We start from the raw sequence: 144,179 nt of genomic DNA on the forward strand, positions 1-144,179 counted from the left end.
ATAATACCCAGTGCCCGTCACCCATTCACTCCCACCCCCCGCCCTCCTCCCCTTCTACCACCCCTAGTTCGTTTCCCAGAGTTAGCAGTCTTTACGTTCTGTCTCCCTTTCTGATATTTCCCACACATTTCTTCTCCCTTCCCTTATTTTCCCTTTCACTATTATTTATATTCCCCAAATGAATGAGAACATATAATGTTTGTCCTTCTCCGACTGACTTACTTCACTCAGCATAATACCCTCCAGTTCCATCCACGTTGAAGCAAATGGTGGGTATTTGTCATTTCTAATAGCTGAGTAATATTCCATTGTATACATAAACCACATCTTCTTTATCCATTCATCTTTCGTTGGACACCGAGGCTCCTTCCACAGTTTGGCTATAGTGGCCATTGCTGCTAGAAACATCGGGGTGCAGGTGTCCCGGCGTTTCATTGCATTTGTATCTTTGGGGTAAATCCCCAACAGTGCAATTGCTGGGTCGTAGGGCAGGTATATTTTTAACTGTTTGAGGAACCTCCACACAGTTTTCCAGAGTGGCTGCACCAGTTCACATTCCCACCAACAGTGTAAGAGGGTTCCCTTTTCTCCGCATCCTCTCCAACATTTGTTGTTTCCTGCCTTGTTAATTTTCCCCATTCTCACTGGTGTGAGGTGATATCTCATTGTAGTTTTGATTTGTATTTCCCTGATGGCAAGTGATGCAGAGCATTTTCTCATATGCATGTTGGCCATGTCTATGTCTTCCTCTGTGAGATTTCTGTTCATGTCTTTTGCCCATTTCATGATTGGATTGTTTGTTTCTTTGGTGTTGAGTTTAATAAGTTCTTTATAGATCTTGGAAACTAGCCCTTTATCTGATATGTCATTTGCAAATATCTTCTCCCATTCTGTAGGTTGTCTTTGAGTTTTGTTGACTGTATCCTTTGCTGTACAAAAGCTTCTTATCTTGATGAAGTCCCAATAGTTCATTTTTGCTTTTGTTTCTTTTGCCTTTGTGGATGTATCTTGCAAGAAGTTACTATGGCCGAGTTCAAAAAGGGTGTTGCCTGTGTTCTTCTCTAGGATTTTGATGGAATCTTGTCTCACATTTAGATCTTTCATCCATTTTGAGTGTATCTTTGTGTATGGTGAAAGAGAGTGGTCTAGTTTCATTCTTCTGCATGTGGATGTCCAATTTTCCCAGCACCATTTATTGAAGAGACTGTCTTTCTTCCAATGGATAGTCTTTCCTCCTTTATCGAATATTAGTTGCCCATAAAGTTCAGGGTCCACTTCTGGATTCTCTATTCTGTTCCATTGATCTATGTGTCTGTTTTTGTGCCAGTACCACACTGTCTTGATGACCACAGCTTTGTAGTACAACCTGAAATCTGGCATTGTGATGCCCCCAGATATGGTTTTCTTTTTTAAAATTCCCCTGGCTATTCGGGGTCTTTTCTGATTCCACACAAATCTTAAAATAATTTGTTCTAACTCTCTGAAGAAAGTCCATGGTATTTTGATAGGGATTGCATTAAACGTGTATATTGCCCTGGGTAACATTGACATTTTCACAATATTAATTCTGCCAATCCATGAGCATGGAATATTTTTCCATCTCTTTGTGTCTTCCTCAATTTCTTTCAGAAGTGTTCTATAGTTTTGAGGGTATAGATCCTTTACATCTTTGGTGAGGTTTATTCCTAGGTATCTTATGCTTTTGGGTGCAATTGTAAATGGGATTGACTCCTTAATTTCTCTTTCTTCAGTCTCATTGTTAGTGTATAGAAATGCCACTGACTTCTGGGCATTGATTTTGTATCCTGCCACGCTACCGAATTGCTGTATGAGTTCTAGCAATCTTGGGGTGGAGACTTTTGGGTTTTCTATGGGTAGCAGTATTCTGAGTAAGGAGGTTCCCAGATTACCACTCTACTGCACCTGGAGATACCCTCCAGGTCTGCATTGTTAACTTGCGTCTCAGAAGCCTGTGGCAAACGTCTCTGGTGAAGACCTGCGAAACTCACTCTGCAGGCAGTGTGGAACTGTGAGGGACTGAGGGTGAGCTCAACTCTCAGAAGTAAGATGCTTTTGGACAAGGCGTTCAGCTACATTCTCACGTATGGAACTTAGTATGTAGCACCTGTCTACCCCAGGAATTACTAGGCTATCGCTGGAATGAGCTTGGAGGCACTAGTCTTGTGTGCCGGGAGATTCCAATTACCTCTCCCAACACTTCCGTCAAACAGCGAGCCTAGGCCTTTTAGAAGTGAAAGGAACCAGCAGGCTGGATGGGGAGGTACAGGCCTTAAGCTCAACTCTCAGAAGTGTGTATGCAGGGGAGACAGATGTCTGCTACCCACTCTGACATGGGAGTTGGAAACTACCTACACTCTGATTGAAGAAGGCCATTGGAAATCGCTGTATTCAACTCAGATACACAGGAGTTCAGGCCCAATGCTTACACATGCTTTTCCCGCAACCTCTCTCAGCCACTAACATTAGGATGTTAGCAGCTGCGCCTACAGTCAGGCAGGATGCGGGTGGGTTCTGCCATGTCCTCAGCACTCCCAGGGAAGCATGCCTAGAAGCCAGCTCTCAACTAGCTGCATTCTTATGGCAGTGTGAAGGTAGCAGTATTCTGAGTCAGGAGGTTCCAAGATTACCACTCTACTGCACCTGGAGATACCCTCCAGGTCTGCATTGTTAACTTGCGTCTCAGAAGCCTCTGGCAAACGTCTCTGGTGAAGACGTCCGAAACTCACTCTGCAGGCAGTGTGGAACTGTGAGGGACTGAGGGTGAGCTCAACTCTCAGAAGTAAGATGTTTTTGGACAAGGCGTTCAACTACCTACTCACGTATGGAACTTAGTATGTAGCACCAGTCTACCCCAGGAATTACTAGGAAATCGCTTGATTGAGCTTGGAGGCACTCGTCTTGTGTGCCGGGAGATTCCAGTTACCTCTCCCAACACTTGCGTCAAGCAGCGAGCCTAGGCCTTTTGGAAGCGAAAGGTAGCGGCAGGCAGGATGTTGGGTTACAGGCCATAAGCTCAACTCTCAGAAGTGTGTATGCATGGGTGGCAGATGTCTGCTACCCACTCGGACATGGGAGTTGGAACCTAGCTACACTCCTATTGAAGAAGGACTTTGGAAATCGCTGTATTCAACTCAGATACACGGGAGTTCAGGCCCAATGCTTACACATGCTTTTCCCACAAACTATCCCAGCCACTAACAGAAGGAGATTAGCAGGTAAGTCTACAGTCAGGCAGGATGCGGGAGGGTCCTGCCCTGTCCTCAGCTCTCACAGGGAAGCATGCCTAGAAGCCAGCTCTCAACTAGCTGCATTCTTATGACAGTGTGAAGGTAGCAGTATTCTGAGTAAGGCGGTTCCGAGATTACCACTCTACTGCACCTGGAGATACCCTCCAGGTCTGCATTGTTAACTTGCGTCTCAGAAGCCTGTGGCAAACGTCTCTGGTGAAGACCTGCGAAACTCACTCTGCAGGCAGTGTGGAACTGTGAGGGACTGAGGGTGAGCTCAACTCTCAGAAGTAAGATGCTTTTGGACAAGGCGTTCAGCTACCTTCTCACGTATGGAACTTAGTATGTAGCAGCAGTCTACCACACGAATTACTAGGCAATCGCTGGAATGAGCTTGGAGGCCCTAGTCTTGTGTGCCGGGAGATTCCAAATACCTCTCCCAACACTTCCGTCAAACAGCGAGCCTAGGCCTTTTAGAAGTGAAAGGAACCAGCAGGCTGGATGGGGATGTACAGGCCTTAAGCTCAACTCTCAGAAGTGTGTATGCAGGGGAGACAGATGTCTGCTACCCACTCTGACATGGGAGTTGGAAACTACCTACACTCTGATTGAAGAAGGCCATTGGAAATCGCTGTATTCAACTCAGATACACAGGAGTTCAGGCCCAATGCTTACACATGCTTTTCCCGCAACCTCTCTCAGCCACTAACATTAGGATGTTAGCAGCTGCGCCTACAGTCAGGCAGGATGCGGGTGGGTTCTGCCCTGTCCTCAGCACTCCCAGGGAAGCATGCCTAGAAGCCAGCTCTCAACTAGCTGCATTTTTATGGCAGTGTGAAGGTAGCAGTATTCTGAGTAAGGAGGTTCCCAGATTACCACTCTACTGCACCTGGAGATACCCTCCAGGTCTGCATTGTTAACTTGCGTCTCAGAAGCCTCTGGCAAACGTCTCTGGTGAAGACGTGCGAAACTCACTCTGCAGGCAGTGTGGAACTGTGAGGGACTGAGGGTGAGCTCAACTCTCAGAAGTAAGATGTTTTTGGACAAGGCGTTCAACTACCTACTCACGTATGGAACTTAGTATGTAGCACCAGTCTACCCCAGGAATTACTAGGAAATCGCTTGATTGAGCTTGGAGGCACTCGTCTTGTGTGCCGGGAGATTCCAGTTACCTCTCCCAACACTTGCGTCAAGCAGCGAGCCTAGGCCTTTTGGAAGCGAAAGGTAGCGGCAGGCAGGATGTTGGGTTACAGGCCATAAGCTCAACTCTCAGAAGTGTGTATGCATGGGTGGCAGATGTCTGCTACCCACTCGGACATGGGAGTTGGAACCTAGCTACACTCCTATTGAAGAAGGACTTTGGAAATCGCTGTATTCAACTCAGATACACGGGAGTTCAGGCCCAATGCTTACACATGCTTTTCCCACAAACTATCCCAGCCACTAACAGAAGGAGGTTAGCAGGTAAGTCTACAGTCAGGCAGGATGCGGGAGGGTCCTGCCCTGTCCTCAGCTCTCACAGGGAAGCATGCCTTGAAGCCAGCTCTCAACTAGCTGCATTCTTATGACAGTGTGAAGGTAGCAGTATTCTGAGTAGGGAGGTTCCCAGATTACCACTCTACTGCACCTGGAGATACCCTCCAGGTCTGCATTGTTAACTTGCGTCTCAGAAGCCTGTGGCAAACGTCTCTGGTGAAGACCTGCGAAACTCACTCTGCAGGCAGTGTGGAACTGTGAGGGACTGAGGGTGAGCTCAACTCTCAGAAGTAAGATGCTTTTGGACAAGGCGTTCAGCTACATTCTCACGTATGGAACTTAGTATGTAGCACCTGTCTACCCCAGGAATTACTAGGCTATCGCTGGAATGAGCTTGGAGGCACTAGTCTTGTGTGCCGGGAGATTCCAATTACCTCTCCCAACACTTCCGTCAAACAGCGAGCCTAGGCCTTTTAGAAGTGAAAGGAACCAGCAGGCTGGATGGGGAGGTACAGGCCTTAAGCTCAACTCTCAGAAGTGTGTATGCAGGGGAGACAGATGTCTGCTACACACTCTGACATGGGAGTTGGAAACTACCTACACTCTGATTGAAGAAGGCCATTGGAAATCGCTGTATTCAACTCAGATACACAGGAGTTCAGGCCCAATGCTTACACATGCTTTTCCCGCAACCTCTCTCAGCCACTAACATTAGGATGTTAGCAGCTGCGCCTACAGTCAGGCAGGATGCGGGTGGGTTCTGCCCTGTCCTCAGCACTCCCAGGGAAGCATGCCTAGAAGCCAGCTCTCAACTAGCTGCATTCTTATGGCAGTGTGAAGGTAGCAGTATTCTGAGTAAGGAGGTTCCCAGATTACCACTCTACTGCACCTGGAGATACCCTCCAGGTCTGCATTGTTAACTTGCGTCTCAGAAGCCTCTGGCAAACGTCTCTGGTGAAGACGTCCGAAACTCACTCTGCAGGCAGTGTGGAACTGTGAGGGACTGAGGGTGAGCTCAACTCTCAGAAGTAAGATGTTTTTGGACAAGGCGTTCAACTACCTACTCACGTATGGAACTTAGTATGTAGCACCAGTCTACCCCAGGAATTACTAGGAAATCGCTTGATTGAGCTTGGAGGCACTCGTCTTGTGTGCCGGGAGATTCCAGTTACCTCTCCCAACACTTGCGTCAAGCAGCGAGCCTAGGCCTTTTGGAAGCGAAAGGTAGCGGCAGGCAGGATGTTGGGTTACAGGCCATAAGCTCAACTCTCAGAAGTGTGTATGCATGGGTGGCAGATGTCTGCTACCCACTCGGACATGGGAGTTGGAACCTAGCTACACTCCTATTGAAGAAGGACTTTGGAAATCGCTGTATTCAACTCAGATACACGGGAGTTCAGGCCCAATGCTTACACATGCTTTTCCCACAAACTATCCCAGCCACTAACAGAAGGAGGTTAGCAGGTAAGTCTACAGTCAGGCAGGATGCGGGAGGGTCCTGCCCTGTCCTCAGCTCTCACAGGGAAGCATGCCTAGAAGCCAGCTCTCAACTAGCTGCATTCTTATGACAGTGTGAAGGTAGCAGTATTCTGAGTAAGGCGGTTCCGAGATTACCACTCTACTGCACCTGGAGATACCCTCCAGGTCTGCATTGTTAACTTGCGTCTCAGAAGCCTGTGGCAAACGTCTCTGGTGAAGACCTGCGAAACTCACTCTGCAGGCAGTGTGGAACTGTGAGGGACTGAGGGTGAGCTCAACTCTCAGAAGTAAGATGCTTTTGGACAAGGCGTTCAGCTACATTCTCACGTATGGAACTTAGTATGTAGCACCTGTCTACCCCAGGAATTACTAGGCTATCGCTGGAATGAGCTTGGAGGCACTAGTCTTGTGTGCCGGGAGATTCCAATTACCTCTCCCAACACTTCCGTCAAACAGCGAGCCTAGGCCTTTTAGAAGTGAAAGGAACCAGCAGGCTGGATGGGGAGGTACAGGCCTTAAGCTCAACTCTCAGAAGTGTGTATGCAGGGGAGACAGATGTCTGCTACCCACTCTGACATGGGAGTTGGAAACTACCTACACTCTGATTGAAGAAGGCCATTGGAAATCGCTGTATTCAACTCAGATACACAGGAGTTCAGGCCCAATGCTTACACATGCTTTTCCCGCAACCTCTCTCAGCCACTAACATTAGGATGTTAGCAGCTGCGCCTACAGTCAGGCAGGATGCGGGTGGGTTCTGCCATGTCCTCAGCACTCCCAGGGAAGCATGCCTAGAAGCCAGCTCTCAACTAGCTGCATTCTTATGGCAGTGTGAAGGTAGCAGTATTCTGAGTAAGGAGTTTCCCAGATTACCACTCTACTGCACCTGGAGATACCCTCCAGGTCTGCATTGTTAACTTGCGTCTCAGAAGCCTCTGGCAAACGTCTCTGGTGAAGACGTCCGAAACTCACTCTGCAGGCAGTGTGGAACTGTGAGGGACTGAGGGTGAGCTCAACTCTCAGAAGTAAGATGTTTTTGGACAAGGCGTTCAACTACCTACTCACGTATGGAACTTAGTATGTAGCACCAGTCTACCCCAGGAATTACTAGGAAATCGCTTGATTGAGCTTGGAGGCACTCGTCTTGTGTGCCGGGAGATTCCAGTTACCTCTCCCAACACTTGCGTCAAGCAGCGAGCCTAGGCCTTTTGGAAGCGAAAGGTAGCGGCAGGCAGGATGTTGGGTTACAGGCCATAAGCTCAACTCTCAGAAGTGTGTATGCATGGGTGGCAGATGTCTGCTACCCACTCGGACATGGGAGTTGGAACCTAGCTACACTCCTATTGAAGAAGGACTTTGGAAATCGCTGTATTCAACTCAGATACACGGGAGTTCAGGCCCAATGCTTACACATGCTTTACCCACAAACTATCCCAGCCACTAACAGAAGGAGGTTAGCAGGTAAATCTACAGTCAGGCAGGATGCGGGAGGGTCCTGCCCTGTCCTCAGCTCTCACAGGGAAGCATGCCTTGAAGCCAGCTCTCAACTAGCTGCATTCTTATGACAGTGTGAAGGTAGCAGTATTCTGAGTAAGGAGGTTCCCAGATTACCACTCTACTGCACCTGGAGATACCCTCCAGGTCTGCATTGTTAACTTGCGTCTCAGAGGCCTCTGGCAAACGTCTCTGGTGAAGACGTGCGAAACTCACTCTGCAGGCAGTGTGGAACTGTGAGGGACTGAGGGTCAGCTCAACTCTCAGCAGTAAGATGTTTTTGGACAAGGCGTTCAAATACCTACTCACGTATGGAACTTAGTATGTAGCACCAGTCTACCCCAGGAATTACTGGGAAATCGCTGGATTGAGCTTGGAGGCACTAGTCTTGTTGCCGGGAGATTCCAGTTACCTCTCCCAACACTTCGGTGAAGCAGCGAGCCTAGGCCTTTTGGAAGCGAAAGCTAGCTGCAGGCAGGAGGTAGGGTTACAGGCCATAAGCTCAACTCTCAGAAGTGTGTATGCATGGGAGGCAGATGTCTTCTACCCACTCGTACATGCGAGTGGGAACCTACTACACTCTGATGAAAAAGGACTTTGGAAATTGCTGTATTCAACTCAGATACACGTGGGTTCAGGCACAACGATTCCACAATGCTTTTCTCACAACCTTTCCCTGCCACTAACATGAGGACGTTAGCAGCTCCTTCTACAGTCAAGCAGGATGCGGGAGGGTTGTGCCCTGTCCTTAGCTCTCACAGGGAAGCATGTCTTGAAGCCAGCGGTCAACTAGCTGCATACTTATGGCAGGGTCAAGGTAGCAGTATTCTGAGACAGGAGGTTCCCAGATTACCACTCTACTGCACCTGGAGATACCCTCCAGGTCTGCATTGTTAACTTGCGTCTCAGAGGCCTCTGGCAAACGTCTCTGGTGAAGACGTGCGAAACTCACTCTGCAGGCAGTGTGGAACTGTGAGGGACTGAGGGTCAGCTCAACTCTCAGCAGTAAGATGTTTTTGGACAAGGCGTTCAAATACCTACTCACGTATGGAACTTAGTATGTAGCACCAGTCTACCCCAGGAATTACTAGGAAATCGCTTGATTGAGCTTGGAGGCACTCGTCTTGTGTGCCGGGAGATTCCAGTTACCTCTCCCAACACTTGCGTCAAGCAGCGAGCCTAGGCCTTTTGGAAGCGAAAGGTAGCGGCAGGCAGGATGTCGGGTTACAGGCCATAAGCTCAACTCTCAGAAGTGTGTATGCATGGGTGGCAGATGTCTGCTACCCACTCGGACATGGGAGTTGGAACCTAGCTACACTCCTATTGAAGAAGGACTTTGGAAATCGCTGTATTCAACTCAGATACACGGGAGTTCAGGCCCAATGCTTACACATGCTTTTCCCACAAACTATCCCAGCCACTAACAGAAGGAGGTTAGCAGGTAAGTCTACAGTCAGGCAGGATGCGGGCGGGTCCTGCCCTGTCCTCAGCTCTCACAGGGAAGCATGCCTTGAAGCCAGCTCTCAACTAGCTGCATTCTTATGACAGTGTGAAGGTAGCAGTATTCTGAGTAGGGAGGTTCCCAGATTACCACTCTACTGCACCTGGAGATACCCTCCAGGTCTGCATTGTTAACTTGCGTCTCAGAAGCCTGTGGCAAACGTCTCTGGTGAAGACCTGCGAAACTCACTCTGCAGGCAGTGTGGAACTGTGAGGGACTGAGGGTGAGCTCAACTCTCAGAAGTAAGATGCTTTTGGACAAGGCGTTCAGCTACATTCTCACGTATGGAACTTAGTATGTAGCACCTGTCTACCCCAGGAATTACTAGGCTATCGCTGGAATGAGCTTGGAGGCACTAGTCTTGTGTGCCGGGAGATTCCAATTACCTCTCCCAACACTTCCGTCAAACAGCGAGCCTAGGCCTTTTAGAAGTGAAAGGAACCAGCAGGCTGGATGGGGAGGTACAGGCCTTAAGCTCAACTCTCAGAAGTGTGTATGTAGGGGAGACAGATGTCTGCTACCCACTCTGACATGGGACTTGGAAACTACCTACACTCTGATTGAAGAAGGCCATTGGAAATCACTGTATTCAACTCAGATACACAGGAGTTCAGGCCCAATGCTTACACATGCTTTTCCCGCAACCTCTCTCAGCCACTAACATTAGGATGTTAGCAGCTGCGCCTACAGTCAGGCAGGATGCGGGTGGGTTCTGCCATGTCCTCAGCCCTCCCAGGGAAGCATGCCTAGAAGCCAGCTCTCAACTAGCTGCATTCTTATGGCAGTGTGAAGGTAGCAGTATTCTGAGTAAGGAGGTTCCCAGATTACCACTCTACTGCACCTGGAGATACCCTCCAGGTCTGCATTGTTAACTTGCGTCTCAGAAGCCTCTGGCAAACGTCTCTGGTGAAGACGTCCGAAACTCACTCTGCAGGCAGTGTGGAACTGTGAGGGACTGAGGGTGAGCTCAACTCTCAGAAGTAAGATGTTTTTGGACAAGGCGTTCAACTACCTACTCACGTATGGAACTTAGTATGTAGCACCAGTCTACCCCAGGAATTACTAGGAAATCGCTTGATTGAGCTTGGAGGCACTCGTCTTGTGTGCCGGGAGATTCCAGTTACCTCTCCCAACACTTGCGTCAAGCAGCGAGCCTAGGCCTTTTGGAAGCGAAAGGTAGCGGCAGGCAGGATGTTGGGTTACAGGCCATAAGCTCAACTCTCAGAAGTGTGTATGCATGGGTGGCAGATGTCTGCTACCCACTCGGACATGGGAGTTGGAACCTAGCTACACTCCTATTGAAGAAGGACTTTGGAAATCGCTGTATTCAACTCAGATACACGGGAGTTCAGGCCCAATGCTTACACATGCTTTACCCACAAACTATCCCAGCCACTAACAGAAGGAGGTTAGCAGGTAAATCTACAGTCAGGCAGGATGCGGGAGGGTCCTGCCCTGTCCTCAGCTCTCACAGGGAAGCATGCCTTGAAGCCAGCTCTCAACTAGCTGCATTCTTATGACAGTGTGAAGGTAGCAGTATTCTGAGTAAGGAGGTTCCCAGATTACCACTCTACTGCACCTGGAGATACCCTCCAGGTCTGCATTGTTAACTTGCGTCTCAGAGGCCTCTGGCAAACGTCTCTGGTGAAGACGTGCGAAACTCACTCTGCAGGCAGTGTGGAACTGTGAGGGACTGAGGGTCAGCTCAACTCTCAGCAGTAAGATGTTTTTGGACAAGGCGTTCAAATACCTACTCACGTATGGAACTTAGTATGTAGCACCAGTCTACCCCAGGAATTACTGGGAAATCGCTGGATTGAGCTTGGAGGCACTAGTCTTGTTGCCGGGAGATTCCAGTTACCTCTCCCAACACTTCGGTGAAGCAGCGAGCCTAGGCCTTTTGGAAGCGAAAGCTAGCTGCAGGCAGGAGGTAGGGTTACAGGCCATAAGCTCAACTCTCAGAAGTGTGTATGCATGGGAGGCAGATGTCTTCTACCCACTCGTACATGCGAGTGGGAACCTACTACACTCTGATGAAAAAGGACTTTGGAAATTGCTGTATTCAACTCAGATACACGTGGGTTCAGGCACAACGATTCCACATGCTTTTCTCACAACCTTTCCCTGCCACTAACATGAGGACGTTAGCAGCTCCTTCTACAGTCAAGCAGGATGCGGGAGGGTTGTGCCCTGTCCTTAGCTCTCACAGGGAAGCATGTCTTGAAGCCAGCGGTCAACTAGCTGCATACTTATGGCAGGGTCAAGGTAGCAGTATTCTGAGACAGGAGGTTCCCAGATTACCACTCTACTGCACCTGGAGATACCCTCCAGGTCTGCATTGTTAACTTGCGTCTCAGAGGCCTCTGGCTAACGTCTCTGGTGAAGACGTGCGAAACTCACTCTGCAGGCAGTGTGGAACTGTGAGGTACTGAGGGTCAGCTCAACTCTCAGCAGTAAGATGTTTTTGGACAAGGCGTTCAAATACCTACTCACGTATGGAACTTAGTATGTAGCACCAGTCTACCCCAGGAATTACTAGGAAATCGCTTGATTGAGCTTGGAGGCACTCGTCTTGTGTGCCGGGAGATTCCAGTTACCTCTCCCAACACTTGCGTCAAGCAGCGAGCCTAGGCCTTTTGGAAGCGAAAGGTAGCGGCAGGCAGAATGTTGGGTTACAGGCCATAAGCTCAACTCTCAGAAGTGTGTATGCATGGGTGGCAGATGTCTGCTACCCACGCGGACATGGGAGTTGGAACCTAGCTACACTCCTATTGAAGAAGGACTTTGGAAATCGCTGTATTCAACTCAGATACACGGGAGTTCAGGCCCAATGCTTACACATGCTTTTCCCACAAACTATCCCAGCCACTAACAGAAGGAGGTTAGCAGGTAAGTCTACAGTCAGGCAGGATGCGGGAGGGTCCTGCCCTGTCCTCAGCTCTCACAGGGAAGCATGCCTTGAAGCCAGCTCTCAACTAGCTGCATTCTTATGACAGTGTGAAGGTAGCAGTATTCTGAGTAGCGAGGTTCCCAGATTACCACTCTACTGCACCTGGAGATACCTTCCAGGTCTGCATTGTTAACTTGCGTCTCAGAAGCCTGTGGCAAACGTCTCTGGTGAAGACCTGCGAAACTCACTCTGCAGGCAGTGTGGAACTGTGAGGGACTGAGGGTGAGCTCAACTCTCAGAAGTAAGATGCTTTTGGACAAGGCGTTCAGCTACATTCTCACGTATGGAACTTAGTATATAGCACCTGTCTACCCCAGGAATTACTAGGCTATCGCTGGAATGAGCTTGGAGGCACTAGTCTTGTGTGCCGGGAGATTCCAATTACCTCTCCCAACACTTCCGTCAAACAGCGAGCCTAGGCCTTTTAGAAGTGAAAGGAACCAGCAGGCTGGATGGGGAGGTACAGGCCTTAAGCTCAACTCTCAGAAGTGTGTATGCAGGGGAGACAGATGTCTGCTACCCACTCTGACATGGGAGTTGGAAACTACCTACACTCTGATTGAAGAAGGCCATTGGAAATCACTGTATTCAACTCAGATACACAGGAGTTCAGGCCCAATGCTTACACATGCTTTTCCCGCAACCTCTCTCAGCCACTAACATTAGGATGTTAGCAGCTGCGCCTACAGTCAGGCAGGATGCGGGTGGGTTCTGCCATGTCCTCAGCACTCCCAGGGAAGCATGCCTAGAAGCCAGCTCTCAACTAGCTGCATTCTTATGGCAGTGTGAAGGTAGCAGTATTCTGAGTAAGGAGGTTCCCAGATTACCACTCTACTGCACCTGGAGATACCCTCCAGGTCTGCATTGTTAACTTGCGTCTCAGAAGCCTCTGGCAAACGTCTCTGGTGAAGACGTCCGAAACTCACTCTGCAGGCAGTGTGGAACTGTGAGGGACTGAGGGTGAGCTCAACTCTCAGAAGTAAGATGTTTTTGGACAAGGCGTTCAACTACCTACTCACGTATGGAACTTAGTATGTAGCACCAGTCTACCCCAGGAATTACTAGGAAATCGCTTGATTGAGCTTGGAGGCACTCGTCTTGTGTGCCGGGAGATTCCAGTTACCTCTCCCAACACTTGCGTCAAGCAGCGAGCCTAGGCCTTTTGGAAGCGAAAGGTAGCGGCAGGCAGGATGTTGGGTTACAGGCCATGAGCTCAACTCTCAGAAGTGTGTATGCATGGGTGGCAGATGTCTGCTACCCACTCGGACATGGGAGTTGGAACCTAGCTACACTCCTATTGAAGAAGGACTTTGGAAATCGCTGTATTCAACTCAGATACACGGGAGTTCAGGCCCAATGCTTACACATGCTTTTCCCACAAACTATCCCAGCCACTAACAGAAGGAGGTTAGCAGGTAAGTCTACAGTCAGGCAGGATGCGGGAGGGTCCTGCCCTGTCCTCAGCTCTCACAGGGAAGCATGCCTTGAAGCCAGCTCTCAACTACCTGCATTCTTATGACAGTGTGAAGGTAGCAGTATTCTGAGTAAGGCGGTTCCGAGATTACCACTCTACTGCACCTGGAGATACCCTCCAGGTCTGCATTGTTAACTTGCGTCTCAGAAGCCTCTGGCAAACGTCTCTGGTGAAGACCTGCGAAACTCACTCTGCAGGCAGTGTGGAACTGTGAGGGACTGAGGGTGAGCTCAACTCTCAGAAGTAAGATGCTTTTGGACAAGGCGTTCAGCTACCTTCTCACGTATGGAACTTAGTATGTAGCAGCAGTCTACCACACGAATTACTAGGCAATCGCTGGAATGAGCTTGGAGGCCCTAGTCTTGTGTGCCGGGAGATTCCAATTACCTCTCCCAACACTTCCGTCAAACAGCGAGCCTAGGCCTTTTAGAAGTGAAAGGAACCAGCAGGCTGGATGGGGAGGTACAGGCCTTAAGCTCAACTCTCAGAAGTGTGTATGCAGGGGAGACAGATGTTTGCTACGCACTCTGACATGGGAGTTGGAAACTAGCTACACTCTGATTGAAGAAGGCCATTGGAAATCGCTGTATTCAACTCAGATACACAGGAGTTCAGGCCCAATGCTTACACATGCTTTTCCCGCAACCTCTCTCAGCCACTAACATTAGGATGTTAGCAGCTGCGCCTACAGTCAGGCAGGATGCGGGTGGGTTCTGCCCTGTCCTCAGCACTCCCAGGGAAGCATGCCTAGAAGCCAGCTCTCAACTAGCTGCATTCTTATGGCAGTGTGAAGGTAGCAGTATTCTGAGTCAGGAGGTTCCCAGATTACCACTCTACTGCACCTGGAGATACCCTCCAGGTCTGCATTGTTAACTTGCGTCTCAGAAGCCTCTGGCAAACGTCTCTGGTGAAGACGTCCGAAACTCACTCTGCAGGCAGTGTGGAACTGTGAGGGACTGAGGGTGAGCTCAACTCTCAGAAGTAAGATGTTTTTGGACAAGGCGTTCAACTACCTACTCACGTATGGAACTTAGTATGTAGCACCAGTCTACCCCAGGAATTACTAGGAAATCGCTTGATTGAGCTTGGAGGCACTCGTCTTGTGTGCCGGGAGATTCCAGTTACCTCTCCCAACACTTGCGTCAAGCAGCGAGCCTAGGCATTTTGGAAGCGAAAGGTAGCGGCAGGCAGGATGTTGGGTTACAGGCCATAAGCTCAACTCTCAGAAGTGTGTATGCATGGGTGGCAGATGTCTGCTACCCACTCGGACATGGGATTTGGAACCTAGCTACACTCCTCTTGAAGAAGGACTTTGGAAATCGCTGTATTCAACTCAGATACACGGGAGTTCAGGCCCAATGCTTACACATGCTTTTCCCACAAACTATCCCAGCCACTAACAGAAGGAGGTTAGCAGGTAAGTCTACAGTCAGGCAGGATGCGGGAGGGTCCTGCCCTGTCCTCAGCTCTCACAGGGAAGCATGCCTTGAAGCCAGCTCTCAACTAGCTGCATTCTTATGACAGTGTGAAGGTAGCAGTATTCTGAGTAAGGAGGTTCCCAGATTACCACTCTACTGCACCTGGAGATACCCTCCAGGTCTGCATTGTTAACTTGCGTCTCAGAAGCCTCTGGCAAACGTCTCTGGTGAAGACGTGCGAAACTCACTCTGCAGGCAGTGTGGAACTGTGAGGGACTGAGGGTGAGCTCAACTCTCAGCAGTAAGATGATTTTGGACAAGGCGTTCAGCTACCTTCTCACATATGGAACTTAGTATGTAGCACCAGTCTACCCCAGGAATTACTGGGAAATCGCTGGATTGAGCTTGGAGGCACTAGTCTTGTTGCCGGGAGATTCCAGTTACCTCTCCCAACACTTCGGTGAAGCAGCGAGCCTAGGCCTTTTGGAAGCGAAAGCTAGCTGCAGGCAGGAGGTAGGGATACAGGCCATAAGCTCAACTCTCAGAAGTGTGTATGCATGGGAGGCAGATGTCTGCTACCCACTCGTACATGCGAGTGGGAACCTACTACACTCTGATGAAAAAGGACTTTGGAAATCGCTGTATTCAACTCAGATACACGTGGGTTCAGGCACAACGATTCCACATGCTTTTCTCACAACCTTTCCCTGCCACTAACATGAGGACGTTAGCAGCTCCTTCTACAGTCAAGCAGGATGCGGGAGGGTTGTGCCCTGTCCTTAGCTCTCACAGGGAAGCATGTCTTGAAGCCAGCGGTCAACTAGCTGCATACTTATGGCAGGGTAAAGGTAGCAGTATTCTGAGACAGGAGGTTCCCAGATTACCACTCTACTGCACCTGGAGATACCCTCCAGGTCTGCATTGTTAACTTGCGTCTCAGAGGCCTCTGGCAAACGTCTCTGGTGAAGACGTGCGAAACTCACTCTGCAGGCAGTGTGGAACTGTGAGGGACTGAGGGTCAGCTCAACTCTCAGCAGTAAGATGTTTTTGTACAAGGCGTTCAAATACCTACTCACGTATGGAACTTAGTATGTAGCACCAGTCTACCCCAGGAATTACTAGGAAATCGCTTGATTGAGCTTGGAGGCACTCGTCTTGTGTGCCGGGAGATTCCAATTACCTCTCCCAACACTTGCGTCAAGCAGCGAGCCTAGGCCTTTTGGAAGCGAAAGGTAGCGGCAGGCAGGATGTTGGGTTACAGGCCATAAGCTCAACTCTCAGAAGTGTGTATGCATGGGTGGCAGATGTCTGCTACCCACTCGGACATGGGAGTTGGAACCTAGCTACACTCCTATTGAAGAAGGACTTTGGAAATCGCTGTATTCAACTCAGATACACGGGAGTTCAGGCTCAATGCTTACACATGCTTTTCCCACAAACTATCCCAGCCACTAACAGAAGGAGTTTAGCAGGTACGTCTACAGTCAGGCAGGATGCGGGAGGGTTCTGCCCTGTCCTCAGCTCTCACAGGGAAGCATGCCTAGAAGCCAGCTCTCAACTAGCTGCATTCTTATGACAGTGTGAAGGTAGCAGTATTCTGAGTAAGGCGGTTCCGAGATTACCACTCTACTGCACCTGGAGATACCCTCCAGGTCTGCATTGTTAACTTGCGTCTCAGAAAACTGTGGCAAACGTCTCTGGTGAAGACCTGCGAAACTCACTCTGCAGGCAGTGTGGAACTGTGAGGGACTGAGGGTGAGCTCAACTCTCAGAAGTAAGATGCTTTTGGACAAGGCGTTCAGCTACATTCTCACGTATGGAACTTAGTATGTAGCACCTGTCTACCCCAGGAATTACTAGGCTATCGCTGGAATGAGCTTGGAGGCACTAGTCTTGTGTGCCGGGAGATTCCAATTACCTCTCCCAACACTTCCGTCAAACAGCGAGCCTAGGCCTTTTAGAAGTGAAAGGAACCAGCAGGCTGGATGGGGAGGTACAGGCCTTAAGCTCAACTCTCAGAAGTGTGTATGCAGGGGAGACAGATGTCTGCTACACCCTCTGACATGGGAGTTGGATACTAGCTACACTTGATTGAAGAAGGCCATTGGAAATCGCTGTATTCAACTCAGATACACAGGAGTTCAGGCCCAATGCTTACACATGCTTTTCCCGCAACCTCTCTCAGCCACTAACATTAGGATGTTAGCAGCTGCGCCTACAGTCAGGCAGGATGCGGGTGGGTCCTGCCATGTCCTCAGCACTCCCAGGGAAGCATGCCTAGAAGCCAGCTCTCAACTAGCTGCATTCTTATGGCAGTGTGAAGGTAGCAGTATTCTGAGTCAGGAGGTTCCAAGATTACCACTCTACTGCACCTGGAGATACCCTCCAGGTCTGCATTGTTAACTTGCGTCTCAGAAGCCTGTGGCAAACGTCTCTGGTGAAGACCTGCGAAACTCACTCTGCAGGCAGTGTGGAACTGTGAGGGACTGAGGGTGAGCTCAACTCTCAGAAGTAAGATGCTTTTGGACCAGGCGTTCAGCTACCTTCTCACGTATGGAACTTAGTATGTAGCAGCAGTCTACCACACGAATTACTAGGCAATCGCTGGAATGAGCTTGGAGGCCCTAGTCTTGTGTGCCGGGAGATTCCAATTACCTCTCCCAACACTTCCGTCAAACAGCGAGCCTAGGCCTTTTAGAAGTGAAAGGAACCAGCAGGCTGGATGGGGAGGTACAGGCCTTAAGCTCAACTCTCAGAAGTGTGTATGCAGGGGAGACAGATGTCTGCTACGCACTCTGACATGGGAGTTGGAAACTAGCTACACTCTGATTGAAGAAGGCCATTGGAAATCGCTGTATTCAAGTCAGATACACAGGAGTTCAGGCCCAATGCTTACACATGCTTTTCCCGCAACCTCTCTCAGCCACTAACATTAGGATGTTAGCAGCTGCGCCTACAGTCAGGCAGGATGCGGGTGGGTTCTGCCCTGTCCTCAGCACTCCCAGGGAAGCATGCCTAGAAGCCAGCTCTCAACTAGCTGCATTCTTATGGCAGTGTGAAGGTAGCAGTATTCTGAGTCAGGAGGTTCCCAGATTACCACTCTACTGCACCTGGAGATACCCTCCAGGTCTGCATTGTTAACTTGCGTCTCAGAAGCCTCTGGCAAACGTCTCTGGTGAAGACGTCCGAAACTCACTCTGCAGGCAGTGTGGAACTGTGAGGGACTGAGGGTGAGCTCAACTCTCAGAAGTAAGATGCTTTTGGACAAGGCGTTCAACTACCTACTCACGTATGGAACTTAGTATGTAGCACCAGTCTACCCCAGGAATTACTTGGAAATCGCTTGATTGAGCTTGGAGGCACTCGTCTTGTGTGCCGGCAGATTCCAGTTACCTCTCCCAACACTTGCGTCAAGCAGCGAGCTTAGGCATTTTGGAAGCGAAAGGTAGCGGCAGGCAGGATGTTGGGTTACAGGCCATAAGCTCAACTCTCACAAGTGTGTATGCATGGGTGGCAGATGTCTGCTACCCACTCGGACATGGGAGTTGGAACCTAGCTACACTCCTATTGAAGAAGGACTTTGGAAATCGCTGTATTCAACTCAGATACACGGGAGTTCAGGCCCAATGCTTACACATGCTTTTCCCACAAACTATCCCAGCCACTAACAGAAGGAGGTTAGCAGGTACGTCTACAGTCAGGCAGGATGCGGGAGGGTCCTGCCCTGTACTCAGCTCTCACAGGGAAGCATGCCTTGAAGCCAGCTCTCAACTAGCTGCATTCTTATGACAGTGTGAAGGTAGCAGTATTCTGAGTAAGGAGGTTCCCAGATTACCACTCTACTGCACCTGGAGATACCCTCCAGGTCTGCATTGTTAACTTGCGTCTTAGAAGCCTCTGGCAAACGTCTCTGGTGAAGACGTGCGAAACTCACTCTGCAGGCAGTGTGGAACTGTGAGGGACTGAGGGTGAGCTCAACTCTCAGCAGTAAGATGATTTAGGACAAGGCTTTCAGCTACCTTCTCACATATGGAACTTAGTATGTAGCACCAGTCTACCCCAGGAATTACTGGGAAATCGCTGGATTGAGCTTGGAGGCACTAGTCTTGTTGCCGGGAGATTCCAGTTACCTCTCCCAACACTTCGGTGAAGCAGCGAGCCTAGGCCTTTTGGAAGCGAAAGCTAGCTGCAACCAGGAGGTAGGGATACAGGCCATTAGATCAACTCTCAGAAGTTTGTATGCATGGGAGGCAGATGTCTGCTACCCACTCGTACATGCGAGTGGGAACCTACTACACTCTGATGAAAAAGGACTTTGGAAATCGCTGTATTCAACTCAGATACACGTGGGTTCAGGCACAACGATTCCACATGCTTTTCTCACAACCTTTCCCTGCCACTAACATGAGGACGTTACCAGCTCCTTCTACAGTCAAGCAGGATGCGGGAGGGTTGTGCCCTGTCCTTAGCTCTCACAGGGAAGCATACCTTGAAGCCAGCTGTCAACTAGCTGCATACTTATGGCAGGGTGAAGGTAGCAGTATTCTGAGACAGGAGGTTCCCAGATTACCACTCTACTGCACCTGGAGATACCCTCCAGGTCTGCATTGTTAACTTGCGTCTCAGAAGCCTCTGGCAAACGTCTCTGGTGAAAACGTGCGAAACTCACTCTGCCGGCAGTGTCGAACTGTGAGGGACTGAGGGTGAGCTCAACTCTCAGAAGTAAGATGTTTTTGGACAAGGCGTTCAAATACCTACTCACGTATGGAACTTAGTATGTAGCACCAGTCTACCCCAGGAATTACTAGGAAATCGCTTGATTGAGCTTGGAGGCACTCGTCTTGTGTGCCGGGAGATTCCAGTTACCTCTCCCAACACTTGCGTCAAGCAGAGAGCCTAGGCATTTTGGAAGCGAAAGGTAGCGGCAGGCAGGATGTTGGGTTACAGGCCATAAGCTCAACTCTCAGAAGTGTGTATGCATGGGTGGCAGATGTCTGCTACCCACTCGGACATGGGAGTTGGAACCTATCTACACTCCTATTGAAGAAGGACTTTGGAAATCGCTGTATTCAACTCAGATACACGGGAGTTCAGGCCCAATGCTTACACATGCTTTTCCCACAAACTATCCCAGCCACTAACAGAAGGAGGTTAGCAGGTAAGTCTACAGTCAGGCAGGATGCGGGAGGGTCCTGCCCTGTCCTCAGCTCTCACAGGGAAGCATGCCTTGAAGCCAGCTCTCAACTAGCTGCATTCTTATGACAGTGTGAAGGTAGCAGTATTCTGAGTAAGGAGGTTCCCAGATTACCACTCTACTGCACCTGGAGATACCCTCCAGGTCTGCATTGTTAACTTGCGTCTCAGAAGCCTCTGGCAAACGTCTCTGGTGAAGACGTGCGAAACTCACTCTGCAGGCAGTGTGGAACTGTGAGGGACTGAGGCTGAGCTCAACTCTCAGCAGTAAGATGATTTTGGACAAGGCGTTCAGCTACCTTCTCACATATGGAACTTAGTATGTAGCACCAGTCTACCCCAGGAATTACTGGGAAATCGCTGGATTGAGCTTGGAGGCACTAGTCTTGTTGCCGGGAGATTCCAGTTACCTCTCCCAACACTTCGGTGAAGCAGCGAGCCTAGGCCTTTTGGAAGCGAAAGGTAGCGGCAGGCAGGATGTTGGGTTACAGGCCATAAGCTCAACTCTCAGAAGTGTGTATGCATGGGAGGCAGATGTCTGCTACCCACTCGTACATGCGAGTGGGAACCTACTACACTCTGATGAAAAAGGACTTTGGAAATCGCTGTATTCAACTCAGATACACGTGGGTTCAGGCACAACGATTCCACATGCTTTTCTCACAACCTTTCCCTGTCACTAACATGAGGACGTTACCAGCTCCTTCTACAGTCAAGCAGGATGCGGGAGGGTTGTGCCCTGTCCTTAGCTCTCACAGGGAAGCATACCTTGAAGCCAGCTGTCAACTAGCTGCATACTTATGGCAGGGTGAAGGTAGCAGTATTCTGAGACAGGAGGTTCCCAGATTACCACTCTACTGCACCTGGAGATACCCTCCAGGTCTGCATTGTTAACTTGCGTCTCAGAAGCCTCTGGCAAACGTCTCTGGTGAAGACGTCCGAAACTCACTCTGCAGGCAGTGTGGAACTGTGAGGGACTGAGGGTGAGCTCAACTCTCAGAAGTAAGATGTTTTTGGACAAGGCGTTCAACTACCTACTCACGTATGGAACTTAGTATGTAGCAACAGTCTACCCCAGGAATTACTAGGAAATCGCTTGATTGAGCTTGGAGGCACTCGTCTTGTGTGCCGGGAGATTCCAATTACCTCTCCCAACACTTGCGTCAAGCAGCGAGCCTAGGCCTTTTGGAAGCGAAAGGTAGCGGCAGGCACGATGTAGGGTTACAGGCCATAAGCTCAACTCTCAGAAGTGTGTATGCATGGGAGGCAGATGTCTGCTACCCACTCGGACATGGGAGTTGGAACCTAGCTACACTCCTATTGAAGAAGGATGTTGGAAATCGCTGTATTCAACTCAGATACACGGGAGTTCAGACCCAATGCTTACGCATGCTTTTCCCACAACGTATCCCAGCCACTAGATAAGGTGGTTAGCAGGTACGTCTACAGTCAGGCAGGATGCGGGAGGGTTCTGCCCTGTCCTCAGCTCTCACAGGGAAGCATGCCTAGAAGCCAGCTCTCAACTAGCTGCATTCTTATGACAGTGTGAAGGTAGCAGTATTCTGAGTAAGGCGGTTCCGAGATTACCACTCTACTGCACCTGGAGATACCCTCCAGGTCTGCATTGTTAACTTGCGTCTCAGAAGCCTGTGGCAAACGTCTCTGGTGAAGACCTGCGAAACTCACTCTGCAGGCAGTGTGGAACTGTGAGGGACTGAGGGTGAGCTCAACTCTCAGAAGTAAGATGCTTTTGGACAAGGCGTTCAGCTACATTCTCACATATGGAACTTAGTATGTAGCACCTGTCTACCCCAGGAATTACTAGGCAATCGCTGGAATGAGCTTGGAGGCCCTAGTCTTGTGTGCCGGGAGATTCCAATTACCTCTACCAACACTTCCGTCAAACAGCGAGCCTAGGCCTTTTAGAAGTGAAAGGAACCAGCAGGCTGGATGGGGAGGTACAGGCCTTAAGCTCAACTCTCAGAAGTGTGTATGCAGGGGAGACAGATGTCTGCTACCCACTCTGACATGGGAGTTGGAAACTAGCTACACTCTGATTGAAGAAGGCCATTGGAAATCGCTGTATTCAACTCAGATACACAGGAGTTCAGGCCCAATGCTTACACATGCTTTTCCCGCAACCTCTCTCAGCCACTAACATTAGGATGTTAGCAGCTGCGCCTACAGTCAGGCAGGATGCGGGTGGGTTCTGCCGTGTCCTCAGCACTCCCAGGGAAGCATGCCTAGAAGCCAGCTCTCAACTAGCTGCATTCTTATGGCAGTGTGAAGGTAGCAGTATTCTGAGTCAGGAGGTTCCAAGATTACCACTCTACTGCACCTGGAGATACCCTCCAGGTCTGCATTGTTAACTTGCGTCTCAGAAGCCTGTGGCAAACGTCTCTGGTGAAGACCTGCGAAACTCACTCTGCAGGCAGTGTGGAACTGTGAGGGACTGAGGGTGAGCTCAACTCTCAGAAGTAAGATGTTTTTGGACAAGGCGTTCAACTACCTACTCACGTATGGAACTTAGTATGCAGCACCAGTCTACCCCAGGAATTACTAGGAAATCGCTTGATTGAGCTTGGAGGCACTCGTCTTGTGTGCCGGGAGATTCCAGTTACCTCTCCCAACACTTGCGTCAAGCAGCGAGCCTAGGCCTTTTGGAAGCGAAAGGTAGCGGCAGGCAGGATGTTGGGTTACAAGCCATAAGCTCAACTCTCAGAAGTGTGTATGCATGGGTGGCAGATGTCTGCTACCCACTCGGACATGGGAGTTGGAACCTAGCTACACTCCTATTGAAGAAGGACTTTGGAAATCGCTGTATTCAACTCAGATACACGGGAGTTCAGGCCCAATGCTTACACATGCTTTTCCTACAAACTATCCCAGCCACTAACAGAAGGAGGTTAGCAGGTAAGTCTACAGTCAGGCAGGATGCGGGAGGGTCCGGCCCTGTCCTCAGCTCTCACAGGGAAGCATGCCTTGAAGCCAGCTCTCAACTAGCTGCATTCTTATGACAGTGTGAAGGTAGCAGTATTCTGAGTAAGGAGGTTCCCAGATTACCACTCTACTGCACCTGGAGATACCCTCCAGGTCTGCATTGTTAACTTGCGTCTCAGAAGCCTCTGGCAAACGTCTCTGGTGAAGACGTGCGAAACTCACTCTGCAGGCAGTGTGGAACTGTGAGGGACTGAGGGTGAGCTCAACTCTCAGCAGTAAGATGATTTTGGACAAGGCGTTCAGCTACCTTCTCACATATGGAACTTAGTATGTAGCACCAGTCTACCCCAGGAATTACTGGGAAATCGCTGGATTGAGCTTGGAGGCACTAGTCTTGTTGCCGGGAGATTCCAGTTACCTCTCCCAACACTTCGGTGAAGCAGCGAGCCTAGGCCTTTTGGAAGCGAAAGCTAGCTGCAGGCAGGAGGTAGGGATACAGGCCATAAGCTCAACTCTCAGAAGTGTGTATGCATGGGAGGCAGATGTCTGCTACCCACTCGTACATGCGAGTGGGAACCTACTACACTCTGATGAAAAAGGACTTTGGAAATCGCTGTATTCAACTCAGATACACGTGGGTTCAGGCACAACGATTCCACATGCTTTTCTCACAACCTTTCCCTGCCACTAATATGAGGACGTTAGCAGCTCCTTCTACAGTCAAGCAGGATGCGGGAGGGTTGTGCCCTGTCCTTAGCTCTCACAGGGAAGCATACCTTGAAGCCAGCTGTCAACTAGCTGCATTCTTATGGCAGGGTGAAGGTAGCAGTATTCTGAGACAGGAGGTTCCCAGATTACCACTCTACTGCACCTGGAGATACCCTCCAGGTCTGCATTGTTAACTTGCGTCTCAGAAGCCTCTGGCAAACGCCTCTGGTGAAGACGTCCGAAACTCACTCTGCAGGCAGTGTGGAACTGTGAGGGACTGAGGGTGAGCTCAACTCTCAGAAGTAAGATGTTTTTGGACAAGGCGTTCAACTACCTACTCACGTATGGAACTTAGTATGTAGCACCAGTCTACCCCAGGAATTACTTGGAAATCGCTTGATTGAGCTTGGAGGCACTCGTCTTGTGTGCCGGCAGATTCCAGTTACCTCTCCCAACACTTGCGTCAAGCAGCGAGCTTAGGCATTTTGGAAGCGAAAGGTAGCGGCAGGCAGGATGTTGGGTTACAGGCCATAAGCTCAACTCTCACAAGTGTGTATGCATGGGTGGCAGATGTCTGCTACCCACTCGGACATGGGAGTTGGAACCTAGCTACACTCCTATTGAAGAAGGACTTTGGAAATCGCTGTATTCAACTCAGATACACGGGAGTTCAGGCCCAATGCTTACACATGCTTTTCCCACAACCTATCCCAGCCACTAACAGAAGGAGGTTAGCAGGTACGTCTACAGTCAGGCAGGATGCGGGAGGGTCCTGCCCTGTCCTCAGCTCTCACAGGGAAGCATGCCTTGAAGCCAGCTCTCAACTAGCTGCATTCTTATGACAGTGTGAAGGTAGCAGTATTCTGAGTAAGGAGGTTCCCAGATTACCACTCTACTGCACCTGGAGATACCCTCCAGGTCTGCATTGTTAACTTGCGTCTCAGAGGACTCTGGCAAACGTATCTGGTGAAGACGTGCGAAACTCACTCTGCAGGCAGTGTGGAACTGTGAGGGACTGAGGGTCAGCTCAACTCTCAGCAGTAAGATGTTTTTGGACAAGGCGTTCAAATACCTACTCACGTATGGAACTTAGTATGTAGCACCAGTCTACCCCAGGAATTACTGGGAAATCGCTGGATTGAGCTTGGAGGCACTAGTCTTGTTGCCGGGAGATTCCAGTTACCTCTCCCAACACTTCGGTGAAGCAGCGAGCCTAGGCCTTTTGGAAGCGAAAGCTAGCTGCAGGCAGGAGGTAGGGATACAGGCCATAAGCTCAACTCTCAGAAGTGTGTATGCATGGGAGGCAATGTCTGCTACCCACTCGTACATGCGAGTGGGAACCTACTACACTCTGATGAAAAAGGACTTTGGAAATCGCTGTATTCAACTCAGATACACGTGGGTTCAGGCACAACGATTCCACATGCTTTTCTCACAACCTTTCCCTGCCACTAACATGAGGACGTTAGCAGCTCCTTCTACAGTCAAGCAGGATGCGGGAGGGTTGTGCCCTGTCCTTAGCTCTCACAGGGAAGCATGTCTTGAAGCCAGCGGTCAACTAGCTGCATACTTATGGCAGGGTCAAGGTAGCAGTATTCTGAGACAGGAGGTTCCCAGATTACCACTCTACTGCACCTGGAGATACCCTCCAGGTCTGCATTGTTAACTTGCGTCTCAGAGGCCTCTGGCAAACGTCTCTGGTGAAGACGTGCGAAACTCACTCTGCAGGCAGTGTGGAACTGTGAGGGACTGAGGGTCAGCTCAACTCTCAGCAGTAAGATGTTTTTGGACAAGGCGTTCAAATACCTACTCACGTATGGAACTTAGTATGTAGCACCAGTCTACCCCAGGAATTACTAGGAAATCGCTTGATTGAGCTTGGAGGCACTCGTCTTGTGTGCCGGGAGATTCCAATTACCTCTCCCAACACTTGCGTCAAGCAGCGAGCCTAGGCCTTTTGGAAGCGAAAGGTAGCGGCAGGCACGATGTAGGGTTACAGGCCATAAGCTCAACTCTCAGAAGTGTGTATGCATGGGAGGCAGATGTCTGCTACCCACTCGGACATGGGAGTTGGAACCTAGCTACACTCCTATTGAAGAAGGATGTTGGAAATCGCTGTATTCAACTCAGATACTCGGGAGTTCAGGCCCAATGCTTACACATGCTTTTCCCACAACCTATCCCAGCCACTAACAGAAGGAGGTTAGCAGGTACGTCTACAGTCAGGCAGGATGCGGGAGGGTTCTGCCCTGTCCTCAGCTCTCACAGGGAAGCATGCCTAGAAGCCAGCTCTCAACTAGCTGCATTCTTATGACAGTGTGAAGGTAGCAGTAATCTGAGTAAGGCGGTTCCGAGATTACCACTCTACTGCACCTGGAGATACCCTCCAGGTCTGCATTGTTAACTTGCGTCTCAGAAGCCTGTGGCAAACGTCTCTGGTGAAGACCTGCGAAACTCACTCTGCAGGCAGTGTGGAACTGTGAGGGACTGAGGGTGAGCTCAACTCTCAGAAGTAAGATGCTTTTGGACAAGGCGTTCAGCTACATTCTCACGTATGGAACTTAGTATGTAGCACCTGTCTACCCCAGGAATTACTAGGCAATCGCTGGAATGAGCTTGGAGGCACTCGTCTTGTGTGCCGGGAGATTCCAATTACCTCTCCCAACACTTCCGTCAAACAGCGAGCCTAGGCCTTTTAGAAGTGAAAGGAACCAGCAGGCTGGATGGGGAGCTACAGGCCTTAAGCTCAACTCTCAGAAGTGTGTATGCAGGGGAGACAGATGTCTGCTACCCACTCTGACATGGGAGTTGGAAACTACCTACACTCTGATTGAAGAAGGCCATTGGAAATCGCTGTATTCAACTCAGATACACAGGAGTTCAGGCCCAATGCTTACACATGCTTTTCCCGCAACCTCTCTCAGCCACTAACATTAGGATGTTAGCAGCTGCGCCTACAGTCAGGCAGGATGCGGGTGGGTTCTGCCATGTCCTCAGCACTCCCAGGGAAGCATGCCTAGAAGCCAGCTCTCAACTAGCTGCATTCTTATGGCAGTGTGAAGGTAGCAGTATTCTGAGTCAGGAGGTTCCCAGATTACCACTCTACTGCACCTGGAGATACCCTCCAGGTCTGCATTGTTAACTTGCGTCTCAGAAGCCTGTGGCAAACGTCTCTGGTGAAGACCTGCGAAACTCACTCTGCAGGCAGTGTGGAACTGTGAGGGACTGAGGGTGAGCTCAACTCTCAGAAGTAAGATGCTTTTGGACAAGGCGTTCAGCTACATTCTCACGTATGGAACTTAGTATGTAGCACCAGTCTACCCCAGGAATTACTTGGAAATCGCTTGATTGAGCTTGGAGGCACTCGTCTTGTGTGCCGGCAGATTCCAGTTACCTCTCCCAACACTTGCGTCAAGCAGCGAGCTTAGGCATTTTGGAAGCGAAAGGTAGCGGCAGGCAGGATGTTGGGTTACAGGCCATAAGCTCAACTCTCACAAGTGTGTATGCATGGGTGGCAGATGTCTGCTACCCACTCGGACATGGGAGTTGGAACCTAGCTACACTCCTATTGAAGAAGGACTTTGGAAATCGCTGTATTCAACTCAGATACACGGGAGTTCAGGCCCAATGCTTACACATGCTTTTCCCACAAACTATCCCAGCCACTAACAGAAGGAGGTTAGCAGGTACGTCTACAGTCAGGCAGGATGCGGGAGGGTCCTGCCCTGTCCTCAGCTCTCACAGGGAAGCATGCCTTGAAGCCAGCTCTCAACTAGCTGCATTCTTATGACAGTGTGAAGGTAGCAGTATTCTGAGTAAGGAGGTTCTCAGATTACCACTCTACTGCACCTGGAGATACCCTCCAGGTCTGCATTGTTAACTTGCGTCTCAGAAGCCTCTGGCAAACGTCTCTGGTGAAGACGTGCGAAACTCACTCTGCAGGCAGTGTGGAACTGTGAGGGACTGAGGGTGAGCTCAACTCTCAGCAGTAAGATGATTTAGGACAAGGCTTTCAGCTACCTTCTCACATATGGAACTTAGAATGTAGCACCAGTCTACCCCAGGAATTACTGGGAAATCGCTGGATTGAGCTTGGAGGCACTAGTCTTGTTGCCGGGAGATTCCAGTTACCTCTCCCAACACTTCGGTGAAGCAGCGAGCCTAGGCCTTTTGGAAGCGACAGCTAGCTGCAACCAGGAGGTAGGGATACAGGCCATTAGCTCAACTCTCAGAAGTTTGTATGCATGGGAGGCAGATGTCTGCTACCCACTCGTACATGCGAGTGGGAACCTACTACACTCTGATGAAAAAGGACTTTGGAAATCGCTGTATTCAACTCAGATACACGTGGGTTCAGGCACAACGATTCCACATGCTTTTCTCACAACCTTTCCCTGCCACTAACATGAGGACGTTACCAGCTCCTTCTACAGTCAAGCAGGATGCGGGAGGGTTGTGCCCTGTCCTTAGCTCTCACAGGGAAGCATACCTTGAAGCCAGCTGTCAACTAGCTGCATACTTATGGCAGGGTGAAGGTAGCAGTATTCTGAGACAGGAGGTTCCCAGATTACCACTCTACTGCACCTGGAGATACCCTCCAGGTCTGCATTGTTAACTTGCGTCTCAGAAGCCTCTGGCAAACGTCTCTGGTGAAAACGTGCGAAACTCACTCTGCCGGCAGTGTGGAACTGTGAGGGACTGAGGGTGAGCTCAACTCTCAGAAGTAAGATGTTTTTGGACAAGGCGTTCAAATACCTACTCACGTATGGAACTTAGTATGTAGCACCAGTCTACCCCAGGAATTACTAGGAAATCGCTTGATTGAGCTTGGAGGCACTCGTCTTGTGTGCCGGGAGATTCCAGTTACCTCTCCCAACACTTGCGTCAAGCAGCGAGCCTAGGCATTTTGGAAGCGAAAGGTAGCGGCAGGCAGGATGTTGGGTTACAGGCCATAAGCTCAACTCTCAGAAGTGTGTATGCATGGGTGGCAGATGTCTGCTACCCACTCGGACATGGGAGTTGGAACCTAGCTACACTCCTATTGAAGAAGGACTTTGGAAATCGCTGTATTCAACTCAGATACACGGGAGTTCAGGCCCAATGCTTACACATGCTTTTCCCACAAACTATCCCAGCCACTAACAGAAGGAGGTTAGCAGGTAAGTCTACAGTCAGGCAGGATGCGGGAGGGTCCTGCCCTGTCCTCAGCTCTCACAGGGAAGCATGCCTTGAAGCCAGCTCTCAACTAGCTGCATTCTTATGACAGTGTGAAGGTAGCAGTATTCTGAGTAAGGAGGTTCCCAGATTACCACTCTACTGCACCTGGAGATACCCTCCAGGTCTGCATTGTTAACTTGCGTCTCAGAAGCCTCTGGCAAACGTCTCTGGTGAAGACGTGCGAAACTCACTCTGCAGGCAGTGTGGAACTGTGAGGGACTGAGGCTGAGCTCAACTCTCAGCAGTAAGATGATTTTGGACAAGGCGTTCAGCTACCTTCTCACATATGGAACTTAGTATGTAGCACCAGTCTACCCCAGGAATTACTGGGAAATCGCTGGATTGAGCTTGGAGGCACTAGTCTTGTTGCCGGGAGATTCCAGTTACCTCTCCCAACACTTCGGTGAAGCAGCGAGCCTAGGCCTTTTGGAAGCGAAAGCTAGCTGCAGGCAGGAGGTAGGGATACAGGCCATAAGCTCAACTCTCAGAAGTGTGTATGCATGGGAGGCAGATGTCTGCTACCCACTCGTACATGCGAGTGGGAACCTACTACACTCTGATGAAAAAGGACTTTGGAAATCGCTGTATTCAACTCAGATACACGTGGGTTCAGGCACAACGATTCCACATGCTTTTCTCACAACCTTTCCCTGCCACTAACATGAGGACGTTAGCAGCTCCTTCTACAGTCAAGCAGGATGCGGGAGGGTTGTGCCCTGTCCTTAGCTCTCACAGGGAAGCATACCTTGAAGCCAGCTGTCAACTAGCTGCATACTTATGGCAGGGTGAAGGTAGCAGTATTCTGAGACAGGAGGTTCCCAGATTACCACTCTAACTGCACCTGGAGATACCCTCCAGGTCTGCATTGTTAACTTGCGTCTCAGAAGCCTCTGGCAAACGTCTCTGGTGAAGACGTCCGAAACTCACTCTGCAGGCAGTGTGGAACTGTGAGGGACTGAGGGTGAGCTCAACTCTCAGAAGTAAGATGTTTTTGGACAAGGCGTTCAACTACCAACTCACGTATGGAACTTAGTATGTAGCACCAGTCTACCCCAGGAATTACTAGGAAATCGCTTGATTGAGCTTGGAGGCACTCGTCTTGTGTGCCGGGAGATTCCAATTACCTCTCCCAACACTTGCGTCAAGCAGCGAGCCTAGGCCTTTTGGAAGCGAAAGGTAGCGGCAGGCACGATGTAGGGTTACAGGCCATAAGCTCAACTCTCAGAAGTGTGTATGCATGGGAGGCAGATGTCTGCTACCCACTCGGACATGGGAGTTGGAACCTAGCTACACTCCTATTGAAGAAGGATGTTGGAAATCGCTGTATTCAACTCAGATACTCGGGAGTTCAGGCCCCATGCTTACACATGCTTTTCCCACAACCTATCCCAGCCACTAACAGAAGGAGGTTAGCAGGTACGTCTACAGTCAGGCAGGATGCGGGAGGGTTCTGCCCTGTCCTCAGCTCTCACAGGGAAGCATGCCTAGAAGCCAGCTCTCAACTAGCTGCATTCTTATGACAGTGTGAAGGTAGCAGTATTCTGAGTAAGGCGGTTCTGAGATTACCACTCTACTGCACCTGGAGATACCCTCCAGGTCTGCATTGTTAACTTGCGTCTCAGAAGCCTGTGGCAAACGTCTCTGGTGAAGACCTGCGAAACTCACTCTGCAGGCAGTGTGGAACTGTGATGGACTGAGGGTGAGCTCAACTCTCAGAAGTAAGATGCTTTTGGACAAGGCGTTCAGCTACATTCTCACGTATGGAACTTAGTATGTAGCACCTGTCTACCCCAGGAATTACTAGGCTATCGCTGGAATGAGCTTGGAGGCACTAGTCTTGTGTGCCGGGAGATTCCAATTACCTCTCCCAACACTTCCGTCAAACAGCGAGCCTAGGCCTTTTAGAAGTGAAAGGAACCAGCAGGCTGGATGGGGAGGTACAGGCCTTAAGCTCAACTCTCAGAAGTGTGTATGCAGGGGAGACAGATGTCTGCTACCCACTCTGACATGGGAGTTGGAAACTACCTACACTCTGATTGAAGAAGGCCATTGGAAATCGCTGTATTCAACTCAGATACACAGGAGTTCAGGCCCAATGCTTACACATGCTTTTCCCGCAACCTCTCTCAGCCACTAACATTAGGATGTTAGCAGCTGCGCCTACAGTCAGGCAGGATGCGGGTGGGTTCTGCCATGTCCTCAGCACTCCCAGGGAAGCATGCCTAGAAGCCAGCTCTCAACTAGCTGCATTCTTATGGCAGTGTGAAGGTAGCAGTATTCTGAGTCAGGAGGTTCCAAGATTACCACTGTACTGCACCTGGAGATACCCTCCAGGTCTGCATTGTTAACTTGCGTCTCAGAAGCCTGTGGCAAACGTCTCTGGTGAAGACCTGCGAAACTCACTCTGCAGGCAGTGTGGAACTGTGAGGGACTGAGGGTGAGCTCAACTCTCAGAAGTAAGATGCTTTTGGACAAGGCGTTCAGCTACATTCTCACGTATGGAACTTAGTATGTAGCACCTGTCTACCCCAGGAATTACTAGGCTATCGCTGGAATGAGCTTGGAGGCACTAGTCTTGTGTGCCGGGAGATTCCAATTACCTCTCCCAACACTTCCGTCAAACAGCGAGCCTAGGCCTTTTAGAAGTGAAAGGAACCAGCAGGCTGGATGGGGAGGTACAGGCCTTAAGCTCAACTCTCAGAAGTGTGTATGCAGGGGAGACAGATGTCTGCTACCCACTCTGACATGGGAGTTGGAAACTACCTACACTCTGATTGAAGAAGGCCATTGGAAATCGCTGTATTCAACTCAGATACACAGGAGTTCAGGCCCAATGCTTACACATGCTTTTCCCGCAACCTCTCTCAGCCACTAACATTAGGATGTTAGCAGCTGCGCCTACAGTCAGGCAGGATGCGGGTGGGTTCTGCCATGTCCTCAGCACTCCCAGGGAAGCATGCCTAGAAGCCAGCTCTCAACTAGCTGCATTCTTATGGCAGTGTGAAGGTAGCAGTATTCTGAGTCAGGAGGTTCCAAGATTACCACTCTACTGCACCTGGAGATATCCTCCAGGTCTGCATTGTTAACTTGCGTCTCAGAAGCCTGTGGCAAACGTCTCTGGTGAAGACCTGCGAAACTCACTCTGCAGGCAGTGTGGAACTGTGAGGGACTGAGGGTGAGCTCAACTCTCAGAAGTAAGATGCTTTTGGACAAGGCGTTCAGCTACCTTCTCACGTATGGAACTTAGTATGTAGCAGCAGTCTACCACACGAATTACTAGGCAATCGCTGGAATTAGCTTGGAGGCCCTAGTCTTGTGTGCCGGGAGATTCCAATTACCTCTCCCAACACTTCCGTCAAACAGCGAGCCTAGGCCTTTTAGAAGTGAAAGGAACCAGCAGGCTGGATGGGGAGGTACAGGCCTTACGCTCAACTCTCAGAAGTGTGTATGCAGGGGAGACAGATGTCTGCTACCCACTCTGACACGGGAGTTGGAAACTAGCTACACTCTGATTGAAGAAGGCCATTGGAAATCGCTGTATTCAACTCAGATACACAGGAGTTCAGGCCCAATGCTTACACATGCTTTTCCCGCAACCTCTCTCAGCCACTAACATTAGGATGTTAGCAGCTGCGCCTACAGTCAGGCAGGATGCGGGTGGGTTCTGCCATGTCCTCAGCACTCCCAGGGAAGCATGCCTAGAAGCCAGCTCTAAACTAGCTGCATTCTTATGGCAGTGTGAAGGTAGCAGTATTCTGAGTCAGGAGGTTCCAAGATTACCACTCTACTGCACCTGGAGATACCCTCCAGGTCTGCATTGTTAACTTGCGTCTCAGAAGCCTGTGGCAAACGTCTCTGGTGAAGACCTGCGAAACTCACTCTGCAGGCAGTGTGGAACTGTGAGGGACTGAGGGTGAGCTCAACTCTCAGAAGTAAGATGCTTTTGGACAAGGCGTTCAGCTACCTTCTCACGTATGGAACTTAGTATGTAGCACCAGTCTACCACACGAATTACTAGGCAATCGCTGGAATGAGCTTGGAGGCCCTAGTCTTGTGTGCCGGGAGATTCCAATTACCTCTCCCAACACTTCCGTCAAACAGCGAGCCTAGGCCTTTTAGAAGTGAAAGGAACCAGCAGGCTGGATGGGGAGGTACAGGCCTTACGCTCAACTCTCAGAAGTGTGTATGCAGGGGAGACAGATGTCTGCTACCCACTCTGACATGGGAGTTGGAAACTAGCTACACTCTGATTGAAGAAGGCCATTGGAAATCGCTGTATTCAACTCAGATACACAGGAGTTCAGGCCCAATGCTTACACATGCTTTTCCCGCAACCTCTCTCAGCCACTAACATTAGGATGTTAGCAGCTGCGCCTACAGTCAGGCAGGATGCGGGTGGGTACTGCCATGTCCTCAGCACTCCCAGGGAAGCATGCCTAGAAGCCAGCTCTCAACTAGCTGCATTCTTATGGCAGTGTGAAGGTAGCAGTATTCTGAGTCAGGAGGTTCCAAGATTACCACTCTACTGCACCTGGAGATACCCTCCAGGTCTGCATTGTTAACTTGCGTCTCAGAAGCCTGTGGCAAACGTCTCTGGTGAAGACCTGCGAAACTCACTCTGCAGGCAGTGTGGAACTGTGAGGGACTGAGGGTGAGCTCAACTCTCAGAAGTAAGATGCTTTTGGACAAGGAGTTCAGCTACCTTCTCACGTATGGAACTTAGTATGCAGCACCAGTCTACCACACGAATTACTAGGCAATCGCTGGAATGAGCTTGGAGGCCCTAGTCTTGTGTGCCGGGAGATTCCAATTACCTCTCCCAACACTTCCGTCAAACAGCGAGCCTAGGCCTTTTAGAAGTGAAAGGAACCAGCAGGCTGGATGGGGAGGTACAGGCCTTACGCTCAACTCTCAGAAGTGTGTATCCAGGGGAGACAGATGTCTGCTACCCACTCTGACATGGGAGTTGGAAACTAGCTACACTCTGATTGAAGAAGGCCATTGGAAATCGCTGTATTCAACTCAGATACACAGGAGTTCAGGCCCAATGCTTACACATGCTTTTCCCGCAACCTCTCTCAGCCACTAACATTAGGATGTTAGCAGCTGCGCCTACAGTCAGGCAGGATGCGGGTGGGTTCTGCCATGTCCTCAGCACTCCCAGGGAAGCATGCCTAGAAGCCAGCTCTCAACTAGCTGCATTCTTATGGCAGTGTGAAAGTAGCAGTATTCTGAGTCAGGAGGTTCCCAGATTACCACTCTACTGCACCTGGAGATACCCTCCATGTCTGCATTGTTAACTTGCGTCTCAGGAGCCTCTGGCAAACGTCTCTGGTGAAGACGTCCGTAACTTACTCTGCAAGCAGTGTGGAACTGTGAGGGACTGAGGGTGAGCTCAACTCTCAGAAGTAAGATGTTTTTGGACAAGGCGTTCAACTACCTACTCACGTATGGAACTTAGTATGTAGCACCAGTCTACCCCAGGAATTACTAGGAAATCGCTTGATTGAGCTTGGAGGCACTCGTCTTGTGTGCCGGGAGATTCCAGTTACCTCTCCCAACACTTGCGTCAAGCAGCGAGCCTAGGCATTTTGGAAGCGAAAGGTAGCGGCAGGCAGGATGTTGGGTTACAGGCCATAAGCTCAACTCTCAGAAGTGTGTATGCATGGGTGGCAGATGTCTGCTACCCACTCGGACATGGGAGTTGGAACCTAGCTACACTCCTATTAAAGAAGGACTTTGGAAATCGCTGTATTCAACTCAGATACACGGGAGTTCAGGCCCAATGCTTACACATGCTTTTCCCACAAACTATCCCAGCCACTAACAGAAGGAGGTTAGCAGGTAAGTCTACAGTCAGGCAGGATGCGGGAGGGTCCTGCCCTGTCCTCAGCTCTCACAGGGAAGCATGCCTTGAAGCCAGCTCTCAACTAGCTGCATTCTTATGACAGTGTGAAGGTAGCAGTATTCTGAGTAAGGAGGTTCCCAGATTACCACTCTACTGCACCTGGAGATACCCTCCAGGTCTGCATTGTTAACTTGCGTCTCAGAAGCCTGTGGCAAACGTCTCTGGTGAAGACCTGTGAAACTCACTCTGCAGGCAGTGTGGAACTGTGGGGGACTGAGGGTGAGCTCAACTCTCAGAAGTAAGATGCTTTTGGACAAGGCGTTCAGCTACATTCTCACGTATGGAACTTAGTATGTAGCACCTGTCTACCCCAGGAATTACTAGGCTATCGCTGGAATGAGCTTGGAGGCACTAGTCTTGTGTGCCGGGAGATTCCAATTACCTCTCCCAACACTTCCGTCAAACAGCGAGCCTAGGCCTTTTAGAAGTGAAAGGAACCAGCAGGCTGGATGGGGAGGTACAGACCTTAAGCTCAACTCTCAGAAGTGTGTATGCAGGGGAGACAGATGTCTGCTACCCACTCTGACATGGGAGTTGGAAACTACCTACACTCTGATTGAAGAAGGCCATTGGAAATCGCTGTATTCAACTCAGATACACAGGAGTTCAGGCCCAATGCTTACACATGCTTTTCCCGCAACCTCTCTCAGCCACTAACATTAGGATGTTAGCAGCTGCGCCTACAGTCAGGCAGGATGCGGGTGGGTTCTGCCATGTCCTCAGCACTCCCAGGGAAGCATGCCTAGAAGCCAGCTCTCAACTAGCTGCATTCTTATGGCAGTGTGAAGGTAGCAGTATTCTGAGTCAGGAGGTTCCAAGATTACCACTCTACTGCACCTGGAGATACCCTCCAGGTCTGCATTGTTAACTTGCGTCTCAGAAGCCTGTGGCAAACGTCTCTGGTGAAGACCTGCGAAACTCACTCTGCAGGCAGTGTGGAACTGTGAGGGACTGAGGGTGAGCTCAACTCTCAGAAGTAAGATGCTTTTGGACAAGGCGTTCAGCTACCTTCTCACGTATGGAACTTAGTATGTAGCAGCAGTCTACCACACGAATTACTAGGCAATCGCTGGAATGAGCTTGGAGGCCCTAGTCTTGTGTGCCGGGAGATTCCAATTACCTCTCCCAACACTTCCGTCAAACAGCGAGCCTAGGCCTTTTAGAAGTGAAAGGAACCAGCAGGCTGGATGGGGAGGTACAGGCCTTAAGCTCAACTCTCAGAAGTGTGTATGCAGGGGAGACAGATGTCTGCTACCCACTCTGACATGGGAGTTGGAAACTACCTACACTCTGATTGAAGAAGGCCATTGGAAATCGCTGTATTCAACTCACATACACAGGAGTTCAGGCCCAATGCTTACACATGCTTTTCCCGCAACCTCTCTCAGCCACTAATATTAGGATGTTAGCAGCTGAGCCTACAGTCAGGCAGGATGCGGGTGGGTTCTGCCCTGTCCTCAGCACTCCCAGGGAAGCATGCCTAGAAGCCAGCTCTCAACTAGCTGCATTCTTATGGCAGTGTGAAGGTAGCAGTATTCTGAGTAAGGAGGTTCCCAGATTACCACTCTACTGCACCTGGAGATACCCTCCAGGTCTGCATTGTTAACTTGCGTCTCAGAAGCCTCTGGCAAACGTCTCTGGTGAAGACGTCCGAAACTCACTCTGCAGGCAGTGTGGAACTGTGAGGGACTGAGGGTGAGCTCAACTCTCAGAAGTAAGATGTTTTTGGACAAGGCGTTCAACTACCTACTCACGTATGGAACTTAGTATGTAGCACCAGTCTACCCCAGGAATTACTAGGAAATCGCTTGATTGAGCTTGGAGGCACTCGTCTTGTGTGCCGGGAGATTCCAGTTACCTCTCCCAACACTTGCGTCAAGCAGCGAGCCTAGGCATTTTGGAAGCGAAAGGTAGCGGCAGGCAGGATGTTGGGTTACAGGCCATAAGCTCAACTCTCAGAAGTGTGTATGCATGGGTGGCAGATGTCTGCTACCCACTCGGACATGGGAGTTGGAACCTAGCTACACTCCTATTGAAGAAGGACTTTGGAAATCGCTGTATTCAACTCAGATACACGGGAGTTCAGGCCCAATGCTTACACATGCTTTTCCCACAAACTATCCCAGCCACTAACAGAAGGAGGTTAGCAGGTAAGTCTACAGTCAGGCAGGATGCGGGAGGGTCCTGCCCTGTCCTCAGCTCTCACAGGGAAGCATGCCTTGAAGCCAGCTCTCAACTAGCTGCATTTTTATGACAGTGTGAAGGTAGCAGTATTCTGAGTAAGGAGGTTCCCAGATTACCACTCTACTGCACCTGGAGATACCCTCCAGGTCTGCATTGTTAACTTGCGTCTCAGAGGCCTCTGGCAAACGTCTCTGGTGAAGACGTGCGAAACTCACTCTGCAGGCAGTGTGGAACTGTGAGGGACTGAGGGTGAGCTCAACTCTCAGAAGTAAGATGCTTTTGGACAAGGCGTTCAGCTACATTCTCACGTATGGAACTTAGTATGTAGCACCTGTCTACCCCAGGAATTACTAGGCTATCGCTGGAATGAGCTTGGAGGCACTAGTCTTGTGTGCCGGGAGATTCCAATTACCTCTCCCAACACTTCCGTCAAACAGCGAGCCTAGGCCTTTTAGAAGTGAAAGGAACCAGCAGGCTGGATGGGGAGGTACAGGCCTTAAGCTCAACTCTCAGAAGTGTGTATGCAGGGGAGACAGATGTCTGCTACCCACTCTGACATGGGAGTTGGAAACTACCTACACTCTGATTGAAGAAGGCCATTGGAAATCGCTGTATTCAACTCAGATACACAGGAGTTCAGGCCCAATGCTTACACATGCTTTTCCCGCAACCTCTCTCAGCCACTAACATTAGGATGTTAGCAGCTGCGCCTACAGTCAGGCAGGATGCGGGTGGGTTCTGCCATGTCCTCAGCACTCCCAGGGAAGCATGCCTAGAAGCCAGCTCTCAACTAGCTGCATTCTTATGGCAGTGTGAAGGTAGCAGTATTCTGAGTCAGGAGGTTCCAAGATTACCACTCTACTGCACCTGGAGATACCCTCCAGGTCTGCATTGTTAACTTGCGTCTCAGAAGCCTGTTGCAAACGTCTCTGGTGAAGACCTGCGAAACTCACTCTGCAGGCAGTGTGGAACTGTGAGGGACTGAGGGTGAGCTCAACTCTCAGAAGTAAGATGCTTTTGGACAAGGCGTTCAGCTACCTTCTCACGTATGGAACTTAGTATGTAGCAGCAGTCTACCACACGAATTACTAGGCAATCGCTGGAATGAGCTTGGAGGCCCTAGTCTTGTGTGCCGGGAGATTCCAATTACCTCTCCCAACACTTCCGTCAAACAGCGAGCCTAGGCCTTTTAGAAGTGAAAGGAACCAGCAGGCTGGATGGGGAGGTACAGGCCTTAAGCTCAACTCTCAGAAGTGTGTATGCAGGGGAGACAGATGTCTGCTACCCACTCTGACATGGGAGTTGGAAACTACCTACACTCTGATTGAAGAAGGCCATTGGAAATCGCTGTATTCAACTCAGATACACAGGAGTTCAGGCCCAATGCTTACACATGCTTTTCCCGCAACCTCTCTCAGCCACTAACATTAGGATGTTAGCAGCTGCGCCTACAGTCAGGCAGGATGCGGGTGGGTTCTGCCATGTCCTCAGCACTCCCAGGGAAGCATGCCTAGAAGCCAGCTCTCAACTAGCTGCATTCTTATGGCAGTGTGAAGGTAGCAGTATTCTGAGTCAGGAGGTTCCAAGATTACCACTCTACTGCACCTGGAGATACCCTCCAGGTCTGCATTGTTAACTTGCGTCTCAGAAGCCTGTGGCAAACGTCTCTGGTGAAGACCTGCGAAACTCACTCTGCAGGCAGTGTGGAACTGTGAGGGACTGAGGGTGAGCTCAACTCTCAGAAGTAAGATGCTTTTGGACAAGGCGTTCAGCTACCTTCTCACGTATGAAACTTAGTATGTAGCAGCAGTCTACCACACGAATTACTAGGCAATCGCTGGAATGAGCTTGGAGGCCCTAGTCTTGTGTGCCGGGAGATTCCAATTACCTCTCCCAACACTTCCGTCAAACAGCGAGCCTAGGCCTTCTGGAAGTGAAAGGAACCAGCAGGCTGGATGGGGAGGTACAGGCCTTAAGCTCAACTCTCAGAAGTGTGTATGCAGGGGAGACAGATGTCTGCTACCCACTCTGACATGGGAGTTGGAAACTACCTACACTCTGATTGAAGAAGGCCATTGGAAATCGCTGTATTCAACTCAGATACACAGGAGTTCAGGCCCAATGCTTACACATGCTTTTCCCGCAACCTCTCTCAGCCACTAACATTAGGATGTTAGCAGCTGCGCCTACAGTCAGGCAGGATGCGGGTGGGTTCTGCCCTGTCCTCAGCACTCCCAGGGAAGCATGCCTAGAAGCCAGCTCTCAACTAGCTGCATTCTTATGGCAGTGTGAAGGTAGCAGTATTCTGAGTCAGGAGGTTCCCAGATTACCACTCTACTGCACCTGGAGATACCCTCCAGGTCTGCATTGTTAACTTGCGTCTCAGAAGCCTCTGGCAAACGTCTCTGGTGAAGACGTCCGAAACTCACTCTGCAGGCAGTGTGGAACTGTGAGGGACTGAGGGTGAGCTCAACTCTCAGAAGTAAGATGTTTTTGGACAAGGCGTTCAACTACCTACTCACGTATGGAACTTAGTATGTAGCACCAGTCTACCCCAGGAATTACTAGGAAATCGCTTGATTGAGCTTGGAGGCACTCGTCTTGTGTGCCGGGAGATTCCAGTTACCTCTCCCAACACTTGCGTCAAGCAGCGAGCCTAGGCCTTTTGGAAGCGAAAGGTAGCGGCAGGCAGGATGTTGGGTTACAGGCCATAAGCTCAACTCTCAGAAGTGTGTATGCATGGGTGGCAGATGTCTGCTACCCACTCGGACATGGGAGTTGGAACCTAGCTACACTCCTATTGAAGAAGGACTTTGGAAATCGCTGTATTCAACTCAGATACACGGGAGTTCAGGCCCAATGCTTACACATGCTTTTCCCACAAACTATCCCAGCCACTAACAGAAGGAGGTTAGCAGGTAAGTCTACAGTCAGGCAGGATGCGGGAGGGTCCTGCCCTGTCCTCAGCTCTCACAGGGAAGCATGCCTTGAAGCCAGCTCTCAACTAGCTGCATTCTTATGACAGTGTGAAGGTAGCAGTATTCTGAGTAAGGAGGTTCCCAGATTACCACTCTACTGCACCTGGAGATACCCTCCAGGTCTGCATTGTTAACTTGCGTCTCAGAGGCCTCTGGCAAACGTCTCTGGTGAAGACGTGCGAAACTCACTCTGCAGGCAGTGTGGAACTGTGAGGGACTGAGGGTCAGTTCAACTCTCAGCAGTAAGATGTTTTTGGACAAGGCGTTCAAATACCTACTCACGTATGGAACTTAGTATGTAGCACCAGTCTACCCCAGGAATTACTGGGAAATCGCTGGATTGAGCTTGGAGGCACTAGTCTTGTTGCCGGGAGATTCCAGTTACCTCTCCCAACACTTCGGTGAAGCAGCGAGCCTAGGCCTTTTGGAAGCGAAAGCTAGCTGCAGGCAGGAGGTAGGGTTACAGGCCATAAGCTCAACTCTCAGAAGTGTGTATGCATGGGAGGCAGATGTCTGCTACCCACTCGTACATGCGAGTGGGAACCTACTACACTCTGATGAAAAAGGACTTTGGAAATTGCTGTATTCAACTCAGATACACGTGGGTTCAGGCACAACGATTCCACATGCTTTTCTCACAACCTTTCCCTGCCACTAACATGAGGACGTTAGCAGCTCCTTCTACAGTCAAGCAGGATGCGGGAGGGTTGTGCCCTGTTCTTAGCTCTCACAGGGAAGCATGTCTTGAACCCAGCGGTCAACTAGCTGCATACTTATGGCAGGGTCAAGGTAGCAGTATTCTGAGACAGGAGGTTCCCAGATTACCACTCTACTGCACCTGGAGATACCCTCCAGGTCTGCATTGTTAACTTGCGTCTCAGAGGCCTCTGGCAAACGTCTCTGGTGAAGACGTGCGAAACTCACTCTGCAGGCAGTGTGGAACTGTGAGGGACTGAGGGTCAGCTCAACTCTCAGCAGTAAGATGTTTTTGGACAAGGCGTTCAAATACCTACTCACGTATGGAAGTTAGTATGTAGCACCAGTCTACCCCAGGAATTACTAGGCAATCGCTTGATTGAGCTTGGAGGCACTCGTCTTGTGTGCCGGGAGATTCCAATTACCTCTCCCAACACTTGCGTCAAGCAGCGAGCCTAGGCCTTTTGGAAGCAAAAGGTAGCGGCAGGCACGATGTAGGGTTACAGGCCATAAGCTCAACTCTCAGAAGTGTGTATGCATGGGAGGCAGATGTCTGCTACCCACTCGGACATGGGAGTTGGAACCTAGCTACACTCCTATTGAAGAAGGATGTTGGAAATCGCTGTATTCAACTCAGATACTCGGGAGTTCAGGCCCAATGCTTACACATGCTTTTCCCACACCTATCCCAGCCACTAACATTAGGATGTTAGCAGCTGCGCCTACAGTCAGGCAGGATGCGGGAGCGTTCTGCCCTGTCTTCAGCTCTCACAGGGAAGCATGCCTAGAAGCCAGCTCTCAACTAGCTGCATTCTTATGACAGTGTGAAGGTAGCAGTATTCTGAGTAAGGCGGTTCCGAGATTACCACTCTACTGCACCTGGAGATATCCTCCAGGTCTGCATTGTTAACTTGCGTCTCAGAAGCCTGTGGCAAACGTCTCTGGTGAAGACCTGCGAAACTCACTCTGCAGGCAGTGTGGAACTGTGAGGGACTGAGGGTGAGCTCAACTCTCAGAAGTAAGATGCTTTTGGACAAGGCGTTCAGCTACCTTCTCACGTATGGAACTTAGTATGTAGCAGCAGTCTACCACACGAATTACTAGGCAATCGCTGGAATGAGCTTGGAGGCCCTAGTCTTGTGTGCCGGGAGATTCCAATTACCTCTCCCAACACTTCCGTCAAACAGCGAGCCTAGGCCTTCTGGAAGTGAAAGGAACCAGCAGGCTGGATGGGGAGGTACAGGCCTTAAGCTCAACTCTCAGAAGTGTGTATGCAGGGGAGACAGATGTCTGCTACCCACTCTGACATGGGAGTTGGAAACTACCTACACTCTGATTGAAGAAGGCCATTGGAAATCGCTGTATTCAACTCAGATACACAGGAGTTCAGGCCCAATGCTTACACATGCTTTTCCCGCAACCTCTCTCAGCCACTAACATTAGGATGTTAGCAGCTGCGCCTACAGTCAGGCAGGATGCGGGTGGGTTCTGCCCTGTCCTCAGCACTCCCAGGGAAGCATGCCTAGAAGCCAGCTCTCAACTAGCTGCATTCTTATGGCAGTGTGAAGGTAGCAGTATTCTGAGTCAGGAGGTTCCCAGATTACCACTCTACTGCACCTGGAGATACCCTCCAGGTCTGCATTGTTAACTTGCGTCTCAGAAGCCTCTGGCAAACGTCTCTGGTGAAGACGTCCGAAACTCACTCTGCAGGCAGTGTGGAACTGTGAGGGACTGAGGGTGAGCTCAACTCTCAGAAGTAAGATGTTTTTGGACAAGGCGTTCAACTACCTACTCACGTATGGAACTTAGTATGTAGCACCAGTCTACCCCAGGAATTACTAGGAAATCGCTTGATTGAGCTTGGAGGCACTCGTCTTGTGTGCCGGGAGATTCCAGTTACCTCTCCCAACACTTGCGTCAAGCAGCGAGCCTAGGCCTTTTGGAAGCGAAAGGTAGCGGCAGGCAGGATGTTGGGTTACAGGCCATAAGCTCAACTCTCAGAAGTGTGTATGCATGGGTGGCAGATGTCTGCTACCCACTCGGACATGGGAGTTGGAACCTAGCTACACTCCTATTGAAGAAGGACTTTGGAAATCGCTGTATTCAACTCAGATACACGGGAGTTCAGGCCCAATGCTTACACATGCTTTTCCCACAAACTATCCCAGCCACTAACAGAAGGAGGTTAGCAGGTAAGTCTACAGTCAGGCAGGATGCGGGAGGGTCCTGCCCTGTCCTCAGCTCTCACAGGGAAGCATGCCTTGAAGCCAGCTCTCAACTAGCTGCATTCTTATGACAGTGTGAAGGTAGCAGTATTCTGAGTAAGGAGGTTCCCAGATTACCACTCTACTGCACCTGGAGATACCCTCCAGGTCTGCATTGTTAACTTGCGTCTCAGAGGCCTCTGGCAAACGTCTCTGGTGAAGACGTGCGAAACTCACTCTGCAGGCAGTGTGGAACTGTGAGGGACTGAGGGTCAGTTCAACTCTCAGCAGTAAGATGTTTTTGGACAAGGCGTTCAAATACCTACTCACGTATGGAACTTAGTATGTAGCACCAGTCTACCCCAGGAATTACTGGGAAATCGCTGGATTGAGCTTGGAGGCACTAGTCTTGTTGCCGGGAGATTCCAGTTACCTCTCCCAACACTTCGGTGAAGCAGCGAGCCTAGGCCTTTTGGAAGCGAAAGCTAGCTGCAGGCAGGAGGTAGGGTTACAGGCCATAAGCTCAACTCTCAGAAGTGTGTATGCATGGGAGGCAGATGTCTGCTACCCACTCGTACATGCGAGTGGGAACCTACTACACTCTGATGAAAAAGGACTTTGGAAATTGCTGTATTCAACTCAGATACACGTGGGTTCAGGCACAACGATTCCACATGCTTTTCTCACAACCTTTCCCTGCCACTAACATGAGGACGTTAGCAGCTCCTTCTACAGTCAAGCAGGATGCGGGAGGGTTGTGCCCTGTTCTTAGCTCTCACAGGGAAGCATGTCTTGAACCCAGCGGTCAACTAGCTGCATACTTATGGCAGGGTCAAGGTAGCAGTATTCTGAGACAGGAGGTTCCCAGATTACCACTCTACTGCACCTGGAGATACCCTCCAGGTCTGCATTGTTAACTTGCGTCTCAGAGGCCTCTGGCAAACGTCTCTGGTGAAGACGTGCGAAACTCACTCTGCAGGCAGTGTGGAACTGTGAGGGACTGAGGGTCAGCTCAACTCTCAGCAGTAAGATGTTTTTGGACAAGGCGTTCAAATACCTACTCACGTATGGAAGTTAGTATGTAGCACCAGTCTACCCCAGGAATTACTAGGCAATCGCTTGATTGAGCTTGGAGGCACTCGTCTTGTGTGCCGGGAGATTCCAATTACCTCTCCCAACACTTGCGTCAAGCAGCGAGCCTAGGCCTTTTGGAAGCAAAAGGTAGCGGCAGGCACGATGTAGGGTTACAGGCCATAAGCTCAACTCTCAGAAGTGTGTATGCATGGGAGGCAGATGTCTGCTACCCACTCGGACATGGGAGTTGGAACCTAGCTACACTCCTATTGAAGAAGGATGTTGGAAATCGCTGTATTCAACTCAGATACTCGGGAGTTCAGGCCCAATGCTTACACATGCTTTTCCCACACCTATCCCAGCCACTAACATTAGGATGTTAGCAGCTGCGCCTACAGTCAGGCAGGATGCGGGAGCGTTCTGCCCTGTCTTCAGCTCTCACAGGGAAGCATGCCTAGAAGCCAGCTCTCAACTAGCTGCATTCTTATGACAGTGTGAAGGTAGCAGTATTCTGAGTAAGGCGGTTCCGAGATTACCACTCTACTGCACCTGGAGATATCCTCCAGGTCTGCATTGTTAACTTGCGTCTCAGAAGCCTGTGGCAAACGTCTCTGGTGAAGACCTGCGAAACTCACTCTGCAGGCAGTGTGGAACTGTGAGGGACTGAGGGTGAGCTCACCTCTCAGAAGTAAGATGCTTTTGGACAAGGCGTTCAGCTACATTCTAACGTATGGAACTTAGTATGTAGCACCTGTCTACCCCAGGAATTACTAGGCTATCGCTGGAATGAGCTTGGAGGCACTAGTCTTGTGTGCCGGGAGATTCCAATTACCTCTCCCAACACTTCCGTCAAACAGCGAGCCTAGGCCTTTTAGAAGTGAAAGGAACCAGCAGGCTGGATGGGGAGGTACAGGCCTTAAGCTCAAATCTCAGAAGTGTGTATGCAGGGGAGACAGATGTCTGCTACCCACTCTGACATGGGAGTTGGAAACTACCTACACTCTGATTGAAGAAGGCCATTGGAAATCGCTGTATTCAACTCAGATACACAGGAGTTCAGGCCCAATGCTTACACATGCTTTTCCCGCAACCTCTCTCAGCCACTAACATTAGGATGTTAGCAGCTGCGCCTACAGTCAGGCAGGATGCGGGTGGGTTCTGCCATGTCCTCAGCACTCCCAGGGAAGCATGCCTAGAAGCCAGCTCTCAACTAGCTGCATTCTTATGGCAGTGTGAAGGTAGCAGTATTCTGAGTTAGGAGGTTCCCAGATTACCACTCTACTGCACCTGGAGATACCCTCCAGGTCTGCATTGTTAACTTGCGTCTCAGAAGCCTCTGGCAAACGTCTCTGGTGAAGACGTCCGAAACTCACTCTGCAGGCAGTGTGGAACTGTGAGGGACTGAGGGTGAGCTCAACTCTCAGAAGTAAGATGTTTTTGGACAAGGCGTTCAACTACCTACTCACGTATGGAACTTAGTATGTAGCACCAGTCTACCCCAGGAATTACTAGGAAATCGCTTGATTGAGCTTGGAGGCACTCGTCTTGTGTGCCGGGAGATTCCAGTTACCTCTCCCAACACTTGCGTCAAGCAGCGAGCCTAGGCCTTTTGGAAGCGAAAGGTAGCGGCAGGCAGGATGTTGGGTTACAGGCCATAAGCTCAACTCTCAGAAGTGTGTATGCATGGGTGGCAGATGTCTGCTACCCACTCGGACATGGGAGTTGGAACCTAGCTACACTCCTATTGAAGAAGGACTTTGGAAATCGCTGTATTCAACTCAGATACACGGGAGTTCAGGCCCAATGCTTACACATGCTTTTCCCACAAACTATCCCAGCCACTAACAGAAGGAGGTTAGCAGGTAAGTCTACAGTCAGGCAGGATGCGGGAGGGTCCTGCCCTGTCCTCAGCTCTCACAGGGAAGCATGCCTTGAAGCCAGCTCTCAACTAGCTGCATTCTTATGGCAGTGTGAAGGTAGCAGTATTCTGAGTAAGGAGGTTCCCAGATTACCACTCTACTGCACCTGGAGATACCCTCCAGGTCTGCATTGTTAACTTGCGTCTCAGAGGCCTCTGGCAAACGTCTCTGGTGAAGACGTGCGAAACTCACTCTGCAGGCAGTGTGGAACTGTGAGGGACTGAGGGTCAGTTCAACTCTCAGCAGTAAGATGTTTTTGGACAAGGCGTTCAAATACCTACTCACGTATGGAACTTAGTATGTAGCACCAGTCTACCCCAGGAATTACTGGGAAATCGCTGGATTGAGCTTGGAGGCACTAGTCTTGTTGCCGGGAGATTCCAGTTACCTCTCCCAACACTTCGGTGAAGTAGCGAGCCTAGGCCTTTTGGAAGCGAAAGCTAGCTGCAGGCAGGAGGTAGGGTTACAGGCCATAAGCTCAACTCTCAGAAGTGTGTATGCATGGGAGGCAGATGTCTGCTACCCACTCGTACATGCGAGTGGGAACCTACTACACTCTGATGAAAAAGGACTTTGGAAATTGCTGTATTCAACTCAGATACACGTGGGTTCAGGCACAACGATTCCACATGCTTTTCTCACAACCTTTCCCTGCCACTAACATGAGGACGTTAGCAGCTCCTTCTACAGTCAAGCAGGATGCGGGAGGGTTGTGCCCTGTTCTTAGCTCTCACAGGGAAGCATGTCTTGAACCCAGCGGTCAACTAGCTGCATACTTATGGCAGGGTCAAGGTAGCAGTATTCTGAGACAGGAGGTTCCCAGATTACCACTCTACTGCACCTGGAGATACCCTCCAGGTCTGCATTGTTAACTTGCGTCTCAGAGGCCTCTGGCAAACGTCTCTGGTGAAGACGTGCGAAACTCACTCTGCAGGCAGTGTGGAACTGTGAGGGACTGAGGGTCAGCTCAACTCTCAGCAGTAAGATGTTTTTGGACAAGGCGTTCAAATACCTACTCACGTATGGAAGTTAGTATGTAGCACCAGTCTACCCCAGGAATTACTAGGCAATCGCTTGATTGAGCTTGGAGGCACTCGTCTTGTGTGCCGGGAGATTCCAATTACCTCTCCCAACACTTGCGTCAAGCAGCGAGCCTAGGCCTTTTGGAAGCAAAAGGTAGCGGCAGGCATGATGTAGGGTTACAGACCATAAGCTCAACTCTCAGAAGTGTGTATGCATGGGAGGCAGATGTCTGCTACCCACTCGGACATGGGAGTTGGAACCTAGCTACACTCCTATTGAAGAAGGATGTTGGAAATCGCTGTATTCAACTCAGATACTCGGGAGTTCAGGCCCAATGCTTACACATGCTTTTCCCACACCTATCCCAGCCACTAACATTAGGATGTTAGCAGCTGCGCCTACAGTCAGGCAGGATGCGGGAGCGTTCTGCCCTGTCTTCAGCTCTCACAGGGAAGCATGCCTAGAAGCCAGCTCTCAACTAGCTGCATTCTTATGACAGTGTGAAGGTAGCAGTATTCTGAGTAAGGCGGTTCCGAGATTACCACTCTACTGCACCTGGAGATATCCTCCAGGTCTGCATTGTTAACTTGCGTCTCAGAAGCCTGTGGCAAACGTCTCTGGTGAAGACCTGCGAAACTCACTCTGCAGGCAGTGTGGAACTGTGAGGGACTGAGGGTGAGCTCAACTCTCAGAAGTAAGATGCTTTTGGACAAGGCGTTCAGCTACATTCTAACGTATGGAACTTAGTATGTAGCACCTGTCTACCCCAGGAATTACTAGGCTATCGCTGGAATGAGCTTGGAGGCACTAGTCTTGTGTGCCGGGAGATTCCAATTACCTCTCCCAACACTTCCGTCAAACAGCGAGCCTAGGCCTTTTAGAAGTGAAAGGAACCAGCAGGCTGGATGGGGAGGTACAGGCCTTAAGCTCAAATCTCAGAAGTGTGTATGCAGGGGAGACAGATGTCTGCTACCCACTCTGACATGGGAGTTGGAAACTACCTACACTCTGATTGAAGAAGGCCATTGGAAATCGCTGTATTCAACTCAGATACACAGGAGTTCAGGCCCAATGCTTACACATGCTTTTCCCGCAACCTCTCTCAGCCACTAACATTAGGATGTTAGCAGCTGCGCCTACAGTCAGGCAGGATGCGGGTGGGTTCTGCCATGTCCTCAGCACTCCCAGGGAAGCATGCCTAGAAGCCAGCTCTCAACTAGCTGCATTCTTATGGCAGTGTGAAGGTAGCAGTATTCTGAGTCAGGAGGTTCCAAGATTACCACTCTACTGCACCTGGAGTTACCCTCCAGGTCTGCATTGTTAACTTGCGTCTCAGAAGCCTGTGGCAAACGTCTCTGGTGAAGACCTGCGAAACTCACTCTGCAGGCAGTGTGGAACTGTGAGGGACTGAGTGTGAGCTCAACTCTCAGAAGTAAGATGCTTTTGGACAAGGCGTTCAGCTACCTTCTCACGTATGGAACTTAGTATGTAGCAGCAGTCTACCACACGAATTACTAGGCAATCGCTGGAATGAGCTTGGAGGCCCTAGTCTTGTGTGCCGGGAGATTCCAATTACCTCTCCCAACACTTCCGTCAAACAGCGAGCCTAGGCCTTTTAGAAGTGAAAGGAACCAGCAGGCTGGATGGGGAGGTACAGGCCTTAAGCTCAACTCTCAGAAGTGTGTATGCAGGGGAGACAGATGTCTGCTACCCACTCTGACATGGGAGTTGGAAACTACCTACACTCTGATTGAAGAAGGCCATTGGAAATCGCTGTATTCAACTCAGATACATAGGAGTTCAGGCCCAATGCTTACACATGCTTTTCCCGCAACCTCTCTCAGCCACTAACATTAGGATGTTAGCAGCTGCGCCTACAGTCAGGCAGGATGCGGGTGGGTTCTGCCCTGTCCTCAGCACTCCCAGGGAAGCATGCCTAGAAGCCAGCTCTCAACTAGCTGCTTTCTTATGGCAGTGTGAAGGTAGCAGTTTTCTGAGTAAGGAGGTTCCCAGATTACCACTCTACTGCACCTGGAGATACCCTCCAGGTCTGCATTGTTAACTTGCGTCTCAGAAGCCTCTGGCAAACGTCTCTGGTGAAGACGTCCGAAACTCACTCTGCAGGCAGTGTGGAACTGTGCGGGAATGAGGGTGAGCTCAACTCTCAGAAGTAAGATGTTTTTGGACAAGGCGTTCAACTACCTACTCACGTATGGAACTTAGTATGTAGCACCAGTCTACCCCAGGAATTACTAGGAAATCGCTTGATTGAGCTTGGAGGCACTCGTCTTGTGTGCCGGGAGATTCCAGTTACCTCTCCCAACACTTGCGTCAAGCAGCGAGCCTAGGCCTTTTGGAAGCGAAAGGTAGCGGCAGGCAGGATGTTGGGTTACAGGCCATAAGCTCAACTCTCAGAAGTGTGTATGCATGGGTGGCAGATGTCTGCTACCCACTCGGACATGGGAGTTGGAACCTAGCTACACTCCTATTGAAGAAGGACTTTGGAAATCGCTGTATTCAACTCAGATACACGGGAGTTCAGGCCCAATGCTTACACATGCTTTTCCCACAAACTATCCCAGCCACTAACAGAAGGAGGTTAGCAGGTAAGTCTACAGTCAGGCAGGATGCGGGAGGGTCCTGCCCTGTCCTCAGCTCTCACAGGGAAGCATGCCTTGAAGCCAGCTCTCAACTAGCTGCATTCTTATGACAGTGTGAAGGTAGCAGTATTCTGAGTAAGGAGGTTCCCAGATTACCACTCTACTGCACCTGGAGATACCCTCCAGGTCTGCATTGTTAACTTGCGTCTCAGAGGCCTCTGGCAAACGTCTCTGGTGAAGACGTGCGAAACTCACTCTGCAGGCAGTGTGGAACTGTGAGGGACTGAGGGTGAGCTCAACTCTCAGCAGTAAGATGATTTTGGACAAGGCGTTCAGCTACCTTCTCACATATGGAACTTAGTATGTAGCACCAGTCTACCCCAGGAATTACTGGGAAATCGCTGGATTGAGCTTGGAGGCACTAGTCTTGTGGCCGGGAGATTCCAGTTACCTCTCCCAACACTTCGGTGAAGCAGCGAGCCTAGGCCTTTTGGAAGCGAAAGCTAGCTGCAGGCAGGAGGTAGGGATACAGGCCATAAGCTCAACTCTCAGAAGTGTGTATGCATGGGAGGCAGATGTCTGCTACCCACTCGTACATGCGAGTGGGAACCTACTACACTCTGATGAAAAAGGACTTTGGAAATCGCTGTATTCAACTCAGATACACGTGGGTTCAGGCACAACGATTCCACATGCTTTTCTCACAACCTTTCCCTGCCACTAACATGAGGACGTTAGCAGCTCCTTCTACAGTCAAGCAGGATGCGGGAGGGTTGTGCCCTGTCCTTAGCTCTCACAGGGAAGCATGTCTTGAAGCCAGCGGTCAACTGGCTGCATACTTATGGCAGGGTCAAGGTAGCAGTATTCTGAGACAGGAGGTTCCCAGATTACCACTCTACTGCACCTGGAGATACCCTCCAGGTCTGCATTGTTAACTTGCGTCTCAGAGGCCTCTGGCAAACGTCTCTGGTGAAGACGTGCGAAACTCACTCTGCAGGCAGTGTGGAACTGTGAGGGACTGAGGGTCAGCTCAACTCTCAGCAGTAAGATGTTTTTGGACAAGGCGTTCAAATACCTACTCACGTATGGAACTTAGTATGTAGCACCAGTCTACCCCAGGAATTACTAGGCAATCGCTTGATTGAGCTTGGAGGCACTCGTCTTGTGTGCCGGGAGATTCCAATTACCTCTCCCAACACTTGCGTCAAGCAGCGAGCCTAGGCCTTTTGGAAGCGAAAGGTAGCGGCAGGCACGATGTAGGGTTACAGGCCATAAGCTCAACTCTCAGAAGTGTGTATGCATGGGAGGCAGATGTCTGCTACCCACTCGGACATGGGAGTTGGAACCTAGCTACACTCCTATTGAAGAAGGATGTTGGAAATCGCTGTATTCAACTCAGATACTCGGGAGTTCAGGCCCAATGCTTACACATGCTTTTCCCACAACCTATCCCAGCCACTAACAGAAGGAGGTTAGCAGGTACGTCTACAGTCAGGCAGGATGCGGGAGGGTTCTGCCCTGTCCTCAGCTCTCACAGGGAAGCATGCCTAGAAGCCAGCTCTCAACTAGCTGCATTCTTATGACAGTGTGAAGGTAGCAGTATACTGAGTAAGGCTGTTCCGAGATTACCACTCTACTGCACCTGGAGATACCCTCCAGGTCTGCATTGTTAACTTGCGTCTCAGAAGCCTGTGGCAAACGTCTCTGGTGAAGACCTGCGAAACTCACTCTGCAGGCAGTGTGGAACTGTGAGGGACTGAGGGTGAGCTCAACTCTCAGAAGTAAGATGCTTTTGGACAAGGCGTTCAGCTACCTTCTCACGTATGGAACTTAGTATGTAGCAGCAGTCTACCACACGAATTACTAGGCAATCGCTGGAATGAGCTTGGAGGCCCTAGTCTTGTGTGCCGGGAGATTCCAATTACCTCTCCCAACACTTCCGTCAAACAGCGAGCCTAGGCCTTTTAGATGTGAAAGGAACCAGCAGGCTGGATGGGGAGGTACAGGCCTTAAGCTCAACTCTCAGAAGTGTGTATGCAGGGGAGACAGATGTCTGCTACCCACTCTGACATGGGAGTTGGAAACTACCTACACTCTGATTGAAGAAGGCCATTGGAAATCGCTGTATTCAACTCAGATACACAGGAGTTCAGGCCCAATGCTTACACATGCTTTTCCCGCAACCTCTCTCAGCCACTAACATTAGGATGTTAGCAGCTGCGCCTACAGTCAGGCAGGATGCGGGTGGGTTCTGCCCTGTCCTCAGCACTCCCAGGGAAGCATGCCTAGAAGCCAGCTCTCAACTAGCTGCTTTCTTATGGCAGTGTGAAGGTAGCAGTATTCTGAGTAAGGAGGTTCCCAGATTACCACTCTACTGCACCTGGAGATACCCTCCAGGTCTGCATTGTTAACTTGCGTCTCAGAAGCCTCTGGCAAACGTCTCTGGTGAAGACCTGCGAAACTCACTCTGCAGGCAGTGTGGAACTGTGCGGGAATGAGGGTGAGCTCAACTCTCAGAAGTAAGATGTTTTTGGACAAGGCGTTCAACTACCTACTCACGTATGGAACTTAGTATGTAGCACCAGTCTACCCCAGGAATTACTAGGAAATCGCTTGATTGAGCTTGGAGGCACTCGTCTTGTGTGCCGGGAGATTCCAGTTACCTCTCCCAACACTTGCGTCAAGCAGCGAGCCTAGGCCTTTTGGAAGCGAAAGGTAGCGGCAGGCAGGATGTTGGGTTACAGGCCATAAGCTCAACTCTCAGAAGTGTGTATGCATGGGTGGCAGATGTCTGCTACCCACTCGGACATGGGAGTTGGAACCTAGCTACACTCCTATTGAAGAAGGACTTTGGAAATCGCTGTATTCAACTCAGATACACGGGAGTTCAGGCCCAATGCTTACACATCCTTTTCCCACAAACTATCCCAGCCACTAACAGAAGGAGGTTAGCAGGTAAGTCTACAGTCAGGCAGGATGCGGGAGGGTCCTGCCCTGTCCTCAGCTCTCACAGGGAAGCATGCCTTGAAGCCAGCTCTCAACTAGCTGCATTCTTATGACAGTGTGAAGGTAGCAGTATTCTGAGTAAGGAGGTTCCCAGATTACCACTCTACTGCACCTGGAGATACCCTCCAGGTCTGCATTGTTAACTTGCGTCTCAGAGGCCTCTGGCAAACGTCTCTGGTGAAGACGTGCGAAACTCACTCTGCAGGCAGTGTGGAACTGTGAGGGACTGAGGGTGAGCTCAACTCTCAGCAGTAAGATGATTTTGGACAAGGCGTTCAGCTACCTTCTCACATATGGAACTTAGTATGTAGCACCAGTCTACCCCAGGAATTACTGGGAAATCGCTGGATTGAGCTTGGAGGCACTAGTCTTGTTGCCGGGAGATTCCAGTTACCTCTCCCAACACTTCGGTGAAGCAGCGAGCCTAGGCCTTTTGGAAGCGAAAGCTAGCTGCAGGCAGGAGGTAGGGATCCAGGCCATAAGCTCAACTCTCAGAAGTGTGTATGCATGGGAGGCAGATGTCTGCTATCCACTCGTACATGCGAGTGGGAACCTACTACACTCTGATGAAAAAGGACTTTGGAAATCGCTGTATTCAACTCAGATACACGTGGGTTCAGGCACAACGATTCCACATGCTTTTCTCACAACCTTTCCCTGCCACTAACATGAGGACGTTAGCAGATCCTTCTACAGTCAAGCAGGATGCGGGAGGGTTGTGCCCTGTCCTTAGCTCTCACAGGGAAGCATGTCTTGAAGCCAGCGGTCAACTGGCTGCATACTTATGGCAGGGTCAAGGTAGCAGTATTCTGAGACAGGAGGTTCCCAGATTACCACTCTACTGCACCTGGAGATACCCTCCAGGTCTGCATTGTTAACTTGCGTCTCAGAGGCCTCTGGCAAACGTCTCTGGTGAAGACGTGCGAAACTCACTCTGCAGGCAGTGTGGAACTGTGAGGGACTGAGGGTCTGCTCAACTCTCAGCAGTAAGATGTTTTTGGACAAGGCGTTCAAATACCTACTCACGTATGGAAGTTAGTATGTAGCACCAGTCTACCCCAGGAATTACTAGGCAATCGCTTGATTGAGCTTGGAGGCACTCGTCTTGTGTGCCGGGAGATTCCAATTACCTCTCCCAACACTTGCGTCAAGCAGCGAGCCTAGGCCTTTTGGAAGCGAAAGGTAGCGGCAGGCACGATGTAGGGTTACAGGCCATAAGCTCAACTCTCAGAAGTGTGTATGCATGGGAGGCAGATGTCTGCTACCCACTCGGACATGGGAGTTGGAACCTAGCTACACTCCTATTGAAGAAGGATGTTGGAAATCGCTGTATTCAACTCAGATACTCGGGAGTTCAGGCCCAATGCTTACACATGCTTTTCCCACAACCTATCCCAGCCACTAACAGAAGGAGGTTAGCAGGTACGTCTACAGTCAGGCAGGATGCGGGAGGGTTCTGCCCTGTCCTCAGCTCTCACAGGGAAGCATGCCTAGAAGCCAGCTCTCAACTAGCTGCATTCTTATGACAGTGTGAAGGTAGCAGTATTCTGAGTAAGGCTGTTCCGAGATTACCACTCTACTGCACCTGGAGATACCCTCCAGGTCTGCATTGTTAACTTGCGTCTCAGAAGCCTGTGGCAAACGTCTCTGGTGAAGACCTGCGAAACTCACTCGGCAGGCAGTGTGGAACTGTGAGGGACTGAGGGTGAGCTCAACTCTCAGAAGTAAGATGCTTTTGGACAAGGCGTTCAGCTACCTTCTCACGTATGGAACTTAGTATGTAGCAGCAGTCTACCACACGAATTACTAGGCAATCGCTGGAATGAGCTTGGAGGCCCTAGTCTTGTGTGCCGGGAGATTCCAATTACCTCTCCCAACACTTCCGTCAAACAGCGAGCCTAGGCCTTTTAGAAGTGAAAGGAACCAGCAGGCTGGATGGGGAGGTACAGGCCTTAAGCTCAACTCTCAGAAGTGTGTATGCAGGGGAGACAGATGTCTGCTACCCACTCTGACATGGGAGTTGGAAACTACCTACACTCTGATTGAAGAAGGCCATTGGAAATCGCTGTATTCAACTCAGATACACAGGAGTTCAGGCCCAATGCTTACACATGCTTTTCCCGCAACCTCTCTCAGCCACTAACATTAGGATGTTAGCAGCTGCGCCTACAGTCAGGCAGGATGCGGGTGGGTTCTACCCTGTCCTCAGCACTCCCAGGGAAGCATGCCTAGAAGCCAGCTCTCAACTAGCTGCATTCTTATGGCAGTGTGAAGGTAGCAGTATTCTGAGTCAGGAGGTTCCCAGATTACCACTCTACTGCACCTGGAGATACCCTCCAGGTCTGCATTGTTAACTTGCGTCTCAGAAGCCTTGGCAAACGTCTCTGGTGAAGACGTCCGAAACTCACTCTGCAGGCAGTGTGGAACTGTGAGGGACTGAGGGTGAGCTCAACTCTCAGAAGTAAGATGTTTTTGGACAAGGCGTTCAACTACCTACTCACGTATGGAACTTAGTATGTAGCACCAGTCTACCCCAGGAATTACTAGGAAATCGCTTGATTGAGCTTGGAGGCACTCGTCTTGTGTGCCGGGAGATTCCAGTTACCTCTCCCAACACTTGCGTCAAGCAGCGAGCCTAGGCCTTTTGGAAGCGAAAGGTAGCGGCAGGCAGGATGTTGGGTTACAGGCCATAAGCTCAACTCTCAGAAGTGTGTATGCATGGGTGGCAGATGTCTGCTACCCACTCGGACATGGGAGTTGGAACCTAGCTACACTCCTATTGAAGAAGGACTTTGGAAATCGCTGTATTCAACTCAGATACAAGGGAGTTCAGGCCCAATGCTTACACATGCTTTTCCCACAAACTATCCCAGCCACTAACAGAAGGAGGTTAGCAGGTAAGTCTACAGTCAGGCAGGATGCGGGAGGGTCCTGCCCTGTCCTCAGCTCTCACAGGGAAGCATGCCTTGAAGCCAGCTCTCAACTAACTGCATTCTTATGACAGTGTGAAGGTAGCAGTATTCTGAGTAAGGAGGTTCCCAGATTACCACTCTACTGCACCTGGAGATACCCTCCAGGTCTGCATTGTTAACTTGCGTCTCAGAGGCCTCTGGCAAACGTCCCTGGTGAAGACGTGCGAAACTCACTCTGCAGGCAGTGTGGAACTGTGAGGGACTGAGGGTCAGCTCAACTCTCAGCAGTAAGATGTTTTTGGACAAGGCGTTCAAATACCTACTCACGTATGGAACTTAGTATGTAGCACCAGTCTACCCCAGGAATTACTGGGAAATCGCTGGATTGAGCTTGGAGGCACTAGTCTTGTTGCCGGGAGATTCCAGTTACCTCTCCCAACACTTCGGTGAAGCAGCGAGCCTAGGCCTTTTGGAAGCGAAAGCTAGCTGCAGGCAGGAGGTAGGGATACAGGCCATAAGCTCAACTCTCAGAAGTGTGTATGCATGGGAGGCAGATGTCTGCTACCCACTCGTACATGCGAGTGGGAACCTACTAAACTCTGATGAAAAAGGACTTTGGAAATCGCTGTATTCAACTCAGATACACGTGGGTTCAGGCACAACGATTCCACATGCTTTTCTCACAACCTTTCCCTGCCACTAACATGAGGACGTTAGCAGCTCCTTCTACAGTCAAGCAGGATGCGGGAGGGTTGTGCCCTGTCCTTAGCTCTCACAGGGAAGCATGTCTTGAAGCCAGCGGTCAACTAGCTGCATACTTATGGCAGGGTCAAGGTAGCAGTATTCTGAGACAGGAGGTTCCCAGATTACCACTCTACTGCACCTGGAGATACCCTCCAGGTCTGCATTGTTAACTTGCGTCTCAGAGGCCTCTGGCAAACGTCTCTGGTGAAGACGTGCGAAACTCACTCTGCAGGCAGTGTGGAACTGTGAGGGACTGAGGGTCAGCTCAACTCTCAGCAGTAAGATGTTTTTGGACAAGGCGTTCAAATACCTACTCACGTATGGAACTTAGTATGTAGCACCAGTCTACCCCAGGAATTACTAGGAAATCGCTTGATTGAGCTTGGAGGCACTCGTCTTGTGTGCCGGGAGATTCCAATCACCTCTCCCAACACTTGCGTCAAGCAGCGAGCCTAGGCCTTTTGGAAGCGAAAGGTAGCGGCAGGCACGATGTAGGGTTACAGGCCATAAGCTCAACTCTCAGAAGTGTGTATGCATGGGAGGCAGATGTCTGCTACCCACTCGGACATGGGAGTTGGAACCTAGCTACACTCCTATTGAAGAAGGATGTTGGAAATCGCTGTATTCAACTCAGATACTCGGGAGTTCAGGCCCAATGCTTACACATGATTTTCCCACAACCTATCCCAGCCACTAACAGAAGGAGGTTAGCAGGTACGTCTACAGTCAGGCAGGATGCGGGAGGGTTCTGCCCTGTCCTCAGCTCTCACAGGGAAGCATGCCTAGAAGCCAGCTCTCAACTAGCTGCATTCTTATGACAGTGTGAAGGTAGCAGTATTCTGAGTAAGGCGGTTCCGAGATTACCACTCTACTGCACCTGGAGATACCCTCCAGGTCTGCATTGTTAACTTGCGTCTCAGAAGCCTGTGGCAAACGTCTCTGGTGAAGACCTGCGAAACTCACTCTGCAGGCAGTGTGGAACTGTGAGGGACTGAGGGTGAGCTCAACTCTCAGAAGTAAGATGCTTTTGGACAAGGCGTTCAGCTACATTCTCACGTATGGAACTTAGTATGTAGCACCTGTCTACCCCAGGAATTACTAGGCTATCGCTGGAATGAGATTGGAGGCACTAGTCTTGTGTGCCGGGAGATTCCAATTACCTCTCCCAACACTTCCGTCAAACAGCGAGGCTAGGCCTTTTAGAAGTGAAAGGAACCAGCAGGCTGGATGGGGAGGTACAGGCCTTAAGCTCAACTCTCAGAAGTGTGTATGCAGGGGAGACAGATGTCTGCTACCCACTCTGACATGGGAGTTGGAAACTACCTACACTCTGATTGAAGAAGGCCATTGGAAATCGCTGTATTCAACTCAGATACACAGGAGTTCAGGCCCAATGCTTACACATGCTTTTCCCGCAACCTCTCTCAGCCACTAACATTAGGATGTTAGCAGCTGCGCCTACATTCAGGCAGGATGCGGATGGGTTCTGCCATGTCCTCAGCTCTCACAGGGAAGCATGCCTAGAAGCCAGCTCTCAACTAGCTGCATTCTTATGGCAGTGTGAAGGTAGCAGTATTCTGAGTCAGGAGGTTCCAAGATTACCACTCTACTGCACCTGGAGATACCCTCCAGGTCTGCATTGTTAACTTGCGTCTCAGAAGCCTGTGGCAAACGTCTCTGGTGAAGACCTGCGAAACACACTCTGCAGGCAGTGTGGAACTGTGAGGGACTGAGGGTGAGCTCAACTCTCAGAAGTAAGATGCTTTTGGACAAGGCGTTCAGCTACCTTCTCACGTATGGAACTTAGTATGTAGCAGCAGTCTACCACACGAATTACTAGGCAATCGCTGGAATGAGCTTGGAGGCCCTAGTCTTGTGTGCCGGGAGATTCCAATTACCTCTCCCAACACTTCCGTCAAACAGCGAGCCTAGGCCTTTTAGAAGTGAAAGGAACCAGCAGGCTGGATGGGGAGGTACAGGCCTTAAGCTCAACTCTCAGAAGTGTGTATGCAGGGGAGACAGATGTCTGCTACCCACTCTGACATGGGAGTTGGAAACTACCTACACTCTGATTGAAGAAGGCCATTGGAAATCGCTGTATTCAACTCAGATACACAGGAGTTCAGGCCCAATGCTTACACATGCTTTTCCCGCAACCTCTCTCAGCCACTAACATTAGGATGTTAGCAGCTGCGCCTACAGTCAGGCAGGATGCGGGTGGGTTCTGCCCTGTCCTCAGCACTCCCAGGGAAGCATGCCTAGAAGCCAGCTCTCAACTAGCTGCATTCTTATGGCAGTGTGAAGGTAGCAGTATTCTGAGTCAGGAGGTTCCCAGATTACCACTCTACTGCACCTGGAGATACCCTCCAGGTCTGCATTGTTAACTTGCGTCTCAGAAGCCTCTGGCAAACGTCTCTGGTGAAGACGTCCGAAACTCACTCTGCAGGCAGTGTGGAACTGTGAGGGACTGAGGGTGAGCTCAACTCTCAGAAGTAAGATGTTTTTGGACAAGGCGTTCAACTACCTACTCACGTATGGAACTTAGTATGTAGCACCAGTCTACCCCAGGAATTACTAGGAAATCGCTTGATTGAGCTTGGAGGCACTCGTCTTGTGTGCCGGGAGATTCCAGTTACCTCTCCCAACACTTGCGTCAAGCAGCGAGCCTAGGCCTTTTGGAAGCGAAAGGTAGCGGCAGGCAGGATGTTGGGTTACAGGCCATAAGCTCAACTCTCAGAAGTGTGTATGCATGGGTGGCAGATGTCTGCTACCCACTCGGACATGGGAGTTGGAACCTAGCTACACTCCTATTGAAGAAGGACTTTGGAAATCGCTGTATTCAACTCAGATACACGGGAGTTCAGGCCCAATGCTTACACATGCTTTTCCCACAAACTATCGCAGCCACTAACAGAAGGAGGTTAGCAGGTAAGTCTACAGTCAGGCAGGATGCGGGAGGGTCCTGCCCTGTCCTCAGCTCTCACAGGGAAGCATGCCTTGAAGCCAGCTCTCAACTAGCTGCATTCTTATGACAGTGTGAAGGTAGCAGTATTCTGAGTAAGGAGGTTCCCAGATTACCACTCTACTGCACCTGGAGATACCCTCCAGGTCTGCATTGTTAACTTGCGTCTCAGAGGCCTCTGGCAAACGTCTCTGGTGAAGACGTGCGAAACTCACTCTGCAGGCAGTGTGGAACTGTGAGGGACTGAGGGTCAGCTCAACTCTCAGCAGTAAGATGTTTTTGGACAAGGCGTTCAAATACCTACTCACGTATGGAACTTAGTATGTAGCACCAGTCTACCCCAGGAATTACTGGGAAATCGCTGGATTGAGCTTGGAGGCACTAGTCTTGTTGCCGGGAGATTCCAGTTACCTCTCCCAACACTTCGGTGAAGCAGCGAGCCTAGGCCTTTTGGAAGCGAAAGCTAGCTGCAGGCAGGAGGTAGGGATACAGGCCATAAGCTCAACTCTCAGAAGTGTGTATGCATGGGAGGCATATGTATGCTACCCACTCGTACATGCGAGTGGGAACCTACTACACTCTGATGAAAAAGGACTTTGGAAATCGCTGTATTCATTCAGATACACGTGGGTTCAGGCACAACGATTCCACATGCTTTTCTCAAAACCTTTCCCTGCCACTAACATGAGGACGTTAGCAGCTCCTTCTACAGTCAAGCAGGATGCGGGAGGGTTGTGCCCTGTCCTTAGCTCTCACAGGGAAGCATGTCTTGAAGCCAGCGGTCAACTAGCTGCATACTTATGGCAGGGTCAAGGTAGCAGTATTCTGAGACAGGAGGTTCCCAGATTACCACTCTACTGCACCTGGAGATACCCTCCAGGTCTGCATTGTTAACTTGCGTCTCAGAGGCCTCTGGCAAACGTCTCTGGTGAAGACGTGCGAAACTCACTCTGCAGGCAGTGTGGAACTGTGAGGGACTGAGGGTCAGCTCAACTCTCAGCAGTAAGATGTTTTTGGACAAGGCGTTCAAATACCTACTCACGTATGGAACTTAGTATGTAGCACCAGTCTACCCCAGGAATTACTAGGCAATCGCTTGATTGAGCTTGGAGGCACTCGTCTTGTGTGCCGGGAGATTCCAATTACCTCTCCCAACACTTGCGTCAAGCAGCGAGCCTAGGCCTTTTGGAAGCGAAAGGTAGCGGCAGGCACGATGTATGGTTACAGGCCATAAGCTCAACTCTCAGAAGTGTGTATGCATGGGAGGCAGATGTCTGCTACCCACTCGGACATGGGAGTTGGAACCTAGCTACACTCCTATTGAAGAAGGATGTTGGAAATCGCTGTATTCAACTCAGATACTCGGGAGTTCAGGCCCAATGCTTACACATGCTTTTCCCACAACCTATCCCAGCCACTAACAGAAGGAGGTTAGCAGGTACGTCTACAGTCAGGCAGGATGCGGGAGGGTTCTGCCCTGTCCTCAGCTCTCACAGGGAAGCATGCCTAGAAGCCAGCTCTCAACTAGCTGCATTCTTATGACAGTGTGAAGGTAGCAGTATTCTGAGTAAGGCGGTTCCGAGATTACCACTCTACTGCACCTGGAGATACCCTCCAGGTCTGCATTGTTAACTTGCGTCTCAGAAGCCTGTGGCAAACGTCTCTGGTGAAGACCTGCGAAACTCACTCTGCAGGCAGTGTGGAACTGTGAGGGACTGAGGGTGAGCTCAACTCTCAGAAGTAAGATGCTTTTGGACAAGGCGTTCAGCTACATTCTCACGTATGGAACTTAGTATGTAGCACCTGTCTACCCCAGGAATTACTAGGCTATCGCTGGAATGAGCTTGGAGGCACTAGTCTTGTGTGCCGGGAGATTCCAATTACCTCTCCCAACACTTCCGTCAAACAGCGAGCCTAGGCCTTTTAGAAGTGAAAGGAACCAGCAGGCTGGATGGGGAGGTACAGGCCTTAAGCTCAACTCTCAGAAGTGTGTATGCAGGGGAGACAGATGTCTGCTACCCACTCTGACATGGGAGTTGGAAACTAGCTACACTCTGATTGAAGAAGGCCATTGGAAATCGCTGTATTCAACTCAGATACACAGGATTTCAGGCCCAATGCTTACACATGCTTTTCCCGCAACATCTCTCAGCCACTAACATTAGGATGTTAGCAGCTGCGCCTACAGTCAGGCAGGATGCGGGTGGGTTCTGCCATGTCCTCAGCACTCCCAGGGAAGCATGCCTAGAAGCCAGCTCTCAACTAGCTGCATTCTTATGGCAGTGTGAAGGTAGCAGTATTCTGAGTCAGGAGGTTCCAAGATTACCACTCTACTGCACCTGGAGATACCCTCCAGGACTGCATTGTTAACTTGCGTCTCAGAAGCCTGTGGCAAACGTCTCTGGTGAAGACCTGCGAAACTCACTCTGCAGGCAGTGTGGAACTGTGAGGGACTGAGGGTGAGCTCAACTCTCAGAAGTAAGATGCTTTTGGACAAGGCGTTCAGCTACCTTCTCACGTATGGAACTTAGTATGTAGCAGCAGTCTACCACACGAATTACTAGGCAATCGCTGGAATGAGCTTGGAGGCCCTAGTCTTGTGTGCCGGGAGATTCCAATTACCTCTCCCAACACTTCCGTCAAACAGCGAGCCTAGGCCTTCTGGAAGTGAAAGGAACCAGCAGGCTGGATGGGGAGGTACAGGCCTTAAGCTCAACTCTCAGAAGTGTGTATGCAGGGGAGACAGATGTCTGCTACCCACTCTGACATGGGAGTTGGAAACTACCTACACTCTGATTGAAGAAGGCCATTGGAAATCGCTGTATTCAACTCAGATACACAGGAGTTCAGGCCCAATGCTTACACATGCTTTTCCCGCAACCTCTCTCAGCCACTAACATTAGGATGTTAGCAGCTGCGCCTACAGTCAGGCAGGATGCGGGTGGGTTCTGCCCTGTCCTCAGCACTCCCAGGGAAGCATGCCTAGAAGCCAGCTCTCAACTAGCTGCATTCTTATGGCAGTGTGAAGGTAGCAGTATTCTGAGTAAGGAGGTTCCCAGATTACCACTCTACTGCACCTGGAGATACCCTCCAGGTCTGCATTGTTAACTTGCGTCTCAGAAGCCTGTGGCAAACGTCTCTGGTGAAGACGTGCGAAACTCACTCTGCAGGCAGTGTGGAACTGTGAGGGACTGAGGGTGAGCTCAACTCTCAGCAGTAAGATGATTTTGGACAAGGCGTTCAGCTACCTTCTCACATATGGAACTTAGTATGTAGCACCAGTCTACCCCAGGAATTACTGGGAAATCGCTGGATTGAGCTTGGAGGCACTAGTCTTGTTGCCGGGAGATTCCAGTTACCTCTCCCAACACTTCGGTGAAGCAGCGAGCCTAGGCCTTTTGGAAGCGAAATCTAGCTGCAGGCAGGAGGTAGGGATACAGGCCATAAGCTCTACTCTCAGAAGTGTGTATGCATGGGAGGCAGATGTCTGCTACCCACTCGTACATGCGAGTGGGAACCTACTACACTCTGATGAAAAAGGACTTTGGAAATCGCTGTATTCAACTCAGATACACGTGGGTTCAGGCACAACGATTCCACATGCTTTTCTCACAACCTTTCCCTGCCACTAACATGAGGACGTTAGCAGCTCCTTCTACAGTCAAGCAGGATGCGGGAGGGTTGTGCCCTGTCCTTAGCTCTCACAGGGAAGCATACCTTGAAGCCAGCTGTCAACTAGCTGCATACTTATGGCAGGGTGAAGGTAGCAGTATTCTGAGACAGGAGGTTCCCAGATTACCACTCAACTGCACCTGGAGATACCCTCCAGGTCTGCATTGTTAACTTGCGTCTCAGAAGCCTCTGGCAAACGTCTCTGGTGAAGACGTCCGAAACTCACTCTGCAGGCAGTGTGGAACTGTGAGGGACTGAGGGTGAGCTCAACTCTCAGAAGTAAGATGTTTTTGGACAAGGCGTTCAACTACCTACTCACGTATGGAACTTAGTATGTAGCACCAGTCTACCCCAGGAATTACTAGGAAATCGCTTGATTGAGCTTGGAGGCACTCGTCTTGTGTGCCGGCAGATTCCAGTTACCTCTCCCAACACTTGCGTCAAGCAGCGAGCCTAGGCATTTTGGAAGCGAAAGGTAGCGGCAGGCAGGATGTTGGGTTACAGGCCATAAGCTCAACTCTCACAAGTGTGTATGCATGGGTGGCAGATGTCTGCTACCCACTCGGACATGGGAGTTGGAACCTAGCTACACTCCTATTGAAGAAGGACTTTGGAAATCGCTGTATTCAACTCAGATACACGGGAGTTCAGGCCCAATGCTTCCACATGCTTTTCCCACAAACTATCCCAGCCACTAACAGAAGGAGGTTAGCAGGTAATTCTACAGTCAGGCAGGATGCGGGAGGGTCCTGCCCTGTCCTCAGCTCTCACAGGGAAGCATGCCTTGAAGCCAGCTCTCAACTAGCTGCATTCTTATGACAGTGTGAAGGTAGCAGTATTCTGAGTAAGGCGGTTCCCAGATTACCACTCTACTGCACCTGGAGATACCCTCCAGGTCTGCATTGTTAACTTGCGTCTCAGAAGCCTCTGGCAAATGTCTCTGGTGAAGACGTGCGAAACTCACTCTGCAGGCAGTGTGGAACTGTGAGGGACTGAGGGTGAGCTCAACTCTCAGCAGTAAGATGATTTTGGACAAGGCGTTCAGCTACCTTCTCACATATGGAACTTAGTATGTAGCACCAGTCTACCCCAGGAATTACTGGGAAATCGCTGGATTGAGCTTTGAGGCACTAGTCTTGTTGCCGGGAGATTCCAGTTACCTCTCCCAACCCTTCGGTGAAGCAGGGAGCCTAGGCCTTTTGGAAGCGAAAGCTAGCTGCAGGCAGGAGGTAAGGATACAGGCCATAAGCTCAACTCTCAGAAGTGTGTATGCATGGGAGGCAGATGTCTGCTACCCACTCGTACATGCGAGTGGGAACCTACTACACTGTGATGAAAAAGGACTTTGGAAATCGCTGTATTCAACTCAGATACACGTGGGTTCAGGCACAACGATTCCACATGCTTTTCTCACAACCTTTCCCTGCCACTAACATGAGGACGTTAGCAGCTCCTTCTACAGTCAAGCAGGATGCGGGAGGGTTGTGCCCTGTCCTTAGCTCTCACAGGGAAGCATACCTTGAAGCCAGCTGTCAACTAGCTGCATACTTATGGCTGGGTGAAGGTAGCAGTATTCTGAGACAGGAGGTTCCCAGATTACCACTCTACTGCACCTGGAGATACCCTCCAGGTCTGCATTGTTAACTTGCGTCTCAGAGGCCTCTGGCAAACGTCTCTGGTGAAGACGTCCGAAACTCACTCTGCAGGCAGTGTGGAACTGTAAGGGACTGAGGGTGAGCTCAACTCTCAGAAGTAAGATGTTTTTGGACAAGGCGTTCAACTACCTACTCACGTATGGAACTTAGTATGTAGCACCAGTCTACCCCAGGAATTACTAGGAAATCGCTTGATTGAGCTTGGAGGCACTCGTCTTGTGTGCCGGGAGATTCCAATTACCTCTCCCAACACTTGCGTCAAGCAGCGAGCCTAGGCCTTTTGGAAGCGAAAGGTAGCAGCAGGCACGATGTAGGGTTACAGGCCATAAGCTCAACTCTCAGAAGTGTGTATGCATGGGAGGCAGATGTCTGCTACCCACTCGGACATGGGAGTTGGAACCTAGCTACACTCGTATTGAAGAAGGATGTTGGAAATCGCTGTATTCAACTCAGATACACGGGAGTTCAGACCCAATGCTAACACATGCTTTTCCCACAACGTATCCCAGCCACTAACATAAGGAGGTTAGCAGGTACGTCTACAGTCAGGCAGGATGCGGGAGGGTTCTGCCCTGTCCTCAGCTCTCACAGCGAAGCATGCCTAGAAGCCAGCTCTCAACTAGCTGCATTCTTATGACAGTGTGAAGGTAGCAGTATTCTGAGTAAGGCGGTTCCGAGATTACCACTCTACTGCACCTGGAGATACCCTCCAGGTCTGCATTGTTAACTTGCGTCTCAGAAGCCTGTGGCAAACTTCTCTGGTGAAGACCTGCGAAACTCACTCTGCAGGCAGTGTGGAACTGTGAGGGACTGAGGGTGAGCTCAACTCTCAGAAGTAAGATGCTTTTGGACAAGGCGTTCAGCTACATTCTCACGTATGGAACTTAGTATGTAGCACCTGTCTACCCCAGGAATTACTAGGCAATCGCTGGAATGAGCTTGGAGGCCCTAGTCTTGTGTGCCGGGAGATTCCAATTACCTCTCCCAACACTTCCGTCAAACAGCGAGCCTAGGCCTTTTAGAAGTGAAAGGAACCAGCAGGCTGGATGGGGAGGTACAGGCCTTAAGCTCAACTCTCAGAAGTGTGTATGCAGGGGAGACAGATGTCTGCTACCCACTCTGACATGGGAGTTGGAAACTACCTACACTCTGATTGAAGAAGGCCATTGGAAATCGCTGTATTCAACTCAGATACACAGGAGTTCAGGCCCAATGCTTACACATGCTTTTCCCGCAACCTCTCTCAGCCACTAACATTAGGATGTTAGCAGCTGCGCCTACAGTCAGGCAGGATGCGGGTGGGTTCTGCCATGTCCTCAGCACTCCCAGGGAAGCATGCCTAGAAGCCAGCTCTCAACTAGCTGCATTCTTATGGCAGTGTGAAGGTAGCAGTATTCTGAGTCAGGAGGTTCCAAGATTACCACTCTACTGCACCTGGAGATACCCTCCAGGTCTGCATTGTTAACTTGCGTCTCAGAAGCCTGTGGCAAACGTCTCTGGTGAAGACCTGCGAAACTCACTCTGCAGGCAGTGTGGAACTGTGAGGGACTGAGGGTGAGCTCAACTCTCAGAAGTAAGATGCTTTTGGACAAGGCGTTCAGCTACCTTCTCACGTATGGAACTTAGTATGTAGCAGCAGTCTACCACACGAATTACTAGGCAATCGCTGGAATGAGCTTGGAGGCCCTAGTCTTGTGTGCCGGGAGATTCCAATTACCTCTCCCAACACTTCCGTCAAACAGCGAGCCTAGGCCTTTTAGAAGTGAAAGGAACCAGCAGGCTGGATGGGGAGGTACAGGCCTTAAGCTCAACTCTCAGAAGTGTGTATGCAGGGGAGACAGATGTCTGCTACCCACTCTGACATGGGAGTTGGAAACTACCTACACTCTGATTGAAGAAGGCCATTGGAAATCGCTGTATTCAACTCAGATACACAGGAGTTCAGGCCCAATGCTTACACATGCTTTTCCCGCAACCTCTCTCAGCCAGTAACATTAGGATGTTAGCAGCTGCGCCTACAGTCAGGCAGGATGCGGGTGGGTTCTGCCCTGTCCTCAGCACTCCCAGGGAAGCATGCCTAGAAGCCAGCTCTCAACTAGCTGCATTCTTATGGCAGTGTGAAGGTAGCAGTATTCTGAGTAAGGAGGTTCCCAGATTACCACTCTACTGCACCTGGAGATACCCTCCAGGTCTGCATTGTTAACTTGCGTCTCAGAAGCCTCTGGCAAACGTCTCTGGTGAAGACGTCCGAAACTCACTCTGCAGGCAGTGTGGAACTGTGAGGGACTGAGGGTGAGCTCAACTCTCAGAAGTAAGATGTTTTTGGACAAGGCGTTCAACTACCTACTCACGTATGGAACTTAGTATGTAGCACCAGTCTACCACACGAATTACTAGGAAATCGCTTGATTGAGCTTGGAGGCACTCGTCTTGTGTGCCGGGAGATTCCAGTTACCTCTCCCAACACTTGCGTCAAGCAGCGAGCCTAGGCATTTTGGAAGCGAAAGGTAGCGGCAGGCAGGATGTTGGGTTACAGGCCATAAGCTCAACTCTCAGAAGTGTGTATGCATGGGTGGCAGATGTCTGCTACCCACTCGGACATGGGAGTTGGAACCTAGCTACACTCCTATTGAAGAAGGACTTTGGAAATCGCTGTATTCAACTCAGATACACGGGTGTTCAGGCCCAATGCTTACACATGCTTTTCCCACAAACTATCCCAGCCACTAACAGAAGGAGGTTAGCAGGTAAGTCTACAGTCAGGCAGGATGCGGGAGGGTCCTGCCCTGTCCTCAGCTCTCACAGGGAAGCATGCCTTGAAGCCAGCTCTCAACTAGCTGCATTCTTATGGCAGTGTGAAGGTAGCAGTATTCTGAGTAAGGAGGTTCCCAGATTACCACTCTACTGCACCTGGAGATACCCTCCAGGTCTGCATTGTTAACTTGCGTCTCAGAGGCCTCTGGCAAACGTCTCTGGTGAAGACGTGCGAAACTCACTCTCCAGGCAGTGTGGAACTGTGAGGGACTGAGGGTCAGCTCAACTCTCAGCAGTAAGATGTTTTTGGACAAGGCGTTCAAATACCTACTCACGTATGGAACTTAGTATGTAGCACCTGCCTACCCCAGGAATTACTGGGAAATCGCTGGATTGAGCTTGGAGGCACTAGTCTTGTTGCCGGGAGATTCCAGTTACCTCTCCCAACACTTCGGTGAAGCAGCGAGCCTAGGCCTTTTGGAAGCGAAAGCTAGCTGCAGGCAGGAGGTAGGGATACAGGCCATAAGCTCAACTCTCAGAAGTGTGTATGCATGGGAGGCAGATGTCTGCTACCCACTCGTACATGCGAGTGGGAACCTACTACACTCTGATGAAAAAGGACTTTGGAAATCGCTGTATTCAACTCAGATACACGTGGGTTCAGGCACAACGATTCCACATGCTTTTCTCACAACCTTTCCCTGCCACTAACATGAGGACGTTAGCAGCTCCTTCTACAGTCAAGCAGGATGCGGGAGGGTTGTGCCCTGTCCTTATCTCTCACAGGGAAGCATGTCTTGAAGCCAGCGGTCAACTAGCTGCATACTTATGGCAGGGTCAAGGTAGCAGTATTCTGAGACAGGAGGTTCCCAGATTACCACTCTACTGCACCTGGAGATACCCTCCAGGTCTGCATTGTTAACTTGCGTCTCAGAGGCCTCTGGCAAACGTCTCTGGTGAAGACGTGCGAAACTCACTCTGCAGGCAGTGTGGAACTGTGAGGGACTGAGGGTGAGCTCAACTCTCAGAAGTAAGATGCTTTTGGACAAGGCGTTCAGCTACCTTCTCACGTATGGAACTTAGTATGTAGCAGCAGTCTACCACACGAATTACTAGGCAATCGCTGGAATGAGCTTGGAGGCCCTAGTCTTGTGTGCCGGGAGATTCCAATTACCTCTCCCAACACTTCCGTCAAACAGCGAGCCTAGGCCTTTTAGAAGTGAAAGGAACCAGCAGGCTGGATGGGGAGGTACAGGCCTTAAGCTCAACTCTCAGAAGTGTGTATGCAGGGGAGACAGATGTCTGCTACCCACTCTGACATGGGAGTTGGAAACTACCTACACTCTGATTGAAGAAGGCCATTGGAAATCACTGTATTCAACTCAGATACACAGGAGTTCAGGCCCAATTCTTACACATGCTTTTCCCGCAACCTCTCTCAGCCACTAACATTAGGATGTTAGCAGCTGCGCCTACAGTCAGGCAGGATGCGGGTGGGTTCTGCCATGTCCTCAGCACTCCCAGGGAAGCATGCCTAGAAGCCAGCTCTCAACTAGCTGCATTCTTATGGCAGTGTGAAGGTAGCAGTATTCTGAGTCAGGAGGTTCCAAGATTACCACTCTACTGCACCTGGAGATACCCTCCAGGTCTGCATTGTTAACTTGCGTCTCAGAAGCCTGTGGCAAACGTCTCTGGTGAAGACCTGCAAAACTCACTCTGCAGGCAGTGTGGAACTGTGAGGGACTGAGGGTGAGCTCAACTCTCAGAAGTAAGATGCTTTTGGACAAGGCGTTCAGCTACCTTCTCACGTATGGAACTTAGTATGTAGCAGCAGTCTACCACACGAATTACTAGGCAATCGCTGGAATGAGCTTGGAGGCCCTAGTCTTGTGTGCCGGGAGATTCCAATTACCTCTCCCAACACTTCCGTCAAACAGCGAGCCTAGGCCTTTTAGAAGTGAAAGGAACCAGCAGGCTGGATGGGGAGGTACAGGCCTTAAGCTCAACTCTCAGAAGTGTGTATGCAGGGGAGACAGATGTCTGCTACCCACTCTGACATGGGAGTTGGAAACTAGCTACACTCTGATTGAAGAAGGCCATTGGAAATCGCTGTATTCAACTCAGATACACAGGAGTTCAGGCCCAATGCTTACACATGCTTTTCCCGCAACCTCTCTCAGCCAGTAACATTAGGATGTTAGCAGCTGCGCCTACAGTCAGGCAGGATGCGGGTGGGTTCTGCCCTGTCCTCAGCACTCCCAGGGAAGCATGCCTAGAAGCCAGCTCTCAACTAGCTGCATTCTTATGGCAGTGTGAAGGTAGCAGTATTCTGAGTAAGGAGGTTCCCAGATTACCACTCTACTGCACCTGGAGATACCCTCCAGGTCTGCATTGTTAACTTGCGTCTCAGAAGCCTCTGGCAAACGTCTCTGGTGAAGACGTCCGAAACTCACTCTGCAGGCAGTGTGGAACTGTGAGGGACTGAGGGTGAGCTCAACTCTCAGAAGTAAGATGTTTTTGGAGAAGGCGTTCAACTACCTACTCACGTATGGAACTTAGTATGTAGCACCAGTCTACCCCAGGAATTACTAGGAAATCGCTTGATTGAGCTTGGAGGCACTCGTCTTGTGTGCCGGGAGATTCCAGTTACCTCTCCCAACACTTGCGTCAAGCAGCGAGCCTAGGCATTTTGGAAGCGAAAGGTAGCGGCAGGCAGGATGTTGGGTTACAGGCCATAAGCTCAACTCTCAGAAGTGTGTATGCATGGGTGGCAGATGTCTGCTACCCACTCGGACATGGGAGTTGGAACCTAGCTACACTCCTATTGAAGAAGGACTTTGGAAATCGCTGTATTCAACTCAGATACACGGGAGTTCAGGCCCAATGCTTACACATGCTTTTCCCACAAACTATCGCAGCCACTAACAGAAGGAGGTTAGCAGGTAAGTCTACAGTCAGGCAGGATGCGGGAGGGTCCTGCCCTGTCCTCAGCTCTCACAGGGAAGCATGCCTTGAAGCCAGCTCTCAACTAGCTGCATTCTTATGACAGTGTGAAGGTAGCAGTATTCTGAGTAAGGAGGTTCCCAGATGACCACTCTACTGCACCTGGAGATACCCTCCAGGTCTGCATTGTTAACTTGCGTCTCAGAAGCCTCTGGTAAACGTCTCTGGTGAAGTCGTGCGAAACTCACTCTGCAGGCAGTGTGGAACTGTGAGGGACTGAGGGTGAGCTCAACTCTCAGCAGTAAGATGATTTTGGACAAGGCGTTCAACTACCTACTCACGTATGGAACTTAGTATGTAGCACCAGTCTACCCCAGGAATTACTAGGAAATCGCTTGATTGAGCTTGGAGGCACTCGTCTTGTGTGCCGGGAGATTCCAATTACCTCTCCCAACACTTGCGTCAAGCAGCGAGCCTAGGCCTTTTGGAAGCGAAAGGTAGCAGCAGGCACGATGTAGGGTTACAGGCCATAAGCTCAACTCTCAGAAGTGTGTATGCATGGGAGGCAGATGTCTGCTACCAGCTCGGACATGGGAGTTGGAACCTAGCTACACTCCTATTGAAGAAGGATGTTGGAAATCGCTGTATTCAACTCAGATACACGGGAGTTCAGACCCAATGCTAACACATGCTTTTCCCACAACGTATCCCAGCCACTAACATAAGGAGGTTAGCAGGTACGTCTACAGTCAGGCAGGATGCGGGAGGGTTCTGCCCTGTCCTCAGCTCTCACAGGGAAGCATGCCTAGAAGCCAGCTCTCAACTAGTTGCATTCTTATGACAGTGTGAAGGTAGCAGTATTCTGAGTAAGGCGGTTCCGAGATTACCACTCTACTGCACCTGGAGATACCCTCCATGTCTGCATTGTTAACTTGCGTCTCAGAAGCCTGTGGCAAACTTCTCTGGTGAAGACCTGCGAAACTCACTCTGCAGGCAGTGTGGAACTGTGAGCGACTGAGGGTGAGCTCAACTCTCAGAAGTAAGATGCTTTTGGACAAGGCGTTCAGCTACATTCTCACGTATGGAACTTAGTATGTAGCACCTGTCTACCCCAGGAATTACTAGGCAATCGCTGGAATGAGCTTGGAGGCCCTAGTCTTGTGTGCCGGGAGATTCCAATTACCTCTCCCAACACTTCCGTCAAACAGCGAGCCTAGGCCTTTTAGAAGTGAAAGGAACCAGCAGGCTGGATGGGGAGGTACAGGCCTTAAGCTCAACTCTCAGAAGTGTGTATGCAGGGGAGACAGATGTCTGCTACCCACTCTGACATGGGAGTTGGAAACTACCTACACTCTGATTGAAGAAGGCCATTGGAAATCGCTGTATTCAACTCAGATACACAGGAGTTCAGGCCCAATGCTTACACATGCTTTTCCCGCAACCTCTCTCAGCCACTAACATTAGGATGTTAGCAGCTGCGCCTACAGTCAGGCAGGATGCGGGTGGGTTCTGCCCTGTCCTCAGCACTCCCAGGGAAGCATGCCTAGAAGCCAGCTCTCAACTAGCTGCATTCTTATGGCAGTGTGAAGGTAGCAGTATTCTGAGTAAGGAGGTTCCCAGATTACCACTCTACTGCACCTGGAGATACCCTCCAGGTCTGCATTGTTAACTTGCGTCTCAGAGGCCTCTGGCAAACGTCTCTGGTGAAGACGTGCGAAACTCACTCTGCAGGCAGTGTGGAACTGTGAGGGACTGAGGGTGAGCTCAACTCTCAGAAGTAAGATGTTTTTGGACAAGGCGTTCAACTACCTACTCACGTATGGAACTTAGTATGTAGCACCAGTCTACCCCAGGAATTACTAGGAAATCGCTTGATTGAGCTTGGAGGCACTCGTCTTGTGTGCCGGGAGATTCCAGTTACCTCTCCCAACACTTGCGTCAAGCAGCGAGCCTAGGCATTTTGGAAGCGAAAGGTAGCGGCAGGCAGGATGTTGGGTTACAGGCCATAAGCTCAACTCTCAGAAGTGTGTATGCATGGGTGGCAGATGTCTGCTACCCACTCGGACATGGGAGTTGGAACATAGCTACACTCCTATTGAAGAAGGACTTTGGAAATCGCTGTATTCAACTCAGATACACGGGAGCTCAGGCCCAATGCTTACACATGCTTTTCCCACAAACTATCCCAGCCACTAACAGAAGGAGGTTAGCAGGTAAGTCTACAGTCAGGCAGGATGCGGGAGGGTCCTGCCCTGTCCTCAGCTCTCACAGGGAAGCATGCCTTGAAGCCAGCTCTCAACTAGCTGCATTCTTATGACAGTGTGAAGGTAGCAGTATTCTGAGTAAGAAGGTTCCCAGATGACCACTCTACTGCACCTGGAGATACCCTCCAGGTCTGCATTGTTAACTTGCGTCTCAGAGGCCTCTGGCAAACGTCTCTGGTGAAGACGTGCGAAACTCACTCTGCAGGCAGTGTGGAACTGTGAGGGACTGAGGGTCAGCTCAACTCTCAGCAGTAAGATGTTTTTGGACAAGGCGTTCAAATACCTACTCACGTATGGAACTTAGTATGTAGCACCTGCCTACCCCAGGAATTACTGGGAAATCACTGGATTGAGCTTGGAGGCACTAGTCTTGTTGCCGGGAGATTCCAGTTACCTCTCCCAACACTTCGGTGAAGCAGCGAGCCTAGGCCTTTTGGAAGCGAAAGCTAGCTGCAGGCAGGAGGTAGGGATACAGGCCATAAGCTCAACTCTCAGAAGTGTGTATGCATGGGAGGCAGATGTCTGCTACCCACTCGTACATGCGAGTGGGAACCTACTACACTCTGATGAAAAAGGACTTTGGAAATCGCTGTATTCAACTCAGATACACGTGGGTTCAGGCACAACGATTCCACATGCTTTTCTCACAACCTTTCCCTGCCACTAACATGAGGACGTTAGCAGCTCCTTCTACAGTCAAGCAGGATGCGGGAGGGTTGTGCCCTGTCCTTAGCTCTCACAGGGAAGCATGTCTTGAAGCCAGCGGTCAACTAGCTGCATACTTATGGCAGGGTCAAGGTAGCAGTATTCTGAGACAGGAGGTTCCCAGATTACCACTCTACTGCACCTGGAGATACCCTCCAGGTCTGCATTGTTAACTTGCGTCTCAGAGGCCTCTGGCAAACGTCTCTGGTGAAGACGTGCGAAACTCACTCTGCAGGCAGTGTGGAACTGTGAGGGACTGAGGGTCAGCTCAACTCTCAGCAGTAAGATGTTTTTGGACAAGGCGTTCAAATACCTACTCACGTATGGAACTTAGTATGTAGCACCAGTCTACCCCAGGAATTACTAGGAAATCGCTTGATTGAGCTTGGAGGCACTCGTCTTGCGTGCCGGGAGATTCCAATTACCTCTCCCAACACTTGCGTCAAGCAGCGAGCCTAGGCCTTTTGGAAGCGAAAGGTAGCGGCAGGCACGATGTAGGGTTACAGGCCATAAGCTCAACTCTCAGAAGTGTGTATGCATGGGAGGCAGATGTCTGCTACCCACTCGGACATGGGAGTTGGAACCTAGCTACACTCCTATTGAAGAAGGATGTTGGAAATCGCTGTATTCAACTCAGATACTCGGGAGTTCAGGCCCAATGCTTACACATGCTTTTCCCACAACCTATCCCAGCCACTAACATTAGGATGTTAGCAGCTGCGCCTACAGTCAGGCAGGATGCGGGAGGGTTCTGCCCTGTCCTCAGCTCTCACAGGGAAGCATGCCTAGAAGCCAGCTCTCAACTAGCTGCATTCTTATGACAGTGTGAAGGTAGCAGTATTCTGAGTAAGGCGGTTCCGAGATTACCACTCTACTGCACCTGGAGATACCCTCCAGGTCTGCATTGTTAACTTGCGTCTCAGAAGCCTGTGGCAAACGTCTCTGGTGAAGACCTGCGAAACTCACTCTGCAGGCAGTGTGGAACTGTGAGGGACTGAGGGTGAGCTCAACTCTCAGCAGTAAGATGATTTTGGACAAGGCGTTCAGCTACCTTCTCACATATGGAACTTAGTATGTAGCACCAGTCTACCCCAGGAATTACTAGGAAAACGCTTGATTGAGCTTGGAGGCCCTAGTCTTGTGTGCCGGGAGATTCCAGTTACCTCTCCCAACACTTCGGTGAAGCAGCGAGCCTAGGCCTTTTGGAAGCGAAAGCTAGCTGCAGGCAGGAGGTAGGGATACAGGCCATAAGCTCAACTCTCAGAAGTGTGTATGCATGGGAGGCAGATGTCTGCTACCCAGTCGTACATGCGAGTGGGAACCTACTACACTCTGATGAAAAAGGACTTTGGAAATCGCTGTATTCAACTCAGATACACGTGGGTTCAGGCACAACGATTCCACATGCTTTTCTCACAACCTTTCCCTGCCACTAACATGAGGACGTTAGCAGCTCCTTCTACAGTCAAGCAGGATGCGGGAGGGTTGTGCCCTGTCCTTAGCTCTCACAGGGAAGCATGTCTTGAAGCCAGCGGTCAACTAGCTGCATACTTATGGCAGGGTGAAGGTAGCAGTATTCTGAGACAGGAGGTTCCCAGATTACCACTCTACTGCACCTGGAGATACCCTCCAGGTCTGCATTGTTAACTTGCGTCTCAGAAGCCTGTGGCAAACGTCTCTGGTGAAGACCTGCGAAACTCACTCTGCAGGCAGTGTGGAACTGTGAGGGACTGAGGGTGAGCTCAACTCTCAGAAGTAAGATGCTTTTGGACAAGGCGTTCAGCTACATTCTCACGTATGGAACTTAGTATGTAGCACCTGTCTACCCCAGGAATTACTAGGCAATCGCTGGAATGAGCTTGGAGGCCCTAGTCTTGTGTGCCGGGAGATTCCAATTACCTCTACCAACACTTCCGTCAAACAGCGAGCCTAGGCCTTTTAGGAGTGAAAGGAACCAGCAGGCTGGATGGGGAGGTACAGGCCTTAAGCTCAACTCTCAGAAGTGTGTATGCAGGGGAGACAGATGTCTGCTACCCACTCTGACATGGGAGTTGGAAACTACCTACACTCTGATTGAAGAAGGCCATTGGAAATCGCTGTATTCAACTCAGATACACAGGAGTTCAGGCCCAATGCTTACACATGCTTTTCCCGCAACCTCTCTCAGCCACTAACATTAGGATGTTAGCAGCTGCGCCTACAGTCAGTCAGGATGCGGGTGGGTTCTGCCATGTCCTCAGCACTCCCAGGGAAGCATGCCTAGAAGCCAGCTTTCAACTAGCTGCATTCTTATGGCAGTGTGAAGGTAGCAGTATTCTGAGTCAGGAGGTTCCAAGATTACCACTCTACTGCACCTGGAGATACCCTCCAGGTCTGCATTGTTAACTTGCGTCTCAGAAGCCTGTGGCAAACGTCTCTGGTGAAGACGTGCGAAACTCACTCTGCAGGCAGTGTGGAACTGTGAGGGACTGAGGGTGAGCTCAACTCTCAGAAGTAAGATGCTTTTGGACAAGGCGTTCAGCTACCTTCTCACGTATGGAACTTAGTATGTAGCAGCAGTCTACCACACGAATTACTAGGCAATCGCTGGAATGAGCTTGGAGGCCCTAGTCTTGTGTGCCGGGAGATTCCAATTACCTCTCCCAACACTTCCGTCAAACAGCGAGCCTAGGCCTTTTAGAAGTGAAAGGAACCAGCAGGCTGGATGGGGAGGTACAGGCCTTAAGCTCAACTCTCAGAAGTGTGTATGCAGGGGAGACAGATGTCTGCTACCCACTCTGACATGGGAGTTGGAAACTAGCTACACTCTGATTGAAGAAGGCCATTGGAAATCGCTGTATTCAACTCAGATACACAGGAGTTCAGGCCCAATGCTTACACATGCTTTTCCCGCAACCTCTCTCAGCCACTAACATTAGGATGTTAGCAGCTGCGCCTACAGTCAGGCAGGATGCGGGTGGGTTCTGCCCTGTCCTCAGCACTCCCAGGGAAGCATGCCTAGAAGCCAGCTCTCAACTAGCTGCAATCTTATGGCAGTGTGAAGGTAGCAGTATTCTGAGTAAGGAGGTTCCCAGATTACCACTCTACTGCACCTGGAGATACCCTCCAGGTCTGCATTGTTAACTTGCGTCTCAGAAGCCTCTGGCAAACGTCTCTGGTGAAGACGTCCGAAACTCACTCTGCAGGCAGTGTGGAACTGTGAGGGACTGAGGGTGAGCTCAACTCTCAGAAGTAAGATGTTTTTGGACAAGGCGTTCAACTACCTACTCACGTATGGAACTTAGTATGTAGCACCAGTCTACCCCAGGAATTACTAGGCAATCGCTTGATTGAGCTTGGAGGCACTCGTCTTGTGTGCCGGGAGATTCCAGTTACCTCTCCCAACACTTGCGTCAAGCAGCGAGCCTAGGCATTTTGGAAGCGAAAGGTAGCGGCAGGCAGGATGTTGGGTTACAGGCCATAAGCTCAACTCTCAGAAGTGTGTATGCATGGGTGGCAGATGTCTGCTACCCACTCGGACATGGGAGTTGGAACCTAGCTACACTCCTATTGAAGAAGGACTTTGGAAATCGCTGTATTCAACTCAGATACACGGGAGTTCAGGCCCAATGCTTACACATGCTTTTCCCACAAACTATCCCAGCCACTAACAGAAGGAGGTTAGCAGGTAAGTCTACAGTCAGGCAGGATGCGGGAGGGTCCTGCCCTGTCCTCAGCTCTCACAGGGAAGCATGCCTTGAAGCCAGCTCTCAACTAGCTGCATTCTTATGACAGTGTGAAGGTAGCAGTATTCTGAGTAAGGAGGTTCCCAGATTACGACTCTACTGCACCTGGAGATACCCTCCAGGTCTGCATTGTTAACTTGCGTCTCAGAAGCCTCTGGCAAACGTCTCTGGTGAAGACGTGCGAAACTCACTCTGCAGGCAGTGTGGAACTGTGAGGGACTGAGGGTCAGCTCAACTCTCAGCAGTAAGATGATTTTGGACAAGGCGTTCAGCTACCTTCTCACATATGGAACTTAGTATGTAGCACCAGTCTACCCCAGGAATTACTGGGAAATCGCTGGATTGAGCTTGGAGGCACTAGTCTTGTTGCCGGGAGATTCCAGTTACCTCTCCCAACACTTCGGTGAAGCAGCGAGCCTAGGCCTTTTGGAAGCGAAAGCTAGCTGCAGGCAGGAGGTAGGGATACAGGCCATAAGCTCAACTCTCAGAAGTGTGTATGCATGGGAGACAGATGTCTGCTACCCACTCTGACATGGGAGTTGGAAACTAGCTACACTCTGACTGAAGAAGGCCATTGGAAATCGCTGTATTCAACTCAGATACACAGGAGTTCAGGCCCAATGCTTACACATGCTTTTCCCGCAACCTCTCTCAGCCACTAACATTAGGATGTTAGCAGCTGCGCCTACAGTCAGGCAGGATGCGGGTGGGTTCTGCCCTGTCCGCAGCACTCCCAGGGAAGCATGCCTAGAAGCCAGCTCTCAACTAGCTGCATTCTTATGGCAGTGTGAAGGTAGCAGTAATCTGAGTCAGGAGGTTCCCAGATTACCACTCTACTGCACCTGGAGATACCCTCCAGGTCTGCATTGTTAACTTGCGTCTCAGAAGCCTCTGGCAAACGTCTCTGGTGAAGACGTGCGAAACTCACTCTGCAGGCAGTGTGGAACTGTGAGGGACTGAGGGTGAGCTCAACTCTCAGAAGTAAGATGTTTTTGGACAAGGCGTTCAACTACCTACTCACGTATGGAACTTAGTATGTAGCACCAGTCTACCCCAGGAATTACTAGGAAATCGCTTGATTGAGCTTGGAGGCACTCGTCTTGTGTGCCGGGTGATTCCAGTTACCTCTCCCAACACTTGCGTCAAGCAGCGAGCCTAGGCATTTTGGAAGCGAAAGGTAGCGGCAGGCAGGATGTTGGGTTACAGGCCATAAGCTCAACTCTCAGAAGTGTGTATGCATGGGTGGCAGATGTCTGCTACCCACTCGGACATGGGAGTTGGAACCTAGCTACACTCTGGTTGAGGAAAGCCGTTGGAAATCGCTGTATTCAACTCAGATACACGGGAGTTCAGGCCCAGTGCTCACACATGCTTTTCCCGCAACCTCTCCCAGCCACTAACAATAGGATGTTAGCAGCTACTCCTACAGTCAGGCAGGATGCGGGAGGGTCCTGCCCTGTCCTCAGCTCTCACAGGGAAGCATGCCTTGAAGCCAGCTCTCAACTAGCTGCATTCTTATGACAGTGTGAAGGTAGCAGTATTCTGAGTAAGGAGGTTCCCAGATTACCACTCTACTGCACCTGGAGATACCCTCCAGGTCTGCATTGTTAACTTGCGTCTCAGAAGCCTCTGGCAAACGTCTCTGGTGAAGACGTGCGAAACTCACTCTGCAGGCAGTGTGGAACTGTGAGGGACTCAGGGTGAGCTCAACTCTCAGCAGTAAGATGATTTTGGACAAGGCGTTCAGCTACCTTCTCACATATGGAACTTAGTATGTAGCACCAAACTACCCCAGGAATTACTGGGAAATCGCTGGATTGAGCTTGGAGGCACTAGTCTTGTTGCCGGGAGATTCCAGTTACCTCTCCCAACACTTCGGTGAAGCAGCGAGCCTAGGCCTTTTGGAAGCGAAAGCTAGCTGCAGGCAGGAGGTAGGGATACAGGCCATAAGCTCAACTCTCAGAAGTGTGTATGCATGGGAGGCAGATGTCTGCTAGCCACTCATACATGCGAGTGGGAACCTACTACACTCTGATGAAAAAGGACTTTGGAAATCGCTGTATTCAACTCAGATACACGTGGGTTCAGGCACAACGATTCCACATGCTTTTCTCACAACCTTTCCCTGCCACTAACATGAGGATGTTAGCAGCTCCTTCTACAGTCAAGCAGGATGCGGGAGGGTTGTGCCCTGTCCTTAGCTCTCACAGGGAAGCATGTCTTGAAGCCAGCGGTCAACTAGCTGCATACTTATGGCAGGGTCAAGGTAGCAGTATTCTGAGACAGGAGGTTCCCAGATTACCACTCTACTGCACCTGGAGATACCCTCCAGGTCTGCATTGTTAACTTGCGTCTCAGAAGCCTGTGGCAAACGTCTCTGGTGAAGACCTGCGAAACTCACTCTGCAGGCAGTGTGGAACTGTGAGGGACTGAGGGTGAGCTCAACTCTCAGAAGTAAGATGCTTTTGGACAAGGCGTTCCGCTACATTCTCACGTATGGAACTTAGTATGTAGCACCTGTCTACCCCAGGAATTACTAGGCAATCGCTGGAATGAGCTTGGAGGCACTAGTCTTGTGTGCCGGGAGATTCCAATTACCTCTCCCAACACTTCCGTCAAACAGCGAGCCTAGGCCTTTTAGAAGTGAAAGGAACCAGCAGGCTGGATGGGGAGGTACAGGCCTTAAGCTCAACTCTCAGAAGTGTGTATGCAGGGGAGACAGATGTCTGCTACCCACTCTGACATGGGAGTTGGAAACTACCTACACTCTGATTGAAGAAGGCCATTGGAAATCGCTGTATTCAACTCAGATACACAGGAGTTCAGTCCCAATGCTTACACATGCTTTTCCCGCAACCTCTCTCAGTCACTAACATTAGGAAGTTAGCAGCTGCGCCTACAGTCAGGCAGGATGCGGGTGGGTTCTGCCCTGTCCTCAGCACTCCCAGGGAAGCATGCCTAGAAGCCAGCTCTCAACTAGCTGCATTCTTATGGCAGTTGAAGGTAGCAGTATTCTGAGTCAGGAGGTTCCAAGATTACCACTCTACTGCACCTGGAGATACCCTCCAGGTCTACATTGTTAACTTGCGTCTCAGAAGCCTGTGGCAAACGTCTCTGGTGAAGACCTGCGAAACTCACTCTGCAGGCAGTGTGGAACTGTGAGGGACTGAGGGTGAGCTCAACTCTCAGAAGTAAGATGCTTTTGAACAAGGCGTTCAGCTACCTTCTCACGTATGGAACTTAGTATGTAGCAGCAGTCTACCACACGAATTACTAGGCAATCGCTGGAATGAGCTTGGAGGCCCTAGTCTTGTGTGCCGGGAGATTCCAATTACCTCTCCCAACACTTCCGTCAAACAGCGAGCCTAGGCCTTTTAGAAGTGAAAGGAACCAGCAGGCTGGATGGGGAGGTACAGGCCTTAAGCTCAACTCTCAGAAGTGTGTATGCAGGGGAGACAGATGTCTGCTACCCACTCTGACATGGGAGTTGGAAACTACCTACACTCTGATTGAAGAAGGCCATTGGAAATCGCTGTATTCAACTCAGATACACAGGAGTTCAGGCCCAATGCTTACACATGCTTTTCCCGCAACCTCTCTCAGCCACTAACATTAGGATGTTAGCAGCTGCGCCTACAGTCAGGCAGGATGCGGGTGGGTTCTGCCCTGTCCTCAGCACTCCCAGGGAAGCATGCCTAGAAGCCAGCTCTCAACTAGCTGCATTCTTATGGCAGTGTGAAGGTAGCAGTATTCTGAGTCAGGAGGTTCCCAGATTACCACTCTACTGCACCTGGAGATACCCTCCAGGTCTGCATTGTTAACTTGCGTCTCAGAAGCCTCTGGCAAACGTCTCTGGTGAAGACGTCCGAAACTCACTCTGCAGGCAGTGTGGAACTGTGAGGGACTGAGGGTGAGCTCAACTCTCAGAAGTAAGATGTTTTTGGACAAGGCGTTCAACTACCTACTCACGTATGGAACTTAGTATGTAGCACCAGTCTACCCCAGGAATTACTAGGAAATCGCTTGATTGAGCTTGGAGGCACTCGTCTTGTGTGCCGGGAGATTCCAGTTACCTCTCCCAACACTTGCGTCAAGCAGCGAGCCTAGGCATTTTGGAAGCGAAAGGTAGCGGCAGGCCAGATGTTGGGTTACAGGCCATAAGCTCAACTCTCAGAAGTGTGTATGCATGGGTGGCAGATGTCTGCTAACCACTCGGACATGGGAGTTGGAACCTAGCTACACTCCTATTGAAGAAGGACTTTGGAAATCGCTGTATTCAACTCAGATACACGGGAGTTCAGGCCCAATGCTTACACATGCTTTTCCCACAAACTATCCCAGCCACTAACAGAAGGAGGTTAGCAGGTAAGTCTACAGTCAGGCAGGATGCGGGAGGGTCCTGCCCTGTCCTCAGCTCTCACAGGGAAGCATGCCTTGAAGCCAGCTCTCAACTAGCTGCATTCTTATGACAGTGTGAAGGTAGCAGTATTCTGAGTAAGGAGGTTCCCAGATTACCACTCTACTGCACCTGGAGATACCCTCCAGGTCTGCATTGTTAACTTGCGTCTCAGAAGCCTGTGGCAAACGTCTCTGGTGAAGACGTGCGAAACTCACTCTGCAGGCAGTGTGGAACTGTGAGGGACTGAGGGTGAGCTCAACTCTCAGCAGTAAGATGATTTTGGACAAGGCGTTCAGCTACCTTCTCACATATGGAACTTAGTATGTAGCACCAGTCTACCCCAGGAATTACTGGGAAATCGCTGGATTGAGCTTGGAGGCACTAGTCTTGTTGCCGGGAGATTCCAGTTACCTCTCCCAACACTTCAGTGAAGCAGCGAGCCTAGGCCTTTTGGAAGCGAAAGCTAGCTGCAGGCAGGAGGTAGGGATACAGGCCATAAGCTCAACTCTCAGAAGTGTGTATGCATGGGAGGCAGATGTCTGCTACCCACTCGTACATGCGAGTGGGAACCTACTACACTCTGATGAAAAAGGACTTTGGAAATCGCTGTATTCAAGTCAGATACACGTGGGTTCAGGCACAACGATTCCACATGCTTTTCTCACAACCTTTCCCTGCCACTAACATGAGGACGTTAGCAGCTCCTTCTACAGTCAAGCAGGATGCGGGAGGGTTGTGCCCTGTCCTTAGCTCTCACAGGGAAGCATGTCTTGAAGCCAGCGGTCAACTAGCTGCATACTTATGGCAGGGTGAAGGTAGCTGTATTCTGAGTAAGGAGGTTCCCAGATTACCACTCTACTGCACCTGGAGATACCCTCCAGGTCTGCATTGTTAACTTGCGTCTCAGAGGCCTCTGGCAAACGTCTCTGGTGAAGACGTGCGAAACACACTCTGCAGGGAGTGTGGAACTGTGAGGGACTGAGGGTCAGCTCAACTCTCAGCAGTAAGATGTTTTTGGACAAGGCGTTCAAATACCTACTCACGTATGGAACTTAGTATGTAGCACCAGTCTACCCCAGGAATTACTAGGCAATCGCTTGATTGAGCTTGGAGGCACTCGTCTTGTGTGCCGGGAGATTCCAATTACCTCTCCCAACACTTGCGTCAAGCAGCGAGCCTAGGCCTTTTGGAAGCGAAAGGTAGCGGCAGGCACGATGTAGGGTTACAGGCCATAAGCTCAACTCTCAGAAGTGTGTATGCATGGGAGGCAGATGTCTGCTACCCACTGGGACATGGGAGTTGGAACCTATCTACACTCCTATTGAAGAAGGATGTTGGAAATCGCTGTATTCAACTCAGATACTCGGGAGTTCAGGCCCAATGCTTACACTTGCTTTTCCCACAACCTATCCCAGCCACTAACAGAAGGAGGTTAGCAGGTACGTCTACAGTCAGGCAGGATGCGGGACGGTTCTGCCCTGTCCTCAGCTCTCACAGGGAAGCATGCCTAGAAGCCAGCTCTCAACTAGCTGCATTCTTATGACAGTGTGAAGGTAGCAGTATTCTGAGTAAGGCGGTTCCGAGATTACCACTCTACTGCACCTGGAGATACCCTCCAGGTCTGCATTGTTAACTTGCGTCTCAGAAGCCTGTGGCAAACGTCTCTGGTGAAGACCTGCGAAACTCACTCTGCAGGCAGTGTGGAACTGTGAGGGACTGAGGGTGAGCTCAACTCTCAGAAGTAAGATGCTTTTGGACAAGGCGTTCAGCTACATTCTCACGTATGGAACTTAGTATGTAGCACCTGTCTACCCCAGGAATTACTAGGCAATCGCTGGAATGAGCTTGGAGGCCCTAGTCTTGTGTGCCGGGAGATTCCAATTACCTCTACCAACACTTCCGTCAAACAGCGAGCCTAGGCCTTTTAGGAGTGAAAGGAACCAGCAGGCTGGATGGGGAGGTACAGGCCTTAAGCTCAACTCTCAGAAGTGTGTATGCAGGGGAGACAGATGTCTGCTACCCACTCTGACATGGGAGTTGGAAACTACCTACACTCTGATTGAAGAAGGCCATTGGAAATCGCTGTATTCAACTCAGATACACAGGAGTTCAGGCCCAATGCTTACACATGCTTTTCCCGCAACCTCTCTCAGCCACTAACATTAGGATGTTAGCAGCTGCGCCTACAGTCAGTCAGGATGCGGGTGGGTTCTGCCATGTCCTCAGCACTCCCAGGGAAGCATGCCTAGAAGCCAGCTTTCAACTAGCTGCATTCTTATGGCAGTGTGAAGGTAGCAGTATTCTGAGTCAGGAGGTTCCAAGATTACCACTCTACTGCACCTGGAGATACCCTCCAGGTCTGCATTGTTAACTTGCGTCTCAGAAGCCTGTGGCAAACGTCTCTGGTGAAGACGTGCGAAACTCACTCTGCAGGCAGTGTGGAACTGTGAGGGACTGAGGGTGAGCTCAACTCTCAGAAGTAAGATGCTTTTGGACAAGGCGTTCAGCTACCTTCTCACGTATGGAACTTAGTATGTAGCAGCAGTCTACGACACGAATTACTAGGCAATCGCTGGAATGAGCTTGGAGGCCCTAGTCTTGTGTGCCGGGAGATTCCAATTACCTCTCCCAACACTTCCGTCAAACAGCGAGCCTAGGCCTTTTAGAAGTGAAAGGAACCAGCAGGCTGGATGGGGAAGTACAGGCCTTAAGCTCAACTCTCAGAAGTGTGTATGCAGGGGAGACAGATGTCTGCTACCCACTCTGACATGGGAGTTGGAAACTACCTACACTCTGATTGAAGAAGGCCATTGGAAATCGCTGTATTCAACTCAGATACACAGGAGTTCAGGCCCAATGCTTACACATGCTTTTCCCGCAACCTCTCTCAGCCACTAACATTAGGATGTTAGCAGCTGCGCCTACAGTCAGGCAGGATGCGGGTGGGTTCTGCCCTGTCCGCAGCACTCCCAGGGAAGCATGCCTAGAAGCCAGCTCTCAACTAGCTGCATTCTTATGGCAGTGTGAAGGTAGCAGTATTCTGAGTCAGGAGGTTCCCAGATTACCACTCTACTGCACCTGGAGATACCCTCCAGGTCTGCATTGTTAACTTGCGTCTCAGAAGCCTCTGGCAAACGTCTCTGGTGAAGACGTCCGAAACTCACTCTGCAGGCAGTGTGGAACTGTGAGGGACTGAGGGTGAGCTCAACTCTCAGAAGTAAGATGTTTTTGGACAAGGCGTTCAACTACCTACTCACGTATGGAACTTAGTATGTAGCACCAGTCTACCCCAGGAATTACTAGGAAATCGCTTGATTGAGCTTGGAGGCACTCGTCTTGTGTGCCGGGTGATTCCAGTTACCTCTCCCAACACTTGCGTCAAGCAGCGAGCCTAGGCATTTTGGAAGCGAAAGGTAGCGGCAGGCAGGATGTTGGGTTACAGGCCATAAGCTCAACTCTCAGAAGTGTGTATGCATGGGTGGCAGATGTCTGCTACCCACTCGGACATGGGAGTTGGAACCTAGCTACACTCTGGTTGAGGAAAGCCGTTGGAAATCGCTGTATTCAACTCAGATACACGGGAGTTCAGGCCCAGTGCTCACACATGCTTTTCCCGCAACCTCTCCCAGCCACTAACAATAGGATGTTAGCAGCTACTCCTACAGTCAGGCAGGATGCGGGAGGGTCCTGCCCTGTCCTCAGCTCTCACAGGGAAGCATGCCTTGAAGCCAGCTCTCAACTAGCTGCATTCTTATGACAGTGTGAAGGTAGCAGTATTCTGAGTAAGGAGGTTCCCAGATTACCACTCTACTGCACCTGGAGATACCCTCCAGGTCTGCATTGTTAACTTGCGTCTCAGAAGCCTCTGGCAAACGTCTCTGGTGAAGACGTGCGAAACTCACTCTGCAGGCAGTGTGGAACTGTGAGGGACTCAGGGTGAGCTCAACTCTCAGCAGTAAGATGATTTTGGACAAGGCGTTCAGCTACCTTCTCACATATGGAACTTAGTATGTAGCACCAATCTACCCCAGGAATTACTGGGAAATCGCTGGATTGAGCTTGGAGGCACTAGTCTTGTTGCCGGGAGATTCCAGTTACCTCTCCCAACACTTCGGTGAAGCAGCGAGCCTAGGCCTTTTGGAAGCGAAAGCTAGCTGCAGGCAGGAGGTGGGGATACAGGCCATAAGCTCAACTCTCAGAAGTGTGTATGCATGGGAGGCAGATGTCTGCTACCCACTCGTACATGCGAGTGGGAACCTACTACACTCTGATGAAAAAGGACTTTGGAAATCGCTGTATTCAACTCAGATACTCGGGAGTTCAGGCCCAATGCTTACACATGCTTTTCCCACAACCTATCCCAGCCACTAACATTAGGATGTTAGCAGCTGCGCCTACAGTCAGGCAGGATGCGGGAGGGTTCTGCCCTGTCCTCAGCTCTCACAGGGAAGCATGCCTAGAAGCCAGCTCTCAACTAGCTGCATTCTTATGACAGTGTGAAGGTAGCAGTATTCTGAGTAAGGCGGTTCCGAGATTACCACTCTACTGCACCTGGAGATACCCTCCAGGTCTGCATTGTTAACTTGCGTCTCAGAAGCCTGTGGCAAACGTCTCTGGTGAAGACCTGCGAAACTCACTCTGCAGGCAGTGTGGAACTGTGAGGGACTGAGGGTGAGCTCAACTCTCAGAAGTAAGATGCTTTTGGACAAGGCGTTCAGCTACATTCTCACGTATGGAACTTAGTATGTAGCACCTGTCTACCCCAGGAATTACTAGGCTATCGCTGGAATGAGCTTGGAGGCACTAGTCTTGTGTGCCGGGAGATTCCAATTACCTCTCCCAACACTTCCGTCAAACAGCGAGCCTAGGCCTTTTAGAAGTGAAAGGAACCAGCAGGCTGGATGGGGAGGTACAGGCCTTAAGCTCAACTCTCAGAAGTGTGTATGCAGGGGAGACAGATGTCTGCTACCCACTCTGACATGGGAGTTGGAAACTACCTACACTCTGATTGAAGAAGGCCATTGGAAATCGCTGTATTCAACTCAGATACACAGGAGTTCAGACCCAATGCTTACACATGCTTTTCCCGCAACCTCTCTCAGCCACTAACATTAGGATGTTAGCAGCTGCGCCTACAGTCAGGCAGGATGCGGGTGGGTTCTGCCATGTCCTCAGCACTCCCAGGGAAGCATGCCTAGAAGCCAGCTCTCAACTAGCTGCATTCTTATGGCAGTGTGAAGGTAGCAGTATTCTGAGTCAGGAGGTTCCAAGATTACCACTCTACTGCACCTGGAGATACCCTCCAGGTCTGCATTGTTAACTTGCGTCTCAGAAGCCTGTGGCAAACGTCTCTGGTGAAGACCTGCGAAACTCACTCTGCAGGCAGTGTGGAACTGTGAGGGACTGAGGGTGAGCTCAACTCTCAGAAGTAAGATGCTTTTGGACAAGGCGTTCAGCTACATTCTCACGTATGGAACTTAGTATGTAGCACCTGTCTACCACACGAATTACTAGGCAATCGCTGAAATGAGCTTGGAGGCCCTAGTCTTGTGTGCCGGGAGATTCCAATTACCTCTCCCAACACTTCCGTCAAACAGCGAGCCTAGGCCTTTTAGAAGTGAAAGGAACCAGCAGGCTGGATGGGGAGGTACAGGCCTTAAGCTCAACTCTCAGAAGTGTGTATGCAGGGGAGACAGATGTCTGCTACCCACTCTGACATGGGAGTTGGAAACTACCTACACTCTGATTGAAGAAGGCCATTGGAAATCGCTGTATTCAACTCAGATACAAGGGGGTTCTGGCCCAATGCTTACACATGCTTTTCCCGCAACCTCTCTCAGCCACTAACATTAGGATGTTAGCAGCTGCGCCTACAGTCAGGCAGGATGCGGGTGGGTTCTGCCCTGTCCTCAGCACTCCCAGGGAAGCATGCCTAGAAGCCAGCTCTCAACTAGCTGCATTCTTATGGCAGTGTGAAGGTAGCAGTATTCTGAGTAAGGAGGTTCCCAGATTACCACTCTACTGCACCTGGAGATACCCTCCAGGTCTGCATTGTTAACTTGCGTCTCAGAAGCCTCTGGCAAACGTCTCTGGTGAAGACGTCCGAAACTCACTCTGCAGGCAGTGTGGAACTGTGAGGGACTGAGGGTGAGCTCAACTCTCAGCAGTAAGATGTTTTTGGACAAGGCGTTCAACTACCTACTCACGAATGGAACTTAGTATGTAGCACCAGTCTACCCCAGGAATTACTAGGAAATCGCTTGATTGAGCTTGGAGGCACTCGTCTTGTGTGCCGGGAGATTCCAGTTACCTCTCCCAACACTTGCGTCAAGCAGCGAGCCTAGGCCTTTTGGAAGCGAAAGCTAGCTGCAGGCAGGAGGTAGGGATACAGGCCATAAGCTCAACTCTCAGAAGTGTGTATGCATGGGAGGCAGATGTCTGCTACGCACTCGTACATGCGAGTGGGAACCTACTACACTCTGATGAAAAAGGACTTTGGAAATTGCTGTATTCAACTCAGATACACGTGGGTTCAGGCACAACGATTCCACATGCTTTTCTCACAACCTTTCCCTGCCACTAACATGAGGACGTTAGCAGCTCCTTCTACAGTCAAGCAGGATGCGGGAGGGTTGTGCCCTGTCCTTAGCTTTCACAGGTAAGCATGTCTTGAAGCCAGCGGTCAACTAGCTGCATACTTATGGCAGGGTCAAGGTAGCAGTATTCTGAGACAGTAGGTTCCCAGATTACCACTCTACTGCACCTGGAGATACCCTCCAGGTCTGCATTGTTAACTTGCGTCTCAGAGGCCTCTGGCAAACGTCTCTGGTGAAGACGTGCGAAACTCACTCTGCAGGCAGTGTGGAACTGTGAGGGACTGAGGGTCAGCTCAACTCTCAGCAGTAAGATGTTTTTGGACAAGGCGTTCAAATACCTACTCACGTATGGAACTTAGTATGTAGCACCAGTCTACCCCAGGAATTACTAGGCAATCGCTTGATTGAGCTTGGAGGCACTTGTCTTGTGTGCCGGGAGATTCCAATTACCTCTCCCAACACTTGCGTCAAGCAGCGAGCCTAGGCCTTTTGGAAGCGAAAGGTAGCGGCAGGCACGATGTAGGGTTACAGGCCATAAGCTCAACTCTCAGAAGTGTGTATGCATGGGAGGCAGATGTCTGCTACCCACTCGGACATGGGAGTTGGAACCTAGCTACACTCCTATTGAAGAAGGATGTTGGAAATCGCTGTATTCAACTCAGATACTCGGGAGTTCAGGCCCAATGCTTACACATGCTTTTCCCACAACCTATCCCAGCCACTAATATTAGGATGTTAGCAGCTGCGCCTACAGTCAGGCAGGATGCGGGAGGGTTCTGCCCTGTCCTCAGCTCTCACAGGGAAGCATGCCTAGAAGCCAGCTCTCAACTAGCTGCATTCTTATGACAGTGTGAAGGTAGCAGTATTCTGAGTAAGGCGGTTCCGAGATTACCACTCTACTGCACCTGGAGATACCCTCCAGGTCTGCATTGTTAACTTGCGTCTCAGAAGCCTGTGGCAAACGTCTCTGGTGAAGACCTGCGAAACTCACTCTGCAGGCAGTGTGGAACTGTGAGGGACTGAGGGTGAGCTCAACTCTCAGAAGTAAGAAAGGAACCAGCAGGCTGGATGGGGAGGTACAGGCCTTAAGCTCAACTCTCAGAAGTGTGTATGCAGGGGAGACAGATGTCTGCTACCCACTCTGACATGGGAGTTGGAAACTAGCTACACTCTGATTGAAGAAGGCCTTTGGAAATCGCTGTATTCAACTCAGATACACAGGAGTTCAGCCCAATGCTTACACATGCTTTTCCCGCAACCTCTCTCAGCCACTAACATTAGGATGTTAGCAGCTGCGCCTACAGTCAGGCAGGATGCGGGTGGGTTCTGCCCTGTCCTCAGCACTCCCAGGGAAGCATGCCTAGAAGCCAGCTCTCAACTAGCTGCATTCTTATGGCAGTGTGAAGGTAGCAGTATTCTGAGTAAGGAGGTTCCCAGATTACCACTCTACTGCACCTGGAGATACCCTCCAGGTCTGCATTGTTAACTTGCGTCTCAGAAGCCTCTGGCAAACGTCTCTGGTGAAGACGTCCGAAACTCACTCTGCAGGCAGTGTGGAACTGTGAGGGACTGAGGGTGAGCTCAACTCTCAGAAGTAAGATATTTTTGGACAAGGCGTTCAACTACCTACTCACGTATGGAACTTAGTATGTAGCACCAGTCTACCCCAGGAATTACTAGGAAATCGCTTGATTGAGCTTGGAGGCACTCGTCTTGTGTGCCGGGAGATTCCAGTTACCTCTCCCAACACTTCCGTCAAGCAGCGAGCCTAGGCCTTTTGGAAGCGAAAGGTAGCGGCAGGCAGGATGTTGGGTTACAGGCCATAAGCTCAACTCTCAGAAGTGTGTATGCATGGGTGGCAGATGTCTGCTACCCACTCGGACATGGGAGTTGGAACCTAGCTACACTCCTATTGAAGAAGGACTTTGGAAATCGCTGTATTCAACTCAGATACACGGGAGTTCAGGCCCAATGCTTACACATGCTTTTCCCACAAACTATCCCAGCCACTAACAGAAGGAGGTTAGCAGGTAAGTCTACAGTCAGGCAGGATGCGGGAGGGTCCTGCCCTGTCCTCAGCTCTCACAGGGAAGCATGCCTTGAAGCCAGCTCTCAACTAGCTGCATTCTTATGACAGTGTGAAGGTAGCAGTATTCTGAGTAAGGAGGTTCCCAGATTACCACTCTACTGCACCTGGAGATACCCTCCAGGTCTGCATTGTTAACTTGCGTCTCAGAGGCCTCTGGCAAACGTCTCTGGTGAAGACGTGCGAAACTCACTCTGCAGGCAGTGTGGAACTGTGAGGGACTGAGGGTCAGCTCAACTCTCAGCAGTAAGATGTTTTTGGACAAGGCGTTCAAATACCTACTCACGTATGGAACTTAGTATGTAGCACCTGTCTACCCCAGGAATTACTGGGAAATCGCTGGATTGAGCTTGGAGGCACTAGTCTTGTTGCCGGGAGATTCCAGTTACCTCTCCCAACACTTCGGTGAAGCAGCGAGCCTAGGCCTTTTGGAAGCGAAAGCTAGCTGCAGGCAGGAGGTAGGGATACAGGCCATAAGCTCAACTCTCAGAAGTGTGTATGCATGGGAGGCAGATGTCTGCTACCCACTCGTACATGCGAGTGGGAACCTACTACACTCTGATGAAAAAGGACTTTGGAAATCGCTGTATTCAACTCAGATACACGTGGGTTCAGGCACAACGATTCCACATGCTTTTCTCACAACCTTTCCCTGCCACTAACATGAGGACGTTAGCAGGTCCTTCTACAGTCAAGCAGGATGCGGGAGGGTTGTGCCCTGTCCTTAGCTCTCAAAGGGAAGCATGTCTTGAAGCCAGCGGTCAACTAGCTGCATACTTATGGCAGGGTCAAGGTAGCAGTATTCTGAGAAAGGAGGTTCCCAGATTACCACTCTACTGCACCTGGAGATACCCTCCAGGTCTGCATTGTTAACTTGCGTCTCAGAGGCCTCTGGCAAACGTCTCTGGTGAAGACGTGCGAAACTCACTCTGCAGGCAGTGTGGAACTGTGAGGGACTGAGGGTCAGCTCAACTCTCAGCAGTAAGATGTTTTTGGACAAGGCGTTCAAATACCTACTCACGTATGCAACTTAGTATGTAGCACCAGTCTACCCCAGGAATTACTAGGAAATCGCTTGATTGAGCTTGGAGGCACTCGTCTTGTGTGCCGGGAGATTCCAATTACCTCTCCCAACACTTGCGTCAAGCAGCGAGCCTAGGCCTTTTGGAAGCGAAAGGTAGCGGCAGGCACGATGTAGGGTTACAGGCCATAAGCTCAACTCTCAGAAGTGTGTATGCATGGGAGGCAGATGTCTGCTACCCACTCGGACATGGGAGTTGGAACCTAGCTACACTCCTATTGAAGAAGGATGTTGGAAATCGCTGTATTCAACTCAGATACTCGGGAGTTCAGGCCCAATGCTTACACATGCTTTTCCCACAACCTATCCCAGCCACTAACATTAGGATGTTAGCAGCTGCGCCTACAGTCAGGCAGGATGCGGGAGGGTTCTGCCCTGTCCTCAGCTCTCACAGGGAAGCATGCCTAGAAGCCAGCTCTCAACTAGCTGCATTCTTATGACAGTGTGAAGGTAGCAGTATTCTGAGTAAGGCGGTTCCGAGATTACCACTCTACTGCACCTGGAGATACCCTCCAGGTCTGCATTGTTAACTTGCGTCTCAGAAGCCTGTGGCAAACGTCTCTGGTGAAGACCTGCGAAACTCACTCTGCAGGCAGTGTGGAACTGTGAGGGACTGAGGGTGAGCTCAACTCTCAGAAGTAAGATGCTTTTGGACAAGGCGTTCAGCTACATTCTCACGTATGGAACTTAGTATGTAGCACCTGTCTTCCCCAGGAATTAATAGGCAATCGCTGGAATGAGCTTGGAGGCACTAGTCTTGTGTGCCGGGAGATTCCAATTACCTCTCCAAACACTTCCGTCAAACAGCGAGCCTAGGCCTTTTAGAAGTGAAAGGAACCAGCAGGCTGGATGGGGAGGTACAGGCCTTAAGCTCAACTCTCAGAAGTGTGTATGCAGGGGAGACAGATGTCTGCTACCCACTCTGACATGGGAGTTGGAAACTACCTACACTCTGATTGAAGAAGGCCATTGGAAATCACTGTATTCAACTCAGATACACAGGAGTTCAGGCCCAATGCTTACACATGCTTTTCCCGCAACCTCTCTCAGCCACTAACATTAGGATGTTAGCAGCTGCGCCTACAGTCAGGCAGGATGCGGGTGGGTTCTGCCATGTCCTCAGCACTCCCAGGGAAGCATGCCTAGAAGCCAGCTCTCAACTAGCTACATTCTTATGGCAGTGTGAAGGTAGCAGTATTCTGAGTCAGGAGGTTCCAAGATTACCACTCTACTGCACCTGGAGATACCCTCCAGGTCTACATTGTTAACTTGCGTCTCAGAAGCCTCTGGCAAACGTCTCTGGTGAAGACCTGCAAAACTCACTCTGCAGGCAGTGTGGAACTGTGAGGGACTGAGGGTGAGCTCAACTCTCAGAAGTAAGATGCTTTTGGACAAGGCGTTCAGCTACCTTCTCACGTATGGAACTTAGTATGTAGCACCAGTCTACCACACGAATTACTAGGCAATCGCTGGAATGAGCTTGGAGGCCCTAGTCTTGTGTGCCGGGAGATTCCAATTACCTCTCCCAACACTTCCGTCAAACAGCGAGCCTAGGCCTTTTAGAAGTGAAAGGAACCAGCAGGCTGGATGGGGAGGTACAGGCCTTAAGCTCAACTCTCAGAAGTGTGTATGCAGGGGAGACAGATGTCTGCTACCCACTCTGACATGGGAGTTGGAAACTACCTACACTCTGATTGAAGAAGGCCATTGGAAATCGCTGTATTCAACTCAGATACACAGGAGTTCAGCCCAATGCTTACACATGCTTTTCCCGCAACCTCTCTCAGCCACTAACATTAGTATGTTAGCAGCTGCGCCTACAGTCAGGCAGGATGCGGGTGGGTTCTGCCCTGTCCTCAGCACTCCCAGGGAAGCATGCCTAGAAGCCAGCTCTCAACTAGCTGCATTCTTATGGCAGTGTGAAGGTAGCAGTATTCTGAGTAAGGAGGTTCCCAGATTACCACTCTACTGCATCTGGAGATACCCTCCAGGTCTGCATTGTTAACTTGCGTCTCAGAAGCCTCTGGCAAACGTCTCTGGTGAAGACGTCCGAAACTCACTCTGCAGGCAGTGTGGAACTGTGAGGGACTGAGGGTGAGCTCAACTCTCAGAAGTAAGATATTTTTGGACAAGGCGTTCAACTACCTACTCACGTATGGAACTTAGTATGTAGCACCAGTCTACCCCAGGAATTACTAGGAAATCGCTTGATTGAGCTTGGAGGCACTCGTCTTGTGTGCCGGGATATTCCAGTTACCTCTCCCAACACTTCCGTCAAGCAGCGAGCCTAGGCCTTTTGGAAGCGAAAGGTAGCGGCAGGCAGGATGTTGGGTTACAGGCCATAAGCTCAACTCTCAGAAGTGTGTATGCATGGGTGGCAGATGTCTGCTACCCACTCGGACATGGGAGTTGGAACCTAGCTACACTCCTATTGAAGAAGGACTTTGGAAATCGCTGTATTCAACTCAGATACACGGGAGTTCAGGCCCAATGCTTACACATGCTTTTCCCACAAACTATCCCAGCCACTAACAGAAGGAGGTTAGCAGGTAAGTCTACAGTCAGGCAGGATGCGGGAGGGTCCTGCCCTGTCCTCAGCTCTCACAGGGAAGCATGCCTTGAAGCCAGCTCTCAAATAGCTGCATTCTTATGACAGTGTGAAGGTAGCAATATTCTGAGTAAGGAGGTTCCCAGATTACCACTCTACTGCACCTGGAGATACCCTCCAGGTCTGCATTGTTAACTTGCGTCTCAGAGGCCTCTGGCAAACGTCTCTGGTGAAGACGTGCGAAACTCACTCTGCAGGCAGTGTGGAACTGTGAGGGACTGAGGGTCAGCTCAACTCTCAGCAGTAAGATGTTTTTGGACAAGGCGTTCAAATACCTACTCACGTATGGAACTTAGTATGTAGCACCTGTCTACCCCAGGAATTACTGGGAAATCGCTGGATTGAGCTTGGAGGCACTAGTCTTGTTGCCGGGAGATTCCAGTTACCTCTCCCAACACTTCGGTGAAGCAGCGAGCCTAGGCCTTTTGGAAGCGAAATCTAGCTGCAGGCAGGAGGTAGGGATACAGGCCATAAGCTCAACTCTCAGAAGTGTGTATGCATGGGAGGCAGATGTCTGCTACCCACTCGTACATGCGAGTGGGAACCTACTACACTCTGATGAAAAAGGACTTTGGAAATCGCTGTATTCAACTCAGATACACGTGGGTTCAGGCACAACGATTCCACATGCTTTTCTCACAACCTTTCCCTGCCACTAACATGAGGACGTTAGCAGCTCCTTCTACAGTCAAGCAGGATGCGGGAGGGTTGTGCCCTGTCCTTAGCTCTCAAAGGGAAGCATGTCTTGAAGCCAGCGGTCAACTAGCTGCATACTTATGGCAGGGTCAAGGTAGCAGTATTCTGAGACAGGAGGTTCCCAGATTACCACTCTACTGCACCTGGAGATACCCTCCAGGTCTGCATTGTTAACTTGCGTCTCAGAGGCCTCTGGCAAACGTCTCTGTTGAAGACGTGCGAAACTCACTCTGCAGGCAGTGTGGAACTGTGAGGGACTGAGGGTCAGCTCAACTCTCAGCAGTAAGATGTTTTTGGACAAGGCGTTCAAATACCTACTCACGTATGGAACTTAGTATGTAGCACCAGTCTACCCCAGGAATTACTAGGAAATCGCTTGATTGAGCTTGGAGGCACTCGTCTTGTGTGCCGGGAGATTCCAATTACCTCTCCCAACACTTGCGTCAAGCAGCGAGCCTAGGCCTTTTGGAAGCGAAAGGTAGCGGCAGGCACGATGTAGGGTTACAGGCCATAAGCTCAACTCTCAGAAGTGTGTATGCATGGGAGGCAGATGTCTGCTACCCACTCGGACATGGGAGTTGAAACCTAGCTACACTCCTATTGAAGAAGGATGTTGGAAATCGCTGTATTCAACTCAGATACTCGGGAGTTCAGGCCCAATGCTTACACATGCTTTTCCCACAACCTATCCCAGCCACTAACATTAGGATGTTAGCAGCTGCGCCTACAGTCAGGCAGGATGCGGGAGGGTTCTGCCCTGTCCTCAGCTCTCACAGGGAAGCATGCCTAGAAGCCAGCTCTCAACTAGCTGCATTCTTATGACAGTGTGAAGGTAGCAGTATTCTGAGTAAGGCGGTTCCGAGATTACCACTCTACTGCACCTGGAGATACCCTCCAGGTCTGCATTGTTAACTTGCGTCTCAGAAGCCTGTGGCAAACGTCTCTGGTGCAGACCTGCGAAACTCACTCTGCAGGCAGTGTGGAACTGTGAGGGACTGAGGGTGAGCTCAACTCTCAGAAGTAAGATGCTTTTGGACAAGGCGTTCAGCTACATTCTCACGTATGGAACTTAGTATGTAGCACCTGTCTTCCCCAGGAATTAATAGGCAATCGCTGGAATGAGCTTGGAGGCACTAGTCTTGTGTGCCGGGAGATTCCAATTACCTCTCCCAACACTTCCGTCAAACAGCGAGCCTAGGCCTTTTAGAAGTGAAAGGAACCAGCAGGCTGGATGGGGAGGTACAGGCCTTAAGCTCAACTCTCAGAAGTGTGTATGCAGGGGAGACAGATGTCTGCTACCCACTCTGACATGGGAGTTGGAAACTAGCTACACTCTGATTGAAGAAGGCCATTGGAAATCGCTGTATTCAACTCAGATACACAGGAGTTCAGGCCCAATGCTTACACATGCTTTTCCCGCAACCTCTCTCAGCCACTAACATTAGGATGTTAGCAGCTGCGCCTACAGTCAGGCAGGATGCGGGTGGGTTCTGCCCTGTCCTCAGCACTCCCAGGGAAGCATGCCTAGAAGCCAGCTCTCAACTAGCTGCATTCTTATGGCAGTGTGAAGGTAGCAGTATTCTGAGTAAGGAGGTTCCCAGATTACCACTCTACTGCACCTGGAGATACCCTCCAGGTCTGCATTGTTAACTTGCGTCTCAGAAGCCTCTGGCAAACGTCTCTGGTGAAGACGTCCGAAACTCACTCTGCAGGCAGTGTGGAACTGTGAGGGACTGAGGGTGAGCTCAACTCTCAGAAGTAAGATGTTTTTGAACAAGGCGTTCAACTACCTACTCACGTATGGAACTTAGTATGTAGCACCAGTCTACCCCAGGAATTACTAGGAAATCGCTTGATTGAGCTTGGAGGCACTCGTCTTGTGTGCTGGGAGATTCCAGTTACCTCTCCCAACACTTGCGTCAAGCAGCGAGCCTAGGCCTTTTGGAAGCGAAAGGTAGCGGTAGGCAGGATGTTGGGTTACAGGCCATAAGCTCAACTCTCAGAAGTGTGTATGCATGGGTGGCAGATGTCTGCTACCCACTCGGACATGGGAGTTGGAACCTAGCTACACTCCTATTGAAGAAGGACTTTGGAAATCGCTGTATTCAACTCAGATACACGGGAGTTCAGGCCCAATGCTTACACATGCTTTTCCCACAAACTATCCCAGCCACTAACAGAAGGAGGTTAGCAGGTAAGTCTACAGTCAGGCAGGATGCGGGAGGGTCCTGCCCTGTCCTCAGCTCTCACAGGGAAGCATGTCTTGAAGCCAGCGGTCAACTAGCTGCATACTTATGGCAGGGTCAAGGTAGCAGTATTCTGAGACAGGAGGTTCCCAGATTACCACTCTACTGCACCTGGAGATACCCTCCAGGTCTGCATTGTTAACTTGCGTCTCAGAGGCCTCTGGCAAACGTCTCTGGTGAAGACGTGCGAAACTCACTCTGCAGGCAGTGTGGAACTGTGAGGGACTGAGGGTCAGCTCAACTCTCAGCAGTAAGATGTTTTTGGACAAGGCGTTCAAATACCTACTCACGTATGGAACTTAGTATGTAGCACCAGTCTACCCCAGGAATTACTGGGAAATCGCTTGATTGAGCTTGGAGGCACTCGTCTTGTGTGCCGGGAGATTCCAGTTACCTCTCCCAACACTTGCGTCAAGCAGCGAGCCTAGGCCTTTTGGAAGCGAAAGGTAGCGGCAGGCAGGATGTTGGGTTACAGGCCATAAGCTCAACTCTCAGAAGTGTGTATGCATGGGTGGCAGATGTCTGCTACCCACTCGGACATGGGAGTTGGAACCTAGCTACACTCCTATTGAAGAAGGACTTTGGAAATCGCTGTATTCAACTCAGATACACGGGAGTTCAGGCCCAATGCTTACACATGCTTTTCCCACAAACTATCCCAGCCACTAACAGAAGGAGGTTAGCAGGTAAGTCTACAGTCAGGCAGGATGCGGGAGGGTCCTGCCCTGTCCTCAGCTCTCACAGGGAAGCATGCCTAGAAGCCAGCTCTCAACTAGCTGCATTCTTATGACAGTGTGAAGGTAGCAGTATTCTGAGTAAGGCGGTTCCGAGATTACCACTCTACTGCACCTGGAGATACCCTCCAGGTCTGCATTGTTAACTTGCGTCTCAAAAGCCTGTGGCAAACGTCTCTGGTGAAGACCTGCGAAACTCACTCTGCAGGCAGTGTGGAACTGTGAGGGACTGAGGGTGAGCTCAACTCTCAGAAGTAAGATGCTTTTGGACAAGGCGTTCAGCTACACTCTCACGTATGGAACTTAGTATGTAGCACCTGTCTACCCCAGGAATTACTAGGCTATCGCTGGAATGAGCTTGGAGGCACTAGTCTTGTGTGCCGGGAGATTCCAATTACCTCTCCCAACACTTCCGTCAAACAGCGAGCCTAGGCCTTTTAGAAGTGAAAGGAACCAGCAGGCTGGATGGGGAGGTACAGGCCTTAAGCTCAACTCTCAGAAGTGTGTATGCAGGGGAGACAGATGTCTGCTACCCACTCTGACATGGGAGTTGGAAACTACCTACACTCTGATTGAAGAAGGCCATTGGAAATCGCTGTATTCAACTCAGATACACAGGAGTTCAGGCCCAATGCTTACACATGCTTTTCCCGCAACCTCTCTCAGCCACTAACATTAGGATGTTAGCAGCTGCGCCTACAGTCAGGCAGGATGCGGGTGGGTTCTGCCCTGTCCTCAGCACTCCCAGGGAAGCATGCCTAGAAGCCAGCTCTCAACTAGCTGCATTCTTATGGCAGTGTGAAGGTAGCAGTATTCTGAGTAAGGAGGTTCCCAGATTACCACTCTACTGCACCTGGAGATACCCTCCAGGTCTGCATTGTTAACTTGCGTCTCAGAAGCCTCTGGCAAACGTCTCTGGTGAAGACGTCCGAAACTCACTCTGCAGGCAGTGTGGAACTGTGAGGGACTGAGGGTGAGCTCAACTCTCAGAAGTAAGATGTTTTTGGACAAGGCGTTCAACTACCTACTCACGTATGGAACTTAGTATGTAGCACCAGTCTACCCCAGGAATTACTAGGAAATCGCTTGATTGAGCTTGGAGGCACTCGTCTTGTGTGCCGGGAGATTCCAGTTACCTCTCCCAACACTTGCGTCAAGCAGCGAGCCTAGGCCTTTTGGAAGCGAAAGGTAGCGGCAGGCAGGATGTTGGGTTACAGGCCATAAGCTCAACTCTCAGAAGTGTGTATGCATGGGTGGCAGATGTCTGCTACCTACTCGGACATGGGAGTTGGAACCTAGCTACACTCCTATTGAAGAAGGACTTTGGAAATCGCTGTATTCAACTCAGATACACGGGAGTTCAGGCCCAATGCTTACACATGCTTTTCCCACAAACTATCCCAGCCACTAACAGAAGGAGGTTAGCAGGTAAGTCTACAGTCAGGCAGGATGCGGAAGGGTCCTGCCCTGTCCTCAGCTCTCACAGGGAAGCATGCCTAGAAGCCAGCTCTCAACTAGCTGCATTCTTATGACAGTGTGAAGGTAGCAGTATTCTGAGTAAGGCGGTTCCTAGATTACCACTCTACTGCACCTGGAGATACCCTCCAGGTCTGCATTGTTAACTTGCGTCTCAGAAGCCTGTGGCAAACGTCTCTGGTGAAGACCTGCGAAACTCACTCTGCAGGCAGTGTGGAACTGTGAGGGACTGAGGGTGAGCTCAACTCTCAGAAGTAAGATGCTTTTGGACAAGGCGTTCAGCTACATTCTCACGTATGGAACTTAGTATGTAGCACCTGTCTACCCCAGGAATTACTAGGCTATCGCTGGAATGAGCTTGGAGGCACTAGTCTTGTGTGCCGGGAGATTCCAATTACCTCTCCCAACACTTCCGTCAAACAGCGAGCCTAGGCCTTTTAGAAGTGAAAGGAACCAGCAGGCTGGATGGGGAGGTACAGGCCTTAAGCTCAACTCTCAGAAGTGTGTATGCAGGGGAGACAGATGTCTGCTACCCACTCTGACATGGGAGTTGGAAACTACCTACACTCTGATTGAAGAAGGCCATTGGAAATCACTGTATTCAACTCAGATACACAGGAGTTCAGGCCCAATGCTTACACATGCTTTTCCCGCAACCTCTCTCAGCCACTAACATTAGGATGTTAGCAGCTGCGCCTACAGTCAGGCAGGATGCGGGTGGGTTCTGCCATGTCCTCAGCACTCCCAGGGAAGCATGCCTAGAAGCCAGCTCTCAACTAGCTGCATTCTTATGGCAGTGTGAAGGTAGCAGTATTCTGAGTAAGGAGGTTCCCAGATTACCACTCTACTGCACCTGGAGATACCCTCCAGGTCTGCATTGTTAACTTGCGTCTCAGAAGCCTCTGGCAAACGTCTCTGGTGAAGACGTCCGAAACTCACTCTGCAGGCAGTGTGGAACTGTGAGGGACTGAGGGTGAGCTCAACTCTCAGAAGTAAGATGTTTTTGGACAAGGCGTTCAACTACCTACTCACGTATGGAACTTAGTATGTAGCACCAGTCTACCCCAGGAATTACTAGGAAATCGCTTGATTGAGCTTGGAGGCACTCGTCTTGTGTGCCGGGAGATTCCAGTTACCTCTCCCAACACTTGCGTCAAGCAGCGAGCCTAGGCCTTTTGGAAGCGAAAGGTAGCGGCAGGCAGGATGTTGGGTTACAGGCCATAAGCTCAACTCTCAGAAGTGTGTATGCATGGGTGGCAGATGTCTGCTACCCACTCGGACATGGGAGTTGGAACCTAGCTACACTCCTATTGAAGAAGGACTTTGGAAATCGCTGTATTCAACTCAGATACACGGGAGTTCAGGCCCAATGCTTACACATGCTTTTCCCACAAACTATCCCAGCCACTAACAGAAGGAGGTTAGCAGGTAAGTCTACAGTCAGGCAGGATGCGGGAGGGTCCTGCCCTGTCCTCAGCTCTCACAGGGAAGCATGCCTAGAAGCCAGCTCTCAACTAGCTGCATTCTTATGACAGTGTGAAGGTAGCAGTATTCTGAGTAAGGCGGTTCCGAGATTACCACTCTACTGCACCTGGAGATACCCTCCAGGTCTGCATTGTTAACTTGCGTCTCAGAAGCCTGTGGCAAACGTCTCTGGTGAAGACGTGCGAAACTCACTCTGCAGGCAGTGTGGAACTGTGAGGGACTGAGGGTGAGCTCAACTCTCAGAAGTAAGATGCTTTTGGACAAGGCGTTCAGCTACATTCTCACGTATGGAACTTAGTATGTAGCACCTGTCTACCCCAGGAATTACTAGGCTATCGCTGGAATGAGCTTGGAGGCACTAGTCTTGTGTGCCGGGAGATTCCAATTACCTCTCCCAACACTTCCGTCAAACAGCGAGCCTAGGCCTTTTAGAAGTGAAAGGAACCAGCAGGCTGGATGGGGAGGTACAGGCCTTAAGCTCAACTCTCAGAAGTGTGTATGCAGGGGAGACAGATGTCTGCTACCCACTCTGACATGGGAGTTGGAAACTACCTACACTCTGATTGAAGAAGGCCATTGGAAATCGCTGTATTCAACTCAGATACACAGGAGTTCAGGCCCAATGCTTACACATGCTTTTCCCGCAACCTCTCTCAGCCACTAACATTAGGATGTTAGCAGCTGCGCCTACAGTCAGGCAGGATGCGGGTGGGTTCTGCCATGTCCTCAGCACTCCCAGGGAAGCATGCCTAGAAGCCAGCTCTCAACTAGCTGCATTCTTATGGCAGTGTGAAGGTAGCAGTATTCTGAGTCAGGAGGTTCCAAGATTACCACTCTACTGCACCTGGAGATACCCTCCAGGTCTGCATTGTTAACTTGCGTCTCAGAAGCCTGTGGCAAACGTCTCTGGTGAAGACCTGCGAAACTCACTCTGCAGGCAGTGTGGAACTGTGAGGGACTGAGGGTGAGCTCAACTCTCAGAAGTAAGATGCTTTTGGACAAGGCGTTCAGCTACCTTCTCACGTATGGAACTTAGTATGTAGCAGCAGTCTACCACACGAATTACTAGGCAATCGCTGGAATGAGCTTGGAGGCCCTAGTCTTGTGTGCCGGGAGATTCCAATTACCTCTCCCAACACTTCCGTCAAACAGCGAGCCTAGGCCTTTTAGAAGTGAAAGGAACCAGCAGGCTGGATGGGGAGGTACAGGCCTTAAGCTCAACTCTCAGAAGTGTGTATGCAGGGGAGACAGATGTCTGCTACCCACTCTGACATGGGAGTTGGAAACTACCTACACTCTGATTGAAGAAGGCCATTGGAAATCGCTGTATTCAACTCAGATACACAGGAGTTCAGGCCCAATGCTTACACATGCTTTTCCCGCAACCTCTCTCAGCCACTAACATTAGGATGTTAGCAGCTGCGCCTACAGTCAGGCAGGATGCGGGTGGGTTCTGCCCTGTCCTCAGCACTCCCAGGGAAGCATGCCTAGAAGCCAGCTCTCAACTAGCTGCATTCTTATGGCAGTGTGAAGGTAGCAGTATTCTGAGTAAGGAGGTTCCCAGATTACCACTCTACTGCACCTGGAGATACCCTCCAGGTCTGCATTGTTAACTTGCGTCTCAGAAGCCTCTGGCAAACGTCTCTGGTGAAGACGTCCGAAACTCACTCTGCAGGCAGTGTGGAACTGTGAGGGACTGAGGGTGAGCTCAACTCTCAGAAGTAAGATGTTTTTGGACAAGGCGTTCAACTACCTACTCACGTATGGAACTTAGTATGTAGCACCAGTCTACCCCAGGAATTACTAGGAAATCGCTTGATTGAGCTTGGAGGCACTCGTCTTGTGTGCCGGGAGATTCCAGTTACCTCTCCCAACACTTGCGTCAAGCAGCGAGCCTAGGCCTTTTGGAAGCGAAAGGTAGCGGCAGGCAGAATGTTGGGTTACAGGCCATAAGCTCAACTCTCAGAAGTGTGTATGCATGGGTGGCAGATGTCTGCTACCCACTCGGACATGGGAGTTGGAACCTAGCTACACTCCTATTGAAGAAGGACTTTGGAAATCGCTGTATTCAACTCAGATACACGGGAGTTCAGGCCCAATGCTTACACATGCTTTTCCCACAAACTATCCCAGCCACTAACAGAAGGAGGTTAGCAGGTAAGTCTACAGTCAGGCAGGATGCGGGAGGGTCCTGCCCTGTCCTCAGCTCTCACAGGGAAGCATGCCTTGAAGCCAGCTCTCAACTAGCTGCATTCTTATGACAGTGTGAAGGTAGCAGTATTCTGAGTAAGGAGGTTCCCAGATTACCACTCTACTGCACCTGGAGATACCCTCCAGGTCTGCATTGTTAACTTGCGTCTCAGAGGCCTCTGGCAAACGTCTCTGGTGAAGACGTGCGAAACTCACTCTGCAGGCAGTGTGGAACTGTGAGGGACTGAGGGTCAGCTCAACTCTCAGCAGTAAGATGTTTTTGGACAAGGCGTTCAAATACCTACTCACGTATGGAACTTAGTATGTAGCACCAGTCTACCCCAGGAATTACTGGGAAATCGCTGGATTGAGCTTGGAGGCACTAGTCTTGTTGCCGGGAGATTCCAGTTACCTCTCCCAACACTTCGGTGAAGCAGCGAGCCTAGGCCTTTTGGAAGCGAAAGCTAGCTGCAGGCAGGAGGTAGGGTTACAGGCCATAAGCTCAACTCTCAGAAGTGTGTATGCATGGGAGGCAGATGTCTTCTACCCACGCGTACATGCGAGTGGGAACCTACTACACTCTGATGAAAAAGGACTTTGGAAATTGCTGCATTCAACTCAGATACACGTGGGTTCAGGCACAACGATTCCACAATGCTTTTCTCACAACCTTTCCCTGCCACTAACATGAGGACGTTAGCAGCTCCTTCTACAGTCAAGCAGGATGCGGGAGGGTTGTGCCCTGTCCTTAGCTCTCACAGGGAAGCATGTCTTGAAGCCAGCGGTCAACTAGCTGCATACTTATGGCAGGGTCAAGGTAGCAGTATTCTGAGACAGGAGGTTCCCAGATTACCACTCTACTGCACCTGGAGATACCCTCCAGGTCTGCATTGTTAACTTGCGTCTCAGAGGCCTCTGGCAAACGTCTCTGGTGAAGACGTCCGAAACTCACTCTGCAGGCAGTGTGGAACTGTGAGGGACTGAGGGTCAGCTCAACTCTCAGCAGTAAGATGTTTTTGGACAAGGCGTTCAAATACCTACTCACGTATGGAACTTAGTATGTAGCACCAGTCTACCCCAGGAATTACTAGGAAATCGCTTGATTGAGCTTGGAGGCACTCGTCTTGTGTGCCGGGAGATTCCAGTTACCTCTCCCAACACTTGCGTCAAGCAGCGAGCCTAGGCCTTTTGGAAGCGAAAGGTAGCGGCAGGCAGGATGTTGGGTTACAGGCCATAAGCTCAACTCTCAGAAGTGTGTATGCATGGGTGGCAGATGTCTGCTACCCACTCGGACATGGGAGTTGGAACCTAGCTACACTCCTATTGAAGAAGGACTTTGGAAATCGCTGTATTCAACTCAGATACACGGGAGTTCAGGCCCAATGCTTACACATGCTTTTCCCACAAACTATCCCAGCCACTAACAGAAGGAGGTTAGCAGGTAAGTCTACAGTCAGGCAGGATGCGGGAGGGTCCTGCCCTGTCCTCAGCTCTCACAGGGAAGCATGCCTTGAAGCCAGCTCTCAACTAGCTGCATTCTTATGACAGTGTGAAGGTAGCAGTATTCTGAGTAAGGAGGTTCCCAGATTAACACTCTACTGCACCTGGAGATACCCTCCAGGTCTGCATTTTTAACTTGCGTCTCAGAAGCCTCTGGCAAACGTCTCTGTTGAAGACGTGCGAAACTCACTCTGCAGGCAGTGTGGAACTGTGAGGGACTGAGGGTGAGCTCAACTCTCAGCAGTAAGATGATTTTGGACAAGGCGTTCAGCTACCTTCTCACATATGGAACTTAGTATGTAGCACCAGTCTACCCCAGGAATTACTGGGAAATCGCTGGATTGAGCTTGGAGGCACTAGTCTTGTTGCCGGTAGATTCCAGTTACCTCTCCCAACACTTCGGTGAAGCAGCGAGCCTAGGCCTTTTGGAAGCGAAAGCTAGCTGCAGGCAGGAGGTAGGGATACAGGCCATAAGCTCAACTCTCAGAAGTGTGTATGCATGGGAGGCAGATGTCTGCTACCCACTCGTACATGCGAGTGGGAACCTACTACACTCTGATGAAAAAGGACTTTGGAAATCGCTGTATTCAACTCAGATACACGTGGGTTCAGGCACAACGATTCCACATGCTTTTCTCACAACCTTTCCCTGCCACTAACATGAGGACGTTAGCAGCTCCTTCTACAGTCAAGCAGGATGCGGGAGGGTTGTGCCCTGTCCTTAGCTCTCACAGGGAAGCATACCTTGAAGCCAGCTGTCAACTAGCTGCATACTTATGCCAGGGTCAAGGTAGCAGTATTCTGAGACAGGAGGTTCCCAGATTACCACTCTACTGCACCTGGAGATACCCTCCAGGTCTGCATTGTTAACTTGCGTCTCAGAGGCCTCTGGCAAACGTCTCTGGTGAAGACGTGCGAAACTCACTCTGCAGGCAGTGTGGAACTGTGAGGGACTGAGGGTCAGCTCAACTCTCAGCAGTAAGATGTTTTTGGACAAGGCGTTCAAATACCTACTCACGTATGGAACTTAGTATGTAGCACCAGTCTACCCCAGGAATTACTAGGAAATCGCTTGATTGAGCTTGGAGGCACTCGTCTTGTGTGCCGGGAGATTCCAATTACCTCTCCCAACACTTGCGTCAAGCAGCGAGCCTAGGCCTTTTGGAAGCGAAAGGTAGCGGCAGGCACGATGTAGGGTTACAGGCCATAAGCTCAACTCTCAGAAGTGTGTATGCATGGGAGGCAGATGTCTGCTACCCACTCGGACATGGGAGTTGGAACCTAGCTACACTCCTATTGAAGAAGGATGTTGGAAATCGCTGTATTCAACTCAGATACTCGGGAGTTCAGGCCCAATGCTTACACATGCTTTTCCCACAACCTATTCCAGCCACTAACAGAAGGAGGTTAGCAGGTACGTCTACAGTCAGGCAGGATGCGGGAGGGTTCTGCCCTGTCCTCAGCTCTCACAGGGAAGCATGCCTAGAAGCCAGCTCTCAACTAGCTGCATTCTTATGACAGTGTGAAGGTAGCAGTATTCTGAGTAAGGCGGTTCCGAGATTACCACTCTACTGCACCTGGAGATACCCTCCAAGTCTGCATTGTTAACTTGCGTCTCAGAAGCCTGTGGCAAACGTCTCTGGTGAAGACCTGCGAAACTCACTCTGCAGGCAGTGTGGAACTGTGAGGGACTGATGGTGAGCTCAACTCTCAGAAGTCAGATGCTTTTGGACAAGGCGTTCAGCTACATTCTCACGTATGGAACATAGTATGTAGCACCTGTCTACCCCAGGAATTACTAGGCTATCGCTGGAATGAGCTTGGAGGCACTAGTCTTGTGTGCCGGGAGATTCCAATTACCTCTCCCAACACTTCCGTCAAACAGCGAGCCTAGGCCTTTTAGAAGTGAAAGGAACCAGCAGGCTGGATGGGGAGGTACAGGCCTTAAGCTCAACTCTCAGAAGTGTGTATGCAGGGGAGACAGATGTCTGCTACCCACTCTGACATGGGAGTTGGAAACTACCTACACTCTGATTGAAGAAGGCCATTGGAAATCGCTGTATTCAACTGAGATACACAGGAGTTCAGGCCCAATGCTTACACATGCTTTTCCCGCAACCTCTCTCAGCCACTAACATTAGGATGTTAGCAGCTACGCCTACAGTCAGGCAGGATGCGGGTGGGTTCTGCCATGTCCTCAGCACTCCCAGGGAAGCATGCCTAGAAGCCAGCTCTCAACTAGCTGCATTCTTATGGCACTGTGAAGGTAGCAGTATTCTGAGTCAGGAGGTTCCAAGATTACCACTCTACTGCACCTGGAGATACCCTCCAGGTCTGCATTGTTAACTTGCGTCTCAGAAGCCTGTGGCAAACGTCTCTGGTGAAGACCTGCGAAACTCACTCTGCAGGCAGTGTGGAACTGTGAGGGACTGAGGGTGAGCTCAACTCTCAGAAGTAAGATGCTTTTGGACAAGGCGTTCAGCTACCTTCTCACGTATGGAACTTAGTATGTAGCAGCAGTCTACCACACGAATTACTAGGCAATCGCTGGAATGAGCTTGGAGGCCCTACTCTTGTGTGCCGGGAGATTCCAATTACCTCTCCCAACACTTCCGTCAAACAGCGAGCCTAGGCCTTTTAGAAGTGAAAGGAACCAGCAGGCTGGATGGGGAGGTACAGGCCTTAAGCTCAACTCTCAGAAGTGTGTATGCAGGGGAGACAGATGTCTGCTACCCACTCTGACATGGGAGTTGGAAACTACCTACACTCTGATTGAAGAAGGCCATTGGAAATCGCTGTATTCAACTCAGATACACAGGAGTTCAGGCCCAATGCTTACACATGCTTTTCCCGCAACCTCTCTCAGCCACTAACATTAGGATGTTAGCAGCTGCGCCTACAGTCAGGCAGGATGCGGGTGGGTTCTGCCCTGTCCTCAGCACTCCCAGGGAAGCATGCCTAGAAGCCAGCTCTCAACTAGCTGCATTCTTATGACAGTGTGAAGGTAGCAGTATTCTGAGTAAGGAGGTTCCCAGATTACCACTCTACTGCACCTGGAGATACCCTCCAGGTCTGCATTGTTAACTTGCGTCTCAGAGGCCTCTGGCAAACTTCTCTGGTGAAGACGTGCGAAACTCACTCTGCAGGCAGTGTGGAACTGTGAGGGACTGAGGGTCAGCTCAACTCTCAGCAGTAAGATGTTTTTGGACAAGGCGTTCAAATACCTACTCACGTATGGAACTTAGTATGTAGCACCAGTCTACCCCAGGAATTACTGGGAAATCGCTGGATTGAGCTTGGAGGCACTAGTCTTGTTGCCGGGAGATTCCAGTTACCTCTCCCAACACTTCGGTGAAGCAGCGAGCCTAGGCCTTTTGGAAGGGAAAGCTAGCTGCAGGCAGGAGGTAGGGATACAGGCCATAAGCTCAACTCTCAGAAGTGTGTATGCATGGGAGGCAGATGTCTGCTACCCACTCGTACATGCGAGTGGGAACCTACTACACTCTGATGAAAAAGGACTTTGGAAATCGCTGTATTCAACTCAGATACACGTGGGTTCAGGCACAACGATTCCACATGCTTTTCTCACAACCTTTCCCTGCCACTAACATGAGGACGTTAGCAGCTCCTTCTACAGTCAAGCAGGATGCGGGAGGGTTGTGCCCTGTCCTTAGCTCTCACAGGGAAGCATACCTTGAAGCCAGCTGTCAACTAGCTGCATACTTATGCCAGGGTCAAGGTAGCAGTATTCTGAGACAGGAGGTTCCCAGATTACCACTCTACTGCACCTGGAGATACCCTCCAGGTCTGCATTGTTAACTTGCGTCTCAGAGGCCTCTGGCAAACGTCTCTGGTGAAGACGTGCGAAACTCACTCTGCAGGCAGTGTGGAACTGTGAGGGACTGAGGGTGAGCTCAACTCTCAGCAGTAAGATGTTTTTGGACAAGGCGTTCAAATACCTACTCACGTATGGAACTTAGTATGTAGCACCAGTCTACCCCAGGAATTACTAGGAAATCGCTTGATTGAGCTTGGAGGCACTCGTCTTGTGTGCCGGGAGATTCCAATTACCTCTCCCAACACTTGCATCAAGCAGCGAGCCTAGGCCTTTTGGAAGCGAAAGGTAGCGGCAGGCACGATGTAGGGTTACAGGCCATAAGCTCATCTCTCAGAAGTGTGTATGCATGGGAGGCAGATGTCTGCTACCCACTCGGACATGGGATTTGGAACCTAGCTACACTCCTCTTGAAGAAGGACTTTGGAATTCGCTGTATTCAACTCAGATACACGGGAGTTCAGGCCCAATGCTTACACATGCTTTTCCCACAAACTATCCCAGCCACTAACAGAAGGAGGTTAGCAGGTAAGTCTACAGTCAGGCAGGATGCGGGAGGGTCCTGCCCTGTCCTCAGCTCTCACAGGGAAGCATGCCTTGAAGCCAGCTCTCAACTAGCTGCATTCTTATGACAGTGTGAAGGTAGCAGTATTCTGAGTAAGGAGGTTCCCAGATTACCACTCTACTGCACCTGGAGATACCCTCCAGGTCTGCATTGTTAACTTGCGTCTCAGAAGCCTCTGGCAAACGTCTCTGGTGAAGACGTGCGAAACTCACTCTGCAGGCAGTGTGGAACTGTGAGGGACTGAGGGTGAGCTCAACTCTCAGCAGTAAGATGATTTTGGACAAGGCGTTCAGCTACCTTCTCACATATGGAACTTAGTATGTAGCACCAGTCTACCCCAGGAATTACTGGGAAATCGCTGGATTGAGCTTGGAGGCACTAGTCTTGTTGCCGGGAGATTCCAGTTACCTCTCCCAACACTTCGGTGAAGCAGCGAGCCTAGGCCTTTTGGAAGCGAAAGCTAGCTGCAGGCAGGAGGTAGGGATACAGGCCATAAGCTCAACTCTCAGAAGTGTGTATGCATGGGAGGCAGATGTCTGCTACCCACTCGTACATGCGAGTGGGAACCTACTACACTCTGATGAAAAAGGACTTTGGAAATCGCTGTATTCAACTCAGATACACGTGGGTTCAGGCACAACGATTCCACATGCTTTTCTCACAACCTTTCCCTGCCACTAACATGAGGACGTTAGCAGCTCCTTCTACAGTCAAGCAGGATGCGGGAGGGTTGTGCCCTGTCCTTAGCTCTCACAGGGAAGCATGTCTTGAAGCCAGCGGTCAACTAGCTGCATACTTATGGCAGGGTCAAGGTAGCAGTATTCTGAGACAGGAGGTTCCCAGATTACCACTCTACTGCACCTGGAGATACCCTCCAGTTCTGCATTGTTAACTTGCGTCTCAGAGGCCTCTGGCAAACGTCTCTGGTGAAGACGTGCGAAACTCACTCTGCAGGCAGTGTGGAACTGTGAGGGACTGAGGGTCAGCTCAACTCTCAGCAGTAAGATGTTTTTGGACAAGGCGTTCAAATACCTACTCACGTATGGAACTTAGTATGTAGCACCAGTCTACCCCAGGAATTACTAGGAAATCGCTTGATTGAGCTTGGAGGCACTCGTCTTGTGTGCCGGGAGATTCCAATTACCTCTCCCAACACTTGCGTCAAGCAGCGAGCCTAGGCCTTTTGGAAGCGAAAGGTAGCGGCAGGCAGGATGTTGGGTTACAGGCCATAAGCTCAACTCTCAGAAGTGTGTATGCATGGGTGGCAGATGTCTGCTACCCACTCGGACATGGGAGTTGGAACCTAGCTACACTCCTATTGAAGAAGGACTTTGGAAATCGCTGTATTCAACTCAGATACACGGGAGTTCAGGCTCAATGCTTACACATGCTTTTCCCACAAACTATCCCAGCCACTAACAGAAGGAGTTTAGCAGGTACGTCTACAGTCAGGCAGGATGCGGGAGGGTTCTGCCCTGTCCTCAGCTCTCACAGGGAAGCATGCCTAGAAGCCAGCTCTCAACTAGCTGCATTCTTATGACAGTGTGAAGGTAGCAGTATTCTGAGTAAGGCGGTTCCGAGATTACCACTCTACTGCACCTGGAGATACCCTCCAGGTCTGCATTGTTAACTTGCGTCTCAGAAAACTGTGGCAAACGTCTCTGGTGAAGACCTGCGAAACTCACTCTGCAGGCAGTGTGGAACTGTGAGGGACTGAGGGTGAGCTCAACTCTCAGAAGTAAGATGCTTTTGGACAAGGCGTTCAGCTACATTCTCACGTATGGAACTTAGTATGTAGCACCTGTCTACCCCAGGAATTACTAGGCTATCGCTGGAATGAGCTTGGAGGCACTAGTCTTGTGTGCCGGGAGATTCCAATTACCTCTCCCAACACTTCCGTCAAACAGCGAGCCTAGGCCTTTTAGAAGTGAAAGGAACCAGCAGGCTGGATGGGGAGGTACAGGCCTTAAGCTCAACTCTCAGAAGTGTGTATGCAGGGGAGACAGATGTCTGCTACCCACTCTGACATGGGAGTTGGAAACTAGCTACACTTGATTGAAGAAGGCCATTGGAAATCGCTGTATTCAACTCAGATACACAGGAGTTCAGGCCCAATGCTTACACATGCTTTTCCCGCAACCTCTCTCAGCCACTAACATTAGGATGTTAGCAGCTGCGCCTACAGTCAGGCAGGATGCGGGTGGGTTCTGCCATGTCCTCAGCACTCCCAGGGAAGCATGCCTAGAAGCCAGCTCTCAACTAGCTGCATTCTTATGGCAGTGTGAAGGTAGCAGTATTCTGAGTCAGGAGGTTCCAAGATTACCACTCTACTGCACCTGGAGATACCCTCCAGGTCTGCATTGTTAACTTGCGTCTCAGAAGCCTGTGGCAAACGTCTCTGGTGAAGACCTGCGAAACTCACTCTGCAGGCAGTGTGGAACTGTGAGGGACTGAGGGTGAGCTCAACTCTCAGAAGTAAGATGCTTTTGGACCAGGCGTTCAGCTACCTTCTCACGTATGGAACTTAGTATGTAGCAGCAGTCTACCACACGAATTACTAGGCAATCGCTGGAATGAGCTTGGAGGCCCTAGTCTTGTGTGCCGGGAGATTCCAATTACCTCTCCCAACACTTCCGTCAAACAGCGAGCCTAGGCCTTTTAGAAGTGAAAGGAACCAGCAGGCTGGATGGGGAGGTACAGGCCTTAAGCTCAACTCTCAGAAGTGTGTATGCAGGGGAGACAGATGTCTGCTACGCACTCTGACATGGGAGTTGGAAACTAGCTACACTCTGATTGAAGAAGGCCATTGGAAATCGCTGTATTCAAGTCAGATACACAGGAGTTCAGGCCCAATGCTTACACATGGTTTTCCCGCAACCTCTCTCAGCCACTAACATTAGGATGTTAGCAGCTGCGCCTACAGTCAGGCAGGATGCGGGTGGGTTCTGCCCTGTCCTCAGCACTCCCAGGGAAGCATGCCTAGAAGCCAGCTCTCAACTAGCTGCATTCTTATGGCAGTGTGAAGGTAGCAGTATTCTGAGTCAGGAGGTTCCCAGATTACCACTCTACTGCACCTGGAGATACCCTCCAGGTCTGCATTGTTAACTTGCGTCTCAGAAGCCTCTGGCAAACGTCTCTGGTGAAGACGTCCGAAACTCACTCTGCAGGCAGTGTGGAACTGTGAGGGACTGAGGGTGAGCTCAACTCTCAGAAGTAAGATGCTTTTGGACAAGGCGTTCAACTACCTACTCACGTATGGAACTTAGTATGTAGCACCAGTCTACCCCAGGAATTACTAGGAAATCGCTTGATTGAGCTTGGAGGCACTCGTCTTGTGTGCCGGCAGATTCCAGTTACCTCTCCCAACACTTGCGTCAAGCAGCGAGCCTAGGCATTTTGGAAGCGAAAGGTAGCGGCAGGCAGGATGTTGGGTTACAGGCCATAAGCTCAACTCTCAGAAGTGTGTATGCATGGGTGGCAGATGTCTGCTACCCACTCGGACATGGGAGTTGGAACCTAGCTACACTCCTCTTGAAGAAGGACTTTGGAAATCGCTGTATTCAACTCAGATACACGGGAGTTCAGGCCCAATGCTTACACATGCTTTTCCCACAAAATATCCCAGCCACTAACAGAAGGAGGTTAGCAGGTAAGTCTACAGTCAGGCAGGATGCGGGAGGGTCCTGCCCTGTCCTCAGCTCTCACAGGGAAGCATGCCTTGAAGCCAGCTCTCAACTAGCTGCATTCTTATGACAGTGTGAAGGTAGCAGTATTCTGAGTAAGGAGGTTCCCAGATTACCACTCTACTGCACCTGGAGATACCCTCCAGGTCTGCATTGTTAACTTGCGTCTCAGAAGCCTCTGGCAAACGTCTCTGATGAAGACGTGCGAAACTCACTCTGCAGGCAGTGTGGAACTGTGAGGGACTGAGGGTGAGCTCAACTCTCAGCAGTAAGATGATTTTGGACAAGGCGTTCAGCTACCTTCTCACATATGGAACTTAGTATGTAGCACCAGTCTACCCCAGGAATTACTGGGAAATCGCTGGATTGAGCTTGGAGGCACTAGTCTTGTTGCCGGGAGATTCCAGTTACCTCTCCCAACACTTCGGTGAAGCAGCGAGCCTAGGCCTTTTGGAAGCGAAAGCTAGCTGCAGGCAGGAGGTAGGGATACAGGCCATAAGCTCAACTCTCAGAAGTGTGTATGCATGGGAGGCAGATGTCTGCTACCCACTCGTACATGCGAGTGGGAACCTACTACACTCTGATGAAAAAGGACTTTGGAAATCGCTGTATTCAACTCAGATACACGTGGGTTCAGGCACAACGATTCCACATGCTTTTCTCACAACCTTTCCCTGCCACTAATATGAGGACGTTAGCAGCTCCTTCTACAGTCAAGCAGGATGCGGGAGGGTTGTGCCCTGTCCTTAGCTCTCACAGGGAAGCATACCTTGAAGCCAGCTGTCAACTAGCTGCATTCTTATGGCAGGGTGAAGGTAGCAGTATTCTGAGACAGGAGGTTCCCAGATTACCACTCTACTGCACCTGGAGATACCCTCCAGGTCTGCATTGTTAACTTGCGTCTCAGAAGCCTCTGGCAAACGTCTCTGGTGAAGACGTCCGAAACTCACTCTGCAGGCAGTGTGGAACTGTGAGGGACTGAGGGTGAGCTCAACTCTCAGAAGTAAGATGTTTTTGGACAAGGCGTTCAACTACCTACTCACGTATGGAACTTAGTATGTAGCACCAGTCTACCCCAGGAATTACTTGGAAATCGCTTGATTGAGCTTGGAGGCACTCGTCTTGTGTGCCGGCAGATTCCAGTTACCTCTCCCAACACTTGCGTCAAGCAGCGAGCCCAGGCCTTTTGGAAGCGAAAGGTAGCGGCAGGCAGGATGTTGGGTTACAGGCCATAAGCTCAACTCTCACAAGTGTGTATGCATGGGTGGCAGATGTCTGCTACCCACTCGGACATGGGAGTTGGAACCTAGCTACACTCCTATTGAAGAAGGACTTTGGAAATCGCTGTATTCAACTCAGATACACGGGAGTTCAGGCCCAATGCTTACACATGCTTTTCCCACAAACTATCCCAGGCACTAACAGAAGGAGGTTAGCAGGTACGTCTACAGTCAGGCAGGATGCGGGAGGGTCCTGCCCTGTACTCAGCTCTCACAGGGAAGCATGCCTTGAAGCCAGCTCTCAACTAGCTGCATTCTTATGACAGTGTGAAGGTAGCAGTATTCTGAGTAAGGAGGTTCCCAGATTACCACTCTACTGCACCTGGAGATACCCTCCAGGTCTGCATTGTTAACTTGCGTCTCAGAAGCCTCTGGCAAACGTCTCTGGTGAAGACGTGCGAAACTCACTCTGCAGGCAGTGTGGAACTGTGAGGGACTGAGGGTGAGCTCAACTCTCAGCAGTAAGATGATTTAGGACAAGGCTTTCAGCTACCTTCTCACATATGGAACTTAGTATGTAGCACCAGTCTACCCCAGGAATTACTGGGAAATCGCTGGATTGAGCTTGGAGGCACTAGTCTTGTTGCCGGGAGATTCCAGTTACCTCTCCCAACACTTCGGTGAAGCAGCGAGCCTAGGCCTTTTGGAAGCGAAAGCTAGCTGCAACCAGGAGGTAGGGATACAGGCCATTAGATCAACTCTCAGAAGTTTGTATGCATGGGAGGCAGATGTCTGCTACCCACTCGTACATGCGAGTGGGAACCTACTACACTCTGATGAAAAAGGACTTTGGAAATCGCTGTATTCAACTCAGATACACAGGAGTTCAGGCCCAATGCTTACACATGGTTTTCCCGCAACCTCTCTCAGCCACTAACATTAGGATGTTAGCAGCTGCGCCTACAGTCAGGCAGGATGCCGGTGGGTTCTGCCCTGTCCTCAGCACTCCCAGGGAAGCATGCCTAGAAGCCAGCTCTCAACTAGCTGCATTCTTATGGCAGTGTGAAGGTAGCAGTATTCTGAGTCAGGAGGTTCCCAGATTACCACTCTACTGCACCTGGAGATACCCTCCAGGTCTGCATTGTTAACTTGCGTCTCAGAAGCCTCTGGCAAACGTCTCTGGTGAAGACGTCCGAAACTCACTCTGCAGGCAGTGTGGAACTGTGAGGGACTGAGGGTCAGCTCAACTCTCAGAAGTAAGATGTTTTTGGACAAGGCGTTCAACTACCTACTCACGTATGGAACTTAGTATGTAGCACCAGTCTACCCCAGGAAGTACTAGGAAATCGCTTGATTGAGCTTGGAGGCACTCGTCTTGTGTGCCGGGAGATTCCAGTTACCTCTCCCAACACTTGCGTCAAGCAGCGAGCCTAGGCCTTTTGGAAGCGAAAGGTAGCGGCAGGCAGGATGTTGGGTTACAGGCCATAAGCTCAACTCTCAGAAGTGTGTATGCATGGGTGGCAGATGTCTGCTACCCACTCGGACATGGGAGTTGGAACCTAGCTACACTCCTATTGAAGAAGGACTTTGGAAATCGCTGTATTCAACTCAGATACACGGGAGTTCAGGCCCAATGCTTACACATGCTTTTCCCACAAACTATCCCAGCCACTAACAGAAGGAGGTTAGCAGGTAAGTCTACAGTCAGGCAGGATGCGGGAGGGTCCTGCCCTGTCCTCAGCTCTCACAGGGAAGCATGCCTTGAAGCCAGCTCTCAACTAGCTGCATTCTTATGACAGTGTGAAGGTAGCAGTATTCTGAGTAAGGAGGTTCCCAGATTACCACTCTACTGCACCTGGAGATACCCTCCAGGTCTGCATTGTTAACTTGCGTCTCAGAAGCCTCTGGCAAACGTCTCTGGTGAAGACGTGCGAAACTCACTCTGCAGGCAGTGTGGAACTGTGAGGGACTGAGGGTGAGCTCAACTCTCGGCAGTAAGATGATTTTGGACAAGGCGTTCAGCTAACTTCTCACATATGGAACTTAGTATGTAGCACCAGTCTACCCCAGGAATTACTGGGAAATCGCTGGATTGAGCTTGGAGGCATTAGTCTTGTTGTCGGGAGATTCCAGTTACCTCTCCCAACACTTCGGTGAAGCAGCGAGCCTAGGCCTTTTGGAAGCGAAAGCTAGCTGCAGGCAGGAGGTAGGGATACAGGCCATAAGCTCAACTCTCAGAAGTGTGTATGCATGGGAGGCAGATGTCTGCTACCCACTCGTACATGCGAGTGGGAACCTACTACACTCTGATGAAAAAGGACTTTGGAAATCGCTGTATTCAACTCAGATACACGTGGGTTCAGGCACAACGATTCCACATGCTTTTCTCACAACCTTTCCCTGCCACTAACATGAGGACGTTAGCAGCTCCTTCTATGACAAGCAGGATGCGGGAGGGTTGTGCCCTGTCCTTAGCTCTCACAGGGAAGCATGTCTTGAAGCCAGCGGTCAACTAGCTGCATACTTATGGCAGGGTCAAGGTAGCAGTATTCTGAGACAGGAGGTTCCCAGATTACCACTCTACTGCACCTGGAGATACCCTCCAGGTCTGCATTGTTAACTTGCGTCTCAGAGGCCTCTGGCAACCGTCTCTGGTGAAGACGTGCGAAACTCACTCTGCAGGCAGTGTGGAACTGTGAGGGACTGAGGGTCAGCTCAACTCTCAGCAGTAAGATGTTTTTGGACAAGGCGTTCAAATACCTACTCACGTATGGAACTTAGTATGTAGCACCAGTCTACCCCAGGAATTACTAGGAAATTGCTTGATTGAGCTTGGAGGCCCTAGTCTTGTGTGCCGGGAGATTCCAATTACCTCTCCCAACACTTGCGTCAAGCAGCGAGCCTAGGCCTTTTGGAAGCGAAAGGTAGCGGCAGGCATGATGTAGGGTTACAGGCCATAAGCTCAACTCTCAGAAGTGTGTATGCATGGGAGGCAGATGTCTGCTACCCACTCGGACATGGGAGTTGGAACCTAGCTACACTCCTATTGAAGAAGGATGTTGGAAATCGCTGTATTCAACTCAGATACTCGGGAGTTCAGGCCCAATGCTTACACATGCTTTTCCCACAACCTATCCCGGCCACTAACAGAAGGAGGTTAGCAGGTACGTCTACAGTCAGGCAGGATGCGGGAGGGTTCTGCCCTGTCCTCAGCTCTCACAGGGAAGCATGCCTAGAAGCCAGCTCTCAACTAGCTGCATTCTTATGACAGTGTGAAGGTAGCAGTATTCTGAGTAAGGCGGTTCCGAGATTACCACTCTACTGCACCTGGAGATACCCTCCAGGTCTGCATTGTTAACTTGCGTCTCAGAAGCCTGTGGCAAACGTCTCTGGTGAAGACCTGCGAAACTCACTCTGCAGGCAGTGTGGAACTGTGAGGGACTGAGGGTGAGCTCAACTCTCAGAAGTAAGATGCTTTTGGACAAGGCGTTCAGCTACATTCTCACGTTTGGAACTTAGTATGTAGCACCTGTCTACCCCAGGAATTACTAGGCTATCGCTGGAATGAGCTTGGAGGCACTAGTCTTGTGTGCCGGGAGATTCCAATTACCTCTCCCAACACTTCCGTCAAACAGCGAGCCTAGGCCTTTTAGAAGTGAAAGGAACCAGCAGGCTGGATGGGGAGGTACAGGCCTTAAGCTCAACTCTCAGAAGTGTGTATGCAGGGGAGACAGATGTCTGCTACCCACTCTGACATGGGAGTTGGAAACTACCTACACTCTGATTGAAGAAGGCCATTGGAAATCGCTGTATTCAACTCAGATACACAGGAGTTCAGGCCCAATGCTTACACATGCTTTTCCCGCAACCTCTCTCAGCCACTAACATTAGGATGTTAGCAGCTGCGCCTACAGTCAGGCAGGATGCGGGTGGGTTCTGCCATGTCCTCAGCACTCCCAGGGAAGCATGCCTAGAAGCCAGCTCTCAACTAGCTGCATTCTTATGGCAGTGTGAAGGTAGCAGTATTCTGAGTCAGGAGGTTCCAAGATTACCACTCTACTGCACCTGGAGATACCCTCCAGGTCTGCATTTTTAACTTGCGTCTCAGAAGCCTGTGGCAAACGTCTCTGGTGAAGACCTGCGAAACTCACTCTGCAGGCAGTGTGGAACTGTGAGGGACTGAGGGTGAGCTCAACTCTCAGAAGTAAGATGCTTTTGGACAAGGCGTTCAGCTACCTTCTCACGTATGGAACTTAGTATGTAGCACCAGTCTACCACACGAATTACTAGGCAATCGCTGGAATGAGCTTGGAGACCCTAGTCTTGTGTGCCGGGAGATTCCAATTACCTCTCCCAACACTTCCGTCAAACAGCGAGCCTAGGCCTTTTAGAAGTGAAAGGAACCAGCAGGCTGGATGGGGAGGTACAGGCCTTAAGCTCAACTCTCAGAAGTGTGTATGCAGGGGAGACAGATGTCTGCTACCCACTCTGACATGGGAGTTGGAAACTACCTACACTCTGATTGAAGAAGGCCACTGGAAATCGCTGTATTCAACTCAGATACACAGGAGTTCAGGCCCAATGCTTACACATGCTTTTCCCGCAACCTCTCTCAGCCACTAACATTAGGATGTTAGCAGCTGCGCCTACAGTCAGGCAGGATGCGGGTGGGTTCTGCCATATCCTCAGCACTCCCAGGGAAGCATGCCTAGAAGCCAGCTCTCAACTAGCTGCATTCTTATGGCAGTGTGAAGGTAGCAGTATTCTGAGTCAGGAGGTTCCAAGATTACCACTCTACTGCACCTGGAGATACCCTCCAGGTCTGCATTTTTAACTTGCGTCTCAGAAGCCTGTGGCAAACGTCTCTGGTGAAGACCTGCGAAACTCACTCTGCAGGCAGTGTGGAACTGTGAGGGACTGAGGGTGAGCTCAACTCTCAGAAGTAAGATGTTTTTGGACAAGGCGTTCAGCTACCTTCTCACGTATGGAACTTAGTATGTAGCAGCAGTCTACCACACGAATTACTAGGCAATCGCTGGAATGAGCTTGGAGGCCCTAGTCTTGTGTGCCGGGAGATTCCAATTACCTCTCCCAACACTTCCGTCAAACAGCGAGCCTAGGCCTTTTAGAAGTGAAAGGAACCAGCAGGCTGGATGGGGAGGTACAGGCCTTAAGCTCAACTCTCAGAAGTGTGTATGCAGGGGAGACAGATGTCTGCTACCCACTCTGACATGGGAGTTGGAAACTACCTACACTCTGATTGAAGAAGGCCATTGGAAATCGCTGTATTCAACTCAGATACACAGGAGTTCAGGCCCAATGCTTACACATGCTTTTCCCGCAACCTCTCTCAGCCACTAACATTAGGATGTTAGCAGCTGCGCCTACAGTCAGGCAGGATGCGGGTGGGTTCTGCCCTGTCCTCAGCACTCCCAGGGAAGCATGCCTAGAAGCCAGCTCTCAACTAGCTGCATTCTTATGGCAGTGTGAAGGTAGCAGTATTCTGAGTCAGGAGTTTCCCAGATTACCACTCTACTGCACCTGGAGATACCCTCCAGGTCTGCATTGTTAACTTGCGTCTCAGAAGCCTCTGGCAAACGTCTCTGGTGAAGACGTCCGAAACTCACTCTGCAGGCAGTGTGGAACTGTGAGGGACTGAGGGTGAGCTCAACTCTCAGAAGTAAGATGTTTTTGGACAAGGCGTTCAACTACCTACTCACGTATGGAACTTAGTATGTAGCACCAGTCTACCTCAGGAATTACTAGGAAATCGCTTGATTGAGCTTGGAGGCACTCGTCTTGTGTGCCGGGAGATTCCAGTTACCTCTCCCAACACTTGCGTCAAGCAGCGAGCCTAGGCCTTTTGGAAGCGAAAGGTAGCGGCAGGCAGGATGTTGGGTTACAGGCCATAAGCTCAACTCTCAGAAGTGTGTATGCATGGGTGGCAGATGTCTGCTACCCACTCGGACATGGGAGTTGGAACCTAGCTACACTCCTATTGAAGAAGGACTTTGGAAATCGCTGTATTCAACTCAGATACACGGGAGTTCAGGCCCAATGCTTACACATGCTTTTCCCACAAACTATCCCAGCCACTAACAGAAGGAGGTTAGCAGGTAAGTCTACAGTCAGGCAGGATGCGGGAGGGTCCTGCCCTGTCCTCAGCTCTCACAGGGAAGCATGCCTTGAAGCCAGCTCTCAACTAGCTGCATTCTTATGACAGTGTGAAGGTAGCAGTATTCTGAGTAAGGCTGTTCCGAGATTACCACTCTACTGCACCTGGAGATACCCTCCAGGTCTGCATTGTTAACTTGCGTCTCAGAAGTCTGTGGCAAACGTCTCTGGTGAAGACGTGCGAAACTCACTCTGCAGGCAGTGTGGAACTGTGAGGGACTGAGGGTCAGCTCAACTCTCAGAAGTAAGATGCTTTTGGACAAGGCGTTCAGCTACATTCTCACGTATGGAACTTAGTATGTAGCACCTGTCTACCCCAGGAATTACTAGGCTATCGCTGGAATGAGCTTGGAGGCACTAGTCTTGTGTGCCGGGAGATTCCAATTACCTCTCCCAACACTTCCGTCAAACAGCGAGCCTAGGCCTTTTAGAAGTGAAAGGAACCAGCAGGCTGGATGGGGAGGTACAGGCCTTAAGCTCAACTCTCAGAAGTGTGTATGCAGGAGAGACAGATGTCTGCTACCCACTCTGACATGGGAGTTGGAAACTACCTACACTCTGATTGAAGAAGGCCATTGGAAATCGCTGTATTCAACTCAGATACACAGGAGTTCAGGCCCAATGCTTACACATGCTTTTCCCGCAACCTCTCTCAGCCACTAACATTAGGATGTTAGCAGCTGCGCCTACAGTCAGGCAGAATGCGGGTGGGTTCTGCCATGTCCTCAGCACTCCCAGGGAAGCATGCCTAGAAGCCAGCTCTCAACTAGCTGCATTCTTATGGCAGTGTGAAGGTAGCAGTATTCTGAGTCAGGAGGTTCCAAGATTACCACTCTACTGCACCTGGAGATACCCTCCAGGTCTGCATTGTTAACTTGCGTCTCAGAAGCCTGTGGCAAACGTCTCTGGTGAAGACCTGCGAAACTCACTCTGCAGGCAGTGTGGAACTGTGAGGGACTGAGGGTGAGCTCAACTCTCAGAAGTAAGATGCTTTTGGACAAGGCGTTCAGCTACCTTCTCACGTATGGAACTTAGTATGTAGCAGCAGTCTACCACACGAATTACTAGGCAATCGCTGGAATGAACTTGGAGGCCCTAGTCTTGTGTGCCGGGAGATTCCAATTACCTCTCCCAACACTTCCGTCAAACAGCGAGCCTAGGCCTTTTAGAAGTGAAAGGAACCAGCAGGCTGGATGGGGAGGTACAGGCCTTAAGCTCAACTCTCAGAAGTGTGTATGCAGGGGAGACAGATGTCTGCTACCCACTCTGACATGGGAGTTGGAAACTACCTACACTCTGATTGAAGAAGGCCATTGGAAATCGCTGTATTCAACTCAGATACACAGGAGTTCAGGCCCAATGCTTACACATGCTTTTCCCGCAACCTCTCTCAGCCACTAACATTAGGATGTTAGCAGCTGCGCCTACAGTCAGGCAGGATGCGGGTGGGTTCTGCCCTGTCCTCAGCACTCCCAGGGAAGCATGCCTAGAAGCCAGCTCTCAACTAGCTGCATTCTTATGGCAGTGTGAAGGTAGCAGTATTCTGAGTCAGGAGGTTCCAAGATTACCACTCTACTGCACCTGGAGATACCCTCCAGGTCTGCATTTTTAACTTGCGTCTCAGAAGCCTGTGGCAAACGTCTCTGGTGAAGACCTGCGAAACTCACTCTGCAGGCAGTGTGGAACTGTGAGGGACTGAGGGTGAGCTCAACTCTCAGAAGTAAGATGCTTTTGGACAAGGCGTTCAGCTACCTTCTCACGTATGGAACTTAGTATGTAGCAGCAGTCTACCACACGAATTACTAGGCAATCGCTGGAATGAGCTTGGAGGCCCTAGTCTTGTGTGCCGGGAGATTCCAATTACCTCTCCCAACACTTCCGTCAAACAGCGAGCCTAGGCCTTTTAGAAGTGAAAGGAACCAGCAGGCTGGATGGGGAGGTACAGGCCTTAAGCTCAACTCTCAGAAGTGTGTATGCAGGGGAGACAGATGTCTGCTACCCACTCTGACATGGGAGTTGGAAACTACCTACACTCTGATTGAAGAAGGCCATTGGAAATCGCTGTATTCAACTCAGATACACAGGAGTTCAGGCCCAATGCTTACACATGCTTTTCCCGCAACCTCTCTCAGCCACTAACATTAGGATGTTAGCAGCTGCGCCTACAGTCAGGCAGGATGCGGGTGGGTTCTGCCCTGTCCTCAGCACTCCCAGGGAAGCATGCCTAGAAGCCAGCTCTCAACTAGCTGCATTCTTATGGCAGTGTGAAGGTAGCAGTATTCTGAGTAAGGAGGTTCCCAGATTACCACTCTACTGCACCTGGAGATACCCTCCAGGTCTGCATTGTTAACTTGCGTCTCAGAAGCCTCTGGCAAACGTCTCTGGTGAAGACGTCCGAAACTCACTCTGCAGGCAGTGTGGAACTGTGAGGGACTGAGGGTGAGCTCAACTCTCAGAAGTAAGATGTTTTTGGACAAGGCGTTCAACTACCTACTCACGTATGGAACTTAGTATGTAGCACCAGTCTACCCCAGGAATTACTAGGAAATCGCTTGATTGAGCTTGGAGGCACTCGTCTTGTGTGCCGGGAGATTCCAGTTACCTCTCCCAACACTTGCGTCAAGCAGCGAGCCTAGGCCTTTTGGAAGCGAAAGGTAGCGGCAGGCAGGATGTTGGGTTACAGGCCATAAGCTCAACTCTCAGAAGTGTGTATGCATGGGTGGCAGATGTCTGCTACCCACTCGGACATGGGAGTTGGAACCTAGCTACACTCCTATTGAAGAAGGACTTTGGAAATCGCTGTATTCAACTCAGATACACGGGAGTTCAGGCCCAATGCTTACACATCCTTTTCCCACAAACTATCCCAGCCACTAACAGAAGGAGGTTAGCAGGTAAGTCTACAGTCAGGCAGGATGCGGGAGGGTCCTGCCCTGTCCTCAGCTCTCACAGGGAAGCATGCCTTGAAGCCAGCTCTCAACTAGCTGCATTCTTATGACAGTGTGAAGGTAGCAGTATTCTGAGTAAGGAGGTTCCCAGATTACCACTCTACTGCACCTTTAGATACCCGCCAGGTCTGCATTGTTAACTTGCGTCTCAGAGGCCTCTGGCAAACGTCTCTGGTGAAGACGTGCGAAACTCACTCTGCAGGCAGTGTGGAACTGTGAGGGACTGAGGGTGAGCTCAACTCTCAGCAGTAAGATGATTTTGGACAAGGCGTTCAGCTACCTTCTCACATATGGAACTTAGTATGTAGCACCAGTCTACCCCAGGAATTACTGGGAAATCGCTGGATTGAGCTTGGAGGCACTAGTCTTGTTGCCGGGAGATTCCAGTTACCTCTCCCAACACTTCGGTGAAGCAGCGAGCCTAGGCCTTTTGGAAGCGAAAGCTAGCTGCAGGCAGGAGGTAGGGATACAGGCCATAAGCTCAACTCTCAGAAGTGTGTATGCATGGGAGGCAGATGTCTGCTACCCACTCGTACATGCGAGTGGGAACCTACTACACTCTGATGAAAAAGGACTTTGGAAATCGCTGTATTCAACTCAGATACACGTGGGTTCAGGCACAACGATTCCACATGCTTTTCTCACAACCTTTCCCTGCCACTAACATGAGGACGTTAGCAGCTCCTTCTAGAGTCAAGCAGGATGCGGGAGGGTTGTGCCCTGTCCTTAGCTCTCACAGGGAAGCATGTCTTGAAGCCAGCGGTCAACTAGCTGCATACTTATGGCAGGGTCAAGGTAGCAGTATTCTGAGACAGGAGGTTCCCAGATTACCACTCTACTGCACCTGGAGATACCCTCCAGGTCTGCATTGTTAACTTGCGTCTCAGAGGCCTCTGGCAAACGTCTCTGGTGAAGACGTGCGAAACTCACTCTGCAGGCAGTGTGGAACTGTGAGGGACTGAGGGTCAGCTCAACTCTCAGCAGTAAGATGTTTTTGGACAAGGCGTTCAAATACCTACTCACGTATGGAACTTAGTATGTAGCACCAGTCTACCCCAGGAATTACTAGGCAATCGCTTGATTGAGCTTGGAGGCACTCGTCTTGTGTGCCGGGAGATTCCAATTACCTCTCCCAACACTTGCGTCAAGCAGCGAGCCTAGGCCTTTTGGAAGCGAAAGGTAGCGGCAGGCACGATGTAGGGTTACAGGCCATAAGCTCAACTCTCAGAAGTGTGTATGCATGGGAGGCAGATGTCTGCTACCCACTCGGACATGGGAGTTGGAACCTAGCTACACTCCTATTGAAGAAGGATGTTGGAAATCGCTGTATTCAACTCAGATACTCGGGAGTTCAGGCCCAATGCTTACACATGCTTTTCCCACAACCTATCCCAGCCACTAACAGAAGGAGGTTAGCAGGTACGTCTACAGTCAGGCAGGATGCGGGAGGGTTCTGCCCTGTCCTCAGCTCTCACAGGGAAGCATGCCTAGAAGCCAGCTCTCAACTAGCTGCATTCTTATGACAGTGTGAAGGTAGCAGTATTCTGAGTAAGGCGGTTCCGAGATTACCACTCTACTGCACCTGGAGATACCCTCCAGGTCTGCATTGTTAACTTGCGTCTCAGAAGCCTGTGGCAAACGTCTCTGGTGAAGACCTGCGAAACTCACTCTGCAGGCAGTGTGGAACTGTGAGGGACTGAGGGTGAGCTCAGCTCTCAGAAGTAAGATGCTTTTGGACAAGGCGTTCAGCTACCTTCTCACGTATGGAACTTAGTATGTAGCACCAGTCTACCACACGAATTACTAGGCAATCGCTGGAATGAGCTTGGAGGCCCTAGTCTTGTGTGCCGGGAGATTCCAATTACCTCTCCCAACACTTCCGTCAAACAGCGAGCCTAGGCCTTTTAGAAGTGAAAGGAACCAGCAGGCTGGATGGGGAGGTACAGGCCTTAAGCTCAACTCTCAGAAGTGTGTATGCAGGGGAGACAGATGTCTGCTACCCACTCTGACATGGGAGTTGGAAACTACCTACACTCTGATTGAAGAAGGCCATTGGAAATCGCTGTATTCAACTCAGATACACAGGAGTTCAGGCCCAATGCTTACACATGCTTTTCCCGCAACCTCTCTCAGCCACTAACATTAGGATGTTAGCAGCTGCGCCTACAGTCAGGCAGGATGCGGGTGGGTTCTGCCCTGTCCTCAGCACTCCCAGGGAAGCATGCCTAGAAGCCAGCTCTCAACTAGCTGCATTCTTATGGCAGTGTGAAGGTAGCAGTATTCTGAGTAAGGAGGTTCCCAGATTACCACTCTACTGCACCTGGAGATACCCTCCAGGTCTGCATTGTTAACTTGCGTCTCAGAAGCCTCTGGCAAACGTCTCTGGTGAAGACGTCCGAAACTCACTCTGCAGGCAGTGTGGAACTGTGAGGGACTGAGGGTGAGCTCAACTCTCAGAAGTAAGATGTTTTTGGACAAGGCGTTCAACTACCTACTCACGTATGGAACTTAGTATGTAGCACCAGTCTACCCCAGGAATTACTAGGAAATCGCTTGATTGAGCTTGGAGGCACTCGTCTTGTGTGCCGGGAGATTCCAGTTACCTCTCCCAACACTTGCGTCAAGCAGCGAGCCTAGGCCTTTTGGAAGCGAAAGGTAGCGGCAGGCAGGATGTTGGGTTACAGGCCATAAGCTCAACTCTCAGAAGTGTGTATGCATGGGTGGCAGATGTCTGCTACCCACTCGGACATGGGAGTTGGAACCTAGCTACACTCCTATTGAAGAAGGACTTTGGAAATCGCTGTATTCAACTCAGATACACGGGAGTTCAGGCCCAATGCTTACACATGCTTTTCCCACAAACTATCCCAGCCACTAACAGAAGGAGGTTAGCAGGTAAGTCTACAGTCAGGCAGGATGCGGGAGGGTCCTGCCCTGTCCTCAGCTCTCACAGGGAAGCATGCCTTGAAGCCAGCTCTCAACTAGCTGCATTCTTATGACAGTGTGAAGGTAGCAGTATTCTGAGTAAGGAGGTTCCCAGATTACCACTCTACTGCACCTGGAGATACCCTCCAGGTCTGCATTGTTAACTTGCGTCTCAGAAGCCTCTGGCAAACGTCTCTGGTGAAGACGTGCGAAACTCACTCTGCAGGCAGTGTGGAACTGTGAGGGACTGAGGGTGAGCTCAACTCTCAGCAGTAAGATGATTTTGGACAAGGCGTTCAGCTACCTTCTCACATATGGAACTTAGTATGTAGCACCAGTCTACCCCAGGAATTACTGGGAAATCGCTGGATTGAGCTTGGAGGCACTAGTCTTGTTGCCGGGAGATTCCAGTTACCTCTCCCAACACTTCGGTGAAGCAGCGAGCCTAGGCCTTTTGGAAGCGAAAGCTAGCTGCAGGCAGGAGGTAGGGATACAGTCCATAAGCTCAACTCTCAGAAGTGTGTATGCATGGGAGGCAGATGTCTGCTACCCACTCGTACATGCGAGTGGGAACCTACTACACTCTGATGAAAAAGGACTTTGGAAATCGCTGTATTCAACTCAGATACACGTGGGTTCAGGCACAACGATTCCACATGCTTTTCTCACAACCTTTCCCTGCCACTAACATGAGGACGTTAGCAGCTCCTTCTAGAGTCAAGCAGGATGCGGGAGGGTTGTGCCCTGTCCTTAGCTCTCACAGGGAAGCATGTCTTGAAGCCAGCGGTCAACTAGCTGCATACTTATGGCAGGGTCAAGGTAGCAGTATTCTGAGACAGGAGGTTCCCAGATTACCACTCTACTGCACCTGGAGATACCCTCCAGGTCTGCATTGTTAACTTGCGTCTCAGAGGCCTCTGGCAAACGTCTCTGGTGAAGACGTGCGAAACTCACTCTGCAGGCAGTGTGGAACTGTGAGGGACTGAGGGTCAGCTCAACTCTCAGCAGTAAGATGTTTTTGGACAAGGCGTTCAAATACCTACTCACGTATGGAACTTAGTATGTAGCACCAGTCTACCCCAGGAATTACTAGGCAATCGCTTGATTGAGCTTGGAGGCACTCGTCTTGTGTGCCGGGAGATTCCAATTACCTCTCCCAACACTTGCGTCAAGCAGCGAGCCTAGGCCTTTTGGAAGCGAAAGGTAGCGGCAGGCACGATGTAGGGTTACAGGCCATAAGCTCAACTCTCAGAAGTGTGTATGCATGGGAGGCAGATGTCTGCTACCCACTCGGACATGGGAGTTGGAACCTAGCTACACTCCTATTGAAGAAGGATGTTGGAAATCGCTGTATTCAACTCAGATACTCGGGAGTTCAGGCCCAATGCTTACACATGCTTTTCCCACAACCTATCCCAGCCACTAACAGAAGGAGGTTAGCAGGTACGTCTACAGTCAGGCAGGATGCGGGAGGGTTCTGCCCTGTCCTCAGCTCTCACAGGGAAGCATGCCTAGAAGCCAGCTCTCAACTAGCTGCATTCTTATGACAGTGTGAAGGTAGCAGTATTCTGAGTAAGGCGGTTCCGAGATTACCACTCTACTGCACCTGGAGATACCCTCCAGGTCTGCATTGTTAACTTGCGTCTCAGAAGCCTGTGGCAAACGTCTCTGGTGAAGACCTGCGAAACTCACTCTGCAGGCAGTGTGGAACTGTGAGGGACTGAGGGTGAGCTCAGCTCTCAGAAGTAAGATGCTTTTGGACAAGGCGTTCAGCTACCTTCTCACGTATGGAACTTAGTATGTAGCACCAGTCTACCACACGAATTACTAGGCAATCGCTGGAATGAGCTTGGAGGCCCTAGTCTTGTGTGCCGGGAGATTCCAATTACCTCTCCCAACACTTCCGTCAAACAGCGAGCCTAGGCCTTTTAGAAGTGAAAGGAACCAGCAGGCTGGATGGGGAGGTACAGGCCTTAAGCTCAACTCTCAGAAGTGTGTATGCAGGGGAGACAGATGTCTGCTACCCACTCTGACATGGGAGTTGGAAACTACCTACACTCTGATTGAAGAAGGCCATTGGAAATCGCTGTATTCAACTCAGATACACAGGAGTTCAGGCCCAATGCTTACACATGCTTTTCCCGCAACCTCTCTCAGCCACTAACATTAGGATGTTAGCAGCTGCGCCTACAGTCAGGCAGGATGCGGGTGGGTTCTGCCCTGTCCTCAGCACTCCCAGGGAAGCATGCCTAGAAGCCAGCTCTCAACTAGCTGCATTCTTATGGCAGTGTGAATGTAGCAGTATTCTGAGTAAGGAGGTTCCCAGATTACCACTCTACTGCACCTGGAGATACCCTCCAGGTCTGCATTGTTAACTTGCGTCTCAGAAGCCTTGGCAAACGTCTCTGGTGAAGACGTCCGAAACTCACTCTGCAGGCAGTGTGGAACTGTGAGGGACTGAGGGTGAGCTCAACTCTCAGAAGTAAGATGTTTTTGGACAAGGCGTTCAACTACCTACTCACGTATGGAACTTAGTATGTAGCACCAGTCTACCCCAGGAATTACTAGGAAATCGCTTGATTGAGCTTGGAGGCACTCGTCTTGTGTGCCGGGAGATTCCAGTTACCTCTCCCAACACTTGCGTCAAGCAGCGAGCCTAGGCCTTTTGGAAGCGAAAGGTAGCGGCAGGCAGGATGTTGGGTTACAGGCCATAAGCTCAACTCTCAGAAGTGTGTATGCATGGGTGGCAGATGTCTGCTACCCACTCGGACATGGGAGTTGGAACCTAGCTACACTCCTATTGAAGAAGGACTTTGGAAATCGCTGTATTCAACTCAGATACACGGGAGTTCAGGCCCAATGCTTACACATGCTTTTCCCACAAACTATCCCAGCCACTAACAGAAGGAGGTTAGCAGGTAAGTCTACAGTCAGGCAGGATGCGGGAGGGTCCTGCCCTGTCCTCAGCTCTCACAGGGAAGCATGCCTTGAAGCCAGCTCTCAACTAGCTGCATTCTTATGACAGTGTGAAGGTAGCAGTATTCTGAGTAAGGAGGTTCCCAGATTACCACTCTACTGCACCTGGAGATACCCTCCAGGTCTGCATTGTTAACTTGCGTCTCAGAGGCCTCTGGCAAACGTCTCTGGTGAAGACGTGCGAAACTCACTCTGCAGGCAGTGTGGAACTGTGAGGGACTGAGGGTCAGCTCAACTCTCAGCAGTAAGATGTTTTTGGACAAGGCGTTCAAATACCTACTCACGTATGGAACTTAGTATGTAGCACCAGTCTACCCCAGGAATTACTGGGAAATCGCTGGATTGAGCTTGGAGGCACTAGTCTTGTTGCCGGGAGATTCCAGTTACCTCTCCCAACACTTCGGTGAAGCAGCGAGCCTAGGCCTTTTGGAAGCGAAAGCTAGCTGCAGGCAGGAGGTAGGGATACAGGCCATAAGCTCAACTCTCAGAAGTGTGTATGCATGGGAGGCAGATGTCTGCTACCCACTCGTACATGCGAGTGGGAACCTACTACACTCTGATGAAAAAGGACTTTGGAAATCGCTGTATTCAACTCAGATACACGTGGGTTCAGGCACAACGATTCCACATGCTTTTCTCACAACCTTTCCCTGCCACTAACATGAGGACGTTAGCAGCTCCTTCTACAGTCAAGCAGGATGCGGGAGGGTTGTGCCCTGTCCTTAGCTCTCACAGGGAAGCATGTCTTGAAGCCAGCGGTCAACTAGCTGCATACTTATGGCAGGGTCAAGGTAGCAGTATTCTGAGACAGGAGGTTCCCAGATTACCACTCTACTGCACCTGGAGATACCCTCCAGGTCTGCATTGTTAACTTGCGTCTCAGAGGCCTCTGGCAAACGTCTCTGGTGAAGACGTGCGAAACTCACTCTGCAGGCAGTGTGGAACTGTGAGGGACTGAGGGTCAGCTCAACTCTCAGCAGTAAGATGTTTTTGGACAAGGCGTTCAAATACCTACTCACGTATGGAACTTAGTATGTAGCACCAGTCTACCCCAGGAATTACTAGGAAATCGCTTGATTGAGCTTGGAGGCACTCGTCTTGTGTGCCGGGAGATTCCAATTACCTCTCCCAACACTTGCGTCAAGCAGCGAGCCTAGGCCTTTTGGAAGCGAAAGGTAGCGGCAGGCACGATGTAGGGTTACAGGCCATAAGCTCAACTCTCAGAAGTGTGTATGCATGGGAGGCAGATGTCTGCTACCCACTCGGACATGGGAGTTGGAACCTAGCTACACTCCTATTGAAGAAGGATGTTGGAAATCGCTGTATTCAACTCAGATACTCGGGAGTTCAGGCCCAATGCTTACACATGCTTTTCCCACAACCTATCCCAGCCACTAACAGAAGGAGGTTAGCAGGTACGTCTACAGTCAGGCAGGATGCGGGAGGGTTCTGCCCTGTCCTCAGCTCTCACAGGGAAGCATGCCTAGAAGCCAGCTCTCAACTAGCTGCATTCTTATGACAGTGTGAATGTAGCAGTATTCTGAGTAAGGCGGTTCCGAGATTACCACTCTACTGCACCTGGAGATACCCTCCAGGTCTGCATTGTTAACTTGCGTCTCAGAAGCCTGTGGCAAACGTCTCTGGTGAAGACCTGCGAAACTCACTCTGCAGGCAGTGTGGAACTGTGAGGGACTGAGGGTGAGCTCAACTCTCAGAAGTAAGATGCTTTTGGACAAGGCGTTCAGCTACATTCTCACGTATGGAACTTAGTATGTAGCACCTGTCTACCCCAGGAATTACTAGGCAATCGCTGGAATGAGCTTGGAGGCACTCGTCTTGTGTGCCGGGAGATTCCAATTACCTCTCCCAACACTTCGGTGAAGCAGCGAGCCTAGGCCTTTTGGAAGCGAAAGCTAGCTGCAACCAGGAGGTAGGGATACAGGCCATTAGCTCAACTCTCAGAAGTTTGTATGCATGGGAGGCAGATGTCTGCTACCCACTCGTACATGCGAGTGGGAACCTACTACACTCTGATGAAAAAGGACTTTGGAAATCGCTGTATTCAACTCAGATACACGTGGGTTCAGGCACGATTCCACATGCTTTTCTCACAACCTTTCCCTGCCACTAACATGAGGACGTTACCAGCTCCTTCTACAGTCAAGCAGGATGCGGGAGGGTTGTGCCCTGTCCTTAGCTCTCACAGGGAAGCATACCTTGAAGCCAGCTGTCAACTAGCTGCATACTTATGGCAGGGTGAAGGTAGCAGTATTCTGAGACAGGAGGTTCCCAGATTACCACTCTACTGCACCTGGAGATACCCTCCAGGTCTGCATTGTTAACTTGCGTCTCAGAAGCCTCTGGCAAACGTCTCTGGTGAAAACGTGCGAAACTCACTCTGCCGGCAGTGTCGAACTGTGAGGGACTGAGGGTGAGCTCAACTCTCAGAAGTAAGATGTTTTTGGACAAGGCGTTCAACTACCTACTCACGTATGGAACTTAGTATGTAGCACCAGTCTACCCCAGGAATTACTAGGAAATCGCTTGATTGAGCTTGGAGGCACTCGTCTTGTGTGCCGGGAGATTCCAGTTACCTCTCCCAACACTTGCGTCAAGCAGCGAGCCTAGGCATTTTGGAAGCGAAAGGTAGCGGCAGGCAGGATGTTGGGTTACAGGCCATAAGCTCAACTCTCAGAAGTGTGTATGCATGGGTGGCAGATGTCTGCTACCCACTCGGACATGGGAGTTGGAACCTAGCTACACTCCTATTGAAGAAGGACTTTGGAAATCGCTGTATTCAACTCAGATACACGGGAGTTCAGGCCCAATGCTTACACATGCTTTTCCCACAAACTATCCCAGCCACTAACAGAAGGAGGTTAGCAGGTAAGTCTACAGTCAGGCAGGATGCGGGAGGGTCCTGCCCTGTCCTCAGCTCTCACAGGGAAGCATGCCTTGAAGCCAGCTCTCAACTAGCTGCATTCTTATGACAGTGTGAAGGTAGCAGTATTCTGAGTAAGGAGGTTCCCAGATTACCACTCTACTGCACCTGGAGATACCCTCCAGGTCTGCATTGTTAACTTGCGTCTCAGAAGCCTCTGGCAAACGTCTCTGGTGAAGACGTGCGAAACTCACTCTGCAGGCAGTGTGGAACTGTGAGGGACTGAGGCTGAGCTCAACTCTCAGCAGTAAGATGATTTTGGACAAGGCGTTCAGCTACCTTCTCACATATGGAACTTAGTATGTAGCACCAGTCTACCCCAGGAATTACTGGGAAATCGCTGGATTGAGCTTGGAGGCACTAGTCTTGTTGCCGGGAGATTCCAATTACCTCTCCCAACACTTCCGTCAAACAGCGAGCCTAGGCCTTTTAGAAGTGAAAGGAACCAGCAGGCTGGATGGGGAGGTACAGGCCTTAAGCTCAACTCTCAGAAGTGTGTATGCAGGGGAGACAGATGTCTGCTACCCACTCTGACATGGGAGTTGGAAACTACCTACACTCTGATTGAAGAAGGCCATTGGAAATCGCTGTATTCAACTCAGATACACAGGAGTTCAGGCCCAATGCTTACACATGCTTTTCCCGCAACCTCTCTCAGCCACTAACATTAGGATGTTAGCAGCTGCGCCTACAGTCAGGCAGGATGCGGGTGGGTTCTGCCATGTCCTCAGCACTCCCAGGGAAGCATGCCTAGAAGCCAGCTCTCAACTAGCTGCATTCTTATGGCAGTGTGAAGGTAGCAGTATTCTGAGTCAGGAGGTTCCAAGATTACCACTGTACTGCACCTGGAGATACCCTCCAGGTCTGCATTGTTAACTTGCGTCTCAGAAGCCTGTGGCAACCGTCTCTGGTGAAGACCTGCGAAACTCACTCTGCAGGCAGTGTGGAACTGTGAGGGACTGAGGGTGAGCTCAACTCTCAGGAGTAAGATGCTTTTGGACAAGGCGTTCAGCTACCTTCTCACGTATGGAACTTAGTATGTAGCAGCAGTCTACCACACGAATTACTAGGCAATCGCTGGAATTAGCTTGGAGGCCCTAGTCTTGTGTGCCGGGAGATTCCAATTACCTCTCCCAACACTTCCGTCAAACAGCGAGCCTAGGCCTTTTAGAAGTGAAAGGAACCAGCAGGCTGGATGGGGAGGTACAGGCCTTACGCTCAACTCTCAGAAGTGTGTATGCAGGGGAGACAGATGTCTGCTACCCACTCTGACATGGGAGTTGGAAACTAGCTACACTCTGATTGAAGAAGGCCATTGGAAATCGCTGTATTCAACTCAGATACACAGGAGTTCAGGCCCAATGCTTACACATGCTTTTCCCGCAACCTCTCTCAGCCACTAACATTAGGATGTTAGCAGCTGCGCCTACAGTCAGGCAGGATGCGGGTGGGTTCTGCCATGTCCTCAGCACTCCCAGGGAAGCATGCCTAGAAGCCAGCTCTCAACTAGCTGCATTCTTATGGCAGGGTCAAGGTAGCAGTATTCTGAGTCAGGAGGTTCCAAGATTACCACTCTACTGCACCTGGAGATACCCTCCAGGTCTGCATTGTTAACTTGCGTCTCAGAAGCCTGTGGCAAACGTCTCTGGTGAAGACCTGCGAAACTCACTCTGCAGGCAGTGTGGAACTGTGAGGGACTGAGGGTGAGCTCAACTCTCAGAAGTAAGATGCTTTTGGACAAGGCGTTCAGCTACCTTCTCACGTATGGAACTTAGTATGTAGCAGCAGTCTACCACACGAATTACTAGGCAATCGCTGGAATGAGCTTGGAGGCCCTAGTCTTGTGTGCCGGGAGATTCCAATTACCTCTCCCAACACTTCCGTCAAACAGCGAGCCTAGGCCTTTTAGAAGTGAAAGGAACCAGCAGGCTGGATGGGGAGGTACAGGCTTTAAGCTCAACTCTCAGAAGTGTGTATGCAGGGGAGACAGATGTCTGCTACCCACTCTGACATGGGAGTTGGAAACTACCTACACTCTGATTGAAGAAGGCCATTGGAAATCGCTGTATTCAACTCAGATACACAGGAGTTCAGGCCCAATGCTTACACATGCTTTTCCCGCAACCTCTCTCAGCCACTAATATTAGGATGTTAGCAGCTGAGCCTACAGTCAGGCAGGATGCGGGTGGGTTCTGCCCTGTCCTCAGCACTCCCAGGGAAGCATGCCTAGAAGCCAGCTCTCAACTAGCTGCATTCTTATGGCAGTGTGAAGGTAGCAGTATTCTGAGTAAGGAGGTTCCCAGATTACCACTCTACTGCACCTGGAGATACCCTCCAGGTCTGCATTGTTAACTTGCGTCTCAGAAGCCTCTGGCAAACGTCTCTGGTGAAGACGTCCGAAACTCACTCTGCAGGCAGTGTGGAACTGTGAGGGACTGAGGGTGAGCTCAACTCTCAGAAGTAAGATGTTTTTGGACAAGGCGTTCAACTACCTACTCACGTATGGAACTTAGTATGTAGCACCAGTCTACCCCAGGAATTACTAGGAAATCGCTTGATTGAGCTTGGAGGCACTCGTCTTGTGTGCCGGGAGATTCAAGTTACCTCTCCCAACACTTGCGTCAAGCAGCGAGCCTAGGCATTTTGGAAGCGAAAGGTAGCGGCAGGCAGGATGTTGGGTTACAGGCCATAAGCTCAACTCTCAGAAGTGTGTATGCATGGGTGGCAGATGTCTGCTACCCACTCGGACATGGGAGTTGGAACCTAGCTACACTCCTATTGAAGAAGGACTTTGGAAATCGCTGTATTCAACTCAGATACACGGGAGTTCAGGCCCAATGCTTACACATGCTTTTCCCACAAACTATCCCAGCCACTAACAGAAGGAGGTTAGCAGGTAAGTCTACAGTCAGGCAGGATGCGGGAGGGTCCTGCCCTGTCCTCAGCTCTCACAGGGAAGCATGCCTTGAAGCCAGCTCTCAACTAGCTGCATTTTTATGACAGTGTGAAGGTAGCAGTATTCTGAGTAAGGAGGTTCCCAGATTACCACTCTACTGCACCTGGAGATACCCTCCAGGTCTGCATTGTTAACTTGCGTCTCAGAGGCCTCTGGCAAACGTCTCTGGTGAAGACGTGCGAAACTCACTCTGCAGGCAGTGTGGAACTGTGAGGGACTGAGGGTGAGCTCAACTCTCAGAAGTAAGATGCTTTTGGACAAGGCGTTCAGCTACATTCTCACGTATGGAACTTAGTATGTAGCACCTGTCTACCCCAGGAATTACTAGGCTATCGCTGGAATGAGCTTGGAGGCACTAGTCTTGTGTGCCGGGAGATTCCAATTACCTCTCCCAACACTTCCGTCAAACAGCGAGCCTAGGCCTTTTAGAAGTGAAAGGAACCAGCAGGCTGGATGGGGAGGTACAGGCCTTAAGCTCAACTCTCAGAAGTGTGTATGCAGGGGAGACAGATGTCTGCTACCCACTCTGACATGGGAGTTGGAAACTACCTACACTCTGATTGAAGAAGGCCATTGGAAATCGCTGTATTCAACTCAGATACACAGGAGTTCAGGCCCAATGCTTACACATGCTTTTCCCGCAACCTCTCTCAGCCACTAACATTAGGATGTTAGCAGCTGCGCCTACAGTCAGGCAGGATGCGGGTGGGTTCTGCCATGTCCTCAGCACTCCCAGGGAAGCATGCCTAGAAGCCAGCTCTCAACTAGCTGCATTCTTATGGCAGTGTGAAGGTAGCAGTATTCTGAGTCAGGAGGTTCCAAGATTACCACTCTACTGCACCTGGAGATACCCTCCAGGTCTGCATTGTTAACTTGCGTCTCAGAAGCCTGTGGCAAACGTCTCTGGTGAAGACCTGCGAAACTCACTCTGCAGGCAGTGTGGAACTGTGAGGGACTGAGGGTGAGCTCAACTCTCAGAAGTAAGATGCTTTTGGACAAGGCGTTCAGCTACCTTCTCACGTATGGAACTTAGTATGTAGCAGCAGTCTACCACACGAATTACTAGGCAATCGCTGGAATGAGCTTGGAGGCCCTAGTCTTGTGTGCCGGGAGATTCCAATTACCTCTCCCAACACTTCCGTCAAACAGCGAGCCTAGGCCTTCTGGAAGTGAAAGGAACCAGCAGGCTGGATGGGGAGGTACAGGCCTTAAGCTCAACTCTCAGAAGTGTGTATGCAGGGGAGACAGATGTCTGCTACCCACTCTGACATGGGAGTTGGAAACTACCTACACTCTGATTGAAGAAGGCCATTGGAAATCGCTGTATTCAACTCAGATACACAGGAGTTCAGGCCCAATGCTTACACATGCTTTTCCCGCAACCTCTCTCAGCCACTAACATTAGGATGTTAGCAGCTGCGCCTACAGTCAGGCAGGATGCGGGTGGGTTCTGCCCTGTCCTCAGCACTCCCAGGGAAGCATGCCTAGAAGCCAGCTCTCAACTAGCTGCATTCTTATGGCAGTGTGAAGGTAGCAGTATTCTGAGTCAGGAGGTTCCCAGATTACCACTCTACTGCACCTGGAGATACCCTCCAGGTCTGCATTGTTAACTTGCGTCTCAGAAGCCTCTGGCAAACGTCTCTGGTGAAGACGTCCGAAACTCACTCTGCAGGCAGTGTGGAACTGTGAGGGACTGAGGGTGAGCTCAACTCTCAGAAGTAAGATGTTTTTGGACAAGGCGTTCAACTACCTACTCACGTATGGAACTTAGTATGTAGCACCAGTCTACCCCAGGAATTACTAGGAAATCGCTTGATTGAGCTTGGAGGCACTCGTCTTGTGTGCCGGGAGATTCCAGTTACCTCTCCCAACACTTGCGTCAAGCAGCGAGCCTAGGCCTTTTGGAAGCGAAAGGTAGCGGCAGGCAGGATGTTGGGTTACAGGCCATAAGCTCAACTCTCAGAAGTGTGTATGCATGGGTGGCAGATGTCTGCTACCCACTCGGACATGGGAGTTGGAACCTAGCTACACTCCTATTGAAGAAGGACTTTGGAAATCGCTGTATTCAACTCAGATACACGGGAGTTCAGGCCCAATGCTTACACATGCTTTTCCCACAAACTATCCCAGCCACTAACAGAAGGAGGTTAGCAGGTAAGTCTACAGTCAGGCAGGATGCGGGAGGGTCCTGCCCTGTCCTCAGCTCTCACAGGGAAGCATGCCTTGAAGCCAGCTCTCAACTAGCTGCATTCTTATGACAGTGTGAAGGTAGCAGTATTCTGAGTAAGGAGGTTCCCAGATTACCACTCTACTGCACCTGGAGATACCCTCCAGGTCTGCATTGTTAACTTGCGTCTCAGAGGCCTCTGGCAAACGTCTCTGGTGAAGACGTGCGAAACTCACTCTGCAGGCAGTGTGGAACTGTGAGGGACTGAGGGTCAGTTCAACTCTCAGCAGTAAGATGTTTTTGGACAAGGCGTTCAAATACCTACTCACGTATGGAACTTAGTATGTAGCACCAGTCTACCCCAGGAATTACTGGGAAATCGCTGGATTGAGCCTGCAGGCACTAGTCTTGTTGCCGGGAGATTCCAGTTACCTCTCCCAACACTTCGGTGAAGCAGCGAGCCTAGGCCTTTTGGAAGCGAAAGCTAGCTGCAGGCAGGAGGTAGGGTTACAGGCCATAAGCTCAACTCTCAGAAGTGTGTATGCATGGGAGGCAGATGTCTGCTACCCACTCGTACATGCGAGTGGGAACCTACTACACTCTGATGAAAAAGGACTTTGGAAATTGCTGTATTCAACTCAGATACACGTGGGTTCAGGCACAACGATTCCACATGCTTTTCTCACAACCTTTCCCTGCCACTAACATGAGGACGTTAGCAGCTCCTTCTACAGTCAAGCAGGATGCGGGAGGGTTGTGCCCTGTTCTTAGCTCTCACAGGGAAGCATGTCTTGAACCCAGCGGTCAACTAGCTGCATACTTATGGCAGGGTCAAGGTAGCAGTATTCTGAGACAGGAGGTTCCCAGATTACCACTCTACTGCACCTGGAGATACCCTCCAGGTCTGCATTGTTAACTTGCGTCTCAGAGGCCTCTGGCAAACGTCTCTGGTGAAGACGTGCGAAACTCACTCTGCAGGCAGTGTGGAACTGTGAGGGACTGAGGGTCAGCTCAACTCTCAGCAGTAAGATGTTTTTGGACAAGGCGTTCAAATACCTACTCACGTATGGAAGTTAGTATGTAGCACCAGTCTACCCCAGGAATTACTAGGCAATCGCTTGATTGAGCTTGGAGGCACTCGTCTTGTGTGCCGGGAGATTCCAATTACCTCTCCCAACACTTGCGTCAAGCAGCGAGCCTAGGCCTTTTGGAAGCAAAAGGTAGCGGCAGGCACGATGTAGGGTTACAGGCCATAAGCTCAACTCTCAGAAGTGTGTATGCATGGGAGGCAGATGTCTGCTACCCACTCGGACATGGGAGTTGGAACCTAGCTACACTCCTATTGAAGAAGGATGTTGGAAATCGCTGTATTCAACTCAGATACTCGGGAGTTCAGGCCCAATGCTTACACATGCTTTTCCCACACCTATCCCAGCCACTAACATTAGGATGTTAGCAGCTGCGCCTACAGTCAGGCAGGATGCGGGAGCGTTCTGCCCTGTCTTCAGCTCTCACAGGGAAGCATGCCTAGAAGCCAGCTCTCAACTAGCTGCATTCTTATGACAGTGTGAAGGTAGCAGTATTCTGAGTAAGGCGGTTCCGAGATTACCACTCTACTGCACCTGGAGATATCCTCCAGGTCTGCATTGTTAACTTGCGTCTCAGAAGCCTGTGGCAAACGTCTCTGGTGAAGACCTGCGAAACTCACTCTGCAGGCAGTGTGGAACTGTGAGGGACTGAGGGTGAGCTCAACTCTCAGAAGTAAGATGCTTTTGGACAAGGCGTTCAGCTACATTCTAACGTATGGAACTTAGTATGTAGCACCTGTCTACCCCAGGAATTACTAGGCTATCGCTGGAATGAGCTTGGAGGCACTAGTCTTGTGTGCCGGGAGATTCCAATTACCTCTCCCAACACTTCCGTCAAACAGCGAGCCTAGGCCTTTTAGAAGTGAAAGGAACCAGCAGGCTGGATGGGGAGGTACAGGCCTTAAGCTCAAATCTCAGAAGTGTGTATGCAGGGGAGACAGATGTCTGCTACCCACTCTGACATGGGAGTTGGAAACTACCTACACTCTGATTGAAGAAGGCCATTGGAAATCGCTGTATTCAACTCAGATACACAGGAGTTCAGGCCCAATGCTTACACATGCTTTTCCCGCAACCTCTCTCAGCCACTAACATTAGGATGTTAGCAGCTGCGCCTACAGTCAGGCAGGATGCGGGTGGGTTCTGCCATGTCCTCAGCACTCCCAGGGAAGCATGCCTAGAAGCCAGCTCTCAACTAGCTGCATTCTTATGGCAGTGTGAAGGTAGCAGTATTCTGAGTCAGGAGGTTCCAAGATTACCACTCTACTGCACCTGGAGTTACCCTCCAGGTCTGCATTGTTAACTTGCGTCTCAGAAGCCTGTGGCAAACGTCTCTGGTGAAGACCTGCGAAACTCACTCTGCAGGCAGTGTGGAACTGTGAGGGACTGAGTGTGAGCTCAACTCTCAGAAGTAAGATGCTTTTGGACAAGGCGTTCAGCTACCTTCTCACGTATGGAACTTAGTATGTAGCAGCAGTCTACCACACGAATTACTAGGCAATCGCTGGAATGAGCTTGGAGGCCCTAGTCTTGTGTGCCGGGAGATTCCAATTACCTCTCCCAACACTTCCGTCAAACAGCGAGCCTAGGCCTTTTAGAAGTGAAAGGAACCAGCAGGCTGGATGGGGAGGTACAGGCCTTAAGCTCAACTCTCAGAAGTGTGTATGCAGGGGAGACAGATGTCTGCTACCCACTCTGACATGGGAGTTGGAAACTACCTACACTCTGATTGAAGAAGGCCATTGGAAATCGCTGTATTCAACTCAGATACACAGGAGTTCAGGCCCAATGCTTACACATGCTTTTCCCGCAACCTCTCACAGCCACTAACATTAGGATGTTAGCAGCTGCGCCTACAGTCAGGCAGGATGCGGGTGGGTTCTGCCCTGTCCTCAGCACTCCCAGGGAAGCATGCCTAGAAGCCAGCTCTCAACTAGCTGCTTTCTTATGGCAGTGTGAAGGTAGCAGTATTCTGAGTAAGGAGGTTCCCAGATTACCACTCTACTGCACCTGGAGATACCCTCCAGGTCTGCATTGTTAACTTGCGTCTCAGAAGCCTCTGGCAAACGTCTCTGGTGAAGACGTCCGAAACTCACTCTGCAGGCAGTGTGGAACTGTGCGGGAATGAGGGTGAGCTCAACTCTCAGAAGTAAGATGTTTTTGGACAAGGCGTTCAACTACCTACTCACGTATGGAACTTAGTATGTAGCACCAGTCTACCCCAGGAATTACTAGGAAATCGCTTGATTGAGCTTGGAGGCACTCGTCTTGTGTGCCGGGAGATTCCAGTTACCTCTCCCAACACTTGCGTCAAGCAGCGAGCCTAGGCCTTTTGGAAGCGAAAGGTAGCGGCAGGCAGGATGTTGGGTTACAGGCCATAAGCTCAACTCTCAGAAGTGTGTATGCATGGGTGGCAGATGTCTGCTACCCACTCGGACATGGGAGTTGGAACCTAGCTACACTCCTATTGAAGAAGGACTTTGGAAATCGCTGTATTCAACTCAGATACACGGGAGTTCAGGCCCAATGCTTACACATGCTTTTCCCACAAACTATCCCAGCCACTAACAGAAGGAGGTTAGCAGGTAAGTCTACAGTCAGGCAGGATGCGGGAGGGTCCTGCCCTGTCCTCAGCTCTCACAGGGAAGCATGCCTTGAAGCCAGCTCTCAACTAGCTGCATTCTTATGACAGTGTGAAGGTAGCAGTATTCTGAGTAAGGAGGTTCCCAGATTACCACTCTACTGCACCTGGAGATACCCTCCAGGTCTGCATTGTTAACTTGCGTCTCAGAGGCCTCTGGCAAACGTCTCTGGTGAAGACGTGCGAAACTCACTCTGCAGGCAGTGTGGAACTGTGAGGGACTGAGGGTGAGCTCAACTCTCAGCAGTAAGATGATTTTGGACAAGGCGTTCAGCTACCTTCTCACATATGGAACTTAGTATGTAGCACCAGTCTACCCCAGGAATTACTGGGAAATCGCTGGATTGAGCTTGGAGGCACTAGTCTTGTTGCCGGGAGATTCCAGTTACTTCTCCCAACACTTCGGTGAAGCAGCGAGCCTAGGCCTTTTGGAAGCGAAAGCTAGCTGCAGGCAGGAGGTAGGGATACAGGCCATAAGCTCAACTCTCAGAAGTGTGTATGCATGGGAGGCAGATGTCTGCTACCCACTCGTACATGCGAGTGGGAACCTACTACACTCTGATGAAAAAGGACTTTGGAAATCGCTGTATTCAACTCAGATACACGTGGGTTCAGGCACAACGATTCCACATGCTTTTCTCACAACCTTTCCCTGCCACTAACATGAGGACGTTAGCAGCTCCTTCTACAGTCAAGCAGGATGCGGGAGGGTTGTGCCCTGTCCTTAGCTCTCACAGGGAAGCATGTCTTGAAGCCAGCGGTCAACTGGCTGCATACTTATGACAGGGTCAAGGTAGCAGTATTCTGAGACAGGAGGTTCCCAGATTACCACTCTACTGCACCTGGAGATACCCTCCAGGTCTGCATTGTTAACTTGCGTCTCAGAGGCCTCTGGCAAACGTCTCTGGTGAAGACGTGCGAAACTCACTCTGCAGGCAGTGTGGAACTGTGAGGGACTGAGGGTCAGCTCAACTCTCAGCAGTAAGATGTTTTTGGACAAGGCGTTCAAATACCTACTCACGTATGGAAGTTAGTATGTAGCACCAGTCTACCCCAGGAATTACTAGGCAATCGCTTGATTGAGCTTGGAGGCACTCGTCTTGTGTGCCGGGAGATTCCAATTACCTCTCCCAACACTTGCGTCAAGCAGCGAGCCTAGGCCTTTTGGAAGCGAAAGGTAGCGGCAGGCACGATGTAGGGTTACAGGCCATAAGCTCAACTCTCAGAAGTGTGTATGCATGGGAGGCAGATGTCTGCTACCCACTCGGACATGGGAGTTGGAACCTAGCTACACTCCTATTGAAGAAGGATGTTGGAAATCGCTGTATTCAACTCAGATACTCGGGAGTTCAGGCCCAATGCTTACACATGCTTTTCCCACAACCTATCCCAGCCACTAACAGAAGGAGGTTAGCAGGTACGTCTACAGTCAGGCAGGATGCGGGAGGGTTCTGCCCTGTCCTCAGCTCTCACAGGGAAGCATGCCTAGAAGCCAGCTCTCAACTAGCTGCATTCTTATGACAGTGTGAAGGTAGCAGTATACTGAGTAAGGCTGTTCCGAGATTACCACTCTACTGCACCTGGAGATACCCTCCAGGTCTGCATTGTTAACTTGCGTCTCAGAAGCCTGTGGCAAACGTCTCTGGTGAAGACCTGCGAAACTCACTCTGCAGGCAGTGTGGAACTGTGAGGGACTGAGGGTGAGCTCAACTCTCAGAAGTAAGATGCTTTTGGACAAGGCGTTCAGCTACCTTCTCACGTATGGAACTTAGTATGTAGCAGCAGTCTACCACACGAATTACTAGGCAATCGCTGGAATGAGCTTGGAGGCCCTAGTCTTGTGTGCCGGGAGATTCCAATTACCTCTCCCAACACTTCCGTCAAACAGCGAGCCTAGGCCTTTTAGATGTGAAAGGAACCAGCAGGCTGGATGGGGAGGTACAGGCCTTAAGCTCAACTCTCAGAAGTGTGTATGCAGGGGAGACAGATGTCTGCTACCCACTCTGACATGGGAGTTGGAAACTACCTACACTCTGATTGAAGAAGGCCATTGGAAATCGCTGTATTCAACTCAGATACACAGGAGTTCAGGCCCAATGCTTACACATGCTTTTCCCGCAACCTCTCTCAGCCACTAACATTAGGATGTTAGCAGCTGCGCCTACAGTCAGGCAGGATGCGGGTGGGTTCTGCCCTGTCCTCAGCACTCCCAGGGAAGCATGCCTAGAAGCCAGCTCTCAACTAGCTGCTTTCTTATGGCAGTGTGAAGGTAGCAGTATTCTGAGTAAGGAGGTTCCCAGATTACCACTCTACTGCACCTGGAGATACCCTCCAGGTCTGCATTGTTAACTTGCGTCTCAGAAGCCTCTGGCAAACGTCTCTGGTGAAGACGTCCGAAACTCACTCTGCAGGCAGTGTGGAACTGTGTGGGAATGAGGGTGAGCTCAACTCTCAGAAGTAAGATGTTTTTGGACAAGGCGTTCAACGACCTACTCACGTATGGAACTTAGTATGTAGCACCAGTCTACCCCAGGAATTACTAGGAAATCGCTTGATTGAGCTTGGAGGCACTCGTCTTGTGTGCCGGGAGATTCCAGTTACCTCTCCCAACACTTGCGTCAAGCAGCGAGCCTAGGCCTTTTGGAAGCGAAAGGTAGCGGCAGGCAGGATGTTGGGTTACAGGCCATAAGCTCAACTCTCAGAAGTGTGTATGCATGGGTGGCAGATGTCTGCTACCCACTCGGACATGGGAGTTGGAACCTAGCTACACTCCTATTGAAGAAGGACTTTGGAAATCGCTGTATTCAACTCAGATACACGGGAGTTCAGGCCCAATGCTTACACATCCTTTTCCCACAAACTATCCCAGCCACTAACAGAAGGAGGTTAGCAGGTAAGTCTACAGTCAGGCAGGATGCGGGAGGGTCCTGCCCTGTCCTCAGCTCTCACAGGGAAGCATGCCTTGAAGCCAGCTCTCAACTAGCTGCATTCTTATGACAGTGTGAAGGTAGCAGTATTCTGAGTAAGGAGGTTCCCAGATTACCACTCTACTGCACCTGGAGATACCCTCCAGGTCTGCATTGTTAACTTGCGTCTCAGAGGCCTCTGGCAAACGTCTCTGGTGAAGACGTGCGAAACTCACTCTGCAGGCAGTGTGGAACTGTGAGGGACTGAGGGTGAGCTCAACTCTCAGCAGTAAGATGATTTTGGACAAGGCGTTCAGCTACCTTCTCACATATGGAACTTAGTATGTAGCACCAGTCTACCCCAGGAATTACTGGGAAATCGCTGGATTGAGCTTGGAGGCACTAGTCTTGTTGCCGGGAGATTCCAGTTACCTCTCCCAACACTTCGGTGAAGCAGCGAGCCTAGGCCTTTTGGAAGCGAAAGCTAGCTGCAGGCAGGAGGTAGGGATACAGGCCATAAGCTCAACTCTCAGAAGTGTGTATGCATGGGAGGCAGATGTCTGCTACCCACTCGTACATGCGAGTGGGAACCTACTACACTCTGATGAAAAAGGACTTTGGAAATCGCTGTATTCAACTCAGATACACGTGGGTTCAGGCACAACGATTCCACATGCTTTTCTCACAACCTTTCCCTGCCACTAACATGAGGACGTTAGCAGCTCCTTCTACAGTCAAGCAGGATGCGGGAGGGTTGTGCCCTGTCCTTAGCTCTCACAGGGAAGCATGTCTTGAAGCCAGCGGTCAACTGGCTGCATACTTATGGCAGGGTCAAGGTAGCAGTATTCTGAGACAGGAGGTTCCCAGATTACCACTCTACTGCACCTGGAGATACCCTCCAGGTCTGCATTGTTAACTTGCGTCTCAGAGGCCTCTGGCAAACGTCTCTGGTGAAGACGTGCGAAACTCACTCTGCAGGCAGTGTGGAACTGTGAGGGACTGAGGGTCTGCTCAACTCTCAGCAGTAAGAT

This window comes from Canis lupus, chromosome 28 (assembly GCF_048164855.1).
Source record: "Canis lupus baileyi chromosome 28, mCanLup2.hap1, whole genome shotgun sequence".
Lineage (NCBI taxonomy): Eukaryota > Metazoa > Chordata > Mammalia > Carnivora > Canidae > Canis > Canis lupus.